General features: G+C 53.4%; 4 protein-coding genes across 4 annotated transcripts; 3 read left to right on the top strand and 1 right to left on the bottom strand.

The window, feature by feature from the left end:
- Positions 1–48,881: 48,881 nt before the first annotated feature.
- Cbfa2t3 (CBFA2/RUNX1 partner transcriptional co-repressor 3) lies at positions 48,882–97,353 on the top strand. The gene is made up of 12 exons (XM_051168539.1): positions 48,882–50,240; positions 77,738–77,884; positions 80,479–80,556; positions 84,698–84,939; positions 85,094–85,183; positions 88,891–89,072; positions 89,857–90,086; positions 92,752–92,837; positions 93,516–93,714; positions 94,427–94,495; positions 95,219–95,409; positions 96,799–97,353. The coding sequence occupies exons 1-12, from the start codon at positions 49,910–49,912 to the stop codon at positions 97,066–97,068; spliced, it is 2,115 nt and encodes a 704-aa protein (XP_051024496.1). The 5' UTR covers positions 48,882–49,909; the 3' UTR covers positions 97,069–97,353.
- An 8,069-nt stretch (positions 97,354–105,422) lies between these two features.
- Pabpn1l (PABPN1 like, cytoplasmic) lies at positions 105,423–108,491 on the top strand. Its single transcript, XM_051169171.1, has 7 exons — positions 105,423–105,665; positions 105,968–106,103; positions 106,400–106,467; positions 107,033–107,139; positions 107,230–107,317; positions 107,747–107,892; positions 108,452–108,491. The coding sequence occupies exons 1-7, from the start codon at positions 105,423–105,425 to the stop codon at positions 108,489–108,491; spliced, it is 828 nt and encodes a 275-aa protein (XP_051025128.1).
- A 4,087-nt stretch (positions 108,492–112,578) lies between these two features.
- On the bottom strand, positions 112,579–115,161 carry Trappc2l (trafficking protein particle complex subunit 2L). The gene is made up of 4 exons (XM_051168919.1): positions 114,971–115,161; positions 114,192–114,279; positions 113,857–113,936; positions 112,579–113,037 (listed from the first exon to the last, which is right to left on the bottom strand). The coding sequence occupies exons 1-4, from the start codon at positions 115,084–115,086 to the stop codon at positions 112,992–112,994; spliced, it is 330 nt and encodes a 109-aa protein (XP_051024876.1). The 5' UTR covers positions 115,087–115,161; the 3' UTR covers positions 112,579–112,991.
- Positions 115,162–116,597: 1,436 nt separating this feature from the next.
- Galns (galactosamine (N-acetyl)-6-sulfatase) lies at positions 116,598–139,988 on the top strand. Its single transcript, XM_051168920.1, is given in 11 exon segments — positions 116,598–116,727; positions 124,507–124,630; positions 125,517–125,591; positions 126,263–126,365; positions 130,010–130,153; positions 131,975–132,041; positions 132,144–132,271; positions 132,587–132,726; positions 135,690–135,793; positions 139,715–139,737; positions 139,739–139,988. Coding segments are annotated over 11 exon segments (1,200 nt in total). The 5' UTR covers positions 116,598–116,607; the 3' UTR covers positions 139,911–139,988.
- The last annotated feature ends 512 nt before the right edge of the window (positions 139,989–140,500 follow it).

The raw sequence follows: 140,500 nt of genomic DNA, 5'->3' as shown, positions 1-140,500 counted from the left end.
CAAGGCTGGGGAGCAAGGATTGAGGTATGCATGCTAGCCCTCAGCTTGCTTTCCCTCCCACCCGGGAACCCCGCCCTGGGATGCTACAACAGCAATGGACAGGCCTTCTCATCTCAGTTACTGTAATCAAAAGAATCTCCACCGACCATCCTGATGTTGACAGTACCCTATTGAGATGCTCAGGTGCTGTCAAGTTGACAATTAAAACTGGCCATCACTGATGCAGACATGTGGGGCCCGGTCACCAAGCCCCTGCCATCTCCATAACCCACTCTCAAGAGAGGCCCTCCTGTTTTCATTCCCAACCATCTGTTAGTTATTCTAATGAATGACAATGTGGCTGATTTTTTTTTTTTTTTTTTTTTTTAAACCTGGGCCTTCTGGCCCTTGCTGCTCTGGCATTTGGCCAGTAAGGAGCCAATCCTAAAAATAGACCCATCCCAGGGGAGCTAGGTGGTGGACCGGGAGTAGAGTTAAGGCTGAGGGCAAGCCACTAGGATGCGGCTGCGTTCAGAGGCAGGATCAGATGCCTCCAATGCCTGCAAGGCTCCTGTCAATCAAAACCACACCTCAAAGATGAGGGCTGCAGCATGCTCGTGGGCCTTATTCATGTCACTTCTTACTGTAGTCAGTACACACAAGACCTGAACCCATGTGCCGTGTGCTCGCTGGCACTCGTAGACAGCGAAGATGGCATAGTGTGGAGCAAGGGAACAGAGCTCTGCTGCATCCCTTGTGCACCCTCATTGACCTTGTCACTACCGGGTGACAAGACAGGCTCAGAGGTTGGAGGATATATCCGAAGTCACTCAAGCAGGGAGGGTAGAGCCAATGTGTGACCCAACTTTGTCTTTTCCAAGGTCCAACTAAATTCAGCTGAAGCAGCCCTCTGTGCCTCAGTTTCCCCAGAGATGGTAGGGCTGTGGGAAGCAGGCATGCAGCTGTGCTCAGTGAGTGTGCACACGCAGTGCACACCGGTGAAGTCTGAAGCTCACCTCCCACACCACTTCTTAAAGCCTTTTGTGACTAATGCTAGGATCCTTCCTTGGGAGGAGGCAGGGGCTGGGGTCAGGAAGGGGACAAAGGTCTCTCTTCCCTGGGTGATGCCCTTGGTGGGCCTGTCTGCTCAGCCTGGACATAGCTAAGGAATGGGAGCTGCAGGAGAGCTGCGGGGCGGCTGAGGGAGTGATGAAGCGATAGCTGGGCTCTTGGAGCTAAGCCATGCCAGCAGCGAGCTCTGCTGGGGACTGAACTCAGCCTGTGGGTGCGATGCCGCTGCAGCTTTGCCTGCTCAGTGCAGGATCTTGCCTCTGGCCATCCTGGCATCTCCTCATCAGGCTCTTAAAGCCCTCTCATGAGTTTGCAGCAAACCAGAGAGATGTGGGCACTGGAGAGACAGGTCAGCCAACGGTTAAGAGCTCTGGCTCCTCTTCCCGAGGACCCTGGCTCGATTCCCAGCATTTATGTGGCAGCTCACAACCATCTGTAACTCCAGTCCCAGGGGATCCTATGCCCTCTTCTGGCCTCCAAGCACCCTGCACACACACGGTACACAGAAATACATGCGGGCAAAACACCCACACATATAAAATTAAAAAAAAAAATCCTGAGTTGGGGGATAGAGGTCTCTTGAGCAAGTGAAGGGACGTTGGAACTCCTTCCACAGGTAGATGATGGGTGCATGGCTTCTATACCTCATGGCTCCCAACATCTCACCTGGAATGTGCTCCAATGGAAGCTGCCATTGGCCCTTCACATTCCTGTCACCTCTCAAAGAGCCATTTGCTACAAGATCCTGCCTCAGGGTATATGACAAGGAGCCCAACCAATATATCCAAGCATGAACTGTGGCCAGGATGGTATGTTAGGGTGCTGTGCCCAGAGGCAGAGGACATGCTGATCACCTCTCTCTCCTTTTCAGCCATTGTACCATGCAGTGCTTCTGCCTGGAGCACCTTTCCATCCACATGACACCTGACTGACCCTAGCCACCCCCACCGCCCACCCACCCCCACCCCCACTGCCCGTCCATCCTGCATCCCGAGCCCAGCCCAGCATCTAAACCTGGTAAGTCTTTCTCCTTCTCCTGCCCATGTGCCCAGAAGCTTCCATAGGCCAGGCTTTGTTCTGATGAGCAGAGACACAGATGAGAAAGTGCTTCCTGGTGTGTGGAGAGGGGGCCTCAGCATAAACAGTGACAGACTGAAGAAGGCCTCTGTAGGGAGGTGGGGTCTCCGCTGAGATGTGACCATGAGGGGGCCAGCTGCCTGGATACCTGGCTCGTGTGAAGGCCACTTATGAAAAGTCAAACGAACCACAGAAGACCAGGTCGGGAGGCCTACTGCACACCACGGCAGCCAAGAGCCTTGGGGTCTGAGCAGGAGAGTGGTCCAATTTCAGCAGGAAACCCTGCTGCTCGGGGCATGTCCCTGTGCTCCCTCCCTGTGATAAATTGTGTGCTTGTGTCATCCAGCATCCAGTCAGGCTCTGATGAGCTGGCGGCTTAAAGGAAGAGGTGAGTGGGATGCCAGCACATACTTTTCAAGGCACTGAGATCTGCCCTGAGGATACGTTCAGAGCTCAGGAGGACTCCGGGGACAGCTGTAACACCTTGGCATCCCCTCCACCAGGTGTTTGCATCCTCCCCACCTGGTCCCTCCATCTGCATCCAAAAACCTCATCTCTGAGAGAAACTTGAGACCCAGAGACAATGCCGAGGAGAGCCGGGCTGTAAGGAAAGTGTTTGATGATGACGAGTCAAGCTATTGATGGTTGTGCTCCAGCCCCCCCCCCCCCACCCGTATTTTCCACGGCCTTTAAACGCCTGCAAGCGGATTAATAAGGTCTCGGTAATAGCCGGCAGTCTATATTTATTCTATCTGCGATGCCAGTTGGTCAGGCCCTGTGAATATTGATGATGGCCGGGATTGAGGGCAGCGGCGCCTAGCTTTATCTTGCCCATGCAGGCTGCCAGAGCCCTTATCAGCCAGGCCGGCTGCTGCAGCTGCGTCTCCCGCAGGCCCGCCCCACCCCCCCCCCCACCGCTCCCTTTATAATCAGAAGAGAAGTTGCTGCCTTGATATTTCCATTTTTATCTCCTATTTACCTCATTTAATGTCTTTCAGGGAGTGTTTTCTCTGCAAGAAGGCAAGTCTGTGGGTTGCCTACATCTTGCTGCCCCCCTCCCAAGCACCCCCGCCCCTTGCCTAAGCTGGAGAAAAGGGGGAGAGGTAGAGCACCCCACTCCAGCCTTTGGTCCCTCTGTCCCTGCTTGCAGTGAGGGCTATGTTCCACACTGGCTCCACGCTCATGGCCTCCGCTTCCTGCTTGACTTTGCTCCTCACCCAGGGCTTTGGTCCCGACCCCATCTGTTCCCTCGAAGTGACCCATGGCTCAGCAACCCCTTGGCAGCTAAGGCGCCTGACCCACAAGCCCCTGAGGTTGTATTCCATGCTAACAGACCGTGGAGGCAGAGCTCAGAGGCTGCCCGAGGCGGCCTGTGCTGCCTGCCTGTAGTTCTCAGCTCCTGGCCTGTGTCTTCACACAGCCCCTGATTTCAGGAGATGTGGTTTATCTTCTTCTCACAGATGAGGAAACCAAGGTTCTGGGAGGTTATCAGCTGTGGCCACTTGCTTCTGGCTGGAAACTTGTGACAGAGAGGGCGGGACAGCAGCAGGCTGGGGCAGGTCATGTGTGTACCAGACTTTGGAAGGAGCTGGTGCTGAGCCTAAGTCCTACCCACCTTTGCGTTTTCTCACCTATGCAGAGGGACAACGCTGCCCTTACTGCCCCCTTCAGGCAGCATACAGGAGGTGCACCCTGAGGCACTGCTTGGGGAAAGGTCTCCTGTCCTGGAAGTCCCACTGCCCTCCTGTCTGTCTTCCTTCTGTTTATCTATGTCCCACCCCCCACCTCCCCCACCTCCCCTACCAGCTGACAGTTCCCTGTCACAGGCCAGTATCTTAAACCTTGTCATGGCAAACACTGACTTTATTTTTACAAAGGTCTTCGCAGGTGACATCTTTAAGAGAAGGGATATTTGTGTTGTGGTCACTTGAAGAGGTCCTAAATCCACTGACAGAGGTCTTAGAAAAGAAAGAGTCAGACACACGTGGGCACTGTCATAGGAGGCAGGTACTTCAGAAGGGAGCCAGCTCAGCATCCAGGTAGTGGTGATGGGGGCTGTGTGCATGTGTGTGTGTGTGTGTGTGTGTGTGTGTGTGTGTGTGTGTGTGTGTGTACCAGCATAAGTCCTCTATCACTCTCCACTTTTTTTTTTTTCGAGACATGGTTTCTCTGTGTAGCCCTGGCTGTCCTGGACTCACTTTGTAGACCAGACTGGCCTCGAACTCACAGCGATCCGTCTGCCTCTGCCTCCCAAGTGCTGGGATTAAATGCGTGCACCACCACGCCCGGCCTCTTATTTTCCTTTTTTTGAGACGGAGTCTCTCACTGAACCTCTTTGTTTTGACCCTATTTCCCCAGCTACCAATACTACAGTTACAGCTATACACTGTCATGCCTGGTGTTTACATGGGTGCTGGGGATTTGAACTAAGATCTTCTTGCTTTCACTGCAAATGTTCTTACCCACTGAGCCACCTGCCCTACCCTGACTTCTGTTTTAAGCACCTACTATGGAGTCTCCTGTCTCAGCAGGCCCAGGTAGCTCCCACTGGACCAGCCACTATCTGTGAGCCAGTCTCAGCTCCAATGGAGGACCCAGTCCACTTTTAATCCTCAGTCATGACTCCAGCCCAAAGCTGCTCAAGGGGCGGTTTGTTGAATGACTGATTAACTTACCGGGAGGAACTGGCCCATCAGCAGAAGGCTTCAACATTCCTGGAATCCGCTAAAAGGTTCGAGGGGGTGTCACACTCAGGAAACCGAGAGCTGTGGGGGCAGTCATGGCTATGGGTTCCCTACCCCTCGGGGCCTCACCTCTCCTTTCTTCTTCCTATAGGTTCTGAGCCTCTGTCCAAAAAGCTGAGCTGCAGCAATTCCCAAGTTGCTGATGGAGGAGCAAAGCTGCCCGGTCCACCCGGACCTTCCCACAAGGATCTGCTGAGTCCCACTGAGACCCGACGCCCTGGAATATCCTGCCCTGGAATTAGAAAAGAGTGGCGTGGAGCCTTGCAGAACTCCAAGTGAGAGAAAAGGTCAGGGGTTAGGGGAGGGCAGAGTTCCCTCATTCGCTTTCTTTGGAGGTGGTGAAACTTTGATCACACCTGAATGCTGTGGAAGTTTTGGTTTATATGTGAACATGTTTTTGTTTTAATCCCAGGTGTGGGATATGGGGGCTGCTCCAGTTTGTCCACAGCTGATAACTGCCTCCTTAGAGGGCGACTGGTGTTTGTCAGCGGGGAACATACGAGGGCGTGGTCTTTGTCAGTGGGGGATAAACGCTGGACCTAGAGAGAGACTGGGGGCTCCAAGAAAGAAAAAGGCAATGCTGGCTGGATGTGGTGGTGCACGCCTTTAATCCCAGCACTCAGGAGGCAGAAGCAGGTGGATTGATGTGAGTTCGAGGCCAGCCTGGTCTACAGAGAGAATCCAGGACAGCCAAGGCTACACAGAGAAACCCTGTCTTAAAAGAAAAGAAAAAGGCAGTGTTGCTCCTCCATGCTGCTCCTGGTTACTGTTGATGCAGTGTGACGAGAAGACATTGGAGATGTCCTAAAAACGAGGATTAGGCTCGCCCCAAGGAACCCGTGGACCCTAAACAGCAGGAAGCAGCTAAGGAAAACCACGCCCCCTCTCCCTCACTAACCTTCTTTCTCTCCTACCTGGTGTTGGGGTGTTGGAAGGGATTGGGGTGGAGAAGGGAGAAAGAGATTTAAGGAAACCAAAATAAAAATCATTTTTAAAAGTACACCAACACTCCAACAGCTCAGCAAGACGCCCAGGGGTCATATCCTCCTTGAATGGTGGGTCATCTGCCCAACCCCCACCGTCCACACACAGGAGGGTCTGGCCATTTCCCAGTAGCTTAGAGGAGTCAGGGGTCAGAGGAAACAGAAGCAGGCTGGAGGAGGAACAGTCCACAGAGATAGCAAGCAGTGGATATCAGAGGGACATGTCAGATCCTGGGAGGGGGGCTGTGATGACGGGGACCTTAGAGACAGTGAGTCAGGTAAGACGGATGCATCATATGGTCAGAAAGGAGAGTTTCCTCCTCAGGTGACCTTGTTAAGCAGGAGGTGCTGGGGGGATCCCTAGTGTGGCCCCAGCCATAGGTCCAAGGAAGAGGCCAGAGTAAGCACAGAAGCCAGGTTTCTGTCTCTCATGCAGGTGGCCTGGGTGCTGAGGGAAGCAGATGTCATAGGCAAGTTGAGCTGAGAGACCCGGAATGCAAGTGTCACAGTGCACCGGAGTGGGAGGACCTGAAAGAAACCAACGATGACAATGAAGAGTGAACTAGTTACACACCCAACAGGAATGTAAAACGAGAGTTAAAAATCCTCATGGAAAAGTCCGTGCTGTGGCTATTTTAATGGGGTCTTGAGCGGGCAAGTGAAGGCGGGGTGGTGAAGAGCCACATCTGAATGACTTGGAGGTAGTGGATCTGGAGGTGAAGAGCTGTGTGGGCTGACAGGAGGATGGTGTATATGACAGGACCCTGCATTTGTCCAAAGGGACTTAATTGTCAGCTTGTGATATATTCACTGTGTTGCATGTAAATCCTTCTGGGCGGCACTGATTGCCGTAAGTGACACTGTGTGGGAGAGGGGTGACACAGAATAGATACTGACCGCCAACTACTGCTCAGTGTGCCTCAGGAGCAAACATCCTGCCACGCTGGCTCCCTGAACTTCCTGCACAGTTGTGGGGGCAGCCGTGGGCTGGCCGTGCCTCTTCTCATGACAGATACAGGATCAGCCCCTAGAGGACCTCAGCATCCATAGCTGCTGTTTCTACATGCAAAGTAGAAACCCCACATTCCACACTTAGGGGGCAACACTGCAGGCGGGGGGGTGGGGAGGGGGAGTTCCCAGGCAAGGTAAGGAGGGCTTGGGGGGGGGGTCCTGGTCAAGCTGGCTTTTCCTGACACCTGGGGGTACCAGAGGGCTCCAGGTGAGGAGTGAGGACTGAGGCGGTGGGACAAAAAGACCCACAACAGAGCTCAGAAGAACAGACCTCCATGGCAGGCACTGGCTACCCTGGGCCCTTGATTATTTTTGACTCCCCTGATCCCCACACGGTCATTGTGGATGGGACCACGGAGACAAGAAAGCATCACAGGCAGGTCCATAGCTCCCACAGGTGTACGGGAGGAGAACGCCAGTGTGGAGCAGAGCAGCCTACCTGTGAATGTTCTGCCCCACCCCTGAGTATCTGAGGTGTGGGCAGTGGAGGGCAGTGGAGGGCTACCTGGGACCCAGAGTCTCTGCTGTGGGGACCGGTCTCTCCCTCGGTTTGCAGCCTCTTTGCAGAGGATGCTCCATTTGCTCTTCGCGCCAGCCGGGCGGTCTGCCAGGCCGCACAGCTGTGTGCCAGATGCAGAAGGCCAGGGGGCAGCTGTCCATCTGCCTCTTCTCCCAGGCAGAGCCTATTTTTAGAGGCAAAAGCCTCAAAGCTGGGATTCAGGCAAGGCTGCCAGCTGTGGGTGGACTAGAGAGGGCTCGGCCAGGACCACTCAAGTGAGAGGCAAGCAGCCATGACAATGTGTGGCCACAGTCTCAGTCCTGGGTGCTGAGGCCCAGGCGGCTGCTCTTTTTCATTCTTGCCTTCCCTTACTCCCTCCTCTCCAGGGACACCTATGCTTGCCTGGCCTCCAGGTTCCTGTTTTCTCAAGGCTCCACTTTGGTCTCTCCTTTTTCCATCTCTCTTGCCCTCTGTCCTTCACAGTTCTGATCTTAAGTTATGAGGTAGGGAGCGCAACCACCGACCTCTGCCCCCACCAACTTACTATCTTCCAAGGGGCAGCTCCAGATGTTCCCCACACAGGATCATCTGGGTCCTTCCCTCACCTGCCAGCGGGTGCCTGGGTCGCTCCCTCTGCACCTTTGCACCCTGGAAACCATTAGTTCTCACCCGCAGCTCCATGGCAACTGCCTTGCTCCCCTGGCATAGCCCAGTTTCTCCATCTCACTTAACCCCCGGCCTCATCTAACAGTGGCTTCACACATGTAAAGCCTGCAATGCTGGTCACCTCTGACGGCCCCTCCACTCCAGCCACAGTGGCGCTGAGCACCAAGACAGCTCACTTACCCTGGTGCCTTTTTGCCTCCTGTGACTCAGCTAGGTCCCTGTCTCTTGCCCTTCCAAGTCCCTGCTCCAATGTCCACAGCTGAGGAATCCCCGACCAGTGCCCAGCCTCCCTTGACCTCTCCTGGCTGTGGTTTTTTTTTGTTTTTTTTTACTGTGTGTGATCAGGGGTGTTTAGCTGTGCCCTCCAGATTGGACATGACCGTCACCATCTTGATAATGAAGCAGCTATTATCACCCACACGATCCCCTCAATTAGATCTGGCTTGATAACAATCTCTGGTGGAGGAAGCGGGGAGCTCAGGAGGCTCAGGGGACGCACCAGGCCCCTCCCCCAGGCTCTATCAAAGACAGAAGGTTGACTGGGGCGGGACTCTTGGCCATGAATTACCTGGAGAAGACCCATTGGTATAGTTACCTGTGGTTCCCCACATGCCTGTAAGTAACCCCAATTCCTTCTTTGGTCTGTGGGTGACTTCTCTATCTGAGGTGAGTAAGATTTTTTTACCTCCTTGCCCCCACCGGGGGGGGGGGGGAAATCACTCAACAAAAAGGTAAATTTCAGAGTCTACCACCACTTTCCAAGGCCTGGGGAAGATTGGTGGTACCCTCAAAGACAGAGAAGCAGGGCATGTGGCCTTGTCACATCCCTGTTCATGCAGCCACTGGTCTAGGCCACATGAAAGCCAAATCATCTCTGGCAGATGAGAATGACTGGCAATGACATAACCAGGTGCCCAAGCTATGGGTGTTGTGCCAGCTGTGGGCTCCATGGCACAGCCCCAGCATGGGACCTACATCTGTCACATACTTTTCCCAGTTCTCTACCTAGGAGGGTCCCAGAGGCCCCTCACACATGGCATATGACACCAATGGCCGTGTCAGTTCAGGACATAAGACCTGCCTGTGAACAGTGTCACCACCAGGTAAGTAGGCAGGGAAGGTATGCCGAGTGTTACAGGGGACATGTCGTCATGGTGCTGTATCTATCCAGAGAGTCAGGAGCCCACTGGAGTGAGGCTTCTGCCCTTCCTAGGCTCCTGGGACTCAGGGCTTGGTCATACTTGGAACACAGCAGTGTCCACGTTCAAGGAAACAGTGGGGCTCAGAGCAGAAGTGAGCTCAGCTCCTGGTTATGAGTTAGTAGGCACTGGGAAGGAGATGTATACAAAGCTGGAGCAAAAGCCACAGCTGCCTCCCTGCCTCATACCGCTGACTAGCCACATGGAACCTTCCTGAACACTAAGGCAGGTCAGGATGATCTGATGGCATTCTGCAGACATGTCCCAAACAGGCCCATCCAGACCCCACAAAGGCTCAGAAATCATCTCAGTATGGCCTTCTACATTGCAAGCCTGGGCCTGTCCAGTTCCTAGTCCCCCATAGTCTCAGATGAGGCGGAGGAAGCTTGTCCCTAAGCGGCCACATTGTCACAGAGTGCAGACCCCACAGCATCAGCCTGAGCTTGGGATCCCTCCAGGGCAGCTGCTGCCTCTGAAGGGCTTTGTATTAAGGCCTTTAGGTGTTAGTCTATCAGTGGTCCCAAGCCACAGAAACAGTTTGTTTATTTGTTTGTTTGTTTTGTTTTTCGAGACAAGGTCTTTCTGTGTAGCCTTGGCTGTTCTAGACTCACTTTTTAGACCAGGCTGGCCTTGAACTCACAGAGATCCGCCTGCCTCTGCCTCCCAAGTGCTGGGATTAAAGTCGTGCCTGGCCACAGATATATTTTAACTCAGTCTCAAGGCCCAGTCGAGGGGAACTTTAAGGTCCATCTAAGCTATTTAAGTGAGACCCAGAAGGCTCAGGGGCAGGGATCAAGTGCGTGTTCCCTTTTAGGTCATGGAGAAAGACTCAAACCAGGATAGAATGCGAAAGCAAGACATGTTGGCTCCTTACAAAGGAGGCAGAGCTGCGTCTGGTCCTGCTCAGGGGAAGAGTGAGGCATCTATTAAAAGTTACTCACAGAAGTGAAGAAATAGAAAGGCAGGAAATAGCCCTGGTAGGAGAAATGGTAGAAGGTTGCTGAAGGAGGCCTGGTCCTTAGGGTGTGCACATCACCGCTAAAAGGCCGGGGCAACACAAAACTAATTTAAAAAAGCACGGCCAGCTGTGCAGATGTGAAAGTATGTGCACTCCATGCAATGGGCAAGCATAAACAAGCTGTGGGTGCATGTGCCAATAACACACAGGCCATCTTCAAACATACATGCCTGAGTGTCAGGTGGAAATAATGTCAGTGACTTATCAGGGAGTTGGAGAAACCTCTGTAAAACACCTTGAAATTCACTTTCTTCCCACACACACTTTCTAGGTGAGCAAACATCCTTCTAAGAGTTAGAGACAGCTAGGGTGCTGCAGTTTGGAATGGGGAGCCAGGCCCATCCATAGTTCTCCTGTAGTCCCTGCCACAGGCCTCTGTGGGGTGCCAGGGAACCCAATATGGCTTGGAAGCTGCTGGCTCAGGGGCGTGAGTGCTTCTGGGATGCCACAGCTCAGGGACCACATGGTCAGGACTGCCTGGGTCCATAGGTCAGCCATCTGGGGACTGAAGGACATTAATGCTTGGCACGTGACATGGTCCTGGGCTGCCCTGCCTGGTCCTGAGGAGACTCTGGGCCTTGGTACTCATGTAACTTGGGGGAGGGGAAGGGGTGTAGAAGAAAGTTTCTCAAAAGGAGACCGGCCCACCTGCCTAGCCATAGTCCCTGTGGCTGCCCACAGTCCCTAAGCCACAGTAAAAAGCCATGATAAGAGCTGAGAGAAGGAGAGCAATAGTGACAGGCCTCTTTAGGGGTCTCCACTGTTCTGGGTGCAATGTCCCCAACCCCTGACCAAGCCCACGTATCTTTAATAATCTTATCCCCTATCCTCAGGGACCTGGTTACTTCTTGGCAGTCCCTGGCTCCCATCCAGAGATTAAGACTTCACCCACCCAAGAACTACACCGCAATGACTATGTAAAAGCCATGCACACAAGCCGGGCATGGTGGCACACTTAATCCCAGCACTCAAGGAGGCAGAAGAAGATGGACCAATGTGAGTTCAAGGCCAGGCTGGTCTACAAAGCGAGTCCAGGACAGCCAAGGCTACACAGAGAACCCCTGTCTTGAAAAATCAAACCAACCAACCAAACAAGCAAACAAACAAACAAACAAAAGCAATGCACACTGGGGCACCTGGCAGAGTAAGGGGGCTGCATTGGCAGAACCCAGGGGATGCTGGGTAACACAACTCTGGTACAATGACGTCACCTCCAGGAAAACACTGTCCTGATTCCTTCTACCATGGCCTCCCAGTTGTTCTCCGTGCTTTGACTATTGCTGCCATGGAGGATAACACATCTGCTTTGTTTCCCTTCTCTTCTCGGGACAATGCTAGCACAGGTATCTGTATGTGTAGACCTCTCCCAAGCAAAACACAGGCCATCAGACTGGCTCCAGGCATACGTCTGAGCTAAGAGCTAAAGGCAGCAGGGCTAAAGGATGCCTGGGCCCTGGGGAAGGCGGCCCAGGCAGAAGGAGGCAGGTGTAGAGACCCTGAGGTAGCCACGCCCTTGCATACCCAGCTGCTGTCTGTCTCTCTTCGGAGCCATAGCCTCCAGGTCAGGCTCAAAGTAGGAGCTCAGGTCAGAGGGCCCAAGCTGGAACCCAGGCCCCCCTACCCTCCCAGATGGCAGGTGAAGCTTTCTGTAGGTCAGCCTCAAGATGTTCCCTTGGCCCCTTCCGGAAGCTTCAGGGCCTGGGGTGGGGGAGGGGCAGGGCAGAATCGGGAGCTGGGGGAGCAAGCAGCAGGTGCTGCTTCTAACAGCCTTGACTGTCTGCCAGTCGCCTCTGAAATCCACAGTGCATCTGTGCTCATCAGTTGGCGGACAGATGGGCCCCAGCTTAGTATTTTTGGATTCAGTTAGACTCAGGGGCTGATGTAAGTAATACATAGGACAGGTGCCCTGGGTGGTCGGGCAGGGGAGGAGGGTAGCGTGGAAGGAAGGACAGGGCAAGATGTCTGTCTTGCTTGGGGCTGAGGACTATACCCAGGCCAGAGACATGGCTGGGTACCTGGGGAAGACTCTCCTTGTACACCTTGGCTGGGGATTCGGGGAGATATGCCTCATAGAGAGGGCAATGCTGTGGCCTCCACAGTTTATCCCAGCGGTGACAATGGCTGGCTGTCAGGCTGAGCCCTGGAAGATAAACTCGGCAAAGCCAAGCCAAAGGACGAGTGCCTTGGCTGATTCTACCACCAGCAACTGCTGTGTTCTTTAATCAAGTTGCAGCAGGAAAGCCCTGACCCACACCCAGTACCCACTCCCCACTACTGCCCTCTTTCAGCCTCACCTCCCCCCTTCCAACCTTTGGGGAAGTTCCCAGGAAGGAGATAAGGCTGCGGATGTGGGTGTGCCCAAGCTTCAGAGTTCCAACCAGATCCTGTGAGACAATGACCCTGGTGACCATGCAGGGTGGGAAGTGGGAGAGAGGATGCTTGGCTGTGAAGCCCGGCACAGGAAAATAGCCTGCTCCTGTGGCCAACGCCTCCACGGCTGATCTCGCATTTCCTCTCCCAACATCCTCCCAGGCCCATCTGACAGTGGGGAAACTGAGGCCTTCTGTATCGAGGGAGCCTGCCCCAAGTCACAGATGCAGCTGTGGAATTCTAAGCTATTTGTTTTGCCTGTGCACAGTGGCACTTCTGCCTCCTACCTGGGGTACCTGAGTGACCTGCAGGCTGTGCGCTTTTCCATCATCTGGGAGGACTGTAGGGTCTGCTGGTCCAGCCTATATTTTGAGCCCCACACGCCACTAGCTATGGACTAACTTTCCAGTAGGTACCACACACCTACCCTGGAGGGCTCCAGGAAGCTGGGGCTGTGTGGAAGGCACTCCAATAATACAAAAACCCCAAGCCAGCAAGCAAGGTGTCCCCTGTATGGTTGAGCCCTACCCTGTCTGGTTGAATGCACAGCATCTAGCTGGTCGGTCACCTGTGGTCCTGCACTGGGACACAGAGCATCCGCTTTTTTCTTCGTTACGTGGAGATGGGCTGAGCACTAACTACACATCGGGCTTGACCCAGGACTCTGCAGACGCAGCAGCAAGGAAATGGAAAACAGAGCTGTGTTGTGCTGAAAGTGAAGACTGGGACTCCAGTCCAGTGGCAAGAACAGCCTTCAGCTGAGCTCCTCATATACTCAGAGATAGACTTCCAGCAAAGCCACACAGAAGGGACAGCGGAGCTCTGGAAAAGCTGTCCAGGCCTGGCCAGGTCCCCAACATGCACACAGCTGGCAGCTGGGCAGTGTTTGATGACACCCTGGGGACCCAGGTGTTTGCAGCTCCATGTTTTTTTTTTTAATTTTTTATTATTAATTTATTCTTGTTACATCTCAATGGTTATCCCATCCCTTGTGTCCTCCCATTCTTCCTCCCTCCCCTTTCCCCCTTATTCCCCTCCCCTATGACTGTTCCTGAGGGGGATTACTTCCCCCTGTATATGCTCATAGGGTATCAAGTCTCTTCTTGGTAACCTGCTGTCCTTCCTCTGAGTGCCACCAGGTCTCCCCCTCCAGGGGACATGGTCAAATGTGAGGCACCAGAGTACGTGAGAAAGGCATATCCCACTCTCCACTCAAGTGTGGAGACTGTTCTGACCATTGGCTAGATCTGGGTAGTGCAGCTCCATGTTTTGCCCAGGAGGGGAACACATGGTTTTGCAGGCCTGAGCTGCCCTCATTGTTGCGTCTAAGCTTGGCAGGGCAGCCAGGGCAACTGGAGCTAAAGTGTGGTTCACATGCAGGGGAGTCGCAAGGCATCCTGTGTTGCCCCAGCACACAGTAAGACCTGAGGCGGGGATCCCTGTGGCATGCTGGGGAGGCATCAGTCCACTTTGCTCACCCCACAGCCTGCCATTATTGGGAGTGGGCAGCCAACATGGGTCAGGCTCTTTCCAAACCTTTGTCTCTCCCTCCCTTTCTCAGACCAGCCTTCTTCCTAGCCTCCTCTGAGCCTTGCTTTTTTCCCTTCTCTCTTAGACGCACATGGCACCTATGTGCATTGCCTGAAGCAAGGGCACTCTGGCCCCACCAACCTCCCTGGAAGCAATGTACAGCCGTGATGGAGTAAGTTAACATCTAGACCTGCCCAGAGGTTTCTGGAAATGGGTTTCCTCCCTAGATGTAATGTAAGAAGTTATGAACACTAAAGCTGTAGTGGTCATCATGGACCATGGGTGGGCGAGCCAGTTGGCCAAGCACGTTCAGCGCATGTGAATGGAAAGAGCCAGTGTCCCTAAGGACACTATGCCTCCACATGCCTCATCCATAACTCTGGGCCAGTCACAGACATGTGGGACTGCGCCTGGACTTGTTTGCCCACTCAACATTAGAGAGGCAGCAAAGTCCTTGACCGAGCTCCCAGAGGAATCATGGCTCACGACCATACCTGCAAGTTCTTTATCTCAAATCCCAGAATTTCGTGTCTGTCTTGAAAGACTTTACCCAGACCGCTAGGAAAGGGGCTAGCCAGTGGATGGGTGTTATGGGCATGGAGGGGCCTGCTCAGCCTCAAGTGTGGAGCTTTGGACTTGACTGTGATTAGAAGGGACGAGGAGCAGGTGCGTTTTCTTTTACTACTTTATTTTCCACAATCCTAGGCAGGTACTTATGGTCCTACGATGCCAGGGGTCACTTACCACTGAACAACACGGCCCGGTGCACGTCCTGAGTGAAGATGCATCTGGTACAATCTGTTCGTGTTTTGCTCCTCAGCATTGATCCAGGTCTTCTGAAGGACATTCAATCCTCAGGGGGACAAGAGGCAGAAATTCGGAGATGCCTCACATGGCCAGGAAGAACCCTGAGGGGACGGTCCTGCAGAAGCCATCTGTCTACCACAGCAGGCCACCAGTGGGCACCTTTCTTCTTAACCTCAGCCCTCCCAGGGTTAGAGAAGAAAACAAGAGAAAGAGAATGAAGTGATGTCAAGAGACGTGTACAGCACCCTAACTGGGTTGCCGAGGCCCCTCCTGCACGTGTGCCCACTCTGTCCTCACAGCAGGGCAACAGGTGCAGCCTTGTAATAGGCAAGGGAGGTGGGCTCATCCAACCGGGGTAGGCTGAAACCCAGGCCTGTTCATCAGACTCCCAGCAGCCTGTGCACAGCCTGGCCTCACCACCTTGCCTCACAGCTTCCCGAGGATGGTGGTACAGCTCAGGAGGAACCCATCTGGCCCTGACTCCGGGCTTCCGCAGAGACGCTCCCAATGAGGCCCCATCTCCCAGCTGCTCTCTCCGCTGAAAATATTTACATCCAAATATGTCCCAGTGTGCCATGCTTCTGCCTCAAGCCAGCCTGGGCGTCTGTCCTCGCCACCTGGGAGGCACGGTGTGCGACTTCATCAGCGGCCAGCTTCCACAAAGCACAGAGTGAACGAGAACCCAGGGCTGGCTGGCCGCCACCCACACTGCAAGGCGCTCTGCCCTGGGGCCTTTGCACCTGCTCCTGGCATTGCTCCAAGCTGTTTCCCAGGGAGCAGAGTGTGTGTAGTTCACATGGGTCACATGGGCCCTCAGGCTTATGTCACCTCCCCAAGAAGTCTTTCCTGCCCACACCATGTCACATCTCTCAGGCCACAGCCCAAGTCATTTTCTCTGCAGCCATCTTGTGTCACGCTGTTTTATCGATTGCCTTTTTCCCCTGTCTGCCCTTGTGGTGATGTCCATCCCCTGGGGCAAAGGCTAGGCCCTTAGCAGCTTCCAGTTTCCAGCTGGGGCTTGAGAAATGCTGGTGAGTGGTGCTGATGGTTGGGGGTAGGCTGAGCATCCAGGGTCCAGGACCTTGGGTCCAGACACTTCAACTAACCACCAGAAGTTACCCAAACCCATGCCTCTAGTTTCCTTTTTCAAAATGGTGTCAGTCACCACCACAGGGCCCTACTGTGAAAATGTCCTGTAGCCACCATCATGAAGGACCACAGCTTCGGAGCTGGGGAAAACAGGCAAGACTGAAGTCACGTCTGAAAGCAGGAGGGCAGAGCACTCACCCTCGGAGGTGTGGGGGAGGAGTCACACCTCCATTGAGCTGGGCCCCAGGATCTCCCCAGACTGCCCGTATTTGGAGGCAGAGCTTCTAAGTAATGAAGTTAAAAACCGAGGCCCATGGGGATTGGAAAGATGGCTCAGTGGTTACCAGCTCATACTGCTCTTGCTGAGGACCCAAGTTCGGTTCCCAGCATCCGCAACTGGGTGACACGCAAGCTTTTGTAACTCGAGCTTTTGGGGGATCCACTGCCTCTGGCCTCTTCAGGCACCGTGTTCACTTGTGTACATTATATCCACACAGGCACACAAAACCAAAAATAATAATACAATACAAAATGGAGGCCCGCAAGGCAGTGCCCTACCTAATCCAACTTATGTTTGTAAGAAGACATCGGGTACAGAGACAACATCTGACCGTGTGCACACAGAGGAACTCCATGGGTACCACCAAAGGTGGCCATCAACAACGCCAGGGAGAAAGGTCTCAGAAGAAACCCAGCCTGACCACACCTTGATCTTGAAACTCCAGCACCCAGAATTGAGGAAACCTTACTGTGGTTTTGTTACACAGCCAAGCTGACTGATGCAGCCTCCTGCGCCTTCCAGGTCCCGGTAACTGCCCGCAATGCTGAGGATCCCTAGGTTGTGGCCACATTCCTGAAATCTCTGCCTCTGGCTTCTGAAACCCGTAATGCCTTGCCCCCTCCACTGAGATGCCAGGGGCCCAGGTGCCATGAGCAGCCTATCAGGTGCTGTGCACACCATGCTCAGGGACACCTCTTTCGTTTTGTTTTTTTGTTTGTTTTTGGTTTTTGGTTTTTCGAGACAGCATTTCTCTGTGTAGCCTTGCCTGTCCTGGACTCCCTTTGTAGACCAGGCTGGCCTTGAACTCACAGCAATCCACCTGCCTCTGCCCTCCCCCCACCGAGTGCTGGGATTAGAGGCATGTGCCACTACCACCGGCTATGGGGGACACTTGTTTCACAGGCCATGTTCTGACCTCTGGTTCTGGTCAGTGGGAAGTAGGAGCCGCGCTCTACTTTCCTCCCACCACCATGTGGCCAGGACAATCCCAGATGCTTGCTGGCTTGTTTTCCTATTTCTCAAATGACAGGTTGGATAACTAGTATGAGCTTGGAAAAACCTTTCCTTGAGGTTTGAAAATAGCCACAGAGCCCGTCACCCTGACTGCTGAGCAATGGGGTCAGTGTCCCCAAGCTTCTAAGACAGACCACAGCAAAGGTGCAATGTGATTCCCTGGGTCAGAATGCAGAATACAGGGCTGGTGAAATGGCTTAGTGGTTAAGAGCACTTGCTGCTCCTCCAGAGGACACAAGTTCCGTTCCCAGCAGCTCACATCTGGCCATAATTCCAACTCCAGCAGACCCAACACCTTTTCTGTCCTCCTCAAATGCCTGTGTGCACATTTGCATACACACACACACACACACACACACACACACACACACACACACACACATGGGGTGGAGGGATGAAAATAAATCTAGAAAGAAAGAGTGAGCAGTACAGCATCTGGAACAATACAGCATCTGTTTTGTCACTTAGACACCACTCAGCTGCCCTGAGCTGCCAGGTAGAGTCCTGATACTTTGGCCACATCAGAATGGCACCTGCTGGACTAGAGACAGTGGAGGAAGCACACAGTGGCGGTTGGCCATGAGGAGGTGGTTGAGAAAGCTGACTGAGGAAGCACCCAAGAGGAGAGACCTTGCATAGCAGGAGGAATGTCCCAAGCCCAGTGCCCTGTGTGCCCAAAGACCCTGGGGCGTGGTATCCCAGGGTGAGAGCACAGGAGGTCTCAGGTTAGAAAGATAGCCTAGTCCCCCCCTCTCCCACACCTGCAAACCTCTAAAACCTCATCGGGATCATAGCACTGCAGAGCAACCGGTGGGCTCTGGCCCCTGCTTCCCGCAGCACTCTGCTCTCTCTGTACATGCTTAGTGTCCGGAGGCACCCCTGTGAGGTTCCTGGGGACTCCTGATAGGGCCAGGAGAGGTGACAAGATCAAGCCAAAGCCAGCCTATCCATAAAGACTGTGAAACGAATAGTGGTTTCTAGCCGCGGACTGGCAGCACCTGCCCCTCCGGAATGTCTTGGCTGCAAATGTCCACAGCAGATTTACATCGGTCACCCATGGGGGGTTGCCAGCACTAGAACACTGACATCCAGGAATGGGTCTGACAAGGCTGCTTCCAGAGACTCAGTGTTGGCTCTGGTCTCCTAGTCTCCACTGTTCCACCACAGTCTCCCCTGGGGCAGCTGCCAACACATGCCATTCTACTAGAGGGGGGAAAAAAACTTCTCAACAAAGGCCTGTAGGCAAGGCCCAGACTGGACAGAAGGGCCACCCTATGTCACTGCATTGGAATAGGTTGACAGAGCACTTGACCTCTGCGAATGAAATTCTCAAAAGAACAAAGGTGCTGCTAGGCAAGAGAACAGGCCTACTGGAGCCCTTGCTGTGCTGTCCAGGGGAGGCCAAGGAGCCCGAGGAAGCCAAGAACGCAGGGGAAGCCAAAGAGGAAGGGAGGAGGCAGAGGAGGTAGGGGAAGCTGGCAGAGGAGTCGCCCTGCAACCTCTGAGGGAGCCCCGCCCTGTCAGGGCTGGAAATTGCCCTGTATGGACTGGCTGTACCCACCAAGAGCCTAGCTACTGAGGTGCCAAGTTAGAAGCTTGGACTACCATAGGCTCTGCCCTTCACATTAGCAGGGATGGGCTGTAGGGGAGGCAAGGCAAGTCTCCCCCAGCCTCTGCTGTCCTCATATGGCACGTGATCACCTCTCTCAGAGCCCTAGCAACCTAGGACAGGCTTACACCCCAGGACCCATCACATGACAGAGGGTGTACATTGGCTGGCCATAGGCTGCTGGCCAGGCCTGGGTCTTATTCCCAGAGGCCCAGGGCAGCTGGGGGTGCCATCCTCTTCAGGACAGGTTTGTGATAGCTGTTATAGCGGAGCTGTGGTTCCCAAGAGTGAAAGTGAGCAGACATCTGCCCAGTCCCTCTGGCACAGAGACCCTTTCTTTCAAAATGACCAAAACCCCGAACCACCAGTATCTACGGACGTGACACGCGACACAGAGTGGCCATTCATAGAATATCACTAGGCACAGAAGAGTAAAGAAAAAGAGGCATCTCAAAGGAACTGAGAAAAGGAAGCCAGAAAATAAGAGGGTGTTTGGGGTAGGGCAACTCAAATGGTAGACTTCTTACCTGCCACGCACAAGGTCCCAAGCCTAACCCCCGCAACTGCATAAACCCGGCAGGACGGCTTACACCTGTCATCTCAGCACTCTGGAAATGGAGGCAGAGGGACCAGAAGTGAGACTGTAAAAACAAGGGAGCGAGGGAGGGAGGGAGGGAGGGAGAGAGAGAGAGAGAGAGGTGTCGGTGGTGGTGGCCTATGTGGGAGGGGAGGCAGTTGGGCTGTTGGGCGTTGTTGGGGGACTATCCTAGAACAGTGTGCATAGTCACAGCACCACCATGGCCCAATTCCAGTGCTTTTCCCTACAGATGGAGCGCGGTGCTGTGGTGGTTTGAATGGCCCCTATAGGCTCCTATAACTGAATACCTAGTCACCAGGGAGTAGGACTCTTTGGAAAGATTAGAAGGGCTGAGGGTGTGGCCTTGTTGGAAGAAGCGTGCCGCTGGGAGCGACATATTTGAGATTTCGAAAACCCATATCAGGACTAGGCCCTCTCTCTCCCTGCCTACAAATCAGGATGCAGCTCCCACGCCGATGCGATGGACTAAACCTGAAACTCTAAGCAAGCCCCCAATAAAATGCTTTCATGGTGCCTTGTCACAACAATAGGACAATGACTAAGATGGGTGCCAAAGTCTGGCTGCCTTCAGCCCTCATGGTCTCCTAAGGAGAAGGAACTAGGGCAGCAGGGCCAAGGAAACCGAGCAGCCTTCCGGGAGGGACACCAGGCATAGCAGGGTCAGAAAGCAAGTGTCCTGAGAGGACAAGTGACATAAGAAAACAGAGGTCCTTGTCCCTCTCCGTTACCTCCCCCATGTATCCATGCAGGTCCATCCCTCGGCCCTCAGCCCCTGCAGGCTCGTGGGAACAGGTTCAAACGCCCCCAGGGTATCTGCCTCTGCAGGGTTTTGTGACAAATGCCCATGGCCAGGCATACCTTGGGGTGCCTGAACCTCCCTTCTAGCCCTTTGCTTTCATTCCCCACCCCCCCCGCTGCCATGTCTGGAGCTTGTATTGAACACAATGGGTAAGATGGGGTCTGGGAACCCTCAGGGGCTGAGGCTCCAAAGTGGTGCAAGCCCAGGTGTACCGCTTGACACACAGGGACAGTGAATGTGTAGGACGCAGAACCGTGGGCTTGGCCTGTCCCCAGGGGCCCAGGGAATCACTTCTCTGCAGCTGGAATCTGAGTGCTAATCAGAAAGCTTAAATTGGAGCTGAGTGGTGGTGGCATATGCCTTTAATTCCAGCACTCGGGAGGCAGAGGCAGGTGGATCTCTGTGAGTTCGAGGCCAGCCTGGTCTACAAAGTGAGTCCAGGACAGCCAAGGCTACACAGAGAAACCCTGTCTCGAAAAAAACAAAAACAAAACAAAAAACAAAAAAAGAAAAAAAGCTTAAATTGAAGAGAAGAGAGAAAGTAATCTGCATGAGCAGTAGACGGAGCCTACAGTGTACACCTTCATGAAACCAGACACTCAACAGGGAGGCACCAGTGGGCAGCCAGCAGCTCAGGGAGTCACCGCTGCCTGTGTGCAGGGCACACTGGGCCTTCACTGGGGGAAAAACTGATTTAAAATTTTATTACATTTTACTCTGTGTGTGTGTGTGTGTGTCTATGTCTGTGTCTCTCTGTATGTGTGTGTCTCTCTTGTGTGTGTGTGAGTCTCTGTGATTCTGTGTTTCTGTATCTGTGTGTCTGTGTGTGTGTCTTTCTTATGTGTTTGTATGTGTGTCTCTATATGTATCTATATGTGTGTGTCTCTCTTGTATCTGTTTGTATGTCTGTGTCTGTGTGTCTCTGTGTGTGTGTCTCTCTGTGTGTATGTGTCTTTGTGTGTCTGTGTCTGTGTGTTCTCTGTGTGTCTGTGTCTGTGTGTCTATACCTGTGTGTCTTGGGGTGTATGTGTCTCTGTGTGTATGTGTCTGTGTGTGTATGTGTCTGTGTGTTCTCTGTGTGTATGTATCTCTGTGTGTATGTGTCTCTGTGTGTTCATGTGTCTATGTGTATGTATCTCTGTGTGTTCATGTATCTCTGTGTGTTCTCTGTGTTTATGTGTCTGTGTGTGTCTGCGTATGTATGTGTCTCTGTGTGTGTGTCTCTGTGTGTATGTGTCTGTGTATGTATGTGTCTCTCTGTGTGTATGTGTCTGTGTATGTATGTGTCTCTCTGTGTGTGTCTGTGTATGTATGTGTCTCTCTGTGTGTATGTGTCTGTGTACGTATGTGTCTCTCTGTGTGTGTCTGTGTATGTATGCGTCTCTGTGTCTGTGTGTGTCTGTGTATGTATGTGTCTCTCTGTGTGTATGTGTCTGTGTATGTATGTGTCTCTCTGTGTGTGTCTGTGCGTTTGTGTCTGTGTGTGTGTGTGTGCCTGTATTGTCTGAGGATGAAAACGTTCATCATTGGTTCTCTTCTTCCACTGTGTGGGTCCCAGGGAAAGTTGTCCAGTCGATGGTAGGCACCTTTACCCTCGGAGCCATCTCTCTAGCCCTCCCTGATGTTTAACAGATTACAGATAATGGCCAGGCATGGTGGTGCATGCCTGTAATTCCAACATTCAGGAGGTAGAAGCAGGAATCAGGGGTCAAGACAGTTACATAGGAAATTGGAGGTCATCCTGGGCTACTAGAGGCCTTGTCTTTTGTTTTTCAAGACATGGTTTCTCTGTGTAACCCTGGTTGTCCTAGACTCACTTTGTAGACCAGGCTGGCCTCAAACTCACAGAGATCTGCCTGGCTCTGCCTCCCGAGTGCTGGGATTACAGGCATGTGCCAACACGCCAGCATTGTCTTTAAAAAAAAAAAAAAAAAGAAGTGTAGTGAAAGTGAGTGGTTTGGCACACGAGCACTACACGGTCTACACTTGTACATGTAGCACAGAAAAATATTACTAGAAGCTTTGTTTTTAAAAAGCAATGCAAATCTTTTTCCTGGCAGATAGATACAGGTCAAGTTCCTTTCTGTTCATTTCCGAGGTCACTTCAGTGGCAGTGCTGCAGTGGTTGTTAGCAGCGCTGGGCTGCACCCAGGAGGCAGTTTTAAGAGATAAAACTGGCTAGCCGTATCAGTGACTAATCACATTGTATGGCTTTAACTCCAAGAGTCTCCCCAGTCCTTCCAGGTGCCTAGAACAGCATTCGTCCCCTTGGCTGGGGCCTGCCGGGCCACCATGACCGTGACACACCTGCCAACAGTCCACCCGCAGAAGGAAGGGCGGCACCGTTGGTGTGGCTGTGGAGGAGGAGCCAGAGGCCCCAAGGGAGCCTGGCCAGCAAGCACCAGCTTCTATGGCTGCCCTTTCATCCCACGTGTCAGGCCATCGGCAACGGAGTATGCAGAGTGTTCTAGAACATGAGTTCATTGTCTAAAGCCCACTTAAAGCCCCCTTTTAAGCTGCCTTCAACACCAAAGAAGGATGGGCGAGTGAAAAATTACGAAGGAAGCAGTGTCCGTGCCTATGGGACGATCTCTAGTTTCTGCTCCTGTGGTTCAGGCACCTGCTGCCCCGGCCAGCTGCACCTCTTCTGGCTTCCCAGACTCAAAGGAAGTGAAATTAGAGCAGATTGCTGAGGAGGGCAACTCCACAATAAGGGCGAGCCTCCAGCCCCAACCTTACAGTCATACAGAAACCAGGGGCCGCCCTACACGCTGGCCCCTTAAAGAGAAAGTGGCTTCTGGAGGGGCTCCCCCACCGATGGACAGGCAGCACCCAGGCTCTCAGGATGCCTGCCTCTTGTGGGTCACTGCATGGTAGAGCTGGACTCTCCCTTGGGGAGCCTTGGCTTCCTGTTCTGTAGAAGGGGTCGAGGAACACAGTCTTGATGTAGCAGTAGCCGAGGTAGATAGGATTTTGTGCCTGGAAGTGAGGGTCACAGACACATACAGAGTCGCCAACTTGGGTTCAGCCTGGTTGGAGAATCCCAGCCCTCTTGGAGTAAGTGGGTGAGCTCACTGAGCCTCCAGGGATGTGACAGTGGCAGTACTGCTGCTGACACTTGTGTCTCATCAGAGGCTGAGGGGGGTTCTCGGAGGTCACAGGCGGGCCTAGCACGTCCAGGTGCTCAGCAGATGCGCTTCCTGTGCGGTTTGGGGGGATTTATTTATGTTCTCAGAAGCACCTTAAGAAGCGGCCGCGGAGTTTACCAGATAACAGATGTGTAAGCAAGCCCTCAGAAGATGAGAACCCCAATTCTAGCTCAGCCCTCACCTGGGGTTAATTCCAACCTGTGCTTCAGCCTAGGAACCCCCCAAAGCAGGCTCGTCTTCTCCAGATGTATATCTGGTCATCACAGCTCCCATGCCGGATTTCCACGCGGCCATGTGCTGCGTCACCTGCTCTCTGGTTCTGAGTTTGCACAGCCCCACCCCAAGCTGGGTAGGCTTGGTGGCCGGCACTGGCCAGACTCACCTGGCACCCAGGTAAATGGTTCCTGCTACCCATCCTAACTAGACACACCTCACTTGAGACCTAGAATCAGAGGTTGACGGCTGCTGCTTGAGTCACAGGGAGCTGTCCTCCTAATCTGGGGAGGTTGGGACTTATAGCCCTCTTTTCTGGTTTTAGTGACTAGAGATGTCAACCTGCAGACCCTTTCTTCTCTGTGTAAAGTGACTCGCTATGAGACTTGCATAGCCTCATGTTTTCATCCACCTGTCTGTCCCCATCTATCCATTATCCATCTATCTGTCTGTCTACCCAGCAATCAAGGAGTCTCATAGCCTAGGAGGGGAGACAAAACCAAGCAAGGTGCCTCCTTGCCTCTCATCTCCACAGCCTCTGCACCCCTACTCCCAGCTCTTTGGCTTGACTGCAGATTCCTCAAGGCCTGGAAGGAAGGCTGCCTGGAGCCCAAGCCCCAAATCACTCAGCCACATTATCTGGTCCCTTTGGTGGACAGCTGTCTCCTGAAGCTCCCAGAGGGCAGAAGCAGAGCCGTCTTGCCACACTGGCATGGAAAGAGTGTGAGGGAACAGAAGGGAGTGGTTAAGCCCTGGCATAAAGCTGGGTGCAGACTGCAGACAGCCATGGTTGGTTTCTGCAGGGAACCACCGCCCCTCAAGCCGTCTTCAGCCACTTCCTTCCATGCTCCTTATCTACGGGACCACCCAGCTCAGAAAGCCACAGCCAACGTCTACTTCCCCACAAACACCAACTGCCCTCTTGGGGGCATAGGAAGCGGATGATCACACCCCAGGTGCTGGGTCAGCCCCCCCACTTGTAGGCAACTTTCTTCTCTTTCAAACCCCACCTCTGTGAGACCCACTGATTGGAAAAGAATAAGGACAGGGCAATAAGCGATTCAGGGCCTCCTCTTGAAAGCGGAAGTGTCCCGTCTGTGGGGCCCCACAGGTGCAAGCCAGGAACATCTGCCTCCGAGCCGGGGTGGAGCCGCACTCAGGGTCCAGCCCTGCTGCCTCTTGGGTGAGGGGCTGTTTTACCCTCACTGCCCCTGATCCAAAGCCTTCCTTGGTTCACTCGCTCTGATATGTTGGGGACAGTGGCTCAGTTGCACTGGTGCTGTGGGCCATGGGCGTTCGCTCCGCTCTCCAGAGGCCCAGGAGCCTGGCCCAACAGGATGGTCAGCACTGAGAATAAGGGCACAAGCGCAGTACCCTCAGTTGACACACTCCACCCTCGTCAGAACACAAGGAGCCGATGACACTGGCGGACAGCACTAACTCACAGCAAGGGCCTCTCTTCCCAAATCCGGAAAAGAGAAGTCAGCCAGCAGGGGAGAAAGGGTGAGCTGACCCCATGTTCCAGAAATCCCCAACACATGGCCTAAGCATGTAGCTTGACTGCCCTTAACTTCAAGACACCTGAATGCCAAGACAGTGGCGTTCAGGGAGACACGATGATGTGGGGTTTTTAGTGACCAAACTATGCACGGTGAATAACCTAAACATTAAGTCAAAGCAAAGCATAGTGACCCTGGTGGCATCTTTTCTTTTTTTTTTTTCCGTTTTTCGAGACAGGGTTTTCTTGGCCTTGGCCATCCTGGACTTACTTTGTAGACCAGGCTGGCCTCGAACTCACAGCGATCCGCCTGCCTCTGCCTCCCGAGTGCTGGGATTAAACCTGGTGGCATCTTAAGACCATGTCTGGGAACCCCTTCCAGGTCTAAGAGAACATTACTCCTCTCTGTGAAGCCACCTGTCAGCTGTCATCGCCCTTCAGTGAGTGGCTTTCTCTGGAACCAATGACGGCACTACTCTGCCAGGAGTCACCTGGGGAAGGGCATGGGGCATCTCTCAAGCACACCGCCTTCCCAGCAAGTCCCAGGCTGCCAGGCAGAGAGGCCCACTGCCTATGTGTGGCATGTTAGGCTCCAGCTTCCCACGGGGACGCTGGTATAGGACTGTGTTTCCACCAGCTGGGAAGCCTGGATCTGATCCCGTTCAAGGCCAGGCAAAGGTGACAAAGCCGATTCTTAGAGGGCAGAGGTGATCAAAGAACCCCTGATGGTGCAAAGAGGCTACCTGAGCCATGGGTGGGCAGGAGGCTGGTCAGTCCTCACTCAGCTCACTCCTGACTCTGCCTCCATAGGGCAACAAACAGAAAGGGGTTTGTGGGCAAAGTCTGACTGAAGGCAGGTGTAAAATGGGTGGAGCCTCTGGACCTTCCAGGCCACAGGAAGGGCTATGCCCCATAGGAAATAGGCAGATGAGCCAGGAGCTCTGGCCAGGATGGACACTACCCCAGGGTGGAGGGAACACAGTCTATGAGCCACACCAGACTGGGTCCAGTGGGAGGTCTCAGGGCCACAGGCAGGATAGGAGGAAGTTGTCAGAAAGTCACACCGGAATGGCATGGTGGAGGGGGAACCAGCAGCTAGGCAGATGGTTCCTGCCTAGGAAGCACTGGGCACAGCTGCAGGCCCCCGACCCCCACCGCATTATCACATCGACACAGCTGGCTGCCTCACCCCTGAAGGCTGCCGCAGGAGGACCTCCCCCATGCTGTCCCCAAGCCCGCCCCATGTCACATGAGGCCCTGCAGCCTCTCACCCTCTGTCCAGGGCTACAACCCAGCTCTGCCGGCAGCAGTGACTAGAAGGACACACAGAACAGAGGCACGCACGGGGCGGGCTCTGACACACCAAAGCTGTCCCACCCTTCCAGGTCTTTCCACACCCCCAAGAAGTCAGAAAAGGTGCTTCAGGGTGGGCTCTGGAGGCAGGCCATCTCACCCCCAGCTCCAGGCATCCATCAGCCTCTGCTCCATCTGCAGCTCCATGTCCCAGGCATCCACCGCACCAGAGAGTGGGGCACTCCTATCGGGACCCTGGGGTCTTCGGAACAGCAGCCCAGGTAAGAGGCTGGGAAAGGGAAAGGGGAGCGTTGGAGAGACAGCAGCTGGCACAGGTGGAGCAGGTGACAAGAAGGTGACATCTCCAAGCTGCTGTACATGCGTGTGCCCGGTTTTGTTGACAGCGTGGCTATGTTGACCTATCTCAAATATCAACACAGCACCCCCCCCCCCAACAGGGAAGCGTCCCCCACAGCTGGGGCAGGTGGCCTCACGAAAGCATGGCAGGTGTCAAGCCTGAGGCCTGACCCCACCCAGAGGCAGGTGCCTGGCTCTGTGTAGGTGGGAATGGGCTGCGTCTTCTGCTGTGGGAGCCTAGGCTAGCACTCAGGGGATCTCAGATGCTTCCAGACCCAAAGCCTCAGTGCAGGTTGGTTGAGGTCAAGGGCAGGGACAGTGCGGGCCCAAGGACATAAGCATATTATTTCCGGCAGGGCAGTGGGGGAATTGAGGATTTTTCTCATCTTCGGGAGCTGCTGATTCTGGAGAGGAGACTCAGCAAGCTGCCAAGTTCCTTTTACATCTCTGACCTCACCCCCAAAAATGCCTGGGACTCAGAAATGCAAGCAGGTGGCCCCATGCCCAGCTCACAGCCAGCCACGTGGCCACACTCTAGGCAGCCTTTGGACCTTTCCTGAGCCCACAGTTTGGAGTCCCACACTGCTCTTGCTGTGGCAGTCAGATCCATATCCAGACTCTGGATCTGTAGCACCCTTTTCTGCAGAGGGAGCCACTGTGAGGCTGACTCAAACCTGCAGCTTCCTCAAGGCCAGGGCATCTCCAGAACCATACAGGACTCAATTAATGGTGCCCGCGTGTATGCGGTCCAACTTCCCCAACACCGTGCGTTAGTCTTGGCTTCTGCCAGATGAGGGGATCCAAAGACACCTGTGAAAGCGTGTGTGGTCTCAGACCCAGGTGTGATTACCCTGCAGGTGGGTGCAAGGGAATTGCCTGCCTTATAGACCCACTCCCCTGAGAGCTGCCGTCAAATCTGTCCCCTTTGCTGCCTCTGTCCTGGGCCACATCCTTCCTCCCCTGAACCCCAATCTCTCACATGGTGCCTCTGAGCCTGGGGAGGAGGCAAGAGGAGAGGTGGGGGCCACGGTGCGGTTTGGATGGAGTTTGGATGGCCCTAGAAGCTCAGGGCCACGGGGTGTATGTGAACTTGGCTGTGCCTCCAGTCTGGATGTGGGTTTGGTAGGATGGAGACTCCCAGAACTTTCTGTGTATGCCTCTGACAAAATACCCATGCACAAGCTTAATGTCCCTACTTTGTGCATACCAGTAACTCCTAAAAACCCTCCATGTAGGGAGACCAATGTGGAACTCCTGCAGTTCCAGAAGGCACCACCAGAGGCAGCGTGGAGCTGGGTGGCTTTGGAAGGTGTAGGTGACTATGGAGGTTCTGGGCCTCTGTAAACCTCCAGGAATCTGTGAAAACCCTGGAGACAGAACATGGGCTAATTGGCTCTGTGAAAGTCATTTCAAGAGTAGAGAGATCTGAAGCTGACTGCAAACAATCTCCTGCTCTACAAAGCCAGTCCATACAGATCACTGCAACCTGTGTTCATGGCTATTGGCGATCCTGGGCAGGGAGGTGAGCTGAGACATGGAGGGCTATGGGTGATGTGGAGAGCGAGGACAAGTGCTTTCATCATCCATGTGACAGGGAAAGAAACACGAAGTCAGCATCGCACAGGATAATACCACCTCTGCGATGATGGTGTGGCACCCCTGTCTGTGGCAGACCCCAGAGCGCACAGGGGCACAAGCAGACCAAGGAGAGTGTTTGGGGGGTGTGGGGGGGGCTCATGTTGATTAGGCGCCTACTGTGTACACTAGGAGTAACATGGGCACTGCTGGTCTCAGAGGCTTGAATTGGATGGTGACTTGCTTCCCAAAAACAGGGCTAGGGGGGTGCCACACACGAAGACCTTGGAAACCACTCACAGCCATTGTAGCTAGAGGACCAGGATGGGCTTGCCCCTCTCCCACCCGTAGGAGAGGCTAAGGCAGTGAAACCCAGGGAGAAACTAAGTCAAGCTGGCTGGTGTGGCTTTAGGGAAACAACATGGGCCCTGTTGGTTGAGCAGGAGGTAGGGAGTGTCACTCCGTGGAGGAACCCACTAGGAGGCAGGAGAGATAAGGTGCAGTTGAGCATTGGCAGCAAGGACACCAGGACTTCTTGGTCCAGGGCCCAACTGTGGGCTGGCTGGATTCTGCTATGCATTTCCCACTCTTGCCCGTCTCTTTCTTTCTCCTCCCTGCTCTGTCTTCCTCCTCTTCCCCCCTCTCCCTCCACTTCTCCTCCTTCCAGTCCTGCCATTGAGCTTAAATGCCCATGGGTTCCTTCCTCATGCATAGATTCTACTAACCCTGGGGAGAAAATAAATCCAGAAAACCACATCTGAACTGAGTTTCTCGTGGCTGTTCCTATAGGTCTGCCTACTGGGCTAGAGATCACGCGGTCCAGTGCACACAGGGCGTGCGCGAGTTCTGTACCGATGCTGGGATGTTTTGTAGGTGTGACTCGAGACCATGTGTTTTTGCTGTTCTCCTGCAGCCAGCCCCAGAACCATCTCTTGTGATAACAAAGGGGTAGATGGGGAACAGAAACAAAAGCCACGGGTTCTCTCCCTGGCAGGGGCCTGGCTGTCACAGGGTCACATCTCCACTAGAGCATCCAGCCTGTCTCTTCCAGCTCCTGCTATGGCAGCCTTGCGCCACTCTGCCTCTGTCCTCCTAAGGCCACCTCTCCGGCAAGGACACTGATCTCTGGGATGTGGTCATCCTAGCCCAGGCATGGGATAAAGGGGAGGTACTGGCCAGAGGGTCCAGTGTGCACTGCAGCTGCCACTTAAGGGAAACCAGAGCCTTACTTTCACGGCTGATCCCTCTTGGGTACCAGCTGTCGCCAGGCGCACAGATAACGCCAGCACAGAAGCCCGTGGATAGTTCCACATCACACTTAGCCTCTGAGCTTGTTGGTGGTACCCACCTTTGCAGGGATGATATGTCTCTTACAAGAGGGAGGTTCCCAGCAGATGAGAACAACTAATGTGGGAGAAAATGTCTGAGGTGGCAGGCCTCAAAAACATGGACTGTAGGGTGCATGGGGATCTGCAGAGAGCTAACAGTGAGCTTTGGCCCTCATCTGTTGATATGAGGGTGACCTCTGACCCTATCTGTGTGAGGTAACAGTGATGACCTTGGACCCAGCATCTGCCTACGGTGATGGTAGCTTTTGACTCAAGTATGTGTGATGTGAAGATGACCTCTGACCCATGTTGTGCCAAAGCACCTTCCTGTTAGGCTCACCTGCTCCTGTCCTGTGCTGTGACCTTGAGCTTCACCCTCAACCTCTAGCCCCTCTTCCTTACTCAGGCCTGATGTGCTCAGAAGCCTGAAACAATGGGTTGTGGCCCACCCCGACTCCACCTCTACCTCTGTCTTGTTGGCCACATGGTCTCAGGAGCTTCTTTCTGTGTGAGATTGTATCCAGCCTTGAGAGAGACAACAGAAGAAGATCCAGCATGATTTGCTGAGCCTGTAGCCTAGACTCAGGGGCACATGGGTCCAAGTGCAAGGAACTCTCTGTGGTAAATGAGACAGCCCCACCAGCTCAGCTCCCTAATGAAGGGTCCAACTGCAGGGTCTTGGGCATCCCTGGCTCCTGTCTGGTCCAGAAACACAGGAGTGAAAAAGTGGAAAACAAGTCATGAAGGATGACTTGCAAAAGTCAGGCAGAGGCACGGAAGCAGAGCCCTTAGCCTGAGCAGGCAGAGAGTGGAGGGGTAAGGAGAGAAAGTGGGGGCCACACCTGACTTCAAGTCTTCCTCTTGCTTTCACCATGGACAGTGCATGTAACCACTCACATAGTGTCCAGGTCTAGGTAAGGTAGGGCCTCTGCTCCAAGCCCTAGTGTTCTCTCTTCTCCTGTCCTGGGAACAAGAAGACAGTTCTTCCTAGGACCCAGCCCTGTCATCCCCACACAACATACCAGTGAGATGGAGATCAGAGGAGGGTGTGTGCAAGGGCAGGGTCACAGTCCAGGCCAGCTTCCCAGAGGAAGCGTCCCTGAGGGGGCAGCTGGAGGCCACTCTTCAGGCAGACAACTTTCTGTTCTCACTGCAGGTTAAGCAGAAAGCTTGCTGGACACGCTAACCTATATAGGCCTCTGGTCTCTGTTCCCTGAGGGGATGCCCAGCCTGTGCTCCTTCTAGAACTACCCAGCACCTCAGTGAGGGAAGCCAGGGGAGGAGAGAAAGTGATCCACCCACCCCTGCGCGTGGATGTGGGCTTGGAGGTGTTGCCAGCAATGGACCCAAGGTCAGACCTCAAGGCAGCAGGTGATTTCTCCACAGGATTTCCAGGTGCATGTCTACGCAGCCCAGGATGGCCACTCTGAAGGACAGGAGCCTGGCCCAGGGAGGCTCTCTAGCTGCTCTCGACTGAGCAAATCTGCTTGCTGCCCACTGAGAGAATGATGACTCTGACAGACGTAAGCACCCTCAGGGTGCCCCCTGGGCATGGCCCTGACTGTCTAGCCCATGCCTCCCTCCCGTCGTGTGGGGCCTCTGGCCATCTGTCTGCTTTGCGAACACCCAGGGCCTTTGCCCATCCTTGCCAGCTGCTCCTGCTCCTTGCAGTTCCTCTGCCTCATGAGCCCCATGGTGTTTCCCAAGTTCACTTGTGGCATATCGTCTGTCCCTCTCGGTTGTATTTGGTTCCGAGAGGTTGGGTCTCAGGCTGCCGAGAATCAAGGTGTGCTCAGGAGTGCCTAACGCTGGAGGGGAAAGAGACCACCCATGTCGCACGGGACATACAGCCATAACAAGCTCATGAAGCATAGCTTAGATTGGGAGAGGCCCTAGAGATGCAGGAGGCAGATGTCACTGGGGCAAGCAGATGTTAACCAGGGACCACGACGCAGGGCAAGAGGGAGAAAATGGTTCCTTGGTCACGGATGCAAGGATGTTCCCCTTCTGCTGTGCCTGCTGTCGGTCACCAGCCTCCTGGCAAGCTCAAGCAGGCTATCCTAGATTCTAGGGCAGCGGGGAGCCTGGGAGGCACACTGAACCTCCTAGGAAGGAGGGGGACACGGTAGCCTCTTCCAGTCGAGGGTCACCTCCCCAGAGGATATAAGGAGCAGCAGTGACATAAGAAATGGTGTTGTCCTTTGGAGGCCCAAGAACTACGGGGGGCTTTTGTGAAAATATTTGGTCCCTCGTTTTCCCACCGCCCAATCACCACAGCGAGAGGAAGTACGTACACAGTAGTGAGATGACATCCGGCTATCACCTACCCGACCCATGCTCCCTTCCTGCCACAGGCACACAGAAAGTCCAAATGACCTGCCCAGACTCAAACAGCAAGTCCCGGCCAGGGTGGACTCAGGACCCTCTCTGTGGGACTCATCCACGAGAGAAAACATGAAGTCAAGTGGATTCTTGGGAAAGGGGCCCCTTGGCACTGGCGCCTGTCAGCTTGACTCTGCAGGGTCTCTGCTTGCTCTGAGAAGACCAAGCATGCCCTGGTGCCTGCTGATGGCAATAATCATATTGACAGCTGATGGCAAAGCTGCCCTGCCAGGGCCCCAACACCAATGCCCTGCCTGAAAACCTCCCTCTGTTTGAGAGCCTCGCCTCAATCTTTACTCACTACTGAAGATCAAGTTGGTTTTGCCCCTGAGTGTCCCTAGAGTGGAGCCCTGGGATGGGCAGGGACAGAATGATTTCTTTCTGCCTGAGGAAGAACCTCAGGAGTTTTTGGGAAGCCTGAAGAGGGCGGAGGCAGGTGAACAGAGCTGGTAATAGATCAGCGGGCTGAACTCAAGGCCCCTTGAAGCCAGGCTCATCCTAATGACGCAGCCTAGCCCCCTCATCTCAGCCCTCTCTCTCCCTCATCGCTTCCCAGGGTTCCCCAGCTCCTACCGCACCATGGCTGAACCTAAACATAGCTGGAGCAGCCACAAGGCCTTGGCACAGCCAGGAGGAACTGGGAGTCTGCCCCGCCCTCGACCCAGGTGCACTCTGAGTATCGGTAAAGTCCCGGCTCTGGAGGGGGAAGGCGGAGCGCTGGCTGAGAGGGTCAAACAGCCTTCTCTTGTGTCTATGCAGTCCCTCACCTCAGCCCCTGGCCCAGTGTGTCTGTGTTCCCGGGATAGCAAGGCCTGCCAGGCATGTATGGTTCTACCAGAATCTAGGGGTCCTCAGAAAAAGCTCCTTGCCACCCCCAGGACTCCAGCCGCTGTTTCCCACTGGCTCCATCCTATGAAAGGAGAAGGAATAGGGTTTCCACAGATACCTTCGGCGAACGGAGTAGAGGCCCAGGTGAGGCTGCTGTGTTTGCGCTGGCCACACTCTGAGGCTTGCCTTCCCAGCGGCACTGTGGACCTCCACCCGTCTCACCTGCTCTATGGAACCCTTCTGATGCTCTTGATGTCAGACAGGGATCCCTGTGCCCCCGCCAGTTTTCTCGTTGTACAATGTGGACTGTAAACAGTCTGGCTTTCCCTGCGATCCTTGCAAGCTAACCAAGTGGGCAGGGCCAGCACTCAGCCGGTCTTAAGAACCCTCTGAGGCTCCCATTTCATCTGCAGCCTTTCTCCCAGACACTATAGTGTTAACTTGTTACAAAAAAAGCATCATATCCTATGTTGCTCTGTGTTGGTTCCCATGGAGGGTGTATATGCTAATAACACACATGTTAATTTCTCTGCTTCCCTGTTGAGAACGGAGACCCTGACTCTCCTGTTAGGAAGACGCCCTGATGAGGGTCCCTTTCTTCCTTTCCTTGTGCCCACATCCAAACGCACGGTCAAGAACAGACTGCAGTCGACATCCTGGCCTTTAGCAGCCGCCCAAGTCTGAAGTGGCTTTGGTATTGCTCTCAGGGGCAAAAGGTTCGACTCAAAGAGTGATAATGGTAGCAGGGCATATGTCCCTGCCTTGTGTGGCCCCAAGTGCCAAGGTAAGGCAGAAATTTGGGGGGGGGGGTCACAGCTCACATTCAGGAAGACTTTTTGTGCCATCCAGACACACAGTAACAGCTCTTGATGAGTCTGCAGGCCCTGGCATAATTCCTTAGACCTGAAAGAGGAATGCTAGGCACTAAGAGGGCCTGGATGCCTGGTGACACTGGGCAGGCTGAACCAGAGTCTGCCTGGCGCAGGTGTGGGAGAGACATGGCGGATACCCAGCTGTACTGAGTGGGTGGGGGAGGAGCCAAGAGTTCTACAGACACACAGTCCTGTTATGAGGCTGCGCTCACTGGCAGATTACTCACAGATGTCCTCTGGGGTGACCTAGTCCAGTACTCTGCTGATCAACAGCCCCTGGCTAAGGCGCTCCAGGGAGACACGGATGGTGGAGACAAGATTGTGCAGGCAAGTGAACACTAGGCTTAGGGACCTGGGAAAGTATACATAGTGGCCTGTGGGAATCACCTCAACCCTGCCCCTAGGGCGGAAGGAAGAGGGAGGGCTGCTCGCCCTACTGTGTGGGTGGTCAAGGGGAATTCTGGCCTCCTTTCTGTGGACTCTGGGCACGCCCAGGCCTCTCCCCACACACACAACCCAGGTTTAGTCGTGGGTCCATGGGGGAGGAGTTGCTCATACCAGAAGCCAGTGGTTCTGTGGCACTTTTTAACCTTTGACTTGCATGGTCTCTGTATTTATTTATTCACATGATGACAAAATAGCCTCACACCAGGCGTGGTGATGCACACCTTTGATCCCAGCACTTGGGAGGCAGAGGCAAGTGGGTCCCTGTGAGTTCAAGTGAGTCCAGGACAGCCAGGGCTCACTAGAGAAACTATGTCTTCGAAAAACAAAAACAAAAACAGAAAAGCAAACCAAAACCCCAAATGGCCTCATTTAGCTCGGTCACACGTAAGTCCAGCTGGAAGAGCCGTGAAACCATCTGGGACCCAGGTGTCCTCATATGGGTCGCTGGGGTGCTCTTGCTTGAAGATTCCTAGACACAAAGTAGCTATTCGTAGCTACCTGTTCACCAGGGCCAGGCCTATATCTCCTTGCCAGTGGGAGGCTCGGAGCCCCTCACGCCCCAATATCCGGTCTGAGCTGTGGAGCAATACCTCTCTACCCTCTACCCTCGAAGTGCAAAGAGACACATAAAAGCTTTCAGAAAGTGCCAGAACCTAAAGGTCTATTGACCTCTTCACTTTGCCTCTGTCCACCCCTCCACCTCCACCCCCAGATTCTACCACAGTCCTTAAACACGCACACACACCCCAAGACAACTTCTCCTTTCCTTACTGGAAAAGTTCTTCCCCGGCAGCCACACTGCCCTCAGCTTCTCCCCAGCAGTTTCAGACCCTGCAGTTATTTTAGATCCCAGCCGCTCCCAGAGACACCCCCCCTCCCTTCAGGTAGGCCACCTTGCCTTGAGGAGGCTGTAGCCCCTGATCACCCAAAGAGTTTCCTGCAGCTCCACTTCAACTAAAGTGGTATCACCAAGCTGTTTCTCACACGATACCTCAGTTGCCGTTACCAGGGTATTGTCGGTGCAGTCTGTGCCTCCATCCGTCTGCTCTCAGGACATTTGCAGCTTCCTAATGAGTGCCACTCCCGGTCCCCTCTTCCCCTGGACACCACTGACTAGTTCTCTGTCTCTTTTGGATTTTTCGTGTCCTGGACATCTCTTTTCAAAGAGATCACGCGCCACTCAGGCTATTCCTTCCTGCTTCGTTGTCAGGGTCACCATGTTGTCTATCAGTGGCCTGGTCCTTTGGCGATAACCAGCATCCAATCCTGTGGCCTATGTCTCTTTTTTAGTGTCTGCACTTGACTCTTGTCTGAAGAGAACCCAGCCACATCACCTACAGGCTGCGTGTCTCCTTCAGTAGGTCTTTGTTTACCTGATACGTACAGTGTGCGCAGTGGTCACGGCAATGTGACGGTGTGATGCGATAGGAGGTAGCATTGTGATCCGGCTGTCACTTTTATCCTCACTGGCCTGAAGTTGGAGGGGCATCACTGTCTCCTACACAAGCTCTGACTCAGTTTACCCCCTGTAACTTGATGAGTGTGAATCTGGTTGAGGTCAGCCCTGGAAGTCCATAGCATCATAGTGTCACCGGCAGGTGTGGTGGTGGGTGTGGTAGCAGGCATTGGTGGCAGGTGTGGTGGGGCACGCTGTGGGAGAGAGGAGAGGGGTAGAGGCATTTCTGGAGCCGTTCTGAGTAGAATCCTTCTCTAAGACCAGTGGCTGAGTCTCCAGGCATGGAGCTTGAAAGCTCTGCAAGAGAAAGGCAAGCACCTACCAAGGGTCTTCAAGTGCCAATGGTGCTGATGGGTAGCTGGCCTTGGAGACCCCACTGGGGCATCAGAGCCCCCCAAGAGACCTTTATTCCAGGTTCACTAGTACCTGTGTTCTCCAGGCCTCAGATTTGGGGCACTGTGTAGGCATAAGGTTATTGGGAAATTCACAAACTTAACTATCACAGTGGTGTGTCCCAGGCTAAGGTGAATTTGGACGTGGTTGTAAATGCTTATAACCCCAGCATTCAGAAGCCAGAGGCAGGAAGATGGCTGCAAGCTCCAGGCTAGCTGGGATACACACTGGGTTCTAAGATTTGTTACTCACTTTCCCCATTGCCGTGACAAAAGACCTGACAAAGGCAGCAGCTTAAGGAAGGAAAGCTTTGTTCTGTCTCGCAGTTTGAGGGGACACAGTCCATTGTGGCAGGAAAGTCATGGAGACGAGGCATGAGGCATCTGGTCACATTGCATCTGCATCCAGGAAATGGAGAACGGAACCCTGGGGTCATCTCATGCTTCGTCCTTTCTATTTAGTCCAAGAGCCCTGCCCAGGCACCCATTGTGATTGGGGGCATTGAACTTGGTGGCAGGATGGGGATTTTTAGAGGAGGGGTACCAGATTCTGAGGTAGAAGCTTTTCCCTGGGAGACACCTGGAATTGGCCATGACACAGCAAGGTTTATCTTCCACATGTGTCATAAGCTAATTGTACCACGCAGCTAGGAACTCAGAAATAGACCTTCATCTCAAAATGCTAGACATGGCACAGAGAGAGTGAGAGTTCCAGCTGTCCAGCGGTGAGCTGGGACAGGCCCCTCCTCCCCAGCTCTGGCTTTCCTAATCCTATTCCCGGCCCCTCATGGTCACCTGCCAACTAAAACCAGCCCATGCAGTGCCCCTACCATTCCAAATGGGATCCCAAACTTTACCAGACCAACAGACAGTTTCTCCTACAACGTAGGGAGATATGGCAGCCGGCTCTGGCCAGGATGGTTGTGTCTTTGGACTGACCCACCTGTTCGGCACCCAGCACACTAAGTAAACTGAGGCTACAGAGAAAATGGAGCTGCTGCAGAGGCTAGACTGAGCCCAGAGTAGGCGAGGGAGGCAAGTCAGCCCCTCCCTCAGCAAAACCCAGGGTTTTGGATTAACATTCATAGGATGTCGTCAGCCAAACAAACGCAAATGTTTATTTTCCCAGCGGTAAATTACAACTTCAATAGACAGAAATTACGGTCCTGGGCCTTGAAAAGCAGTGACAGGTGCCTTGTCCCTGGATGGTCACACGCGCGCCTAAAAGTGTTGAGTCTAAGAGCCCCCAGCTCATTTACAGCTTCGTGCTTCCCTCCCCAACCCTTCAGACATATGCTGCCCACGGAACACATTTCCAGGTCTACAGAAGACCCAGTGAGTGGCACAGGAGCCCAGGGGCCAGCTCTCCCTAGCGTGATTATTATCAGCCCTCCACCACTGGCTTTGTCCCCAGTACCCTTAGAGGCTCCAAGAAACCACACAACCTAGTGTGACCTCCCATGAGGTGACTGACACGGCGATGCTCAGAGCTTCAGCCCTTGTTTCTTGTCGTCTCTGCCCACCCCCGTCAATATGGGCATGTCTAGGCAGAGCAAGAGTGGAAGATCTTTTACCACTATGTCTTGACCATTTACCCCCAGGCAATACCCCCAAAGACCCAACTCTAGCCCCACAACCTGGCATGTGACCACCACAGCTCCTGGGAAGGCAAGCATAGGCAGGTGGAGCAGCTCCCATTGCCCCTGGGTGCTGTTTTTCTCAGCATATTGAATCATTTGACACAAGAACCCTACAGAGGCCCCTGACCACTCTGGTCACATGCCCTTCTGACACACAGAAGACATGGTCTCATAAGATTGGGGGACAGAGGGCTTGAGAGATGCCTCAGAGGTGAAGAGCACTGACTGCTCTTCCAGAGGTCTTGAGTTCAATTCCCAGCAACCACATGGTGGCTCACAACCATCTGTAGTGTGATCTAATGCCCTTTTCTGGCCTGCAGGCCTACATGCAGGTAGAGCACTGTATACATAATAAATAATTTTTAAAAATTGGGGGACAGGGAAGTTGGGTGAAGCAGAGCCTGGCCTAGGAAGCTGGGAAGTCTGGGGTGCAGGCTCCCCCCAGAGCCTTCCCCTTCCCAAAGCTCAGTTTCCTTACATGCGACATTAATTAATTTTCCCAGGAGCGCTGAGATCTCTTCACACTATGATAAACACTCCCAGCCCTTCTCTCTCTAGACACATAGCAGTCAGTGCCTGTGACCTGCTCCCTTTTCTCTGGGCCCATGGCCAGGAGTCCCGAACGAGTCTGTGGAGTTGCTGGGGTTATGGAAGGGTACAAGCACTAAGGGGAACATAGGAAGTGACTCCCTTAACCTGGGCACCGGTTACAGTGCCCTCTCCTCTGTCGTGGCTTGAAAAGGTGGAGACATGATTGACAGATAGATCTGGCCAGGCTGGACCCATGGGTTGCTATTTTATTCCATCACTTTTGTTCTGTGACACCATCTTTGCAGAATCCCAATGCCAACAGGGTCATGACATATTGTGCCTTGGCATCCGGTAAGGGCAGGGAGCCACAAGCGCTGGTGCTGGGGCCTTCTATGAATCAAGGAGAACCTACAGATCTGTGTGATCATGGGGACAGAGCAGAGGAAGGTTTCCCATGGGGTATGTTGAGGCTGGGCAGGGCCTGCACTGAGAATGTATGCCTGCAAAATGTTCTAGATAGAGTGTCTGGGAAACCAGAGCTGGGAGGGGTGTGCAGGAGGCAGCCCAGGGGCTGGACCTTATCTGGAGCTGGAGGGGACATTACCAGCCTCCCCGTGTCACACTCTCCCATGTGGAGATGGATGGAGAGAGAAGCTCCCGCCACCAGGCCTGGCTCCAGTGATAACAAACGGCCTGTCAGCAGCAGACACTGTGGGTCGGGAGATCATCGTCTGCCTGGGCTTGATGGATGAGCTGTGGTGGCTTCGGTGTGCTCCCAGCAGGGCTGTTCCCATCACAGCAGGCACCGCGTTACCGGTTACCGGAGCCACTCAGCTCCTGAAGGTGTGGGTCATTCGGGATTCTGGGGCTACAAGTGACAGAAACCAGCTCCAGGGAGTGAGGCAGACACATCTGTGATAGGAGGCCCAGCCCTTGCCCTCTGTCTGTCCCTGTCCATTCTACTCTCTGTTCCAACAGATGGCCTTGGGCAATTCTGCCGTTACCTCCCATGTAGAACCAGAGGCACTCGTCTTTTCCTGTTAGCCAGAACAGTCCCAGGGAAGAACTGTGAGTGGCCAGGTAGTCACCCACCCTCCTTGTCTGAACCAAGCGCCCACTTAAGGCCAAGGAAGAGGGGCATAGAAACCACAGAGCTGGGATGCTGAAATGGCAACAAGGCAAGTGGTTTTATTGGTTAGGGTGATGTTTTAAAAAGCAAAATCAGGGAGCTAGAGAGATGGCTCAGTGGTTAAGAGCACCACCTGCTCTTCCAGAGGTCCTGAGTTCAATTCCCAGCAACCACATGGTGGCTCACAACCATCTATAATGTGATCTAATGCCCTCTTCTGCAGATAAAGCACTCATATATAATAAATAAAATAAATAAATCTTTAAAAAATAAATTAAAAATAGCATGTGTGTGTGTGTGTGTGCCAATATTGTTGTGCATGCCTGTAACCCTATCATTCAGGAGGTTGACACAAGAGGATCATCTGCAAGTCCAAGGCCAGCCTAGACTACACAGTGAGTGCTAGCCCAGCTTAAACTACCTATTTAGCAAGAATGTATGTATATATGTATTATGTATGCATGCATGTGTGAATGAATATCTGTATGCATGCATGTATATTACCCAAAAAACAAAAATAGAACAGTAGAACAAGGCACATGTATAAAACGTTTTGAAGAGAAAAGGTGGAAGGTTAGAATGCTGGCTGGGGAGTGGTATGAAGGGAGAGGCAGTCATGAAATCCTTTGTGAGTGTGTGCGGGGGTACAGGGTTACAGAAGTGGAAAGCAGCCAGCCAAGGCCCCAGGGCACAGCAGGGACCAGGTAAGCCATGGACAGACACCGATGAAGAGTGAAGGAGAAGGACCTGGAGGGATGGAGGTTCAAGGGGGAGCCCCAGCGTAAGGCAGGGGAGCGGAGAAGCAGCTGACCATCCCCAATTTAGCTTTTTTCTTTTTCTTTTTTTTCTTTTCTTTTTGTTTGTTTGTTTGTTTGTTTGTTTGTTTTGTTTGTTTCTTGTGTAGCCCTAGCTGTCCTAGACTCAGTTTGTGTAGACCAGGCTGGCCTCGAACTCACAGCGATCCTCCTGCCTCTGCCTCCCGAGTGCTGGGATTAAAGGTGTGTGCCACCAAGCCCAGCCCGTTGTATCTTCTTGTGGGATTTACCTGTTCACACAAATTTCCAATTCATAGGGGGTTTTTTGCCTTTGGTTCTATCACCTACCTACCTATCCGCCCTCTCTGCGTGTGTGTCTGGTACTCGTGGAGGTGAGAGCTCAATCTTGGGTGTTATTATCTTTTGTTTCTGAGACAGGGTCTCTCACTGGCCCAGAGTTTGTCACGTAGGCTCTCCAAGCACAGGCCACCACACCTGGCTTTTTTACATGGGTCCTGGAGATGACGCTCATGTCCTTATGTTTTCATGGCAAGTGCTTTTCTAAGCACCAACCCAGCCCTGTTCTGTTTCCTCTTCCTCCTTTGTGTATTGCAGCCTTCGGTCCTTTGGGCACATGCCCCAGCTTGTCTCTCATCTTTCAGAGTGACTCAGGCCTCTGGGGGAATGCAGAAACAGTCACCGTCACAGAGTCAGATGTGTCACTCTTGAGGGTCTGTGCTGATCTTTACACTCTTATCTGCTAATGTTTACAGTGGTTTTTGTTTTGTTTTGTTTTTGTTGTTGTTGGTTTTTGTTTTGGTTTTTTGAGACAGGGTTTCTCTGTGTAGCCTTGGCTGTCATGCTGTATTGTATTCTTTAGCTACGGGAAGTTGAATTTTCCAAGTGGGAAATACATAGTACATTATTCACAGTGGGCCCTGGCCCTGATACGGTCTGCAAGAGAGCTCCACATCTCTGGGGACATACCAGGGTCCCTGATCATACCCACACTCCTTGGCATGCACGTCACACATTGCCCCAAGTGTGCTTGGCAGTCTCTCATCTGAAACTGAGCAAAGACAAGAGCAGGAGCTGCCTTTGGTCCACCCCAACACACCACACACACACACCACATACACAGACACACACACACACACACCACACATACACCACACACACACCACACACACACACACCATACACACCACACACACACAACATACACACCACACACACACACACCACACATACCACACACACACCATACACACCACACATACACCACACACACACACACCACACACAACACACACACACACACCACACACAACACACACACAACACACACACACAACACAAACACCACACACACACACACACCACACACACACCACTACACACCACACACACACACACACACACACACACCACAACACACACCACACACACACACACACACACACACACACACACAACACAAACACCACACACACACCACACCACACACAACACACACACCACACACACACAACACACACACAACACACACACACAACACAAACACCACACACACACCACACACACACAACACAAACACCACACACACACCACACACACACACACCACACACGCACACATACCACACACCACACATACACACCACACACACACACACCACACACACACACACACACCACACCCCTGTAGCTTGGAGGACAATGAATGGAATGAGCGACGCTTAGAGGCTCCCCCAGGCAGAAAGGGTTCCAAAATGAGAGAAGTGAAAGCCAGGCACACAGGGACGTGGACAAGCACTCCTCCCCACGCTACTGCTCTGGCCCTTCGTCCCCTTGTGTCTTCCCTAGTCTACAGCCTGCTCTCTCCTAGTCGCTCAGCGACCGGGCATGGACCCACTTCTCCTCTGTTCACTAGAGGACCGCCATAGCACACTGAGGTCCGGTGTCTTGTTCCACAGTCACTCAAGACAGAATGGCAGGTCTTCCACCTGAGAGTCAAGAGCGGTAGAGACTTTGGTAGATGAATCCTGGTGTTTAACTCTCACTCTTAGGTCTCTTCATAACAATGGCCAAAGTGCCCCCACGAATAACTGTTGCCCTGTGCACCCTACGGAGCGTGCCTACTTCACCGTCAGCTCCTGTGATTTTCCAAGTCTTGTTTTCACGTACAGGTGAGATGCAGAGTCCAGCTAACTCATCCCGGGGGGCCTTTGCAGACAAGGGAGGCTCAATGTCTTCCTGCAGTCAGAGGTCACCAGTGCCCCCAAGAGAGAGAGAAATGTGTAAATGATTTCTCTCGCCTCTGACTCCAGGAAGATCTTACAGGACAGTGCATATGGGGTGCCACCCAGAGTTCTGGGTGCATCATGGGAGTTGCTGGTGTGGGAGACCTGTGCTAGCAGCTACTGTGGTGTACACTGTGTTATCCCACTCGCTTAGACCACTCCTGAGCCACTCTGACCCTCTGGTCCCAACCCTTCTGACAACTGTGTCCTTGCCAAAAGCTCCTATTTTGTCCTTTTGCTATCTGGAAGGGACGGGGAATGGGAGCAGCCATCTGTCCATCCTCTTACCTTGAGACTGTCATACTGTGTGTGGTTGGCTGGTAGATGGCCCCAAGGGTATAGGGGGTGGTCTGCGGGGAAGCCAAAGGGCTGAGGCTGAGCCAGGAGAGTCAGAAGACAGTGGGGGGATGAAAGAGACGGAGGTTTCTGGGTGAGGCTATAACCCATCCCAGCTATGACCATAGACCCAAGTCTTCCTCATCTGCAGAAAATACATCAATCCCAAGTGGGTGTCTGAAAAGCACCGAGACCTCAACAGAAGAGGAAGGCAGCAGGTGGCTCTTTCTAGAACTACACTCTTTGAGGTGGCTTGGCCAGAGACTGGTCTTTCCAGCCTAGAGCTGGAATTTCAGCTACCGAGATGTTCACACACCATGTCCATCATTTTACCTGGAGAACCTGACCACATGGCTCTTTCATCTCAACCCTCCCCATCCTTTGCTTCTTCCTCTTCCCTCTTTCCCTCCTCCTCCGTTTTCTTTCTCCTCCTTTCCACTTTCTTCCTCCTCAATAGGCTCTCTCTCTATTAGCCCAGGCTGGCCCTAGAACTCACCATCTTTCTGCGTCAGCTCCCAAATGCTAGGATTATAAGCACTGGACATTGCGCCCGGCTAAGCCTTCTTGAATAGAATAAAAATGTGGATTGAGGGAAAGAGGAGCTGAGAAGGAGCCCAGAAGCCATGCTGAGCCCATTCCCCCATGCCTTTTCAATTGTGTGTACCCTTTACTGTGTGCCTGAAATGCTTAAAACTGTCATTGGTATCTACATGTTTGTCTCCCAGGCTTTTTAAAATAAAGAGACCAAGTTTTTAGAGCAGATGTGGTTTTGCAGAAAGCAAAGCTGTCTCTGGGTCCTCACAGCATCAGCAGAGGCCTTGGCATCGGACACTTTTAACTGAGGAGGGGACAGACACAGTATTACTAACCAGAACTCACGTTTACAGTGAGCTCCACTCTGAGCAGATAAAGGTCTAATGATAGTGCCCAGCATCAAAATGTCCTCCAGGGTAGCCTCCCTGCCTCGTCCCCAGCTGCTCCCCAACCAGACCCAGGGGTACAAGAGTTGGAGAGGATACTGAGCCAGAAGAGTCATGCGCCGTCCCTTGAATATTTCCACCACTCTTTTCTGCTTGACGTTTGGAGGGGGTAGAGGCGGGTCCCAGTGAACTGCCATCTCCAGCGGCTTCTTCACTTACAAGGTACACTTGAGATTCCTCAGGGGTTTTTTTTTTTTCTTTTCTTTCCATCTTTTCATGAATGACTAACACCCACCATCCGGTATCTCCCAGCTTGTGAATGCCTATTCAGTGACCCGCCTGCTGGTTCTAACTTTGAGCAATTACAAATAAAATTTTCTGTAAGTAGTTGCTGGTAGGCTTCTTTCTGGACAGAAAGTTTTTGATGGGGGTGGTGGGTCTGGTTTATTCTGAACTTTTGATCTTCCTGCTCCGACCTTCTGAGCACTGAGATCACAGGCATACACCACCACAGTCAGTTTATGAAGTTCTGGAGATGAAATTCGGGTCTCTGTGCCTCCTGGGCAAGTACTCTATCAACTGAGCCACGTCACCAGCCTGGAAGCTTTTTGTTCGTGTTGTAAATGGCATTTCCTGTGTGTGTGTGCGTGTGTGTGTGTGTGCACGCATACATGTGTGTGTGGGGGGTGGATGTGGGTGTCTTGTGGTATGTGTGTGAGTGCGTGTGTGCATGCATGCATGTGTGTTGTGGTATGTGTGTGCATGTGTCTGCATGTGGGTGTGCATGCCTGTAATCAGAGCACAACTTGCAGAAGCATGCATATGAACGTCAGAGGGCAACTTATGAGGGTTAGTTCTTTCCTTCCACCATGTGTGTCCTGGGGCTTGAACTTGGGTTGTCCGTAACCAGTTACTTGGCAGCAAGCACTCCCAACTGCTAAGCCATCTCTTTCAACCACCCCCAAAGCTTTTTTTACTTGCTTAGTGAACACCGAGAAGCAGAGAAGGGGGACTGTATGGCAGGAGTGCTTGGTGTGTGGCTAGTGGGTAAACCTGCCTCCACAGATCTCCTCTGCATCCCTCAGTGCAGGACCTAGGCTCTCACTGCTGGGCCTTTTCAGGCACTTTTGTCTTCCTTCGCATTAATCGCGCTGTGTTTTCTTATTGTTTGATCTTATAGACTCTTTGCTTATTTTAGTAACAGCCCTTTTCCAGTCCTGTTTTACACACGTAATTCTAGATTGTGGTGTGTCTTATTATTTTCACAATATTTTTTGCACAACAGAAGTTTTAACCTTCAAGAGTCTAATTCTTCAGACTTTTCTTCCATTGATCATGTATTTAGCTATATTTAAAACATTAGTTAAGCCAGGCATGTTGGCACACCCTGTAATCCCACCACTCTAGGAAGCAGAGGCAAGCAGATCTCATAGCTTGAGGCCAGCCTGGTCTACATAGTGAGTTCCAAGACAGCCAGGGATCAATCAAACAAACAAAAGATCCTCATTGTTTGGCACAGAGTGAGGTTTTTAAAGGGAGTTTATTTTTAAAATAGCTAACAGCAACTATCAATCACAACAGTTGCCTATATGATCCATTGGACATGGGTCTCACTGTGTAACCCTGGCTAGAATTGAACTACGTAGCTGATGCTGGCCTTGAACTCACAGAGATCTGCCTGTCTCTGTTTTCTTTCTTTCTTTCTTTCTTTCTTTCTTTCTTTCTTTCTTTCTTTCTTTCTTCCTTTTTCCTTTTTTGTTTGTTTGTTTGTTTGTTTTTGTTTTTTTTGTTTTTTTCGAGACAGGGTTTCTCTGTGTAGCCTTGGCTGTCCTGGACTTACTTTACTTTGTAGACCAGGCTGGCCTCGAACTCACAGCAATCTGCCTGCCTCTGCCTCCCAAGTGCTAGGATTAAAGGCGTGCGCCACCACCGCCCTGGCCTGTCTCTGCTTCTTGAGTGCAGGGATTAAAATCATGTGCTAACATTCCTGGCCTAGATATTCTTTTATTTTAAAACATCAGTATTTTGGTCGACTTTTATTTTCTTGGGAGATATCTAAACTCCTGTTGACAGTTTTTTTGATATTGCAGAGAAGTGTTTAAGGGAGTCTATAGCTATTCAGAATTATTGTTGAAGGCCAACAGCAGGGGACAGCAGGGACTCCTGGGCTGAGCTGGCCCTAGCGGAACACTCAGATCTGCCAAACACTAGCTTGTGATACTCAGGCAGGCAGACTGGCAGAAAGACCATCTCCCAGGGTTACAAAGAGCAAAGTAGGATGGGGTGGGTGCTTGGCCTTGGCATGGGCTCCACGGCCGGCTTTATGGGTACCAGAAAAGAGTTTAGTCATAATAGTGGGAAATGTGAGTCAGGAATCCCTGAGCAAATACTTTCACTGTCAATTTTGTTTGCATCAAAATCCTGAGCTGGGAGCTATGAGGAAAGGAGGTGCTACCCTTTTGGGGGTTCAGGGTGGCAAAAGGAAGTATTGGACACACACTGACATCGTTTTCCTTAGAGGAAAGGGTACCTGTTTCTAAGGGAGCCCCAAGCTGCCAAGTCAAAGCACATGGTGCCTTTAGCCAGGCACAGCCCCTCTCAGAGCCTCGTGGAAGGCAGGGGCCAGATAAAAGTGGAGGGTTGACTTTTTACTGGGGAAAGCCACCATGCCATAAGCGAGAGAAAGTAGCTCCTTTGAACTGAATTGAGCCATGTCGCTATAGACAATAAACACAAGACAAACTTTAGGCACACCTGATTTCCTGGTCCCACTGTCTGTAGAAAGTCCATGTGAAGCCCCCCCCCCCCCCGTCCCCGTCTCCCCCCCCCTGGCTTGGTGATTGTTTGTTGTTCTGAGTAAGTGTGTGTCTTGCAGACAGACTATGTATACCTTTTGTGTGGGTTGAGAGATTCCTTGAGGTGCTATGACAGTGCCTGAGAGCTATGTCCTGGCCATTTCCACAAGGAAATCAGCCCTTTGAGGTAGCAGGGAGGCCATCTGGGCAGAGACTTGGCCTCTCTGAGTAACAAATGGGTTCTGGAGACATCTTTTCAGCTAGTGAAAAATGTAGGGGAAGCAGCTGTCAGGACCCATAGCGACTGTGCTGCCCGCTGTGGGGCCTGTGCACTCCATGCAAAGGAGTTTTCAGGGCCTCCACCAACCCTTCTCTTCCCAGCAGCCCCTGCTCTCTGAGGAGAGCTTCCTGTACGGGAGCTTTACCTGTCACATTGGAGTCTGGACCTCTTGAAGAGGCTGTGAGCTCCTTTCTTAAGTCCAAACCACACACTGGCCACTTAAGCACAAGACAGACAAGCCACCAGCACCAGGTGGGAAAGCCTGCAGCCTAACCTGAGCATCCAGCTCCCAGAGACTGGCGTGAGAGCTCTGCTGTCAAGCCACTCCACATGACAGAGTCTCTGAAGGGAACTGTGCTTTGCTTTCTCACTGCACATGGCGTAAGTCCCTTCACGCTAACAGCGCACACAGCTGGTGTCCATATGCCTGGTATACAATGTCTGTGGTCTAAGCCACATAGCCACCGGCATTCCTCAGTGCGCTCCACTCTTCTACAGGATACATTGTGTATCCATACACAATGGATACAGCCACTGTGGCCAGGTACAAGCGGAAGAGAGACTAAGGTTAGACACCATTCTCCTCAGAGGGAGATCCAAGCAGGCCAGATCCCACCCCAAAGGGATGGGCCAGAAATGGCTGTTTTGTGTTTCAAGAAGGCAGAGGTAAGTCCCTGAGAGGAACCCCAATGGGGACGGGGAGGGGGAGACAGGCCACTATGGCAAACCTGGAAAGAGAGGGAGATTTCTTTTACACACTGCTAGATGTTTATTGTTCACATGCAGATTTATGCCTGATGAGATGAAAATCAAGGCCCAGCTGATCTAAAGTTCTGGCCCCTTCTATCTTCGCACACGTTGACCCTGGGTCTCCCCCTAGTCTCAGAGAACCAAAGTGTGTGTGGGACAGTGAAAAGGGAAGGAAAGAAAGTGCAGCATGTTTGCTAAAATGTACTAATCAGGGGAATGCACAGGACTTGTCGCCGGGCGCCTCAAGGAAGAGTGGGCAAAACGGATGGGGAGCAGGCTCGGAGGAAGCAGAGAAAGTAGGACACGGACAGGCAGAAGTAGCAGCTAGGGGCTTTTCCTCAGGTTGACATTAAAATGAATGATATGCAAACGAATGCAAAGCATATGCGAACTCTGAGCGGGATGGCAGTGGGGAGAGCCAGATCCTGAGCCCCCTTGCCGCAGGTCGCCTGGCGCCTTGGGGGACCAACGCCGGGCGCGGCGGGCGTAGCGCGCCCCCTGCTGGCCAAACGGGCAGGTGGCCCGGGTCCCCCGAGGGCTTGCGTTGGGGGCGGAGGGGGGGTGGCGGCCGAAGGAGGGGCGCCCGCCTCTGGTCCAGGAGTAGACACCGCAGCTCCGGGAGCAGCGACGCCGTCGGGCTGGGACTGCTCCGAGGTGGGTGTGCGCGGTGCGCTCAGCTCGCCCGCCCTCCCGGGGCGCGGCCTGCGCGGGGCGGGGGCGCCCAGCGAGGAGTCCGCCCCGCACCGGGTTGCCCCGCGCCGCACGCACCCCACACCCTGGCTAAGCGCTGGGACTCCTCGGCCCGCTCCCACGCCACGGCCCCGCGCTCCGGCACCCGCACAGGGTCACACGCGCGGCCTGGCGCTTTTTAGGTCCCTGCGTCCTGAGCCTGACCCCATAGCCAAGTCCGCTGGGCGCGTCCCGGGGTTCCGCGGCCACCGGGGTGGTAGAGCGGAGTCGCTCTGGGCGTTGGGTGGCGCCGGGCGTACGGAACCCGGCCTCTCTCCGGCGGCCGGCGCCCCGGGGCGGAGCGAGCGCGATGGGCGCCGGGCTGGAGGCAGGTGGCGCAGCGGCGGCGGGGCTCGGGAGGCGGGGGCGGAGCGCGCAGGGCGGGGGCCGCGGGGCTCCGTGAGACGCGCGGGCGAGCGCGCGGCACCAGAGCCGAAGGCACGGCGGCTGGACCCGGCGGCCGCCGAGGCCGAAACCGCCCGGGCGGCGTGCGCGCTTTGTTCCCGCGCTGGGGGCCGAGCGCACTCGGCATGGCCCAGGCGGTCGTCCCGCGCGTCCGGACCCCGCCGCGCGCCTGAGCCCCGCGCGGTGCGAGAAGACAGCTTGCGGATCGCCCCCAAGTTATGGAGGTGGCGACCCAGTGAGAAGGAAAAGCCACTTCGGGAGCCGGGTTGCGAGAGCGACGGTCCGCTGGAGCTCCAGACCGTAAGTGCAGCCTCTGCCCCGCTCAACGCCGCCGCTGTCACCCTACTTTGCCCGTGGCTGCCCTCCCGGGGGTCCGCACTGCGCCCCCCTCCCGCTCCAGCCTCGCCACTTTACAAAGTTCGTGCCCACGGCAGGGTGGAGCCAACTCTGCCCACTCATTTGACTGAGTGCACCCACCCTAGGTGAGCAGACAACTTGACCTGTCCAGAGTGCTTGTGGTTAACCTTTAGGTGGGAGCTGAGTCGTGGAGGAGTACGGGCTCCCCACACCACCCACAGGCGCCCCCTGGGGTGCCGGGTTTCCTGACAAAGGCTGGTAGCCTGTATGACAGTGCTCGGGACTGACTGGAAGCCAAGGGCTTCAACCCACCCCGTGAGATAGGGCTGGCAGGAAAGGGTCTGCTGCTTTCTCTAGCCCTGCCCCCTCTTATTTTGGTCCCTGGATCAACCATTAAGGCCTTGAGGCTGAGCATCCTTCCCGGTGGTGGGGAGGGGATCATGACCGTCCTCCCTGGGGTCCTGACAGCCAGGTGCAGGCACAGCCTCCGGCTCTGATCCTTCTCACAGCCTTTGGGAACGGTCCATCTGTGTGTAGGGCAGGCCCAGAGCCAGGCTGTGGGAACAGCGGGGAGGAGGTGTGAGCACCGTGGAGGGACAGATGGCTGGAGATTCAGCCGGAGTCGGGCTGACTAAGGTGGAGCAGAAGGCAGCCAGGCTGGCAGCTCCTGGCTTGGAGCCGCTGATTCTGAATGCATGGCCCTGAACTTGGTGTGTTTGGGCTTCTTGACCACAGTGCTTGGATGGACTACAGTGAGGGGGGGCCCTACCCCATGAATAGAACTATCTGATCATGTGAGCTAAAGCTGAGTTTCTGAGCCCAGTTCCTCTGAATAACAGAAAATCTCATGCTCCTGTTTGTGGGGTTGATCCCAGTAACTGTCACACCCGTCCCTCCTACCCTGAGGCCAGGATGTGGCTTCATTATGTCTGGTTGGGTGTGTGCTTCCTCCCAGCGCTCAGAAACAGGAGGTTCCCAGGCAGCCACTCAGAGGATGGGGCTAGCTGAAGACAAAGGGAGTGGTCACTGTGCCCTGGCACTGCCCTTGGAAGTTGCTGGAAGCTTTCAGAAACTTCTCAAGGCTGGGATTCTCTCATCTCCCGGAAACCCAAGGGACTGGCCTGAGAGAGTTCAGCCATACCTGGCCAGAACGCACTTGGCTCCTGGCCCAGGAAGAGGTAGGAAAGCCCTGTGCGTGACTCTGGCCCTGTGCATGGAGGGATGCTGATAGGTGTACACTGGGGTCATGCTGTCACCCCATCCCATCCTCCGAAGGGTGGAAGCCAGAAAAATGTGGTTGTCCCCCAGTTGGCACTGGGAGCCCCTGCTGTTCAGAGCACCAAGCTGATAAAATGACACTATTTGGGACCGTGCTTTGCAGGGCCACAGCCTCTCTTGTGCATTGAGAGGGGAAAGCAAAGACGGGAAACTGCTAGAAAGAAGGAACAGATGTGATGGCCGTGCCGCCCGGGAGCTAGACAGACACAGGCAGGGAGACTATCGCGTTAGGACTGATTTTCTGGCGGAAGCTACCCTCACGGGAGGGGCTGTGATCTTGATGATTGAGGAGACAGAGAAGGCCATGTGTACCTGGCACACCACCATGTTGTTGCTGTGTGCCAAGCCCAAGCTGGCATATGGAAGACACCCCTGGACAGCTAGCTCCCTGCAGGATTCTCTGGGGCTGCTGTGGGCCACCCACCAGCCCCTGAGGTGCCGGTCAAGCTCTCCCTCTGTCACTGGGTTACCCATGTAGTTGAATTACCACCTCCAGGAAATCTCTCTGATTGGGCTCACATATTTTCATTTCTGTACAGCTAGGAGAGACTCATGTCCCTTCCTACCCAAGGATGTGGAGATGCTGGCAGGCTGGGTGGGTCTCTGGGCCACAAGATCTGAGCAGTAGAGTTGCCTACCACGGAGGGCCAGGCTTAGCTGCAGCCTCTTCTGAGGCGGGTAGGAGGGTGTGTCAAGAGAGGCGTTTCCCACCATCTTTTTTGGAATGGTCTTCCCTCCCCCTGCTGCACCATAAGCAGGGTGAGTTTGGGGGGTAGGGGGGGCCCTGATTCATCCTCACCCTCCCACATGCCAGGCCAGTGGGATGATGGGAAATTAAATGGGTCTGGATCTCCTCCACCACCAGGAGGGCAGAGCACCCACCTCGCTCATTCTGCACGGATGTGCATGTGTGTGTACCATGCATAATCCTACACAGGACAGGCAGCATTGCATTTTGCTGGGCTGCCAGCGGCGCCTGCGGTGAGGGGACTGGCTCCAGGGAGCTTCCTTGCCTGGTCATTGTCCCCACCCCCACCCCCCACCCCGAACTGGCCTGACTCTAGGTCAGCCTGTCTCACAGCAGGGGTCCACAGAGGCTTCTTTAGCAGTGACTGTGATCCTCAGAACTTAGCTACATCTCTGCCCAACCAGAGAGATTTGGTGGGGGTGAGTCAGAGTACTTGCCCTGTCCCTCCCAGCTTTGTAGTAGTCTCCCTTGCCTGTGTCCTGGGATCTTTACACCAGATCTGCTCCTCAGCATTCTTACAACTCTGAGTATATCCCAAGAGCTGCAAGTAACCAGGTGCTATGAGTGGGGAGCCCTCTGCTGGGCTGCCTCAGACAAGTGGGGTGTAGCTGTCTTATAGTCTCCCCCCACCCCCCCACCCCGTTCAGCCCCATCATTAACATTATTGGGCATCATGAAGCTGGGCCACCCCATCGCTGGTTCAGGACTTACAGGACTGTGGGGGGTTGGATGTCGGTCAAAACCCTCTGGAAATGTTTGGCTATTACAGTGGACACAGACTCACTGCAGGATAAGTCCACATCCACTGGGTAGTGTCCTACACCCCGGGTCCCCTGATGGGGGGTCAACAGTGGGACTTTTCTGCCTGTATATAGCTGGCCCTGGAGAGTGTTTGCCATTGTGGGCTAAAAGCCTGCTCCGTGCCATGCAGAGGTGGGTGACAGAAATAACCCAGGGAAAAGTCCACCTCACCTTTTGGACCTCAGGCTTGCCAGAGCCAGCACTGGCCTGCCTCATCTCACTGGACCCTCACAGCAACCTCAGAGTGGTGGCCAATGTCGCTGCCCTGCCTTACAGACTCAGAGAGGCTCTTTGGACACCAGAAGCAGATGGACACTTGGGATTCCCTGAGTTCTGACCCAGTGAGTGAGTTGACAAGATTAGGGATATGGGGCTCAGACGTTACCCCAATAAAGTGGTGACTTGCTATATTTCCCTTGTGGTTCCCAGTCTCCTCAGCTGAGTGGACACCCTCCTTTTCTGATGGGCATGTCACCCCATCTTCCTGGACACAGTGAACAGACCCGGTTCTGTTTCTGAGGTCCCCAGACTGGAGCGGAGTGTGAGAACAGGGTTGCTAGGGTTTCACTTGTGTGAAAACCTGAGCCCCGGACAGACAGACAGGCTGGGCAGAGCCTGGCATCCGGATGTGCGCCTGAGATGGCGAGAGCTATAAGCTCTCGGCTCCTAGTTCCACCTCCACGCTCAGCCTAGCCAGGTGGAGACTAGCTCGGGCAGAGGCCACCCCTTCCCTTGAGTGACAGCACACTTCCTGGGGGCAATAAAACAGAACTTCAAGCTCCTGCTTTCTGTAATTTGTGGGACCTCAGGGCAAGCCAGATGTCACCGGAAAGAAAAACAAAGATGAATGTGGCCATAATAAGGAAGACATTGTCAGGCCAAGACTCCCTATAGCGCAGCCTGAGCTTGCTGTCCCTCCCTGCCTCCCTTTCAGTTCCTTGTGAACAGTTTGCTGTGCCCCCAGAGTCCCCCAGTCAGACCCTGAGGCCCTCCCCACGGGGTGGCAGAATAGTCTGTTTACTCAACAGAGAGGCATCAGAGAGGATGAGAGGGACAGGGACACTCCCTGACACTCCCAGGGACAGGTCAGGAGAGCTTTTCATATACCTCTGTAGCCAAGGTTGACAAGGTGGGAACCAGAAGGAAGTTCACCGCCCCCACCGGCCCCCACAGGCCAGAATGTTGAGGAGCCGGCCTGATTTGGCTGGGATGGACCCCATATTACAGCAGGAGAAGGCAAGTGGCAAGAGATCCGGGGGGGGGCCTCTACCCATCTGTGGAATCTCTCTCCTGACCTCAGAAAGGAAAGGGACAACATTTTGGCTTTCAGGGACTCCTCTGCAGCTGTGTGGCATGCTGCAAATTGCTTGTTCTCTCTGTGCCTCTGGTTTCAAACGTGACTGTCTTATCCCCTCTTAAGAACACCTAGTGCCAGCTCTGGGTCTGAAATAGATAGGAGCATTAGGTGGCCATTCTCTAGCCCCGCCTCCTCTCTTTCTGACCCTGTGCTGTTCTGGAGAGCAAGATGGCCTGGGTTTCCTACACAGCCCCTCTCCTCTCATGGGGACAGCCAGTGACCGTGGAGCCATGCCTTGGGGCTGTGTGTACCGTGCCGTGCCGTACCCTTTGAACACCCATTTTGTGGGGGAGGAAGCCCTGGACCTACTCAAGCAGAAAAGCTACCAGGTGGGCACATGGTGCTCTCGCTGACCGCTGTGGCTCTAGGGATGTGTGTGCGCTGCAGGGTACTGTGTCCAGGAATCCATGGTGGCCTTGCAGAGGCGACTCCTTTAGCTACCAGGAAGGACTCTGGCCTGCATCCCAAGGCTTTCCTCACTCTCAAGAGCCTGGAGAGGCCCTACAGCATTCAGACAGAGGCCACTGGGCAGTGCTGAGGGATGTGTGCCAGGTGGGACTGCCAACAGGTCCTGAGCGCCTAAGACCTGGTCAGTGTGTGGCCGACATCCAGCAGACAGGACAGCTCCAGCTCTCACCCTACCCCCCGCCGTCTCTCCAAAGACCATCTGAAAGACACTGCGTGCTTGGCTTTATAGAAGGTGCCTGGCTGCTGTGTAGATCGTGGACAACAGCTAGACTTTGAGGCAGGGCTATGGGGACCTTGGCGTGCCTGTGTGCATGCACGCAGGGCATGCATAAGTGCATGTGTGTGCAGTGCAGACACACAGTGTGTCATCTTGGTAGCCACTTGGTGTATTTCCAAGGTTCTTCCAGTTATGAGTAGTGTCTGTCCCTCCCTGATTCCTTCCCTCTCCCCCCAACCCCCCACCCCACCAGATAGGTTCTCACTATGGGCTTTAGCTGGCCCGAAACTCCCTAAGTAGCCCAGCCTGGCCTCAAACTCTTGGAGATCCACCTGCCTCTGCCTCTGCTTCCTAAATGCTGTGATTAAGTGTGCACCACCATGCCCAGCTTCTAAAACTGAATAAGATTCCACTGTGTGGGCAATGGTGGACATAATATGTCTGAGTTCTCTTGTCTCCCGTGGAAATGTGTGTTGTTTCCATCTCCGGCTATTGTGACTCATGTTACTGTGGACGCCAGGCAGGTTCTGAGGAGGGGGATCTGTGTTTGTTGACTTCCAAAGGATAAACCAAAGAGAAAAGCCACCTGCCTGGTGGCCACAGCTGGCTTTGTGGCCACCTATTCCTCCCTGCCAGGGGTGCCACCCAAGGTCTCCTGCTGGCGTAGGGACACGGACCAGTCCCTGTAGGGGGTTGTTTGAACAGCAGCACTTCTGCCTGCAAGCTGTCAGCGTGTTTGATTCCACAAACAGCCACTGGGCTCCCCAGCACCTGCTCTGTGACCAGATGGTCTAAACCAGCTTTGTCCCCAGCCTCTCTGCTTCTGCCCTTGCTCCCAAGTCCATCCTGTGTGAGCAGCCAGGGAGTCCCCGCCAGTGCCAATGTTTGTAGCCCTCCAGGAAGGAGGCCAAGGCACAGAACCCTCATATCCCACAGGCCACTCGCTGCGTGCTGTCTCTTCCCTGTTGCCCAGATGTGCCAGGCCCTCTGCCTGTAGAACCTTTGCCTGGTCTCCCCTGCCTGTAATAGTCTCCCCAGGGTGTGCATGGCTCCCACCTTCTTGTCTTCCCCAAATGTTGTCTCTTTGGTGACACCTGCCCACTTGCACCTCCCCCGCTCTGTTTTCTTAGTGGTAGGATTCGCCCAGGTCTATGCTGTCTTTTGCTTCCAAGTCCGAGTCAGGACCAACCAGCTGCCCTCCTGGTGTTTCCATGGGGCAGGTTTTCCACTTGGAGGTGGAAGGTGTTCTGCAGTACGTCTTTGTCTCCCTGCAGTGTCCCTGCTGGCTAGGAGCTCCCCTACTGGGCTGAGTCCTGTGCGCTTGTTCCCTCTTAGTCTGTACCCTACCCCGGTCCCTGCAGGGCAGCACAGACTCGGGGTCTTAGGCCCACCAACCCAGGAGGCAGCTTGGTGTCACCCTGGATGTTCCTGGAACTGTTGACCTTCCAGATAGACATTCCCTGAGGGATCATACCGGGGTGGGGAGTGATGGCCGCTTATAGGTACACAGGAAGGAGAGGTGCAGACAGAGCAAGCAGCCGCTCTCTGAGAAGTCACCTGTTTGCATAGATAAGACACATGATCCCACAAAGAGGCAATTTTGCTGTGCTCACAGGTTCTGGGGCAGGATGGGGACAGAGCCCATAGGGCTCTGGGTGTCTCATGCCTTGGCCACTAGGACGTCCTCACCAGTGCATTAGGGAAGCTCAGTTCTGGGGAGGTGAGTGCTGCGGCCACAGTGTTTCCTGAGCTGACCTTGGAATCCTGCGGTGCCTTCCATGTGGCCTTGGGTGGAGGCCTCAGCCCCTGTGCCATCTGAGAGCTGTGCTGCCTGTCGGAAAGGGAGGCAAACGTCCACCTGACCTCTGGGCACACCCAGGAGGATCGGGACAGTCTGGAGCTTGGGCATCCCAACAGTGTCTTCACCTTGTGTGGGTGATGCCAGGCCTGAGGAAGAAGTGGTATGATTGAGGAGGTAGATGGCCTGTACTGTGCTTGCTTCTCAGTCTCCCCCAGAAGCCAGTCAGTTGTGTAGTCACTGTACACCCCACCATGGGACAGCTAAGATCCGCCTCTGGCTGGTGTGCCCCCTGGGGCCAAGGTTGCTGTGTCCCTGGCTACCTGGCTGTGACCCTCACAGAGCAGGGAAGCTGTCCCCCCTCCCATAGCCCAGCCCTTCCTCCAACTCCTGGACAGAGGACAGAATCGAGTATCAGATCCCTTGGGAGACACAGGGAGCCAATTTTCTTTTACTCCTCCCCAAATCTGAAAGCAGCGGCCCTCTCAACGAACAGAACAATGCAGGAGGTCAGTGCTCGCTGTGCGACTGTGCTCCCTGTGTGACCGTCCATGCAGCGGAGGTGGGGTGGGCTGCATGTGAAGACCCTAGCCTGGCTGTAGAGTAGCTCCAAGAGTTTCAGAGAGCCCTTGGCTCCCCTCATCTGAGACGTTGGCCAGTAGCTGCACCCACGGGCTCACGCTCACAGAGAGGCGAGGACGCTACAGAGGGATGGAAAGCTATCGCAGTCTGCACTCCACACTGAAGTCCCGAGATCTGTCCTCAGTCGAAACAAAACGCAGTAGGTGGGTATCGTTCCTTTGACAAGGACTGACACCTGCTGCAGGGCTAGTGAGGTCCCTGTGTCTGAGAGGGACAGTGAGTGGAGGAATAAGTGCTGGAGTCTCAGCCTGGGCCATGGGAGGTCCCTGGCTGGCTCTGGTCTCCTGGTAAAGAAACTGTGCTGAAACCTGCAGGGGGACAGAGCCGATGGCCGCACCACGAAGCTTTCTGTGGGTTTGTGCAAAGACCCTCCCCCCCAAGGCAGGAACATGCCTGACATGCTGGAGGAGCAGCAAGGAGATTTAGGGTGCAGAAGCACTCAGTGTGAAGGAGGAGAGAGGAGTTGAGAAGTGCTTGGGGAACCACCCTGTGGTGCTGGGGGGACCTGGCTTCAACAGGCACAAATCACAAGGCGTGAAAAAGCAATGAGTGTTTCTTGCCAAGGCCTGATATGGTGGTCTCACCCATCCCCAACCTGGAAGGTGCTATTGGTATATTTTACAGACGGGAAAACTGAGGTTTATGACTCCCTACCCTCAAACCTCAGGCCAGCAGCCAGTTTGTCTCTAGTGAAGACTCCTACCACCTGGTCCCCTCCACAGCCACATGCTTGGTGTGGTAAGTGCTCACCACACTCTTGAGATAAAGGTCTGGGGACAACCTCAGGTTGTCATCACATATGATAGACACGCTCCCCAAACCTTGGCCTGCTGACTGCCACCAATCAGAGGGACTCAAATGTGTGCCCAGATCCTGAAAATTGCTCTGTGGAACAGGGGTCAGACACCAGTATTAGGGAGGTCTAGCTAGGAGGCTGGGACCCTCAGTTCCTGAAGGTGTTGGCCGATTGAAGTTTGCCATGCTGGGGTTTAGGGGAGGACTTAAGGCCTTGGACTGTAGCTTAGTGGTGAGTGCTCTCTTGGTTTATGTGAGGCCCTGGCTTCAATCCTCACATGTCAAAGGATCATGTCACAGCTTTTAAGGCACAGGGCCAGTCTATCCCCATGCAGCAGTGGCACCCCGAGCCCCTCAGAGATGCCAGGTGCATTGCCTGTCACTGTTTATTACCTGTCACTGTTTCTTCTCGGTTCCTTCTCTTGCTAACATAAAACACCCCGACCAAAAGCAGGGTTTATTCAACGTCACAATTCCAAGTCATAGGTCACCACGGAGAGTAGAGGCTCGAGGCAGGGACTCAGGAGAGGCTTGCTTGCTATTCCAAAGTGTAACCTCCAAGGACTCCAGCCAAAGAAGAGCAGCAGAGCCCACAGGGAGTGCTGCTTGCTGGCTGGCTTACCTCCAACTAGCTTTCTTACACAGTTCGGTGCCACCTGCCTTGGCAACGGTGCCTCCCACAGTGGGGTGGACCCTCCTACCTCAAGTAACAGTGATGACAGTGTCCACAGACATGCTCCCAAAGCCTGGCTGATCGGAGTAAGTCATCTGTTGAGGAATTCCTCTCAGATGACTCTAGGCTGTGTTGAGTTGTCAACGAACGCTAACTACATCACCTGCATATCCTAGGAGCAAGCTCCCTGACCTCTCAGTGTGGGGTCACTCCCTTCTCTGCTGGGAAAAGTGAGTCTCCAGCACAGAGATCCAGTAGGCAAGAGAAAGGTAGGCAAGGTGAGAGCTTGCTGAATCACTCTCTCTCTCCCTCTGTCTCTCCCACCCCCCCTCTACCTCCCTCCTCATCTAAAGACACCCTCACAAGGATGGGCTGCAGAGGACAGACCACCCATACTGGCCACCTGCTCCTCTGTTCAGAAAAGTGCCCTGCCTGGTAGGGTCCCATGCATATTGCAGTTCCTGCCTGTTGCACACACCTGCAGATCCCTAGAAAGCAAGTCTCAATGGGGTTGCCTCAGGCAGCTCCATACCCTCTGTGTGACTCTGTTGTCTACTACGCTGTTAAATGGAGAGCTAACCCAGAGTTGCTGCTTGCCTGGCAAGCACCCCTTCCCAGGAACATTCCCCAAAGGCCCTGCCCCCAGATCGTAAAGTCCCCTGAGACTATTTGGTGGATTGAGTCAAAACACCCATAAGGTTCTCTCTGGAGAGGTAGGCAGCTTAGCCAGCCCCACAGCTCCCCCCAGAGGAGCTGCACCAGGCCCATCTGCCTGCCTGGAACCTTCCCAGGGCCAGGAGGGGAGATGGACTGCGATAGGGCAGGATACGGTTTCTACCCACTGTGGACCATCCTCTTGTCCTAAGGCTGGGCTGGGAGAGCTTGAGATGGGCTGTGTGGCTCCAGGGTCTCTCTGTGTGTCCCTTATGACATGGCATAGAGCTGAAATGATGTGGACACCCTCCCCCTTAGACTTGGCCAGTGGGGTACACACCCACACACAAGGCTAGCAAGTGTGCCTCTCTCCACATGGTCCCAGGGTCTTTGCTTTATCTGCGTGGATCACTGTGTGCTCTTCAGAGTGCTCCCCAGATCCAGGGCTGGGCACCGAGACTGAGCCCGAGTGCTTTTACTGAATGGTGGCTTACGCTTTTAATGTCAGCACCCACGAGGCTGAAGCAGGAGGAATGCTGGGAATTCAAGGCCAGCCTGGCCCATATACTGACTTCCAGATCAGCCTGAGCCGCTGAAGGAGATCCTCTCTCAGAAAACAAAATTTGACATCCCTATAGGGGCCACACACCGGAAATCCCAGCACCTAAGAGACTGAGGGCCTGGAAGTTGAGGCACCCTGAGCTACAAAGTAAGTTCCAGACTAGGCTGAGCTAGAATGAGACCTTGTCTCAAATGAACTGGAAAAATAAAACAGCCAAGCTGACCCGTATAGACTCCCCCTCACAGGTATATCTTAGTGCCCAGAACAGGCCTGGATAACAGGCTACGTAAAGATTCTGTTCTCTGCTTTCTCTGGAAAGCTTCCTCAAAGAGAGTAGTGGTGGACCTCAGGGAGCCCAGTGTCTGTGCTCAGTCAGACACAGGACCTTATGTCGGGGCTCTTTCTCGCCCGATAGCCAGTACACTGACCGCAAGTTGCGCTGAGCTCAGGAGTGATGCGCTGAGCCGAGACGCTGTCTCCACCTCCTGTGATGCATGGAGCGAGAACGAGCCTCTCTCCCTCCACAGTGTGCCTGCAGTCTCTGCTTCTGTGTAGGACATGTGCCTTATGGCTCAGACCCTCACACCAACCAGTTGGTGTTTGCAGAAAGTCTGGGTTCCAGACGCTCCAGACGGCACTCCAGCTGCAGCTGCTGTGTGATCCTGCGGCAGGAGGCTGGCCTGGACCCCTGCAACTGGGAACTCAGCAGGCACTGCCTAGGAGAAGCTGGCCTAGAGCAAGGACAGAAAAGGCCTGTACGCCCATGCCGCTGGCAGAGGGGAGGGCCTCCTGTTTCCCAGTAAGAATACCAAGGAGACCCCTGCCCTTCCCCTGGCTCCACAAAGTCCACACAGTCTTCAAACCCTGAAGCCATATACCCTCCCTCACCTTTCCTGCTCTGTGGTCCACCTCGACCCTCCAGTCTTGCCAAGTAAGGAAGGCATGGGAAATTTGGTGGGCAGTGTTTGGAGCCAGGCAGCCCTGTGAATGAGTGCAAGGGCCTGTGTGGACGCAGCAAATTGGCCCTCTTCCCTGAATGCATGGACAGCACCTAACTCCCTGGGCTTCTGTTTCCCTATCTACGAAATGGAGATTGGAAAACCCTTTCCTGTGTCATCCTTATCATCCGCCGAGCACAGGCTGCTGCGAGGCTTAGATAAGCTGACATCTTGCCTGGGGCACAGGCTGTGCTGCCAGAACGAGGTCTCTGCTCCACTCGGGCCAGTCCTGGGAATTTGACCTTGGATGGGTCTCCAAACTTGGCAGCCCAGCTTGGAGGTCACGATGGCTAGTGGTGATGCTCCCCAGGGGAGGCAGGCAAGGCTTCCTCCTTCCTTGAAAACAAGCAAACGGATGATGTTTGTATGGTGACGGGGTTGGAGTGGAAGAAAGGACCAGATCTGGAGCAGCGAGCACCTGCCTCAGGTGCTGTGGAGAGTATCCAAACTCTGAGGGCCAAGACGCCCAGTACCCATGTGCTCAGCTCACAGTGCTGGTGACCATTCCTCCCAGGGGACCCTCCCCCATCCACTCACCCCCCCGCCGCCGCCCCACCCTATCAATAGCTCAAAGCAGGACTCAGTGTATGAGACCCTATGCTCTGGTCCTCCAGCCTTTGCCGCCCCGTGGGATCTGGGAAGCCATCCGTGGAGAGCACTCTGTCCCTAGCATCCTTACTGCAGAGCCCTGGGGCAACAGAGCAAGAATGGTAGAGGCAGCTCAGGCCAGACCCCCACCCAAGAGACTCTCTGAGAAAAGGCGCCTGCTTGGCAGCCTCGGATCAGGAAATCCCGGCTGGCAGGATGCCACCACCTCCCTGCCACCCTGATCCGTCACCAGCCAGACATATTTCGGATCCTTGCCAGGCAGGGGGAGGGGTGTTGGGGGGAGGGATGCACCCAGCCCCCCCCCCTGCTCCATGCCATCCTTGCTGCTGCCTGTGTGTAATTAACAGAGTAATTAAAAACAGGATGAGTTAATTGGTATTCATTTATGTGGCAGATGTTTTTAATTGAGGCAGGAAACAATTTACCTGTTTACATAAACAATGGCAAAGGCAGGCTTGTAAAACACATTTAAAAAAATTTTTTCCTCCCCCTGCCTAAAAAGAAGAATTGAAACCACTGGGTCTCCCCTGTGTAGTCCTGGCCTCACAGTAAGAGTGGGAGCCCCCCCTGCACTGGAGAGGGCGGGTGTCTCCGGCCTGCCAGGAGGAAACATCTGTTTGCCGCTTGCTTCCAGCGAAGGCTGTTTCCTTAAATTCTGAGAAAGGATGTGTTGTTCCTAGGTTGTGGGAGCGAGCTTGTTTGGGGTGACAGCTGTCCAGGCCACTGTGGTCATCGGGAGGCCTGGCAAAGCAAGGTCCAGGCAGGCCTGGCCACCCCTCTGGGTTGGGAGACGGGACTTCCCTTCCTCACCAGCAGTTTAGTGGCCCTGTTGTACGTGGCTCTGTGTAAAGGGCTACCGTGCTTCTTGCGTGGTGACCGAAACTTAGAGAGAAATAAAAATTTTAAATTCAGTCAATATCCGGTACCAACAAGGGCTCCTGGGCACTGCGATGCACATCACTTTCCTCCATGACAAGGACGTAGAAGAGCCCAGGAGCCCAGTGACACTTGCTGGGGAGGGCACAGAAGGCTTGGCACAGGAGAAACCTACACTCCAGAAGTTGCCTGATTACAGTGACACAAACTCCGTACTTACTGTTGCCTGGCTGGCTTTCCGCTTTATACCATGCACGTTAATTACTCTAATTCTATAGAGTGCTCCCATAGTAATTCCTGAAAAAGGAGTAGGATGACCCCATTACAGGGCAGAGCTGGGATCAGAGCTCCAGGTCTGCACTGGAAAACATCTTGGCTTGGTTAGGTGGAGAAATGCCTGTCATAGAGCCTTGGAGCCATATTGTCTGTCTGTCTGTCTGTCTGTCTGTCTGTCTGTCTCTCTGTGTGTGTGTGTGTATGTGTGTGTGTGTCTCAGTTTAAGTAAAATCACAAACACCCTAGGAGGGTGCAGGAACTGTCAGCTGAGTGGCTCTTGGTGGAAGGGACAGGCAGGCATTCTGTCCTTGCATTGAAATACCAGCCCTGGAGACACCTACCCAATTCACTCTCTCACATCTCAGCATCTCCTTCCTCACCTGCAGATAAATGACAGTTTCAGAAGCATTGTCTGGGGTGACACACTGACCCAGTGCTGAGCAGACAGCATGTTTTTAAAATGGTCTTTACACAAATGTCAAGGGCAGAGGGGCCCAGAGGCTCCCAAGGTGTCTTTGTGGAGAATCTAGAGTTTTGCAGGCCTTTGGGCACCTTTTTTTTTTTTTTTAAGGCAGGATAGAGGATAGAAAGTTCTGGAATCCATCAGGTATGAAGGCTTTGATCACAGAAAGTGCCCCCAGAGCTCTAGCTTGGGGTGGCAGAGGGTGTGGTTCCCTTGACTCTGGGCTTCATAGACTAAGGCTTACCTGGAGAGCGGGCCACAGCATTTATTTATTATTTGTTTGGGGGCAAGGGTCATGAGTGTGGAGGTCAGAGGACAACTTGTGGGCGTCAAGTCTCCTTCTCCTCCTCCTAGTTCTGGGGTTGGGACTCAGACCTTTAGGCATGAGGGCAAGTGTTTTTTATCTACTGGGCCATCCTGCCCGTCCCACAGCCATAGATTTCTTAGGTCATCCAGAGGACAACACACTGGACAAACAGCCTGTGGGGTTTGGGGCCGGTAGCTGAGTGGCCTCAGAAGAATGCCAGACTTTCAGAGTATATGGCTAGGGCCTGCTCAAGACTGTAAGGCCTGACCTCGGCAGGAGTGTCCTGACAAGACCCCAGCAAAGGCCTAGACCCACATGGCCTCCTTGGGGGTCTTCTGACAGCCTGTGGCCTCAGACCCAGGTCCTAGGCCTGGACCTTGCTGGGCCTTCTCAGGCAACCCTCTGCCCTAGGTATGGAAAAATAGAATGCTCTGGATGGGAGCTGGGTTTGCCCTCACCTGGACAAGAGAGGAGAGAAAGTCACAGACCTGTCCCTCACACGCTCTGAGGAGCTGCTGGGCTTCCCACCGTGGGCAGCACACGGGGCTGACTTCTACACCTGCCACAGCAGCTCCCGGGACACCTGGTGCACCAGAGGAAGTGAGGCAGAGAGGCCTAGACGTGAGATGGTCCATCCACCCTCCAAGGGCAGTTGGTGCTTATCTTGTGACCAGATAGGTCACGCCACTACCTTCTTTCTCCGTTGACGGTGGAAGCTTCTGGTCTGCCTCTGTGGATTCTAAACCCCTGTCTCCCATGAGTGTCATCTGTCCATCACAATATCACTGGAGTGAGCAAGAGAACCCTCCAGCACTTTAGGAAGAATGCTCTCTCCAGTATAACCACTCGTCCCTGGTTAGTGTTCAGCTTTGCAGCAGCCTCTGTGGATTTCAGGAGGTGTGCTGCAGTTCACACTTTTTGTTTTTGTTTTGTTTTGGAAGGGTTGTTTTTGTTGTTGGTTGGTTGGTTGGTTGGTTTTTGGTTTTTTGAGATAGCGTTTCTCTGTTTTAGCTGTCCTGGAATTCACTCTGTAGACCAGGCTGGCCAAGAACTCACAGAGATCCCCCTCCCTCTGCCTCCCAAGTGCTGGGATTAACAGCGTGGTCCACCACTGCCCGGCCACGTTCACAGGTTTTTAAACAATTAAAACACTGGGAATCGTGGAACCCAGGGCTCCTTGCTCTACTAGCACAAGCACAGGAAAGTCTTGCTGCTGGCTGTGTTTCCAGACCCTTTGCTAGTCTCTTCTTGGGGCTTGGGGACTGTCCTGCCCTGGGTTGTCCCAGGGTTGGGTGTCACCACTGAAGTCAGGCTTATTCATGAGAGACACAGCTGGACAGGCTTGCATCTCCGTGGTGGCGAGAGAGTTCCTTGGGTTTGTCAGTCCCTCATTTTGTTTCATTTCCCTTTGTAGAATCAGTACTGAGCTTGTCGCGGTGGCATGCTCCTGTAATCCCAGCACTCGGGAGGCAGAAGCAGGCGGATCTCTGTGAGTTCGAGACCAGCCTGGTCTACAAAGTGAGTCCAGGGCAGCCAAAGCTACACAGAGAAACCCTGTCTCGAAAAACAAAAACAAAAACAAAGGAATCTGCACTGATGTTCTTGGTGTTGTGTTTAGTTGGCTGTGTTGTTGTTATTGTTTATTTCTTTGCCTTGTGGTGGTGTGTTTGAACCCAGGGCCTTGTCCATACTAGAACTCTTCCACAGGGCTACAGGCTCGGCAGCTTATTCGAGATAAGCCTTTACTGTGCAGCCCTGACTGGCCTGAAAGTCGCTATGTAGACTAGGCAGACTGTGAACTCACAGAGATCTGCTTGCCTCTGCCTTCTGAGTGCTGGAACGAGAGGCACACATGGCCATATTTTTAATTTTTTAAATATTTATTTATAATGAAGATATTTTAATATTTATTTTTTATTCCTGTATGTGTGTGTGTGTGTGTGCGCGTGCGCACATGTGTGAGACATGTTAGTACCATATTCCAGCAAGTGCCCACGGAAGCCAAAAGTGAATGACAGGCCCCTTGGAATTGGAGATACAGGTGTGTGTGAACCTGCCCCATATGGGTGCTGGAAACTGCAAGAGTGGCGTGTGCTCTTAACTACTGAGCAGTCTCTCCAGCCCTCCCAGCTCTTTTTTTTTTTTTTTTTTTTAATTTAACTTTCTGTTTTGGGACAAGGTCTCACTAAGTTGACCAGTCTAGCCTTGTGTTTGCAATACTCTGACCCCAATGTCCCAAGCGACTGGTTGCAAGCCTGTACCACCAGGCCCAGCTTCCAGTGCCATACCTATTTAGTGACTTAAATTTTTAAATTTCATTTATAAGATTTATTGTGTTTACTTATGTGGGGGAGGGGTGTGTGACTGTGACTACAGGCATCTACAGAGCACAGAGGTGTATGAGCCTCCTGGGACTGCAATTATAGGCTGTTCTGACACTTTTTTTTTTTTTTTTTTTTTTTGAGACAGGGTTTCTCTGTGTAGCCTTGGTTGTCCTAGACTCACTTTGTAGACCAGGCTGGCCTCGAACTCACAGACATCTGCCTGCCTCTGCCTTCTGAGTGCTGGGATTAAAAGTGTGTGCCACCACGCCTGGCTTTGTTCTGAGCCATTTAACATGGGTGCTGGGCATCGAACTCCTGCTCCCTGCAAAAGCAATATGTTCCCTTACGCTGTCTTCTATCTGTGCCACCTTTCAGCCGGTTTAGTGACTTTTGTGGTATCTTGCAATTGTCTGTTCTTTGTTGTCACTGTCTCCCTACGGCCTCTAGCCCAAACAGGGTTCCTCCTCCTCCTCCTCCACTACCCAGAGGTGACCCAGGTGTGGCACCTGTTGGTGACTAGTGTGAATTCTAACAACAGGGACATGATTTAATATAGAGGACAGCAGGGAGGCAGCAAAGGGGGTACCTTTCTCATTTGTGCTTTTCAAAAATAGCTTCTCCCTCCTTGCAGAAACATCATGTGTGTACGTGAGGTCATCCTGTGACTGCCAGGGTGTTGCACCTTCTCCCTGGCTTGCATGCCCTTCACTAGAGAAGACGGACTTGTTAACACCAGCCTCCACACCCAGTTGCAAGCACCCTCATACATATATGTACATGCACACACATGCATGGACATACAGATGCGTGCACGCACTCTGTGTGTGGTGTGTGTTCAGGCGTATGTACCACAGTATGCATGAAGGTCAGAGAACAATCTCAGGCATCAGCGGTCCTCACCTTCCGCTTTGCTTAAGATGGAGTTTCTTGTGTGACAGGACATATCACTCTAGCTGGCCACATGCTTCTGAGATCATCTTGCCACCCCCCTCACCCCACCCCCACCTTGCCATAGGAACACCAAGATGGCAGACATGTGTCAGGACTTCCGGATCTGCACTCGGATCTTCAGGCCTGTACCTCAAGCACTTCGCTCCATGAACCATCTCCCCTGCCCCGTGCTTTTCTTCACTGATGGCTTTTTTGCATGTCTCCCTGCTGGAAGGCTTGGTCCTGGGGTCTCTTAGGGACATGGTAAGGCACGCTCCCTAAGTGCTCCCATCACAACCTAGCCGGGGAGCAGTCTGTGCCAGGGAACCAGGTATGAAGCACCCAGGTAACCACAACCCAACCTTCATTATCCTGCCATTTGTACTGAATAAACTCTGCCAGGCGGCACGGGTGACTTCTTGGTGTCATGGAGGGGGTGGGGAGGGGACAGGGTGCAGATCTATCCATGCCCCTTGCATGCCAAGACCCATGCTGAGTTGAGGGGGCCATTGGTCCCTGTCCTCCCCCCAATCCTGGCAGCCTCCCATGGCAGTGGGCGGCCCAGATGGTGGGGCACCTCCCCCACGGCTCTCTGGGAGTTGTTGGCTGTGCAGGCCCAGCAGCTGGGAGAGGAATGTGTTTCCTTTGCGAGCCAGCCGCAGGGTGAGCGGGCCTGGACATCTGGATCCCATTTGCAGCCTTGTGGACAGCACAGCACGGAGGGCTTTAATTCCAGGGTTCCCATCCTCCCCTGCTTTTTAACTCTGTTTAGTCCAGGGTGCTGTGAGGGCCCAGCTGACCAGGGTTCTGGGCACTCTCACAGGCGGGGCCCTGGGCTCCAGCATCTACTTTTGGAGATTCTGAGCTCAGATTCTTGTCCTGGAAACATGACAGGATGGTGTCCTGGCCAGGAGTGTCACCCCATGTCACTTGTACTCGTTTTTCTCCCCTACATGTTTTTGTCTGCAATTAAGGTCACCTGTATGAATTGTCACTCATGGGCCACTTTTCCATATCAGTGAGTGGCATTCGTGACAGGCTTATAAGCAGAGTGCTTGAGGTATAAACAAACACACACACACACACACCATGTAGTCTGAAGACAACTCAGTGTGCACACGTGATCAACAGACGTTACCTGATGGGTCCCTGGACCCCTCCTGTCCCGGGGAAGGACCTCCCTGACTTTAATCACCATACTAGGCTGTTTGCGAACTTCATACTCAGGGACCCCAGGATGTGCTCTTTGGAGTCTGGCTTCTTCACTTAGGTATGGGTTTCTGAGATGGAGCCATGCTGTGCTTAGCGGCAGGTCCCTTTGTCATCGTGGTCTAGTTTTCAGCTGTGTGGGTATACTGCAATTCTTGGTGGTCACTTGGGAGGTTTCTACTTGGGCCTCTCTATGATCACGTGGCTAATCGCAGTCACTACTTATGGGATACAAAGCTACTGGAGTCTTGGGCGCATCATTAAGATTGACAGATGTGCCGGGCGTGGTGGCGCAGGCCTTTAATCCTAGCATTCAGGAGGCAGAGGCAGGTGGATTGCTGTGAGCTTGAGGCCAACCTGGTCTACAAAGTGAGTTCAGGACAGCCAAGGCTACACAGAGAAACCCTGTCTTGAAAAACAAAACAAAAAAGTTTGACAGATGCTGACCCATGGGTTTCCAATGTGAATGTCAGTGAGTTGTTGGTGTGTAACAAACCAGCCCAGACTGAGTGCTCTGGAGCTACCACTGATCTCCAGCAGGGGGGCGCCTCAGGTGAGTTCCATGGGCAGCTCTTCTGCCCTCAGCTGGCAGGGGTGGGGTGGAATTTTCTCCTAAAGAAGATGAGCCTTTGAATCTGTTAGGCCTACTTACAGAGTATGCAAGAGGGTTTGCAGGCAGCAACATAGCTGTACCAAAGCAGATGCAGTGGAGTGTCTGCACCCAGCATGCAGGAGAGCTTAGGTCACAGTCTCTTTCCCATGCCAGCCTGTATACTCTAGTGCCTATCGTAGACCCTGGTGTGCAGTTAGGAAAGAACAGCATACAGAAGGCTAGGAGAAGTGATTACACTATCAGACGAGGGGCCATGACCCTCCCTCTCTGAGGGAATGTCCACTGTCCACAGGCTGGACCATGGTGGACTCTTGGAAGCAGGCACAGCTGATCGGATGAAGATGGAGGCTCTTTTGCTCAGAGGGTGGGACAGCTGCTGGCCTTGCCCTCTGCTCTATGGTGGGCCTGGCAAGGGCAGAAGTTCTGTTGAGTGCTAGGCACTCTGATGACTGGGCCCAGCTGGGCTCGCTGGACTCCTGTGTGTGCCATGCCCTCCAGTGGCCTGAGGCTGTTTACCCATAGTTTCACAATGGAGCAGGTGAGGCTGGTAGCAGGTGACACCAAGCTGTACTGTCTCTCATCTCTTTCCTACTGGCCACAGCAGGCCTGGGGCTGGCTCTGTTCAAAGGACAACTAGCAGCCTCACCTCTCCAGAATGGCTGGTGTAAAGGCTGCAGAGGAAGGCTGTGTTATGTGAAGTGGAATGACCAGAGCTGGTGATGTCTGTGCCTCAGTTTCCCCATATGCAAATGGAATTCTGACACCCCCACAGCTTTACCATGTGAAATGGGGGAGTCAGTCCAGAGCCCATGCTAGCACAGCGGCTCTCTGCAAAGGGGAACCAGGCTGACACGGCAGGTTGCATATGCATGCCAAACTCAGCCTTCCTCTGTGGCCTGCACGCCACGCCCCCCACACTTGTAGAACCATGTGTCCTGCCCACATGTGGTAGGTATTCATTCTAGATGCTTCTCTCTTCCCCTTTCAGTTCCAGTGATGACTACACCCAGACCCTTGCATATGCTAGGCAAGTGCTATTCCACTGAGCTACTTCCCAGGTCATTTGCTTTTGGGTCAGGGTCTTGGTAAGTTGCCCAGGTTGGCCTAACACTTGGCAATCCTCCTGGTTCAGACCCTAGAGTAGGAGGGCTCAGCACTTGGGTTAGCGCATTTGTCCTGGCGACTCTCACGAAATGTGGTGGGTTCATGCTCCCCGCTTTGTAGGCAAAGAAAGCTGAAGCTCAGCGTAAGAAAAGGCTGGTAATGTCCTCACCATAAGCTGGGACTCGAGCTCCGCATCCTCTGCCTGCCTCTTCTCCTCCAGGGCTTTAGAGACAGGTTAGAACCAGCCTCCCATTTTACAGGAACCGTAGCAGACTTCCGAGTCCATGAAACTCCCTCGTATTTGCTGGCTGAACCAGCCCCCACCCCAATGTGTGCTCCCGTTTTCCTGGTGGGTACCAAGGTTCAGAGTCATTCATGGTAACCCCTGGTTCTCACAGTTAGAGTAGGAACCAAGTCTCCTGCCTCCCGGCTCTCCAGTGTTACCATGGTGACCTTCATTGTCACCATGGACCAAGGATGATGGGGTTCTTGGGTTCTTCCTGTGCTGGACTACAGGAAGAGCAGTGCCAGGCAGAGTTAAAACCAGAGAATGGCCCTGAGTCAGACCTCCGAGAACAAGGCAGGGCCAAGCAGAACCAACCCTGCTTGACTCTGGGTGCTGTCACCACGGGGGCAGGAGGACTGCCTGGCCAGTGGAGCAGCGAGCAGGAAACACTAATCCCCGTAGTTTTGTATTATTACTTATTCATGGCCGTGGCGGCTGATGGAGACCAGATGTGGGAAGCCAGTGGCGCGGACACCTGGGACTCGTTAGGGCTGCGTCCCACCCACTCCCGAGTTCCCTGCCCGAGGGATCAAAGCTGAGTGCTTCTGAGCCTAGCTTTGGACAGCACAGGATGGAGCTCAGCCCCCAGGTCAGACTGCTCCCCAGACATAGGGTCACCCAGAGGAAGCCCCCAGCCCTTTGCTGTGCCTTGGGCCTGGGAGCCCGAGACCAAGGCCCAAATTCTTTCTGGGTATCCCACAGAGAAGCTCCAGAAGAGGGCTGTGTCCCCTGGAAGTTTGTCCTGGGCTCAAAAGATGACAATCTTACATGAGCCCTCTAGTGACTCCAGATATTGTACCTAAGCCTCCATATCCAGGACAGAAACCCATCATTACCACCACCACCACCAAGACCAGTCCCTGGCAGAGGATGGGGGATGGGAAGGACAGGCCAACACCACCTGCTACATCAGTGGCCCCTAAGGACTTGTACATGTCCTCCCCCACCCCCTGCCCCCAATGGCTGTGCTGCCAACCCCTCTCATTATCAAAGAGTCCATCTGAATATCAGGCAGCTTGGACCCCCTCAGGGCCAGGGCAGCTAGGACACACCCACCATACACCCCATGGCCCTGAGCACCCAGGGAAGGCAACTCTGTCCACATGGAGCAGAGGTCCTCCAGTGATCCTCTTTTGTGCCTAGCCTGTCCTCGGAGGTGGTTATGGGGCTCCCGACATGTCCCCCATCACATCGTCCTGGTGGTCCCGAGGCTTCCTGCATCTTTGCTGTGTCACTTCATTCCGTGTTGCTTTCACACGTATCTGGGTTCACTGTTCACTGCTTTGCTTGTGAGTGTAAAGGAAGAAGGGGTGCTTGAGTTTGGTGTTTAGCTTTTGATGGTATCCGGTTCTTTGTGATTAGATGGGACTGTTGGTTGTAGAGGGTTGAAAGACACTTTATTTTTACTACATTTATTTATGTGGTAAGTGTGTGTGGGGACACGTTCCAGGATATGTTTGTGAAGGTCAGAGCACAACTTATAGGAGTTGGTTCACTAACTTCCACCATACAGGTTCTGGGGTTCAGTCAAACTCAGGTTGGTCTGATGGCAAGCACCTTTCCCCACTGAGCCATCTCGCCAGTCTTGAAAAGCCATTGCAAGTGGAGATCTCTAAATGGATGGATGAGTGAGTGAGTAGATAGATAGGTGGATGGATGGTGTACAAGTGATGCAAGCAGGAACTCATGGATGAGTGCTGGGTAGGTAAATGAGGGGTGGATGGAAAAGAGGATGGGTAGATAATGGAGATGGGTGCATACACGGATAATGTGTGGCTTTATGAGTAGATGATGGAAATATGGGGATGGATAGATGGATGGATGATGGATGGGTGGATAGATGGATGGATGGATGGATGGATGGATGAATAGGTGGATGGATGAATAGGTGGATGGATGAATATAGAGTAAGGTGGATGGATGGATGGATGATGGATGGGTGGATAGATGGATGGATGGATGGGTGGATGGATGAATGGATGGATGGATGGATGAATAGGTGGATGGATGGATGGATGGATGATGGGTGGGTGACTGGATGGGTGGTTAAATGAGTGAATAGATGATGGATGATGGATGGATGGATGGATAGATAGATGGATGTGGGTGGGAAAATGGATGGATGAATGGATGGGTGGATGGGGATGGCTGGATGGATAGGTGGGTGGGTGGATAGATGGATGGATGGATGGGGGATGGATTGATGGATGGATGGATAGGTGGGTGGGTGGGTAGATAATGGGTGGATGAATGGATTGGGTATGGATGAATGGATGGGTGGATAAATGGATGGATGGGTGAGTGGATGATGATTAGATGATGGATGGGTAGATGGATGGAGATGGATGTAAACACTGCTGGAAACACTCCAGTAGCCTATGTGGAGGCATCAAAATGCTGAAGCATTCCAAACCACCTCATAGTCTGTGGCCCCTGACAGCCATGTGAACTTCCTACCTCTCAATTTTTCCATCTTTCCCATGGGGATGGTGTTGCCCAACTTTAGGAGCCTCTGGGGAACAGATTCGTTAAAACAAAACAAAACAAACAATTGCAGTCATGACAAAGATATGAAGGATGAGACGGTAGGCAACAGAGACCTGGAAGAGGTAGCATTTCCACAGGAGGACACTAGCTGGTACAAAGGTTCTGGGGCAGGAGCTTCTGAGGCTGGAGAGTGAGGCTGTAGTGTGAGGGCAGAGGGGACAGTTAGCCGCAAGTGGCAGGCTTGGGAACATGTCCTAGAAGGTTAGCTGACCCTGCTGCATCTGAGGAAATCTAATCATGTAGGGTTACCTTGGCTTTGGTGGCACAGTGTTGGACCACTGCCAGCCAAATGTAGAGGCTGGAATCCAGAGATAAGGGCTCTGTGCTCCTTACACGCTGGTGGCATTGCGGGGACCTCAAGTGACCCTGAGTATTGGGACAGCCTACCAAGTTATGAGGATGCAATGGAGTGATTTCAGCCTCCTGGGGTCTTCTCTTTATGCCCATCTCACATTTCCTACAGAATGATCTAGTATCTCCTGTCTCTGACGCTCTCTTGTGTGTGTTTTGTGGGAGGAGATGAGTGCATATGCTGTGGAGGCCAAACTCACTGACCTGAAACTTGCTAAGTAGACTAGATTTGCCAGCCAGCAAGCCCCAGGAGCTCTGTCTCCCGCCTCTCCAGTCCCTGGGGTTACAAGAACATGCCACCATGCCCAGTTCCCTACATGGGTGCTGGGAAAGAAACTCAGGTCCTGTGTTCAATCCCCAGCACCAACTTACCCATATCCCCAGCCCTAGAACACTGTAGTTCCACAGCTGAAAGAGAAAATAGCCCCTGGTAGCACGCATCTCTTTCAGCCAATGGCATGCCACATACCTTTGACTTTTCACTGTGGTCCCCACATCACAGATGTAGACTGCCCACCTGGGTGACAGCATCTAAATCTGAGCCAATTCTCTCCAAAGTGCCCTTTGTTCTTCTACCTTTGACTGAGGACTTTGTGCTTTGGGGACACTGCCCCCCCCCCCCGTGTGTGAGGGGTTGGCTGTACTTATAGAAGAGATGCCTAAACCCGGGAGCCTTGATACCTCCATGTGCCTTCAAGCCCCAACCTGCTCATGGTCAGCCCAGAAATAGAGAGACAGCCTGACCCTTTCTGCACCCTGTCCAGTCTACACCAGGCTCCATAGAGAAGGAGCCCCACGTCTGACCAGCTGGAGGCACAGCCTGGGTTTTCCTTATCTGCCGACCTCACAGATTAATGGTGGGGACAGCAGGCAGTGACAAACAAAGAGCACTGAGGTAGGGACCAGACTCAGTCCTGACTTTGTGATCACTGTTGCCTCCGAGACCTGCTGATGCACACAGTGACCTAGGTCACTGCAGAGGTCAGTCAGACTGTGCCTAGAAAGCCAGGCTCTGAATTTGCTAAGGACACAAAGGTCTGAAGAGACCTAGCCAGAAAGACGGTCAACTCTATGCTGGACCTAGGCCAGTTCCCAGCCGGGAGGGCGGGCTGGGAACTACAGCCGATGGGGACAGTGATGGATGGAGTGGCCTGTTCTGGCACATTCCGTGTTCTTTCCCACAGGCTCTACTGGCCTTAGAGAGCTGCTTCCTCTGTGGATGCTGAGCAGCACTCAGCTGGGAACTGGGTACTGTCGTGGACAACACAGGGGCTCCCCTGGGCCCACAAGCAGCCATGGGGCCTGGGAATTTTCTGGAGGGTGGGAACAAGGAAGTGGCAGAGACTGAGATGGGCTGGAGGAGGAGCCAGGCCTCCCGTACACCCTCTTTCTTCCCAGAGATCATCCTAGACTCCGCCAGCTTTGGGCACTATAGGATGGTTTAGGGGTACCACTGCTTCCCGTTCCCTCCTCACTCGAGTTCCTCAGGGGTAACCCAAATCCTCTCTGCCAGACCCTATATGCAGTTTCTAGGATCCAGGATAGGGAAACCATAAGCTTCCTTTTCTGAGGAGGACCAGAGGGAAGACACTATCAGCTCTAAAAAACAACATGAGAGGCTGGGTATATTCTAGAGACCTTGGGAGCTGGCGTGGGTCACCTGGCTGCAGGGGTCCCTGAAACCAGCAGGGCCAAGCTACCCAAATCCAATTTTATTGCTGGCATCTAAGCTGGGCATCTTGGATAGATCACTAGACCACTCTGTGCCTCAGTTTCCCCACCTGAAAGGTGGAGCGGGATTGTATGGATGAAGGCTGTTGGGAGCATCGAGGGCTGCCGAGGCCCTCATGAAGCAGGCATTCCTCATCCTTAGGCCACATGATGTCATGGGCTCCTTACCTCATTTCCTCGGGATGAGGGGGCTGGGCCTCCCTGAGCCTCTGCCACTTCCCTGTACCCACCCTGCAGCATCCCCCACCTGCCGCAGTATAAGAACTGTGGTACTGTCCTAGGCCACATAGCAAGCAGGCAATGTAATGGAGCGCAGAGCACGATCAAGCTGGTTACAGAAGTTCCCCAGCAACTACTTTAGAGTAGGTGACCACACGATGACTCCATGTCTGTTCTGCTGGGGTGAAGGTTGGCCCTACAGGTTTGGGCATGGATCTGGCTCTCTAGGCATTTCCATGCTTTTTTCACATGATCCCCTCTGTGGCTGCAGGCTGTCGCCATGCCAGTTGCCTGTACTAAAGAATTCACAACAGTCAGGCAGTGGTGGCGCACGCCCTTAATCCCAGCACTCAGGAGGCAGAGGCAGGTGGATGGCTATGAGTTCAAGGCCAGCCTGGCCTACAAAGGGAGTCCAGGACAGCCAAGGATACACAGAGAAACCCTGTCTTGAAAAACAAAAACAAACAAAAAAGAATTCACAGCAATGGCTTGGCCAAGAGCTGGTACATAGTTCCAATCCTGGCTGCCCCACTCACAAGCCATGAACCTCAGTGAGACTCTGGAGGGGCCCTGAGGTCAGCAGCTGTCACCTGGAACACATGGTCAGTGGTGCTGCCCTGAGGACAGCTGTGGTTTTTACTCCCACTTGCTCACCTCACAACAAGGAAAGCCCAGCTAAACAGGCAAAGAGAACCTCTGCCCAGCTACCTGGAAACACAACGTAGAGTCTGGGGACAAAGGCCTGGACAGGTGGATGTAGGAAGGCTTGGAACCAATGGACAAGATCCAGCTCTGTAGTGCACAGCCGAGCGGCTTTGGAGAAATCACTTCTTGGGCCTCAGTTTCCCCTGTACGAGATGGAACCGTAACAGTACCGGGAGGAGGCTGTGCAGGTTGGAGATCCAGCAGGAGTGTGACTGAGGCCGTGGGTTTGACCTTGGTGGGACAAAAGGAAAAGAAACAGCTCCAAGCTGCCCAGATTTCAGGGCAGAGACCGCTTCTCTATGGGTCCCCAGAGCATCCACTAGTGGGACACCATACCCGGCCAGCTTCTTCTACTCAGGCTTTTAGAGTATGTGCCTGGAGGGCCCCGGGGAAGCAGAGCAGAAAGATACAGCCTGGGAAGGACTCATACCTGCCATTGGCTTTTGTGAGCCAGTACAGTGTCGGGAGGAAAATTAGTGAAAGTTACCAGCGAGTCTAGAGATGCACCTCAGTTGGTAGAGCACTTTTGTAGCATGCACAAAGCCCTGGGTTCAATCCCCAGCACCCATAGCCTGGGTGTGGTGGCACACGCTTGTCATCCCAGCATTCAGAAGTGGAGGCAGAAGTATCAGAAGTTCAAGGCCATCTTTGGCTACGCAGCAAATCTCTACTAAGTAAATAAATCGATCAGCTGGTCCTTGGGCACTGCCCACCAGGCTCCCTATATCCTCTCCCTGAGGTTCCTGGCAAGGTACTCCAGAGCAATGCTTCCTCACTGGGCTGCCACAGTGATCTCTGTCCTCAGTCATCACCTTTTGGTGGCTGCAATCCCACAAAGAAGCCTTGCAGGTGGGTTGGACAGGGAGCCAGGAATCTGCAGTGGGGTGACAGTCCAGAGGAACTTCGAGGAGGGGGTAAGCTGGAGAGGGAAACAAGATTTCCCGAGGCATGCTGGGAGCTGGACACCCTTAGGTTGCTGAAAGGAAAGCAAGGAAAGTGTGAAGGCAGAACAGGGGAGCAACTCCAGATCTGTGAGGCCACTGACGGGTCTGAAGCAGGAGGCAAGGTGCCTCTGAGTCCCCGCGCTCACTGGCTTTGGAGCCATGTGTGCTGTGTGACTTGGGGCAGATTGTGACACCTGTGTACCTGGCCCTCTCTTTGAAATGGGCTTTGAGTGGAATCATTACCTCAGGACTTTTATGAGGACAGATGAGCTCCAGGGCATGTTGGGAACTGCTTGCAATGAGCATTTGAGGCTCTGAAGCAATGACCTTTAGCCTCCGTAATTCATGTCCTGTTTAAAAAAAAAAAAAAAAAAATTAAGTCTCTGCAGGCACCAGGCACCTACAGGGCGCCTTTGACATCATGGGCATGCAAGCGGTAGCCACTGCAACACGGTAGCATGGCCTGTGGCACCAGTGGGTCTACCAATGGCCCATCACTGAACAATCATGCTGAAAGGTAATAACTAGTGCCCATGGTGCCTTTATTCAATTGGTTCTACTTTGTTTGGTACTTGAAGCTCAGGAGAAGCCACACCCGGCCACCAACCTCTGCCCCCCTAACTCCCTGTGAGAGGCTTCAGAGACACAGAGTGTCCCCAATGTCCTGGGCCTGTGACCAGGGCCTGCCTGGCACTTGAGACATTTGGCCCTGGCAATACCCTCCCAGGCAGCCCCATCTGCCCGAGGGCCCAAGGGCAGGCTGGACAGGTGAAGGGCTGATGAGGACGGGCTGCTGCACGCTGAAGCAGCCAGCCACAGTTGCCTTCTTTGGTTGTTGTCACCGGAGACTGGCCATCAACCTTACAGCCAGGCATAGTGTTGATAGGTCCCCACAGCTGCGGCCACACATGTGCCCAGCCATCAGACCTTGGACAGTTGAGGGAGGGGAGGGGCCAAGCACCGGCAGGAGGGGGGCCAGAGGCCACAGCTGGGGGACAGCAGGTGCCTCAGCCTGGGTGGCTGCTGTGTGCCATCTGCTCCCATTCTGTCCCTCCTCATGATCCCAGCAAGAGGGGGGCTTCTTGCCTCTTCCTTGCAGACCTAGACACAAGTCATCATTGGCCACCGTGTTTGTCTAGGGTGTCTCGGAGCGTCTCTTCCCTCTGCAGGAAGGTGTGGGGCTCCCTGGGATGCTGTGGGAGGGGGTGATGCCCACAGGGGCGCAATGATGGTGGCCAAGGACGACAAATTCCATAACTCAGCCTCTGTACCCTCTGCTGTGGAAGACCCTGTGGGTATGATCAGAACGTGGGTGACAGGCAGTTATTGGGGCAGTCTGCTTTCTGCTCATAGCAGGCGGGAGCCCGCTCTCCCCCTTGCTGGCCCTGGAGAGCTGAGTCACATGACATAGAGGCAACTCATACAGATCTTTCCACCCATTCTGCCTGACCATACCTTAAGGTGAAAGGGAAGCCCGGGGGCCTCACTGTCAACTGCAAAGAATGTCCTAAGCAGGGCCTGCCTGCCCCTTGGACTTAGGCTGACCCATGCCTTCACTGCATGGCCCTGCTCTGGAGCCCTTGGCTATCCGGGGTCCACCTGACCATCATCACCGCCTTACCTTCTTTCCTGCTCATCTGACGGCAAGCTGGGCACCGTGCTGAGAGCTGGGTCACTGGATGAAGGCTGATCTTGGATGTACTGAGCCTATAGGTCACATTTCAGGGATCAGGCCCTGGGCACATTGGCATCCACAAGCCTCCCATAGGGGTCACAAGGACAGGAGATGGTTTAAATGGTGCTTCCGTGCCCAAGCTGGTTCCCCCGTCCCTCCAAGGACAGTCTCAGCATCTGGAAATCTGGGGTCACCACCCTCCATATATGCCTTATAAATGCAGATACTCAGGGTAGGCCAGAAGAATTGAGATGGGGCCCGAACATGGAGACCTGCATTGTGGGCTCCCGCACACACTAGTCCTGACAAGCCCACCTTCAGCCTGGCTCTTGGTTTCACCTGTGTGTGGATGCTAGCCACCTGTGCGAACACCTGGGGTTCCCACAGGATGGGTGGAGTCAGGAGTCCACCTGGCCAGTGGAAGCTCAGGCCTCTGCCCAGGTGCTGGCCAGCTTGCTCTGCCCTCAGCTGCTTGATCCTTTTTTCCCCCCTCTCTCTCTGTCTCTTTTCCTTAGCTAACAGGAAGGAGAAGGCTGCAGCAATGCCAGACTCTCCGGCTGAAGTGAAGACGCAGCCCCGGTCCACACCCCCCAGCATGCCACCCCCACCTCCCACAGCATCCCAGGGAGCCACACGACCACCCTCCTTCACACCTCACACACGTGAGTGCCCCCTCATACTGCCACTGCCGCCGCTGCCGCCACAGACCAGGGGAGGGCAGGGAGTGTAGATCAGGTGGAGTCATTTGAGATTCTGTGCTCTGCGTCTAGTAGTCTAATACAACATGGCTCTGCGACCTGTTTGCAGCCTCATCTTAGGCCCAGATCCCAGATGCTTCTGCCTCGTGCACAGCTTTGGGTAAAGTATTTAACCTCTGTGGCCTGGCTGCCTCATTTATGGGGAAGGGGAGAGTGGAGTGGGGCACTGCGGTCGAAGTAAGTTAACGGACATTAATACCAATCTACAACACTGATGTCTGAAGGCCGGGTACTTAGGCTCATCTCTGCAGCCCAGAACAGAGGCTAGGGTACACTCTTCTCAGAGAAGGTTCCAGGAAACCCAGAGCAGGAGTGGTGTCTCCCATCCATAGCCACCTCTTTTCTTTAAGAGATTGTGACTGACTTTCAGGTCCTGAGTGGTTGGAGAAGACAGAAACTCTCAGGGTTGGGCTGTTAGTGGGGGCAGTGTCCCATACCCCTCCCCTAAGATAGAGGCTCTGGAGTATGCCCTAGGTGTCTGGGCAGGGAAACAAAACCATGTGGCACCCCCTACTGCGACCTTCAGAGACACATACTTAAGGGAGCCTTTCCCAGAACTCAAACTGAAGCAAGACCCATCTCTGAGAGAGGGGGTCTCAGGAACTCAGCCTGGTGTCACCTGGTTCCCAGGGCATGTGTGCTTCCTCTAGTCCCTCCACCCCTGGGCACGGAATACTGACTCTGCCCTTCCAAGACAGGGCTCTAAGCAAAGCCCTGCTGTCTAGAGAAAGGTTGAGCTGAGGGTCAGGCAGCATGGCCCCCAGGCCAACCTTGTCCTTGTTGGCAGGGTGTCAGGCTCCTGCTTTGGGGGTACAGTCTGTGTCCATGTACAGCCACATGGAGCCAGAGCCATCTGAGATCATGCCCGGCACACAGCAGGTTGTCCTATGTGAATACCCACATACACCTTCCAGTCTCTTGGGAGGTTTTAGCCCCTCCCACTTCCTACAGCTAACCCCGTGGGTCCAGCGGTTGCTGAGCCTGGAGTGGGAACTCCTACCCCTGCCTCTTGTAGCTGGGATTCTACCCTTAGCCACCTGATGGTCTCAGAGGACAGATGGCCATTGCCAGGTCCTGGGTCTGCCTGCCTGCCATGCTCCTCCAGGCCAGAGGGACCTAGGCCTTTTCTCATACTCTTCCTCCCATAGTGATGCTGAGCATAGTCGCCGTGCCCTCCCTCCCTAGATGTTCCTCTTCCCTCTGGGCTAAACTGCAGGTGGACTCTGGCTGCTGGGCATCCCCGGAAGCTCGTCCAGAGGGTGAAAGGAGAGTCTGTGGGACTGTGCCGATGTCACCAGCCAATGCCTTAACCTAGAGACAGGAATTGTTTGTGTGGAGGTTGCTGTGCCCCTCTCCCAGCAATGCGGCCATGACATACTTCCTGAAACAATGGTCCTCCAGATGTTTGGAGGCCCCAAGCAGGAAGGAAGAACAGAGTAGCTGACAAGCTGATCTTGGACTCTGAGCTGTCACTGACCCCGAGGGTACGCCTCCCACAGCCTGCATTTCCCTGTGGACCAGTTCTCCTCCCCAAAAGCAAGCCTGGACACCAGATGTTCCTTGTTAGGAGTGGGGATGGGATCAGCTGGGACCTTCGGGCTTTGCTTTCATGAGGCCTGTGAACAGATGTGAGGGCGGCTAGACCATGTGTGGTTCATTGGGGGAGGAGTTGTTGTGACCCTCTTGTCTCACCCTGGGGGGGGGGGGGAGTCACAGTTCTGTCTGTAGAGCCCAAGGCTTTCGTTTTTCTCTAAGATGACACCTCCAGGCCAGCGGGCTTCAGAGCTTTGGGGATAGTTGGTTCATAAGTCTGAGGCTCAGGCCTCCTGAGGTCACCTCAGGTCTGTTCCTAATCCACACGGTTAACCACACCCCTGCACCTGGCTGGTGGCAGCCCTTGGGAAAGCCTCTGTAGCCAGCTGCAGATTCTTGTGCCCAGCGCTCCATGCCAAATGGAGAGACTGACCTTGAACCTCTACTTGAGGGCTGTGGTTTTCCTGGCCCAGTGACCGCTCTTGGCATGGATTGGTCCCAGGAGGCTGAGTGTGGAGACCTGGGACGATACAAAGAGCATCAACCCAGCCTACACTCCTCTCAGACAGGGAGCCTGTAGGTGGGTTGAGCTCCCATCTGCCCTTGCACATTTCTGAGATGGAGGGGGCTGGCTTACTACTCCAAGAGCTATGCCCTGTCTCCACTGACAGACAACCCATCTCATGTAACTCAGACCTGAATCTCAGTTACTGAAAACACACAGCTTGGGCATCAAGTCACTCACAGATGGTACTGAGTGGGTGACCAGGCCCTTTCTGGGAAGACAGCTCTTAAGAGCTAGGTGTCCTGCTCATGGTGAGAGATACCACTGCAACCAATTTCACAGAGGAGTGGACTGGCCCCCAGGGGCAACAGTGCGGTCTCTAGGCCTGCCACTGAGCAGCAGAGGGGATGGGCCGCTACGGCGCCCTCCTGACGGCGTGTTCTTCTTATTTTGCTTACAGATGGCGAGGATGGACCTGCGACGTCTCTGCCCCACGGCCGTTTCCACGGCTGCTTAAAGTGGTCCATGGTCTGTCTCTGTAAGTAAAATAACAAGAACCATGGGCTTCAAGGAGGCTACCTGGGTTCCTCTTGCTGATCTCCAGCCTCCTTAAAGACAAGAGAGGCCCAGGACCCTAGGCCCCTCAGACATCGCGCGGGAACTGTGGGGCCTTTGCATGTGAACGCCTCCTGAGTTTCCTAGCCAGCAGCCAAACAGCCTGACTGGTGCTCATGCCAAGATTGTGAGGAGACAGTGGGACAAATGGCAATGACAAAGCCCTGGCTCCCACTGTTAGCAGGCTAACGATGGGCAGGAATTGCTGCCTGTGCCTCAGTTTCCCCACCTGTAAAGTGATGCTGCCACAGTATGGAGTGTCGAGGGTGATTCATATACCTGCTGAGAAAGCTATTGCTGTCGTGTCTGACCCACACCACGTGCCCCGTGAGCATCAGTCACCAGTGGATGGCTCCATCAAAGCTCTGGGTGGCGTTCAGAATACTTGTCCCCGAGTACCAGGTGTTACTGTGCCTCAGCAGCCTTGACTGGGTCAATTAGTTGCATATCCCAGTGTGTGGGCGGCTGCTGTGCAACTCTGGGCTCTAAGGATGAGGAAGAGGTTACAAGCACTGTTTGTGTTCTGTGTTGTCTTTCTTTCTTTCTTTTTGTGTGTGTGTTTCTGTGTGTGTGTGTGTGTGTGAGTTGTCTTTCTTGCTGTCATCATTTTGTGCCACGCTTGGCCACACGCTAGAGCCTGGCACACGGCCTGACTGGCCATCAACTGTTGGCTGACTCTTGCTGTGGTGACAGTGGGGTTCCCCCTGTCAGGGAGAAAGAGTGGGAGAGCTGTTAACTGGGTCCATGTGCCCCAGGCCAACTCTCACCCAAGCATCAAGGCTGAGGGAGTTATGGGGGTGCTAGCGTGTGCCCCCAAACATCAGCCGAGGACACGTGTACAGTCTAACTTAGTAACACACCTGTTGTGGTAATGAAAACACTTGTGCTGGGGGCTATTTTTGGCGTCTCTTTAGCTGCTGAGACTGCCCGGCAGCCGCGGGAGGGAAGACAGACAGGCAGTGAGACGAACAGGCCACGGGGGACCCAGGCGTTCAGAGCAAGGCTGGTAAGCGGGCCTCAGGGAGGACAGGATCAGGCCAGGCTGGGTCTGGTGGGTGGCGGACTAGACAGTGCGGACATTGGCATGTCTTAGAAAGTACTAGAAGGCCCAGAGCCCTGGTGATAGAATGTTTGGTCTTAGGACACAAGTCCGCTGCTATTGGTGAGGTCTCCGTGGCAACAGGCCATCTCCTGGCCTGGCTGAGGTGACAGCAAGTGGCTGTCATTAGGTTTGACTGGGGCATGTGTGCCGGTGGCTGTCAGAGCTCACCAGTGAGAGGGAAGTTCACCCAGTGGGGTCCTCTGGACATAGTCTTAGAAAAGCCGGGGGCCCAGAGCTGTTGGTATGTTGTGTGCCACCATCACTGACCACCCTAGATCAAGAATGGTGCTCCCACACACGGCACTTACGCTGGCCTGCATCTACTAGCCTACAGTCAGTCTGGAGCTGGCTATGTGTTCTAGGCCCTGGAAGGGGCTCTTGAGATCATTTGGGGAGACAAATGGGAAGGCTTCAGCTTCTGTGTAGCGCCCCCCGCCCCGCAACACTAGGAAGAGGAGCTGCTTAGAGCTGTATGCAGAGGGTTTGCATGCCTAGCGGCAGGATAGAAACACCAAGGTAGCATGGGAGTCTGCCATTCTATTCCCCTTGTGCTTTGAAATTGCTGCTCCTTGGAAGCAGCTGTCAAGAGGTGCCTCACATAACACCCATCATGTCAAGTCTGTCAGGGTTGTGACCTCATGAGGGCCAGCTCCCAGGTAAGCTGGTGGCAGGCATACACAGGCTCCATAAGCAATGGGCTGGGAACCAAACCAGGCCACTGGGCTCTAATCCTAGAGCCCACCTCAGAACCTCAGAGCCTTGGGGCCATTGGCAGATAGAGACAAGAACGCTAGGCCTAGGTCTGACCTACGGTGTACATCTGGACTGGTGCTGCTCCCCGACCCCTCAGGTGTTTATGACATGGGGTTGTCTGAGGACCTGTGAGAGCGTAGCCCTTGTAGCAGGTGACTATCAGACTGTAGATGAGGCTATCAGAATGGGGAGGCGTGTCCTCTGAGGGGATTGTACTGGCAGCCACCCCCACAGCACACCATAGCATCTCTGGCCTGGGTCTTGCCTTAACTCATGTGGAAGGTGAGGGTCAGCCCTAGGATCAGACAATTAGGGACACTGGCTGGGTCTACCTGTGAACCGTTTATCCCTGTGGCCCTGTCTGCTCTGTGGATCTAGGACCTGTTTGTTTTGGGCCAAGAGCCCCAGCCCCAGGGTGTTTTATCTGTGCTAGAGCCTCAGGCGGTATCTGGGCAAGACAGAGTCAGTCAGTGGGCTAGATAGCAAAGGAGGGCTATGTGCCCCGCCCCCCCAGACTCCAAGGCTGGCAGAGTTAGATTAGCTCCCCCCTCCTGTATCTAGTATGAGCAGACGTGTGACAGGATCCTGCAAGAGCCATAGCAGCCGCAGAGATCTGAGGGTCAGGAAGGAGCGACTTAGGTAAAGGCCCACCTCACCTTCCCATGCCCACAGCCCTTAGGCCTCATCACAGTGCTTGAGTCAAGATGTACAGGCAAGTACAGTCTGGAGCAACTTGCTCAGGTACCCTTTGCTTCACTCAGCTGGAATCACTGCACTGGGCAAGCCTGGAGAAAAAGCTCTCTCTCTCTCTCTCTCTCTCTCTCTCTCTCTCTCTCTCTCTCTCTCTCTCTCTCTTTCTCTCTCTCTCTCTCTCCCTCCCTCCCTCTCTCTCCCCTCCCTTGGCACTTCCATCCCCACCAGGCCTCTCTGCAGGTGGAATGAGACAGCTGGAGCTTTGAGGAATGTGGCCTTGAGGGCACCCCAGACCTCAGCCCCAGCCTAAGAACCCAGCTTCTGCACTCTCAGCCAGGATAGGAGACATCCCTGGCTCATCCCTCAGATCAGGGGGCACAGGACACAAACAAAAACCATAGTCGGATGAGCCGGAGGTGTATGAATATGTCTCTTTCCTAGAGGCAGCACTCGTGACTGGTGACCTCTGATCTGTCTGCAGACTCTGCTAATCATAGCTGGGGCCCACAGCCTAAGCTTTTAACCTTTGTCACTCATGGCTGAGAAGCAAGCACTCTGTGGAAGCCCCTGGCCTTGGCCCTGGGACATTGAGCCAGTGGCAGGGCCATCCAGTCAGCCATGGCTCTGTGACTGGCAGCAGTGATCTTGTAAGCATGCTTACCAGCTGTCTCCTTGGTCACCTGATTGCCCTCAGCAGGAACTAGTGCCTGGACACAACCTCCTGTGTCAAAATTCCCTGAGGAACCCAACCAGCAGCTCCTGGGGTCGGGTAGGGAATGCGGTGAGGTGGGAAGGTCTCAGTCTCTCTGCCTGGCCAGCTCAAGCATTGGGCTACTTGCTGGCTATGGTGCTGCTAAGTGTTAAAGGGGCTCAGGGCCCTCAAGGTTAGGGAGGTTCTCCGGACATCGCTCAGGGTTGGGGAGACTCGGGGGCATTGCTTAAAAGTTGGGGATGCAAATGGGTAGAAGATACTGCTTGAGGCTGTTACAGCAAGGAGCGGAGTTCCTAGCCTTTTCTTGGGGTGATGGGAGGGTGACCTCTCATTTCCCACACCATGGGTGAAGAGGCCCTGTGCTTGCTCACAGTAGAAACCTGAGCCGGTCTGGTAGGATGGACTGGGCATCTGCTGCATGCTAAGGAGCTGCACTATTGGCTGGTATGAAGGTCTTGACCTGAGGGCCAGGGTAGCCCCCCAGGGACAGTGTAAGCCAGCCCCACAAATGTCTGTCTGCCGCCACTTCCGGTGTTCAGCCCTCCCGCCCTCTTGGCTGGGGTATCTGAGGTAGAGGGAGTCGCCTGCCCAGTACCAGTTTGCAGATCTGTAAAAAGAGCATAGCATCTTGAGCACAGTGTGGTTGCAAGGATAGAGCAGTAGCCGTATGGTACCCTGGGCACAGCTAGCTGCTCTGGACTCTACCATCATCATCATCATCATCATTGTCATGTGGGTCATTGTCACTGTTGCCACGTGTACTTAGAATCATCAAGTGCCCTCACGGTCACTGTTCCCCTACAGTGATGAACGGCAGCAGCCACTCACCCACGGCCATCCACGGTGCCCCTTCTACACCCAATGGCTTCAGCAACGGCCCAGCCACCTCATCCACCGCCTCGCTGTCCACACAGCACCTGCCCCCGGCGTGTGGAGCTCGGCAGCTCAGCAAGCTCAAGCGTTTCCTCACCACCCTGCAACAGTTTGGCAGTGACATCTCTCCTGAGATCGGGGAGCGCGTGCGCACACTGGTGCTGGGGCTGGTGGTGAGTCTCCGGGCTGTCAGGCACCTGTGCTCCCCATGACAGCCACTCTGCCAGACCCAGAGCCTTCTCCTTCCCCTCCTCCCCAGGGCGTGGGTAGGGCGTCCAGGTCAGATAGTGTGTAGCAACCTTTTAAGTGGGGTGATCTCTCCTGCAGAACTCAACCCTGACGATCGAAGAATTTCATTCCAAGCTCCAAGAAGCCACCAACTTCCCTCTGCGGCCATTCGTCATCCCTTTTCTGAAGGTAATTGAAGGCAGCGCCCTCCAAGCAGCAGGGGCAGTATATACAAAGGTCCTGGGGACCTCTCAGGGAGACGCTAGCTTATCTACACCTAGGGCACCCACCTCTGCATACAGCCAGCCGGAGCCCTGGGTCATGCTTCCTGAATGTCTGTGCTCTGCTTTAGTCAAAGTTCAAGGTTTGGCTATAAAAGGGATGCGCTCCAAGATGTGAGGCGCCACCAAGGTCCCAAGTCATCCCTGGGCTGGCCCCACTCCTCTGTGCCCAGCCCCTGTCAATGGAATCCCCCATTCTCATAGGGCAGCTGTACGGGTAAGTTTTTAAACTGCCTAGTTGAGATTAAGAGCCGATTATAGATTGAAAAGCTCTCTGCGCAGATGTCCTGTTGACCCCCTGGAGGGGGGACATGCAGGCCCTGACACTGTCAAGCCAATAGTCAGGAAAATCAGAGCCCTTGCTCTCACGGCTGTTAAAGACCCGAGGCCAGGCTCAAGCTTGGGTCTGTACAGTTCAGAGTTCCCACAACATTCACAGCACATGCCCTACCAGCCCCATTCCCTCTGGCACCTCACAGGGGGACCCCCACATGACACCCCATATCCATTCCCCTCCTCCCTCCCACCCACACCTTGCTGGGCTCACACTGGAGCCAGTGACAACAGCGAAACCATGGGTGCCAGCGCGCAGGCCCACCTGGCAGTCACGCGCAGTGCGCTGGAGGCTTTCCTTCTCACCCTCCACATACTGCCGACGCTGCCACCTCCTGTCTTTGGGATGCCGTGCGGCGGCTTATTTTGTCTGAGCCGATGTTCGCAACAGATGCCGGGTAGCATTGGCCACCCTGTCTCTGCCTGGAATATCCCGGCTTCTGCTACCCACAGTCCCCACACTCAGTGCCCTTCCTCCCTAACTAGTGTGGCACCACCCAAAACAAGCCCTGACTGGGTGGATCACCTTGCCAAGCGCTGCTTTGTCAAGGAACCTCCACTCCGCTTTCATTTCTCTGTGCCCACATTGGCTATTAGGAGACTAGCCCGCCTCATAGCTTACCCAGGACCTCTGTGTCTCATTGTCAGACCAGTGATATGATATGGAGCTCCCAGGGTGGAAGGGCAGTAAGAACCAAAGGTAGAAACCTAAAAGTACAAGGTGGCAACCAATCCTTCTAACCTTGTTGCCAAGATACCAGCCGGAGCCCACTCTGTCCAATCGAGGAGGCATAGCCAGTTTGTTGGTACAGCATGATACCAGCCCCCCATGGTCTAGAAACAGGGGAGCCAGGGCTGGAGAGGTGGCTCGGAAGTTAAGAGCACTGACTGCTCTTCCAGAGGTCCTGAGTTCAATTCCCAGCAACCGCGTTTTGGCTCACAACTGTCTATGACGAGATCTGATGCCCTCTTCTGGCCTTCAGGTGTACATGCAGGTAGAGCACTGTACACATAATAAATAAATAAATCTTTTTAAAAAGAAAAAAGAAAGAAACAAGGGAGCCAGAGGAAGGGCTTGGGCACCTCAGGTGCCTCGCTGCCCTCACTGGGTGGGGGTCCCCTCTTGGCTGGGCGGAGAGCCATCACAGCACCATCCTGGATAGTTATGGACCTCCTGGCCTCGCCAGTGCATCTCACGGCTATCTCTGGGGATGCCATTCCCAGAATAAATTGTTCTGAAGGTGTGGCTGGGCGAGGTGTGGCCAGGCAGAGCCTGGCTCCAACTGCCGGGCCCTTTTGGGTCCTTTCCTAGGCAAGTCAGAACTGCCTGCCACACAGGTGATAGGAGAACTGAGTTGATTCATGGGGGGCTCGTTGGAGCCTGTCACGCCAAGGCTTCCAGAGCTCTGGTCTGCAGGTAAGGCTGGAGTCAAGACAGCTGGTATGACTTTCCCTTGATCACACAAGTCCTCAGTAGCCCAGCCAGGGTGAGTTGTACACCAAATCTTAATTCACCAGCTTGTCGGGGAGGGGCTCTGCAGAGCAAAGTGAAGTGCCACAGACTCACGCTTAGCTGTCACCATGGTTGTACTATGTGGTTCCACTAGAGTCCCATCCAGGAGAAAGGGTTTAGATTTTTCTGGGCATCAAAATCTCCATGTAGGGGCTGGAGAAATGGCTCAGCGGTTAAGGGCACTGACTGCTCTTTCAGAGGTCCTGAGTTCAATTCCCAGCAACCACATAGTGGCTCACAACCATCTATAATGTAATCTGATGCTCTCTTCTGGCCTGCAGGTGTGCATGCAGGCAGAGCACTGTATACATAATAATAAATAACTTTTTAAAAAGATCTCCATGCCAAGTGAAGTTGAGGCCCAGGGTGCCCTGAGACCAGCTCAGTTTGTCCTCTGAATGATGCCTGGGACTTCTGAGAAAGAATGAGGACTTAACTCTTTCTGGGTGAGCAGTGGTCCTGTATCCCCAGCTGTGTATCTGGACTATGCTACCTGATCCCCTCCGCTCTGTCCTGCATCCGTCCTCATGTAGCTGGACAGTGGGGCTTTTCAGAAGCCACCCCACCCAAGGCTCCAGCTCCCAGACAGCCCCAGATGGCCAGGACCCCAGATGTTTCCCCACCCTAACAGCAACCAGATGGTGCTCGTGCCCAGCCCCCGCCCCCGCCATGCTGGCCAAGGAGAGGACAGGGTGGGTGGGGGACTGGCGAGGGAAGAGACTCTGGGCTACTGAGACCTCCCAGGACCTCATCCTAGCTCATGCCTCTGACGTGGTCGGCAGATGGTGGGCTGGCCCCCGTTCAGCTATCCAAACAGAAAAACAAGCCTGGCAGCCATACTGCTCAACAGAAATGCATCGGCTGCCCGACGGGCTGGGTGGATGCGCCAACAGAGGCTGAGGAGGCGGAGGCTGGAGACGGCTGCCCTGGCAGCTTTGGACCGCATGGGAAAGTTGTGGATTGTATTTATTTACAAAATCTTAGAGCTGCTGGCTCTCCCCTTCCCAAGAGCCTGCCACTGGGCCCCAGTGGCTCTAGAGAGGTTGGCCACCAGCCGTGCACGCCCAGAGACGCTGGCCCAGCCCTAGGGTGAAGTTCACGCGGTTAGAGAATGAGTTGGAATGTCATGACTGAGGCTGGGGTTCGTGAAGGTCATACACCCCGCCCCCACGTGCTCAGAGCTACATGGCTGCAGAAGGCAGGCACTGATGTCCAAGTTCCAGCTGTGAGCTTTGCTCAGGGCTGGGGCTGGAAAGGGAGAGACAATGGGAAGGGAGGAGCTGGTTCTGTGGGGTTTCTGGCCGATGCGTGTTGGAGGCTAGGGCAGAGACCCTGTAGCAGTCAGGTTCAGCTTACAGCTCTCTCCCTCCCTCCCTCCCTGCTGTGCATGCGGGCGTGCGGGCGTGCGTGCGTATGTGTGTTTCATTGCTTGGCTCTCTCTGAACCCTGCTTCTCTGTGCCAAGGATGACATGGTACCTGCTTAGACAGGACACAGATAAGGAATATTTGCTGCAGATAGCACTCTGACAGGTAGCATGGTGATCTAAAAGTCCCCACATTGCTGTGTATCCTGTGGGGCACAGGCCTGGCATTTTTCACAGTGTTGTTGGAAGGATAACAGAACCTATGGGACCCGGAGCAGTCCTGAGTCACACAGGGGCAGCCCCGGGCTGTCTGCGGTGAGCAGGGTTTGTGGGCTTGCACCCCCTCACACACACACAAAGCTGGCAGTCAGCTGTGCCTCAGGCTCCTCCTGTCCTGCCCACAGGCCAATCTTCCACTGCTGCAGCGAGAGCTCCTGCACTGTGCCCGCCTGGCCAAGCAGACGCCTGCCCAGTACCTGGCCCAGCATGAGCAACTGCTGCTGGATGCCAGCGCCACCTCCCCAGTCGACTCTTCTGAGCTCCTGCTGGAAGTCAACGAGAATGGCAAGAGGAGAACACCTGACAGGTGAGAACCCCTTTCACAGGGACTGGAGAGATGGCTCAGTGGTTAAGAGTTCTGCCTGCTCTTCCAGAGGTCCTGAGTTCAAGTCCCAGCAACCACATGGTGCCTCACAACCATCTATAATGTGATCTGATGCCCTCTTCTGTAGATAAAGCACTTGCTTACAATAAATAAGTAAATTTTTTTAAAAAGTAAGAACTCTTTCACAAATTTACAAGACAGGGAGGTGACCCAAGGTGGCCTCTTCCTGCCCATCGGACTCTGCCGCAGCTCTCTGCCAGACAGCTGACCCGGTCTGTTGTCTGTAGCAGGGCTGATATAGTGCTGCAGGGGTGGGCTGATGTGCTGGCTACACTGAGTTCTGCAGCATACCCTACGTACTCTGTTGAGCTGTGCACCCGGGGTCTCTGGCATCCCTGGAGGACAGAAGCTCAGGAAGGGTCTGTCCACTAGAACTTATTTTTCTTTGTGCTATTCGTAGACCCTGACTGACCTGGAGCCTAGGGCCCATGGTGGCTGGGCTGGACTGAACCCCTTGACTGGCCACAAAGGTACTGGTCCTACTACTGTACCACAGTGGGGACCAACCTGGCCATGGGACCCTGGATGTCTCCATCTCCCCATTCTCCATTAGGAGCCCCCAGAGGAGGTCAGAGTGGGAGACCAAAACCTAGTGGGGGCTCCTCTGAGTTTCTGCCTCTGCCCTAACTGTCTCTCCTCACACCTATCACTACTCTCTGTCCAACACTGGGGTTGATAGCCACTGGCCACCTCTTTTCTTGGTCAGGACCAAAGAGAATGGGTCAGACCGGGACCCTCTGCACCCCGACCACCTCAGTAAGCGGTCCTGCACCCTGAACCCCGCCCAGCGCTGCAGCCCCAGCAATGGGTTGCCCCACCCTACGCCGCCCCCACCCCCACACTATCGCCTGGAGGACATGGCCATCGCTCACCACTTCCGGGACTCCTACCGACATCCTGATCCCCGAGAGCTGCGAGAACGCCATCGGCCCCTTGGTAAGCCATGTGAGAACACCGTCGACCGCTTGAGGTCTGAACACGGAGTGAGCATGTGAGCCCCTGTGTGTCCATGAGCCTGCAAGCATGTATAAGCCTGCATGTGCTGGTGTTGGAGAGAGTTTATGTGCATTTATTTGGGGGTTCAGTCAGCAGCTGCCTGTACCAATGCTTTAGTAGAAGACACTGAAGCTGTCAGCACTACCTCATGTGTCCAATAAGGAACTAGGTATAAGCCAGTAGCCAACCCAGTGCCCATTGTAGCCTGACTTGCCCCTTCCAGAGACAAGTCGCCCCTCTTCTCACACAGAACGGCACTAGGGCAGAGGACCCTATCCTTGGATCCAGCCTCTACCACCCTCCTGTGCTGGGCAGCCTGAGGTTAAAGTAACCAAAGTCAAGCCTACCAGCAGGACTGCCTCGCTTTCCTTGAATCCCGATGTGACCCTTAAATGGGCCACGTGAGCTCCATGTGCCTCGATATCGTCCTTTACCAGAATAGGAATCATATGGGGACAGGCGTATTGACAGAGCACCTGGCACACACCACACTCTAAGGCCCAGTCCCTGGTGACAGGGACAGCAGCTGACACAGAGCACATCCCACTGAACTTGCACTCTGTCACTTCTCAGCCTGTACCCATGCCTCAAAGGAAACTGAGGCTCAAAGAATGCTAGTGGGGCTGGGCGTCGTGGCGCATGCCTTTAATCCCAGCACTCGGGAAGCAGAGGCAGGCGGATCTGTGAGTTCGAGGCCAGCCTGGTCTACAAAGCGAGCCTAGGACAGCCAAGGCTACACAGAGAAACCCTGTCTCAAAAAAAAAAAAAAAAAAAAAAAGAGTGCAAGTGGGAACAGCAGTGGATGGTCACAGCCACACCTGCCTAGCCCCAATCTCCTCTGCAGAGGTGGCCAACCCTGTCACACCCTAGTGTGTTGCATGGGGATGGTAGAAACGACCATCCAGGGTCACTCAGGACATCTACAGGGTCCCAAGCAGGGTCAGCAGAGGCCTTTCCCTACCCCCACGCGGTAGGAGCTTCCAGGGCCTGGGCCTAGGCAGCAGGTGACAGTGTCTGGCTCGCCACAGCCGGGTCAGGCAGGTGCTAATTCCCACCCGCTTCTGCTAATGCAAAAATAAACGCCAGCTGTCGCACAGATCGCAGCCTCTATTTTAGTTTGGGCGTTGGCACAGGCCCCTCGTGGGCAGCCAGAGAGGGTGCTGGATGACGGCTGCAGCCACTCCCTGCCTGCCCTTCTGCAACTCAAGGGAGGCATTTCAGGTTAGGGTACTAGGAGGTCCTTAGGCGCTGATGGCCACTTAAAAGGGAGGCTCGGTGCTTCGGGAAGTCTGGACTGGCGCCAGGTCACCTGCACGGTCTCGGTTACCACAGTGGAAGTATTTGACATTGCAGGAAAACTAAGACAGGACGATCATCATGTCCCTCATGTCCCAGTCAGTGGCAACCCACACCCCATTTGGTCATTCCCAAGGTTACAGATCCAGACTGGCCTTTCACCATACACTGCTTCTGCCTCCTCCACTTACTGCCTGGTAACCATGGACAGACATGACCCTTCACCACCCTCAGTTTTCTTGTCTGTTCTATGGGGAAAAGGACCTTCTCTCCAAGGTCAGGGCAGAGCGAAGGGAACAGTGGTTAGCACCGAGCGCTGCTTGGGAACACCCCTTTAAGTTTGCCAGGTCAGCTTGGAGCTCTCTTTTCAAACTCCCTACTATGCAGTAACTAGGCAGGGCCAGGAAACTGAGGCAGGGAGTGGTAAGAGAAGGGCCTGGGGATCCCATGGCGATTGAGCCATCCTGGCTTGCTGCTTCGTCTGACCCTGATGCCAGTAGATCTGTTTCCAAGACCACGCTTGTGACTGGTAAACACCCAGGCCAGAGTTCAGCCTGAGGACACAGGGCTAAACAGCACACACCGTCTTTCTCTATGGAGCCGATAGTCAGGGGTTGGTGGGTAGGCGAGAGTAAACAGGGACATCTTGTACCTAGAGGCCAGAAACACACATGGCCTGAGGAATTCCAAAGACTGCAGCTGCAGAGGGGCCCTGGACTTTGAGGAATGCATAGGAATAGACATATCTGAGAGGAAGTCATAAACACACGTAAACTGAGCAGCTGCACGGAGGCCCCGAGTTTGTCGGGCCATGGTAAGACAGACCTTTAAAGTGAATCTAGCTAGAGCCACTTATCAAAAATGGGCATCCGAACAGCAAGAGGAGCTAGATTACAAGGCTAGTAGGAAGGGAATGGGTAGTTGAGGCTGCACCAGGGAGGACAAGCGGTTTGGTTTTGGTTTTGGTTTTGAAGTTTATTTACTATGTATACAGTGTTTTGCTTGCATGTGTGCCTCCATGCCAGAAGAGGGCACCAGATCTCATTATAGATGGTTGTGAGCCACCACGTGGTTGCTGGGAATTGAACTCAGGACCTTTGTAAGAACAGGCAATGCTCTTAACCTCGGAGCCATCTCTCCAGCCCAGACAAGTGTTTTAACCTATTTCTGAGGCCCCTGAGGGTAGGAAGTGGGAGGCACTTGCAAGTAGTGGCGGGGCCTGAGATCCAGGTTGGCTTGGTTATGGGCCAGGGTAGGGCTTGGCACCTGCATGGGGAGCCTGAGTGTGCATCGATCGCCCTTTCTGCAGGCATGCCTGCGTCTCGACAAGAAGAAGTGATTGACCACAGGCTCACAGAGCGTGAGTGGGCAGAAGAGTGGAAACACCTCAACAGTGTGAGTGTCCAGCTGGGGTTGCTGGGCCCCTGTGACTCCCAGAATGTCTGCACAGCTCGGGAGCCTGAGGCTGGGGGTGGGGAGCAACAGTGAGTTTGGGCTTCTCTGGGTTCAGCATCTCCTGGCAGGACCCACCTGAGTGCCTGCTGCTGCCTGTCCCTTTGAGCATCCTTGTCCACTGCTGACCTGTCAGGGTGCTGTGAAAGAGTAGACTCAAGGATGCTGAACCATGCAGACAGGCCCTTCCTCCTCCTCTAAGTCCTGCTTGGAGGTTCTTGCAGACTAGAGCCCCAGTGGTGTGGGACATCTTTGTGGTAGGCCGGGTGGACCATGTCTTGATGTTCCTAGGAACCCTGTTCCTCTGACCACCATGCATCCTGAAATGTGTCCCCTTACACGATCCTTTCTTGGCAATGCTCCCAAAGCGGGTTGCTCTCAAGAGTTTTAAAGGGAAGACCCCAAGCCCCTACCCTACATCCAACGAAGCTCCCATTCAAGTTGGGTGCCCACAGGCACTGGGAGACACATCACTGTTTGTGGGGGGAGCCAAGGTAGATTTCTGTGCCCTGCCTTCAGGGATGGTGAGCTGGCTCCCTGACCACCCCTTCCATGTTGGATGGCCACATCTGGCCACAGCCCCGGTTCCAACGTACTGAAGGCCCTGCCACCTGCCTGCAGCTCCTGAACTGCATCATGGATATGGTGGAGAAGACTCGGCGATCCCTCACCGTGCTGCGCCGGTGCCAGGAGGCCGACCGAGAGGAACTCAACCACTGGATTCGGTGCTACAGTGACTCTGAGGAAGGGAAGAAAGGCCCCACCCCCACCTCTGCCCGGTCCCTCAACAGCTGCAATGGTCCTGAGGGGTCTCAGTTAGGTGTGTATTAAGGCAGAACATGGAGAAACTGTAGTGGGGGGTTGCCAGCCCCCCTACACAGTCTCTATCTATAGGATGCCACTGGTTCCCCACAAAGCTAGCAACAGCCTGCCCTTACTTAAACAGAGAGCTTCGCTTGGAAAAGAGGGTGGGCTTTTTTCACTGCAAAAAGATACGCCTGGCCAGCTTGGGCATCAGGACTTCCCGTGTTCTGGTAGGAGGTGTGGCACCTAGGGGCTTCTATTTATCCATCCACCACAGTGGTGACCTCAGAGATGAGGGGAGTCCCAGGACATGCCCAGCTCCCAGCCTGAATCCATGTGCACTGCCTACAGAGCATGCCACTCCAGGTCTCCCCATCCCCCAACCATTCCCATGGTGGCATGTGAAGCTCTCTTTCCCATGGGTAAAAAGAAAAATACAGCCAGGCGTGGTGGCGCACGCCTTTAATCCCAGCACTCGGGAGGCAGAGGCAGGCGGATCGCTGTGAGTTCCGAGGTCAGCCTGGTCTACAAAGTGAGTCCAGGATGGCCAAGGCTACACAGAGAAACCCTGCCTCGAAAAACCAAAAAAAAAAAAAAAAAAAAAAAGAAAAAGAAAAAGAAAAATACTCCTTGCCTTCAAGTCCTGGCCAGAAGGGAACCCAGTGTTGAAGAAGGCAGCCGGTGACCCCACTTTGTGTATAACGCTGTGCCCCACCTCCTGGTTTCAGATGTTCACCGGGATTTCATGCCCAGGACCCTCTCTGGCTATATGCCTGAGGAGATCTGGAGGAAAGCTGGTGAGTAAGGCTACAGGGACAGACCCTGGGGGCAACCTTAAGAAGTGTCTGTGATTCACATGGACTCCCCATGCAGTTTATGGACTTACACATTGGGCAGCACATAGGGGTTACACAAAACGCATGTGTGCACGCTCACACACACACACACACACACACACACACACACACACACACACACACACACACGGACGGGCAGGGGAATATCAGACACTTATAACCAGGGTTCACATAGCCTCCTTCTGGCTCCCCATGGATAGGCCCAAGCAGAGCCAAGGAGCAGATCCCTTAACAGCAGCGCCTTGCCTGAAGCCTGTTAGAACAGGATCCTGGACACTACCAGAACCTGCTGGGTCTTACTGTGGGTGGGGACTGGCCCTCACACTCTGAGGATGCACACCACAGTGAGAACCATGACCTTGGCAGGTGGAGGTTGAATTTTGGGGAAGTTTTGCCCACAGCTCCATCCCTCATGACCAGGGTTGCACACATATTCACACACGTATTCATGACTCACCCATAGAACCTTTAAGCAGAGGTGTGGGTTCATCAACTTCTGCCTTTGTGTGCACACACACGGTGTATGGCCGGCATGCATGTGTGCACATAACCACATTTGGGCTCCCACCCAAGTTGTGGGTGCAGAGGGTCCAGAACCCCAGGGGAGCTCGCCTGGGTGACCACTGGCCAGTGTGAGCACCGCTCTACCTCTGTGCTTCGCAGAAGAGGCCGTGAATGAGGTGAAACGCCAGGCTATGTCGGAGCTACAGAAAGCTGTGTCTGATGCGGAGCGCAAAGCGCATGAACTCATCACCACAGAGCGTGCTAAGATGGAACGAGCCCTGGCTGAGGCCAAGCGGCAGGCTTCGGAGGATGCCCTGACTGTCATCAACCAACAAGAGGACTCCAGCGAGGTAGGGTCACTGTCCTCCACCTACACTACACTCCATCTCTGCCTTCGGGTGCATGGTAGTCTATGGGCTGACCAAACCTGGGTTGGAACACTACACCTGTGCAACCTCTAGGCCACATGAGCTCTCTGCTCTCACTGGTCATAATTGCCACAGGTGGCATAGGCAAGCAAGCAAGCAGTCCGTTCAGCACCTATTGGCAGTATATACAGAGGCACATGAGGACTGGTAAGGTGTCCCTCAGGCCCTCCCAACCTGCAGTAGCAGTAATCAAAGGTCCTGGGAGCAGTGGCTTATCTGGGGCCTGGCATGTGTTGGAGCCCATATTCCACTGAAGCCTGTTGATGCCAGACCCTCTGCCTTTAACTTGTAAAAGCAAGAGGGTTAAGGAGACTTTTCAGGACCCCAGGGCCTGCCGCAGCTTCTGGCACACCCGCAGATGCTCACTGAACAGGAAGGAGAAGCCATGAGAGCTCTGACCTTGTGCGCCCGGATGCCTGGGCACTGTGCTCCATCCAGCAGGGTGGGCAAAGAAGGATACTTTCCTCAGCCCCTAATGTTTGGTTGGCAGGACAGCAAGGAGAAAGAAAAAGCTGGGTCTCCAACACTGGGGGAGACAAAGCCCGGTAGATCTAAGTTCTAAGCCGATGAGAGACTCTTTTTTTTTTTTTTTTTTGAGACTCTCTTAAAATAAAGTGGACATAAGTCAGAAATAATACCAGAAAGTCAGAAAATAAGTCAGAAATGATACCAGATGTTGTCCTCACATGCATGCACATATGTACTTACATACACATGTACACATGCACACAAACATACATAGGATCTCAGAGCTGTGGGGAGATGGACAAAGAGCCAACCAGAGTGTTGAGTATTTGGGGGTAAGGACAGTACCTCACTAGGTGTGACATCTGAGCAGACCTGGGGAAGGGGCTTAAAGAACCATCAAGCAAGGCCTGTGTGAGTGGAGCTGCGTCAGCTGAGGACCAGCAGTCAGTGGTGAGGCCAGAGACTTCAGATGTTAAATAGAGGCTAAGTAGAGACAAGAAGTGGGCTTTGACTCCCGAAGCAGGGGCAGCCTCCCAGTCCCACAGCCCAGCCACCTTCCAGGGATCTCCAGGCATCCATCCCCTCAGAGAAATATAGTCAAAAAGGGTTAGCCTGGTCGAGCACCCAGTGACTGTCTCGACAGTTCAGTTGCCTCCAGGGGCTCTCAAGTTGTTTGTTCTTCCTGAGTGCAACCCTAACTGGGTCTTAGCAGCTCTCGCCTGCCACGCGCACGCGCGCGCACACACACACACACACACACTCCTTTTCAGCAGTGGGCAGGATGTCTGGGCACGTGGAGTCTGTCCCATTCTGACCATCTCCTTTGCCCTCCTCCACATCCAGAGCTGCTGGAACTGCGGGCGCAAGGCCAGCGAGACTTGTAGCGGCTGCAATGCCGCACGCTACTGTGGGTCCTTCTGTCAACACAAGGATTGGGAGAAGCATCACCACGTGTGTGGCCAGAGTCTGCAGGGCCCCGCAGCTGCAGTGGCTGACCCACTGCCTGGACAGCCTGATGCCACTGCCAGCCCCAGCGAAGCCGGCTCAGCGGGGCCCTCTCGCCCCTGCTCTCCAGGCCCACCAGGCCCACTGGATGCTGCTGTGCCCCGCTGACCTCCAGATCCGATGACGCCCAGCCCATGGACGCCATGCCCTGCCAACCTCCTGGCCCCACCGTGGCCCACCAGATGCCTGGAGCCGGTGTGTGGAGTCACTGCTGCTATTGCTTCTCTCCAAAAGAAATCACAGACCCAACGGAACTGCATCCGTGCAGCCTCAGCTACCTGACACGGTCTGCCAGGACCTCTGCAGCCTCTCTTCGCAAGCGTCCTCAGAAACCACTGCGGAGCTACAGACAGTGGCACCTGTGGGTGCGAGTGTGGCCAGCTCTGCCGCTGTCTGCCCCCTCTGTGTCTGTCTCTGTTCCTGTCTGCCCCCTCTCTGTTTGTTTCCTGATGTCTTTCTTGGTCTCCCTCTGTTTCCCTGCCCTGGCTCTCCCTGTATCTCCTATCCTCTGCCTTTGTGACGTCCACAGGCTTTCTCTGTAACCAGAGGAGCCTAATTGGTGGTGTTTTTTTTCCGTGAAGAACTTCTTTGGAGATTTTGTTTTGTTTCGTTGGCAAACACGCTACTTAGAAATGGACAAAGAAGACTGTGTGGGGCTCTCCCCATTCCTTGTTAGAAAGGGAAGAAACTGCGAATCTCTACCCAGCCAACCCCGGGGGGAATGGCCCGCGTAGCAGAGACGGCAAGAACAATTTCAGTTTCCAACTCAAGAAGCATTTGTTTTTGGGTTTCAGGTTCTATTTCTTTAGTGTCAAACTCTTTGGCTTTAAGTGAAAAAGAAAAAAGGAATCCAAAAAGTTTTTTTTTTTTTTTTAAAGCAGAAGAAACAAACCTGTAAACTACCTTGCCAGCTAGCCAGCCAAGGATGCCAGACACACCTCACTCCAAAGGAAATCCAAAAAGCAAACTCAAGAAATCAAAGTCCAATCTTTATTTTTATCACTGCCAAAGTATTTTTTTTTCATGGTCTCTCCATCCTGGGTTTGTTTGGATGTTGGTCTTTTACTTTGGTTTTGATTTTTGTCAGGGGTGTTGGGATACTGGGATTTGGTGGGTGGGGCCGTGAAGAAACCTTTCGTTCCTTTTTGACTAGTGGGCAGCATCCTTGCTAGGCAAAGCAGTCAGCAGCAAGGCCACGTGACCCTCAACCAACCCCAGATCCAGAAGCCCCAGTCAACACGAGCGTGAGCCTTGCGCACCCTAAGGCCATATCCATGTGCCCCTATATGCAAGGGAGACGCCACCATCTGTCCCCACACCTCCTGTGACTTCTCATAACTCATTTCCACTTGTGAGGAAAAAAAAAAGTGCTAAAGTGTTCTTCCCAGAGAGAGCACAATTCCTGACTGAAACTGTGACAATCTTTTGGGTTGATTCTTGACTGCTGTGAAAGCATTAAGGAGACAGCGAGTCGCGCTTTCTTGGGTTTCCCTCCTCTACCTCTCTGCTCTCTCATTCCCACCCTACCTCCATCTTGGCCCCATCACCCCGTCCCCAGTGTCTTGCTGTGGCTACCCTCATTTCTTTCAAACTTTTACAGAAAAAAAAAAAAAAAAAAAAAAAAAGAAAAGAAAGGAAAAAAAATACAAACACAAAAGCCAGCAGCCACCCTCACCTCACCCGGAAGCCTCGAGCCCAGCTGTACATACCCCCGTGTCGGTCTCCAGCCCTGGGAGTGGTGGTGATGCTTGTCCACCTACACTCCAGCGTCTGCCCACCCTGCCCTCCACCCGCTCGACTCCCTCAAGGATTCAAGGAGGAAATGAAGGAAGGAGGCTCATGCCTGAACCAAACAAAAAGAGACAGCAGACACAGTCCAGGTCTGCCACCTATGTGTGTGGCTGCAGCAAGCTGCAGGCCTAGCGTGCAATATGGGGGATTGCTCCTGAACTCTGGGCCCAGGGGGGTGGCCCTGCCCAGAGCAAGGTGTGCAGCGTGTGTTTAATATGAATGTAAATAGTCTCCACAGAGGTCCCAACCACGGCATCAGTACCGAGGAGATGTTTGCCAAATAAAAAGAAATTAAGACAAACCACAGAAGTATGTGAAATTTAGGAACCACTTTGGAAGGGATCTGAGCTGTGGTCCTACGGGCTTGTTTAGTGCCTGGTGTTTCTTCACAACTGTAAAATTCAGTCTTTAAGGAAACATTATATGGAAGGATCCTGTCAGGCACCGTCGCCCTGGTGCTACCCTGAGCAGAGCCTGACAGCAACCCTTGCTCTGAAGGCCAAGGTAGATCGCATCCCATGGAAAGTTCCTGGGGCTGCAGCCCGCCAAGCCCACAGAGATTTGTTGTTGTTGTTTTATTTTTATTTTTGTTTTGTTTTGTTTTTTGTGGGTTTCAGAGAAGCCAGGACACATGACGGTCTCACACCCTTGCCTCTAGTAGACCAGTTGCCCTGAGCGACTGCCTGCGAACACCGAGTCCGTGTGCTGGTAGAGACCTGCCTCCCGCCTCAGGAAGCCCTGACTGCACCCCGTATCCCAGCTGTACCTCATGCAGTACTTCTTGTCTCTATTACCCCACAGCATGCAGTATCCTTGGCCCTTCCAGGAGGAGGGCAAGCCAGTGGCCATCTGTAGGAAAGAGCGCTGGGTGACAGGAGGTGGTGAGCACCATGCTGGGGGGGCAGGGGAGGCCGGGGAACAAAACTAGGCCTTCAGGTTGGACTTAAGCAGTGTAGTCTCTGGAGGTCTGGGCCAGGAGTCCTGAGGCGTTGTCCCTGATAACCCACATCCATGGTGTCAGCACTTGAGAGTGCCTGCTCCTGTGTAGGCCAGCCATTCTGAGGTAGGTTGCAGAGGGCCCCTTACCTGAAGGCCAACCAGTTTGCTTTAGTTTCAGATACTTCCTTCTCCACCCTTACCATCCTTAGCCACCTTCTTAGAAACAAGGAGGCCCACTAGGGACGACAAAATGCTGCCCAGCCAAATAGGTCTCCATGAACTAGGCTACATATTTAGGGTTCAGCGGAGCAGCCCCTCCTGTCCCCCTCCCCGTAAACACCCTGGCTGTTGCGAGGGATATCCCCTTAAGACAGCTGTCAGATGCCATTGGACCACAGTGAGTCCCTTGTGTGTGAGATTTGGCCAGCAATCATAGGCAGCCAGGGTGAGAGGGTTGGCAGGCCGACAGAAGAGCTCAGCAGTCAAGCACCTGCAGAACCAGGGTGGCACTAAGGTGGGCGTGGAGGGCTAGGTGAGCAAACGAGAGAAGGGGGGAGACCCCAAAGCAGCAGAAGGGAATCCCTGTATATACTGATGAGTTCTGGCTGGATGTCAGCAGTTTCCCCCACAGTCCAAGGGTGTGGGGGTGGGGTTGCCAAGCCAAGTGCTAGGGCCCCTGGCAAAGCTGTGGGTTCTCTACTCAGGCACCAGCCATCCAAAGACCTCACAGCAGATCCAAACAACCTCACAGCTTTGGAAAGAGGCAGGTCAGTGAATATTCTTCCTTGGGAGGTACACCCTGCACCCTGGGTGGCCATCACCGCAGCATGACCTTGCTTTCAACCTACAGCCTGCCTGGGGCTCTACACAGAGCTGCAGAGGGTGGAACTCCGTCCCTGACTCCTGCTGAGAGCAGCCCTTGCTACCTTCTCCCAAGTCATAGACCTAGGAGCAACTTGCCAGGCCCTGCCTCCCAGGAGCCACAGTCTAACATGAACCAAACCCCAAATCAAAAGGCAGCTTTACTTCCTGTTCTGAGGCCAAAGCCAAACTAGGAAGGCTGAGCAGGAGAGGGGCAAGTAGCAGGCAGAACTCTCTGATCCCCAAGGCTCAGCGCAGACCCTGACCCGTGACCTTATGACTTTTTGGCATGTGACCTTCCACCTCTTACACCCACCCCTCCTCTCATCTCCTTGCCCAGCGCTGCCCCAAGCCCAGTCTGTCCTCTCCCTGAGGACTGCCTAAGAGGGCTCTTTTCAGCTCAATCCTCAGGTCTGTGCAGAAGCAGAGACCAATAGTTCTTCCACACGTGGTCGCAGGTATATAAGAGCGGGCTGGACTACACCACATCTCAGGTCCTACTGCCTGACACAAGTGCCAAGGTGAGAAGAGCCAGCCCCCACAGGAGGGCCCAGAAGGAGTCAGTCAAAGGGGACATCTGTCAGAAGACCTGAGAGGTCGCTGATGAGGAAGAAGGATGAAAATCAGACAGGCCCGTGCATGGCAGCATTATCTCAAGGCCACAGTGGGCAGGGATCAGGATGGGCCCCAGAGGCCTCATTTAGTCCAAATAAATAATTAGGCTGACACCAAAGTCCCATCTCTGGTGTCATCTGTCCGTTATCCTGCTCCTCAGCCTAACCTCACTGATGGACACTTTCCTGAGTTCGTCTCTCTGACCCACCCGGCTTCCTGTACACCTCCACCCATCTGTCTCCCTCCACCTGTCGTTCCACCTAACTACCCCAGCCTGCCTACCTTGGCCCACCTGCCTCCATCTTATCCATCCACCTGCTCATCCACCTGGCCCACCTGGCCATTACCCTTCCAAACTGTCTCTCCACCCCACCATCCCATTACTGTGTCTGTCTTCCGGTCCCACCCACACAACCACCCCTAGGTCCATCTTTTCTGTCATCCCTCTGCTCCCCACACCCTCCCCATACTCCGAGCAGTATCAGCTCCCTCAGGGTACCAAACACTAGGTCCTCCAATGCCCTCCACTCTGTCTGCCCTGAGCTGGCCACAGCTGCCCTAAGAATAAGGCCACTGCCTTTTGGTGCTCTGCCCCCTCCCCCCGCCATCACGTCCTGACACCTCTAAACCTATGAGTTCCCACCGCAGGCATTGTGGACAGATTGGACATGTTCTTATGGCAACCGTGACACATCTGAACCTGCCTGGGGAGAGAAAGGGTCAAGGATGTGTGCTGGGAGCAGGTCTGCACACCTGCTCAAGAGCTCTGAAAGGCTATGTTAGGCAAGCATGTTCCTGAAAGTAGGGGCAGTCCTTTTCAGGAGTCTGCCCTTAAGAGGACAGCAAACCAGTGCTGGGCTCCCTTGAGGCAGGAGTGCTCTTAAGGCCCTGCTCCTCAGGACCCTTAAGCACTATTCCCATCTTCTCTGTTAGGATGCCAAGGAGCTTGGAGCTGAACATCTCCAGTCTGGCCCTACTAGCTGCACACATGGTGGCGGGGTATTTACTGCGTGTCTGAGGCCATCCACAGGCTCCCCTGATAACTCCTTGTTCTTCCTGAAGCTCCTACCATGTAGGGAAGTTTCTTAAATAAGGCTGGGGAGAGGCCCCTGGGTTAACATCATGCTGGGAAGAGGAAGAGAAGACAAAGAGAAACTTGAGATGAGCTGGGCTCAGGGAACCGTCTAGTCCTGTAGACAGCTCACAGACAAAGCCCAGGACAGTCAGTCGACAATTTGCACAAGTCCCCAAACTCTAGAAAGCTCTATCTTGTTTTCTGTTCCTTTTTCCTTCAGTCCTTAGAGTAGCATCCCAGACCCCAAAACGGGAATGCAGCATCTGACTCAATGTCTGGCCGGCTCATAGCCTCAAAGGCCGCCGTTCCCTGCCCAGTTCTCAACCCTGCCCCCGCGGCCCTCAGCTCACGGCATATCTGGGGTGGGCCAAGGGTCAGGCCCAGAGCACAGCGGCGGTGCCCAGCCTGCCGGGGGAACCGTTGCTTTTCCATTTCTTTTCCCGCTTCAGGAGCTGGGTGGAAAGTACTGGATGCTGTCTTCATGAAAGACTGTCCCACAGTCCTGTGTCTGGGTACTGTGCTATTGCCACCCACCACTATCTTCTGTACTCTATACGTTTGCCCTGTGGGTCATGGACACAGTGACCAGGTTAATTACATCTGTGTAATAAAGTGAGCATTTGATATGAAGGCTCTGCTGTGCCTCCAGGCTGTTGCGCACACCCGATCACCGTGTTGAAAGATGTACAGACAAGGGTGGGTATGGCGTTCTATTGTAGCAGAGAAGACTTGGGGCACACAAAGTGGTGGTGGTGCGATGGGGGGGGGTGTTCAACACCATGTACCTGTTGCTATATCCTTGGTAAGTGGAGCCCATCTTGGAAGGCTGGGCCTTAGGGACTTCTGGAAAGCCTTGGGCCCCAAAAAATGACCCTGAGTTTCAAGGGTCATATGGTTAGTGACTGGTTTACCACTGGGGCCAAGTCCTTTGAGCTGTCCATGTGAGGGAGTCCGTGGGACCTGGCTGAGGGGAACACTAAAGACCTGGGGGACACTGACACCTGAGGGACACTGAAGCCTTGCTGGTGACATAGGATCTGAGAGAACACTAAAGGGCTACTGAAGACCTGAGAGGACACTGAGGGAATTCTGGAGACCTAGAGGAAACTAAAGACATAAGGGGACACTGTGGATCTGATAAAACACTCAAGAGACACTTAAAACCTGGGAGAACACTGAGGACCTCAGAGTGGCACAGCAGAGAGACCCATCATCTCTCAGTGTGTTCCTGTGGCAGCTGTGTCCTGGCTAAAGGGGACTCTGTCTAGAACCAGACACTGGCCACAGTGCTTCTTCAGGCTGCCTGGAGGAAGCGACTGCCATTAATACTGTCCCAGCTTGGAACACAGTGTATTTTTGAAGGCTTTGTTGGGAAGGCCAGCATCAGGGCATGGGGGGGGGGGCGGTTAAGCCAGGTGCCTGGCTAGAGCCCTACTGGGCCTGATGTGTCAGCGAGCTCAGGATAGCATTGGGGGGGTGGGGGGGTGGAGGGTGACATGGTTTTTCCACTGCAGACACTGAGCTCAGAGCAGGGACTGGGCTCCATCCACATGGCCTTGGCTTGGACACAGCCTGCCATGTCCCGACCTCCCATGTGGAAGTAAAGACTTTGGTAGGACCCCAACAGAGCTTCACAAAGAGGTAAAAGACAGCAGTGACCACTTGTCTAGCCTGTCCTCCGCGGCCAGCTTGTTCTCCGCGTAGACAGAGGACATCTACCAGGGAGGCCTAGGGAAGCAACTGGAGCAGGACTCAGGAGAGGCCAGTGGCCACTCAGTCTCTGCTCACACTACTTTATTTCAGGTCACGTGACTATTCCACACAGCCCTTCCCTTATGAGGCATGGGAGCCATAGCAGTTTTTATTACTGTTGAGTTGCTTGTGACAGGACCTCACTCTGGAGCCCAAGCTGGCCTGGAACTTGTGATCTTCCTGCCCCAGAGGCCCAAGTGGTAAGCATAGGCGCCAACCACCACATGAAGCACGACACAGTTCTCAGCCCCTTTGGAGACTAGAGTGAGGCCATGAGAAGTCAGGCTAGAGGCCAGAAGCCCACATTTCCTGGAGCTGCGACAGCCGCGGCTGCCTGTCCCCACCTCTGCCCACCCAAGGATGTGGCGGGGGATTGGGTGTCAGCCATCAAACAACACTTAAACAATGTAGCTCACTAAACCCTATCCCAGCCCAGATTCTCAGGGAGGTTCCGCTGGCTAGCCTGGGGGCTGGGTTTATGTGTGGCTATGGATCCAAGGACGTGGAGTCACCTGAAAGTCCCTGTAGAAACCTCTTAGTGTCACGTTGACATGCACAGCTGGCCCCAAGGCTCAGCAGAGAAAGCTCGAGAAACACCAGCTCCTGTGTCTAGCCAAAAGCCAGGGATATGCTAGATCTGCCCTGCTTCCGGAAGGCCTGGAAAGGAGAAATGGATGCAGGCTGGCAGCGGTCCTGGGAGGTGAGCTGGAAACAGCTGCACCTGCCTGCATCAGCCAAGTATCCGTCACCCGATTGGTACAGTTCAGCCTGGGCCTCCCTTGTGACAAAGGAACCAACCGTCTAAATACTGCCCGAGTTTAATAGGCTCCCATCTAAAAGGTGCCCTGGGTAGGGGTGGGGGTGGGGCAAACTCATGGTTAGGGCAAAACATGGAGCCTTGGCCTGGATGAGCCCAGGCCTGAACCCTTAGCCCTCCAGGGGCCTTGCTCAAACTGACCCGGTGTATACAGACACCCACAGTACCACCCTTCCCTGAAATCTATTCTTTCACCACTGTAATTAGGTAACTTGACCAAGATCTGATGGTTGATTAGGGCCTATCATTTCAAAGGCATGGTCATGACATGCGCACACCAAAGGACAGGTGAGCTCACAGCATAGCCAAGCTGGTGTAAGTAAGGCCCACTTTGACTTATCCACCCTTCTCTAAATGTTTTAGGGGTGCAGCTGGCGAAGAGGACAGAAAGGAGACCTACAACCTTTGACCCCTCTGGTCAACAGCCAACCTTTGACCCCTCTAGTCAACAGCCTAGCCCCAGCTGGGAGGGGCTTCTTATGTTTTAATGCTTTAGTGGAAGCAGCTGGTCACGGGGAGGATTTAAAAGTGTGGGCCAGCGGGCAGCTGCAGCTGCAGTGGTGAGCAGACCTGAAGAGCGAAGGTTTGTCCAGCCAGCCCTCCTCACATAACATGTGGCCCCTCCTAAGCAATGATCTCTTCCAACCCCCCACCGAAGCCTGGCTCCAGACGGTCTCCTCAGATCCTGAGGCCCAAGGCTGGGGGGCCTGGGGTGGGAACGAAAAGACCACTTTGGTGCCAAAGGCTGGAAATGCAACAGAAAGGGACAAGGAAGCTGAGGAAAATGAAGACGCAGGCTTCCTGCTGTCCTTGCTGGAGCCGGAGAACCTCAGCAAGTCCCTAGTATACCACCAGGTAGTGTCCTGTCATTCTGATCCACGGAGGCAGGTGTGGGCCTGGGTGTGGGGTGAGGGGCCAATGCTTCAGGCCACAGGGGCCTCTCTGACTAGGGGAGTTTGTCCTGGATGGGAGAGGTGTCAGGGCCTTCTGGGGCCTGAGCTTCTAGTCCTGAACTGTGACTACAGTAAGAACAGGGCGAATCTAGGTCATCTCCAGTAGCCACGGCTCTCTGCTGGGGCTGGGTGGCCACACCTGCCTTCCATTTCTAGAAGAGTCTGTAGGCCACCTATCCCAGCTTACTGTGGGATGGCCAACAGGAACTGGAGGCCATCAAGCTAAAGCTGTGGGCCATGGAGCATGCTGAGGCCCTGCCAGAGCCACCCTGCCTACCGGGAAAGGCCACAGAGGAAGAGGGGCCTGAGGTCACACAGCTGCTGAGCCCTGAGGCCGTGGGTAGGAACCTGGGACCCTTGCTGACCCTGTCCCCAGATGGCAGATAGACAATTGTCCTTCTAAGCCCTTGACCACTCAGCTAAGACTCTTAAACCCCACCTGCTCTCAATGGAGAAACACTCGGCATGGACGCTGTGTGCGGACTATTGAGGGAGCACTCTCTATTGCTCCACGGCATCAGGCTTTGCAAATCCACAGTGTGGTGATCCTGGAAGCATGGGTGACCTTCCCCGGGGTCCTGAGGAATGGGCTCCTCAACAGGCCCTCCTCTTGGTCCTGGGGTTCTCTCTCTACAGGCTCCTGCTTCTCTGGGACCCCTAAGAAAAACGTGGAGGCTGACCACAGATCTGTCTATGTGGGCAATGTGAGTAACAGAGAGGGGAAGCCGCAGCCCTCCTGTGGCGTCTGGCTCCGGTTAGGTTATTCGGCTGGACAGACGCCATCAATGGCGTCCCTGGATGGGGCTGGATGTGAGCTTGAGGAAGGAGGATGTAGGCTTGTAAACTCGTGTCCCCAAGGCCAGACAAAAAGGAAGATCTGATGCTAGTCGCAGCAGAGGAAAGGCGGGGCAAACCCCACGGTGGTGAGTTGTGCCCAGTCCTTGACCCCTCAGCTGAAGGGGAGGTCAAGCACTCTGGTTTCTCAACATGAGCTGAAATTGGGAGTCCTGTGAGATTTACTGCTTTTAAACCGCCCGCACATCTGGCGTGAGCTAATACCTGGGACACAACCAGCTGTCCATATAGGAAGCACTTGACTGTCTCTCAGCGATCAACCCTGGGAGGGAGGGGATAAAGGCTCAGTGCATTCCCAGCCAGGGGCCAACTAACCTTGGGGGGCCCTCCAACCCCTCTCTGCCACATCCGCCTCAGCAGGAGGTGGCTGGAGAGAGTGCAACACTTACGCCCAGGTACCTTTTCTGAGGACAGGTGGACTACGGAGGGTCAGCTGCCGAGCTGGAGGCCTACTTCAGCCCCTGTGGGGCGATTCACCGGGTCACCATCCTGTGTGACAAGTTCTCTGGACACCCCAAGGGGTCAGTGTAGGGCTACAGCAGGCTGGGCAGTGTGGGTGCGGCTGGGCACTCGCTCTTTGTCCCACCACTGCCTGCTCCATCCTCCCTCAGATATGCATATATAGAGTTTGCGGCCCAGAGCTCTGTCCAGGCTGCAGTGGACATGGATGAGAGCACCTTCCGAGGTCGGGTCATCAAGGTATGTTTTCCCAGGTGTCTCCATGCATCTCTGGGCCACCACCTCCGAGCTTTGCTTGCACATTAATTCACAAATCATTCAGCAGGCTCAGAGAGGTTGGAGTGCCTGCCCCAGGATGAGTAACCACCCAGCATGGCTCTTTGGGCATCTTAGCTGGGTTGGACATTAGTCAGATGGAGGGCGGGGCTTGGGTGTGGGCGTGGCTTGGGGAGATGAGCCAGACTCCTCTGCAGGAAGATTCTGGTCATAACCAGGTACCATGTGATCACAGCTGCATCCAAGTGAAGGCGGAGGGATAGTTTCAGCCTACATGTGTATCTCAAGGTCAAGAACCCCAAGCCTTGGTCTCAGCCTGGGGCCTGGCTTCAGGCCACCCTGGAAGGGTGCAGAACAGTGTCTTGGACTGTGGCATGGGTTCCATCCATCCAGGTGCTTCCCAAGAGAACAAACTTCCCAGGGATCAGCTCCACAGATCGTGGCGGGCTGCGGCGAATACACGTGGGCAGTAGGGCCCCGCCCTTCCCGCACAGTAGCTTCCATCGAAAACCTCGGTCCAGACTCCATGGACAGAGCAGGTAAGTGGGTCCAAGTGGGTGTATGAGTTTGGAGATGTGAACAGTGGGCATCCTGGATCCTGACCCTGATGCTGGCTATGGTCAACCTGCTCAGGGTCTTCCTAAGGAAGGACTGGTGTTCCCTCACATGAACCGTAACTGGTCAGGACACTTGGGAAGGGACTGAGGGCTCACGGTTCCTACCAGCCTGGACAGGCTGTGTGTAACCTCCCTACCTGGTAGGGCTACTCCTTGCTGGTCACAAGGGCTCTGCAGGTGACAAGCATCCTTGCCATGGAGGGTGAGATCCACAGCAGGTCCCTCTGGCCTGAAGCATAGGCTAATGAGTCCAAGTAAGGCTGTTGCTGAGCCCAAGGGCCAGGTGTGGCAAATTCTAACCCCTGGCCTCCCTCCTCCCCTGGAGCCATCCCCTCAAGAGTGCGGGGAGCCCGAGAAGGTGCCCCACCACCACCACACAGTTCCTGAACAGCTTGGTGGTGACCTTAACCCTTGCCCTGGCATTTTCCAACCCTATCCCCTCTGAAAACAACTATCTTTGTCCCCCACTCCCTCCCTGCAGGGGCCGTGGACGCGCCTTGCTGTGGTTTTCACCATATTGAAAGGATAGCCAGTTCAATTCAAAGCGAGACCAGAAGCTGGGTCAGGAGTAAAGAGCTGTCCCCCACTTACTCCAAACTGGTCTTCAAGCCTGGCAGCCCACAAGGGCCTTTGGGAGTACCTGTAGACCCCCAGGTCCCAGTGGAAAGGCATAAGGCAAGAAGATGCATAGGGCAGGAGTGGGAGGGGAGGCCCAGGGTAAGCTTGGGTTGGCAGGCATACTCAAGTACTTTTAAAGAAAAATAATAGCCATGTGTGTTACTAGTAAAACATAAATTATTATTAAACTTGAATATATTTTAAGAGCACGCAGCAAGTCTCATTCCTTTTCTCCCCCCAAGACAAAGTTTCTTTGTGTTAACAGCCCTGACTGTCCTGGTCTCACTTTGTAGACCAGGCTGGCCTCGAACTCACAGAGACCCACTTGCCTCTGCCACCCAAGTGGCCTGTGCCATCATAACTGGCTAACAAGCCTCATTTCTTTTTGTTTGTATTTTGTTTTTGTTTTTCTTTTTTTGTTTGTTTGTTTTTCAAGACAGGGTTTCTCTGTGTAGCCTTTGCTTTCCTGAACTCGTTTTGTAGACCATGCTGACCTCGAACTCACAGTTATCTGCCTGCTTCTGCCTCCCAAGTGCTAGGATTAAAAGCACCACTACCCCCCAGGTAAGTCTCATTTCTGGATTCTCCCTCAGACACAGGATTACACTGCACCGTTCTCCATGGGACTCCACAGAGAGGGTGGTAATGGGATGTGGCATGAGTCCAGAAAATGGGGTTCTGGCTCTGTCTTACGACTCAACAAAACGTGAGCAAGTCTGCCTTTGTGCCCCAAATTGGCTCTCTGGACTTACCAGGACTTTACCTCCACCCTGCCCTGGAAGGTATCTGAACTGGTCAATTCAAGAAACAGAAATGAGGGGGCTGGAGAGATGGCTCAGAGGTTAAGAGCACTGGCTGCTCTTCCAAAGGTCCTGAGTTCAATTCTTAGCTACCATAGGATGGTTCTCAACCATCTATTATGAGATCTGGTGCCCTCTTCTGGCCTGCAGGTGTACATGCAGGCAGAACACTATACCTAACAAATTTGTTTGTTTTTGCTTTTGTTTTTCGAGACAGAGTTTCTCTGTGTAGCCTTTGCTGTCCTGAACTAGCTTTGTGGACCAGGCTGGCCTCGAACTCACAGCGATCCACCTGCCTCTGTTTCTGGAGTGCTGGGATTAAAGGTGTGTGCCACCATGCCCAGCAATAAATAAATCTTAAAAAATAACAAAACAAAACAAAAAACCAGAAGTGAGATGGGCAGTAGTGGTGCATGCCTTTAATCCCAGCACTCAGGGATATATAAGACTTAACAGGCTGGAGAGATGGCACTGTCTGCTCTTCCAAAGGATCCGGGTTCAATGCTCAGCACCCACATGGCAGCTCACAATTGTCTGTAATTCCAGTTTCAATGGATCTGACACCTTCACACCAATACACATAAAATAAACTTTAAAAACACTTTTTTTTTAAAGCCAGATGTGGTGGCATACACCTTTAATCCCAGCACTCAGGAGGCAGAAGCCAGGTGGATCGCTGTGAGTTCGAGGCCAGCCTGGTCTACAAAGTGAGTCTAGGACAGCCAAGGCTACACAGAGAACCCCTGTTTCAAAAAAACAAATAAATAAATAAAAACATTTTAAAAAATAATTAACTCCAGAGCCGGGCATACTGAGAGGCAGAGAGAGGCAGGTGGATCTCTGAGTTTAAAGTCAGCCTGGTCTATAGGGTGAGTTCCAGGACAGCCAGGGGTGTATACAGTTAAGACCCTGCCTCAAAACAACTCCGGGAGTATCCCAGACTTCCCAGTGGGCCACAAATCCAACAGTGGGTGAGGCGTGAGACAAAGATGTGAAGAGGAGAGGCAGAGCCTGAGGTGAGGTCTGTAAGTCAGAGGTTGGAAGTTGCCATAGCTCCAGGAGCTGGCGAGGACCTAGAGTAGATTCTCTCTGGGCCTGCAGGAAGCAGTGCTCCCTCCAGCTACTGTGTTACAGGCAAGTCCCTTTGTGGTACCCTTAGGGTGGCCCCATGAGCCTGGAGAACCTCATTTTCCTCTGAAGTGATTGGGTCTGTCCTGACCAGGCAGTAACGAGTGCCACCTAGTGGGAAGATGGTGAACAGCGAGGGACTCCCCAAGGGTGAAGCCTGCCCATCTTCACATGCCAGCTTCAGGACAGCCAAGCCCCTGGCCCAGGTCTCCTGGCAGGATATTTACTGCTACTTTCCCTGAACCTTGGACACCTCCCCGCCAGGGATGGCCTTGCTCTTGACAGCATTGCTGTCACCTCAGTTCAGTAGCTCCTGGTCCTTTCCTGGTATACACAGCAAGTTCTCTTCTTGGGAAGGGCCCAGGAGACCTTCCTTTACCATGGACCCAGGGCTGTCTGAGCCAAGGACAACAGGCTGGGGCACCTGCACGGTAGTGAGAAGCCTATTGCTGCTGCAGCCCAGCCAGTGTCAGACCTTGGGCTTCCTCTCCCACAGTACAGGGCGACCCTGGGTCTGTAGGATAGTACCAGGAAGTGCCAGTAAAGAAGACAGGCAGCTGATGGCCCCACAGATGCCTGCAGTAAGTCACAAGCTAACCAGAGCTGCCATCTTGGCCCCGGAGCGGACGGCCTGCTTCACAATAGGCAGGCAGCGACCATGGTCTCCGAGGCCAACCTCAGGATGGAGCTCACCTGCCAATCTGATGCCCACATCCAGGCAAGTGGATTGCATTACATGCTTTGTCTACTAGAGCTTGGTAGTGAGAAGACTGGCACACACACAAACACAACCTGTCAGAAACCCCAAGCAGGAGCGAGCTGCATTTTATTGTCTCTCATATGAAAAGCTGATGTGAGCATCCAGGGCTGGGCCATCAGCCCACACTTGGCTCCTTTCCGTTCCATCCTCACGTCTGCATGGCCTCATTCTTCATGTTCTCAACAGGGCTGCCGAAGTGCCCACCATTACGCTCAAGTTCCAGGCAGGAAGAGAGCAGAAAATCTTGAGTGCTCTAAGCTCGGCTGGACCTACTCCTGCAGGCTTCTCTCCGAACCACGCTTTCACGCCTCAACTGCCTGCCCTGGTGTGAAGGGGAGGAGAACAAATGGCACTTAGCCAAGTTTCTCCAGCAAACCTAAGGCTCTGTCTGTAAGGAGGGAGGGGGGAGCCCTGGGGAACAAGATGGTAGGGTGACCTCCCTTAAAAACTCAAGATCCCATGATCCCGTCTCACTGCTGTTCGTTCCATCCCTTGCCAAGCCCAACCTCCTGCTAAAGCCTTTAACCCAAGCATATCTGGGCTCCGTGTCAGCCAGCGGCCTGTTGAACTTCTCAGCCCAACTTCACCTGCCGCTACATTGATCAGGTGGACGGTCTGGCTTCTTCCTGCGCTCTTGGACAAGTCACAGCTTGCTGGGGCCCAGCACGAGACAACTCTTCAGGAAAAGGGGAGATCCTTGCTGATGAACTGGAGGAAGCCAGAGACTCTGAAGACAGCATGGAGCAGCGACATCTGAAGGGGACTCAGACCGGGCAGGTCCTCTAGGCCTCAGCAATCTCCCAGGACACCACTCCTTAGCCACACTGTCCAGTGGCACAAAGAAGCCAGCTTCAGTCACCATCTCCACCTAGCCACAGGGCTTTTTTTTTTTAATTATTTATTTATTTACTGTATATGAGAGCTTCTATCTGCAGAAGAGGGCATCAGATCACATTATAGATAGTTATGAGTCACCATGTGGTTGCTGGGAATTGAACTCAGGACCTCTGGAAGAACAGGTGGTGCTTTTAACCACTGAGCCACCTCTCCAGCCAGGCCATAGGACTTTGATCTGAGGGGAGCCTGGTTTGTCCTGGGGGGGGGGTGCACAACCTAGGAGCAGCATTGGGCACCTGCTGACCTCCATGCTCACTGACAGGAAAGGCCCCTGGAGTTTCTCGTCTGGCACATGGGACGCAGCAGCTGCTTCAGTGCTGTGCTCCATGAGGCGTCACAGGTTTTAGCGCCTCCTAAGGCTAGGGTTGGACACAAGCACTGCACCAAATGCTAGCAATGAGAGTGTTAAGGTCCCTTGCCTAGGAAGGAAGGGATGTGGCTATTTGCCTTGGGTTGCCCCCATCCTCTGGAGCTGGCTCTAGGCTCCCCATACCCTGTATCCTTCTGGACCACCCATCTACTCAGACAACGGAATCCCACAGCCTCCTGTGCTCCGTGTCCTCCTTCACGGGTTATAGTCATAGCTCGCGCAATGCTCCCGAGTCTCTGAGACCAATGAGCAGGTCCTGAGCTGAGGCCTCTCTGCTGACACAGAAGGACAAAGTAGAACTCGTCTTGTGAGGCCTTTAGTAGAAAGGCACAGGGTACATATCCCTGCCCACAGGTTACACTCAGGGAAGGGAAGGGGAATAAATAATCATCGTCCCGCAGGGGTGAATACAGGCTTCTCTTCCGGGTCACTGGGGCAGAGGTCCCGCTCAGCAGACCTGGATCATCATCGAAGTTACCATGTTATCGAAAGCCCTGAGAAGAGAATCAGGGTTAGAGCAGGACAGGCTGCGGCCCTGCCCTCTGCTGGCAGAGTCTGCCACTGCCCCACCAGGTCCTCAGGACTCTGGGGCTTTTCTAGGGTCTTGGGAAGCAGAGTGCACACACACACCCTCATTGGGCTGTGACACCCACCTCCTGACTCTACAGTTCCTGCACAGCCCCCACAGGCCTACTCTTCCATAGATTTTCCCCAGAATGCCTCCCAGGGTGTAGGCAGGGGGTAAGCAGTGAGCCCCATGAGCGGGCAGGGCTATTTTTGCCCTGCACAGCTTAGGATCTAGGTGGACCCAAATACTTGATGTCTCAGCTAAAGGGCCTAGCTTGAGCCACCTGTCAACAGAAAGGAGCTCCTTGGGAACCGTCCTAAAAGAAGAGGATTCTGGCAGGTGGTTTGTAGTGCCTGCATATGAAGTCCACACCTCCTGATGAAGCCCCCAAATAAGGTCCAGCCAGTTGGAGGAGAGACACCCACCGCCAGCAGAAAAGGCACACCAAGCTACAACAGGAGAACGCTGCCTCCGTAAAGGCTACGGCCACAGTGTGAGCCCTCCTTGCTGAGCCTTCTAAAGATCCTCAGGTACCCACAGACACACCTGGGAGACCAGCTGGGTGAGCCTTGGCCCAGTCTGCCTATGCACACTAAAGCTCTCTGTCAGTGCTGATTTAGAAAAGTGGGGCTGGCTGCTTTGAAGCCGTGGCCTTAGGATGGTACCCGTGGCTCCTTTACTTTCCTAATGACCATCCTGTCAACAGCAGGCCTCCCCCACAGAGACACACACGCACAGGCCCCACCTCGACTGGATGCGGTCTCCAGGGTTGTAGAAGGGGTTGCACATCACGTCGGTGTAGGAGTTATGCAGCTTTCGAAACATCTGAGAGAACAAAAAGCAGTTTAAACGAGCACATGCACGGCGCTGCTGCAGACTTTCGCATTCCAAGTGAGGAAAGGGAAGCAGCAAACACCAACCCCAAACTCTACACACACACACACACACACACACACACACACTTACACACACATACACTTAGACACACACATATACACATACACAAACTTATACACACACTCACACATATATACATAAACACACACACACACACACACACACACACACACACACACTTACACTGCGGATCTCATTGTCTCGAAGGGCTGTGTTGGAGGAATCCACCACCATGACAAACTTCACCTTGGAATTGGTCACATAGCCGTATCTTCACTGCTGGTTAAGGAACATGCTTTGGCCCAGGGGCCGCATGACTGCCTATGGCACACGCAACATCACAATCAAGAGCCTGCAAGCCCAGAGAACTCTGTGAACCCTCACTTCAGAGATGCCTAACACCTAGTCTCTAAGGGAGGCGCCGGGGCGGGAGTGGCTATGCAGCAACCATGCAGTTGCACCCCTGAACTGGGCACAGCTCAGCCTCTTTTTGAACTGATACTGGGCCTGGGATGTTAACTGCAAAACCATGGACAGGGTACGCAAATGTCCTTGGATTCTATGGTCTTAATAACTTGTCCAAGCCAGGCGGTGGTGGCGCACACTTTTAATCCCAGCACTTGGGAGGCAGAGGCAGGTGGATCACTGTGAGTTCGAGGCCAGCCTGGTCTACAAAGCGAGTCCAGGACAGCCAAGGCTACACAGAGAAACCCTGTCTTGAAAAAGAAAAAAAAAAAAAAAAAAAAAACTTGTCCAAAGGAATGGCCAAGAGTTCACAGTGCCACGTAAACTGACAACAATACCACGAAACAATTAGCCAATTACGGGGGAAAAACTGTCTAGAGGCCTTTGTTAGCTTCCGGCCAGCTGCCTGCCTGAGCAGCTGAAACCCCTTACAGTTCTTCTCCTGCAGTGTTTCCTCCCCTACCGCGCTGGGTGAGTGGAACCGTGCTGATGGATACACCTTGTAGTCCTCAGTTGGGTAGAGCAGCCCTAGGTAGAGCTCCCTCTGGTCCACCAGTGCTTTGCCCATGGCCGAGATCTTCTCATCGACCACGTCCAGGGACGTGTGCACCATGTAGTGGAACTTGAGCTCACTCTCTGTGGGAGAGCTTCGGATGTACAGAGGGTAATTCTGCAGGAAGAGACGATGACCCACCTAGTGAATTCCAGCTCCCAAGGCAATGGCAAAGCACTCCCACAGTGTGCTCTCAGCCAGCCTGCCAACGACTCCTAGTCTCTGAAATCCACTGCTTAACGCACTGTGGCACACACTGCCTTCAGGGGCATAACCTAACCTAAGGAGGGCTGTGTGCCATCTGCAGAGTGAACAGAGATACAACTGGGTGGCATAGCACTTGCTTGACATGCACCACGGGACCTACGTTCAATCCCTAGTACATAAAAAAAATTGGGGTGGGGGGAGATGGAGAGATAGCTCAGAGGTTAAGGGCACTGACTGTTCTTGCAGAGGTCATGAGTTCAATTCCCAGCAACCTCATGGTGGCTCACAACCATCTACAATATGATCTGATACCTTCTCCTGGCCTGTAGGTGTGCATGCAGGCAGAGTGCTGTATACATAATTTAAAAATAAATCTTAAAAATAAAAAAAAAAAAGAAAGAAAGAAAAATATATTGGAGCCGGGCAGTGGTAGCGCATGCCTTTAATCCCAGCACTTGAGAGGCAGATCTCTGAATTTGAGGCCAGCCTGGTCTACAAAGCAAGTCCAGAACAGAGAAAGCATGTATCGAAGAAAAAACGACAACAACAAAAGGGAAGGGGGAGAGGGGGAGGCTGTCTGTCGGTTTGCAGGCCTCACAGTAGTTGGAGTAGAAGGATGCAAGTGACATGAAGGGGACTAGCCTAACGCAAAGAAAAGCGCTTGGATTCTACTAGGCCGACTCGCGACGCAGCCAAGCCTGTATTTAAATCGCATCGGCTAGGCAGCTAGGGGACGGTCCAGAAGGCGGGGCAGAAAGCCCGGACGCGGAAGGTGGCTGAGGCTGTGAAAAGAAGCTCTAGTAGAGCTAAGGGTGGAAGGCTGCAGCGGCCAGCTAAGCTTCCTGGTGGGTCTCAAAACCCAGAGGCCGCGGCCAGCAAGCTGGCGGCGGATAGCTGGCAGCTGGCAGCGAGAAGAGGCAGAGGGATCCTGATCACAGGCTCGGATGAGGCTTGGGAGCTCAGAGTTGAGGAGATCGAGGGCATGGCTGGAAGGAGGCCCGCCCGCCGCCCGCCGCCCACCGTTCGCAGCCTCACACGCACCTCCTTGGCGATCACCGCGATGCACACCGCCATATTGGCAGGCCGTGCCCCGCATCATGTGACCCGAGGTGGTGGCAAGCCCCGCCCACTCCCCGCCACCTTCCGCTATCGCTCAGACCCCGCCTCTCCCTGCCGTGGCCCCGCCCTGCCTCCCAGGTCCGGCCTTGATCCCGCCCCGACGCCCTTTCCCGTAAGGCCGAGCCCTCTGTCACTCAGGCGGCCTAAGTCCCACCTCTCCCTCTTCTTTTCTCCCGCCCCTCCTCTCCTCATTCAGTCATTAGGGCCTGTTCTGCCGTCCACCAGGAACCGCCCGCGGGCTTGGGCTCGGTTGCCATGGCGACATATGCCACAGCAATCCGGGGCCAGCAGCTGCTGCTGGTACTGAGTGTTCTAGGACTCTTGGCCAAAGATGCGCCGCAACCCCCCAACATAGTGCTGCTGCTCATGGACGATGTAAGTGGGGCCGCGCTGCGGGAGGGACAAGGAAGACACAGGGCAGCCAGGAGGCGAGTGAGTGGTGACCCGAGGGAGGCCCAGACCCTGGTGTCACGTTCCTCTTACTGTTTCCGCAGCCGGGGGCGGGGGGGGGGGGTTGGAGGGGTGAGGGTGGCGGGATTGCATGGTGTTCAAGGTGGCTCTTCTCCCCCAATTCTCCCCGCCCACGAGGTGGAGGTGGCCAATCCTCTGCCCCTCATAAGGTGGCCCTGCCTCTGTGCCCACCAGCAGCCTGGGCCTCTGGGGAACTCTCACCAAAGTCAGGCATGGAAGAGCTAAAAGTAATAATGTCACCTGAGGGAGCAGGTGTCCAGCCTGTGGTCACCTCTAAACTAAGCCCTGGGGCAGATCTGCCTCAGAGTCCCTATCTGAGGGCTCTGTCTCCCTGAAGTGACGTGAAAGCTTAGAAATCAGTCACCGAGAACATTGGGTCAGATAGAAGTATCCAGACTGGACAGGCCCCCTGTCTTCCACAGAAGCCCCACCACAGCGCCAGACACATACTACAGAGTGGCCCCTGTCAGCTGTTGTTAGAACCAGAACCAGAGTCACATCCAGTTAAGGACGATTTGGAATAGTAGGCACCGCAGAGGCCAACCCAGCCCTGCACAGGGCCTTCAGTCCTGTCCTGATCTACACGTAACTCCTTAAAGAAGTGTACATTAGATTAGAGAGGTGCTATGTGTGTAAAATAAGTTGGATTTTAGAGACTCGGCAGGAGAAGAAGAAAGTAAACATATCACTTGATAATGATTTGTTTATTATGAAGAAAACTATATACCTAAAAAGGCCTCACATAGCCGGGCATAGTGGCGCACGCCTTTAATCCCAGCACTCGGGAGGCAGAGGCAGGTGGATCGCTGTGAGTTCGAGGCCAGCCTGGTCTACAAAGGGAGTCCAGGATGGCCAAGGCTACACAGAGAAACCCTGTCTTGAAACAAACAAAACAAAACAAAAAAGGCCTCACATAAATCCCACTACCCAGAAGCCACTGCAGGAAACCCTTTCGAGCTTCCCCTTCTACGTGGACAATGACTGTTCACACACTGGCTGCCCAGGTCCTCTGGCTCCTGTCCTGGTGGCTGATAGCAGCCTTTGCACAGTAATAGCGGCAGTAAAGCTACGTTCCATACACATAGTGCCTTTCAGTAGTAAGTTATTTTAGAACCAGATCGTTCTGGCTTGGTTTGTTGGCTTCTTGGTTTGTTTTCCAGAAGTACTGACTACAGATGCTTGTCTGTCAGTTTTTTGCTCTTCTCCTTTCTAAATGACAGCCTGCAAGGAGAGGCCTTCTCTGACACTCCGTTAGCCCACTGAAGACTGTTGAGATAACAGAGGTTGGGTAGCTGGGTTAAGTAGATGTACCGTTAGCCTTCATGTTGCCTCCTTGCTTCGATTTTTGTTTTGTTTGTTTGTTCGCTTGCTTTTTGAGACAGGGTCTTGCTATGTAGCGCTGGCTGCCCTGAAACTCACTCAGTAGCCCAAGCTGGCCTCAAACGGAAGCTACTCATCGCATCTCAGCCTCCCCAGTGCTGGGACTACATGCATGTGCCACCACAGCTAGAGACCTCATGACTTTTTCTTTCTTTCTTTCTTTCTTTCTTTTTAAGATTTATTTATTATGTATACAGTTTGCATCAGATCACATTATAGATGGTTTTGAGCCAAAATGTGGTTGCTGGGAATTGAACTCAGGACCTTTGGAAGAGCAGTCAGTGCTCTTAACCGCTGAGCCATCTCTCCAGGCCCCCTCATGACTTTTTCTAATGTGGTGACTAGACAGTATCAAGCCACATGTCAGGCTCACAGTGCATTTGCACTGGGCAGCCCCTGGTGAGAGTGTTGGATAATGGGGTGTGACTAGCGACAGATCACTTTACCTGAAGGTGGTTGGCGAGGAACCCCCACCACCTACCTCCTGGATGCCCTGGGGCTGTGGCAGGACCACCAGGGGTTCTTTAGAGCTGAATCCCAGAACATTCTGCAAAACTTGGGTCTTGTCATGGAGAGACTTTTCATACGAATAACTGAAAAAGAACTTAATTTCAGCCTAACAGGGAGTCCCTGGCTTTACCAACTAGATACCTAGGTCACTCTGGCTTAACGTAGGAAGGTTCCACACTTCCTCTTTCATAGGACTGCTTGCTTTCTGTAAGCTGGCCCCGGGGGGGGGGGGGCCCATGACAGCCTCATGACTCACCTACCATCAGCAATCCCGATGGGACACCAGCTTTGGCTGACTTGGGCCCACTTCTAAGCCGAGCATAAGGGGAGAAGAATATGTTCGACTGCCCAACAGGGAAGCTGAGCCCATGTCTGGAAAGGACACCCTGCGTGGGGAGGCCTCCTGGGTTCATACTTGACCTACTCCAGGGCGCCTGTGCCAAAAGAGGCAGGGATACCTGAAGGTGAGAAAAGTAATAAGATGCCCCCTAGGTAGCAAATCAGAAGGTCCAGCCTCAGCAGTCCCTTCTCTGCAGGCTGCTCCCTTTGGCCTTCAAGGGCTGCCTTTGCCAGACTGGTCGTGTCTGAATCTGCAACAGGTGCTTAGATGTGTCTGGCTCACCCAGGACGACGTGGTGTAGCTTTTTTATTTTCCTGATAATTTGTGTGGGTTCTTCTGGTAACTGTCTCCTAACAATGGCCCCTCTGGCTCAGCTCTGCTTCTCCTGGACCTTACTCCTTCTCTGATCCACCCTTTCCAGTGGTGCAGTCAGTCTTTCTTGCGATTTTCTGATTACCAGGCTTCTCTAAATCCACCTGCATTTTTTCCCCAATTTCTCAGCCAGTGTTTTATAAACAAAATAGCCCAAAATGAGGAAAGGGAGGGAAAAAAAACTACACTAAAAACCGTGCAAGGCATGTGCCTGCAACAGCCTCAGCAAACACCCTGTCAGCTTTTTGAAACAAAGTATCATCCCTCCTTTTCCAGCGGAGTCAAGCCTCCCGTTCTGTCTTTTGTTTGTTTGTTTGGTTTGGTTTGGTTTTTTGAGACAGGGTTTCTCTGTGTAGCCTTGGCTGTCCTGGACTCGCTTTGTAGAGCAGGCTGGTCTCGAACTCACAATGTTCCGCTTGCCTCTGTCTCCCAAGTGCTGGGATTAAAGGCATGGGACACCATGAGAGGCCTCATTCTGTCTTTTAATGTTTCTTTTTTCCTACAAATAGCCTGCCCCAGTTGCCAATTGTAGCTTTTCTTTTTCTTAGGTTTTTTTGTTTGTTTTTGTTTTTTTCCAGACAGGGTTTCTCTGTGTAGCCTTGACTGTCCTGGACTCACTTTGTAGATCAGGCTGGCCTCGAACTCACAGAGATCCACTTGCCTCTGCCTCCCAAATGCTAGGATTAAAGGCGTGCGCCACCACCGCCCGGCTAGCTTTTCTTTTTCTTTTAGCTACTTTGTGTGGGATCTTCTCCACTCTCCTAACAGTGTGTTCTCCGGCTCAGCTCAGTTCTCCTGGTTCAACTGCCTTCTCTTATTTTCGCTCTATTCAATCTCTTCTCAAGGTCTCTTCTCCAGCTGGACTCAATCTTCTTTGTTCCTGCATCAACTGTCTTCTCTGACCCTGCTCTCTGACCCTGCTCCTCTGTCTCCTGGACCCTACTCTTCTGTCAGCTGGACTCTACACCTCTCTCTCAGCCTCTGCTAGCTTTTGTGGGGGAAAGGGAGGGAAGGGGCTGTTTTGAAACAAGGTTTCTCTGTATAACAGAGCCCTGTCCTGGACTCACTCTGTAGAGCAGGGTGGCCTCAAACTCCCAGAGATCCACCTGCCGCTGCTTCCCGAGTGCTGGGATTAAAGGCGTGTGCCACCATGCCTGGCTCTCTGCTGGCTTTTTATATCCTCTCCTGTTCCCAAAAGTCCAAGAGACAATTGACACTAAAGGTCACAGGGTCAAGCAGTTCTAATGACTAAGACTTCCCAAAGAGTCAGGTGACTAGCCATTGGGGATCCTTTAAAGGGCCGGGCACATAAAAGAAATCACACTACAACGTGGCTCCCAGCTCCAGGCTTGGCACTGTCTGACTGTCTGAGATTATCTCTAGCTTAAATTCTTCAGGGACTGCCACTGACTTTGAGCTAGTTGGCTATGGTCCTGTCCTGCTCTGATCATGAGTGTCCAAGGACCATGTTCTAGCTAAGTCCCTTTCCCTGAGAGGCTAGCATTATAGAATCGGGGGAGGGGGATCCCAAAACTAGCATACTATACAGGACCTAATCACCTGCCAGTCACATTAACTTACAAAAGACTCCACACCCTGTCCAAAGTGTTACAGCCAGCATAAGAAGCTGGTTTGTGCAAAAGTACAGCATAATTAGAGTGTAACTGCAATTCCTTACCCCCTCACAACTCACAGTGCAAGCCCTGCCTTGCAGCATGATACGTGGCTGGTTGTTCCTCAAAGTATACTCAGATCTGCCTGTCTCTGCCTCAGAAGTGCCGGGATTAAAGGGTTGCGCCACCACCACCCTTGTGCTTAGTGAGATAAAATTCACAGAATATCTCTCTTACACTGTGGATTTCATAAGTTGATTGATTTTTTTTTTTTCTTTTTCTTTTTTGAGACAAGGTTTTTCTGCGTAGCCTTGGCTGTCCTGGACTTGCCTTTTAGACCAGGTGTTACAGTAAAAATATATCCGTTCAGCCTGTGGTAGCTAAATAAAGACACAGAGTCTGAAGCTTACTTTAAAGCTACCAGCACAACATGCCCGGCAGAATCTAAACTGATGCAAATCGATTCCTAAACTATGGCAAACAAACTGCTCTAAACGGATATGTAATACATACACCCCAGGCATCTGCCACTAAGATGCTTGTCTGGCCATTCTCCCCTTAGTCCTCCTCTCTGTCAACCTCTCTCCTCAACTGCCAAACTCCTCATTCTCCCTCCGCAGGTTCCGCCTTCCTGTCCCTCCTTCTGCCCAGCTCATTGGCTAAACAGCGCTTTATTGACAGTTCTTACATCCATTCACAATACCTCCACAACCAGGCTGGCCTGGGACTCACAGTAGCTCACCTGCCTCTGCCTCCCTAGTGCTGGGATGAAAAGAGTATGCCACCACACCTGCTATATAGGTTGATTTCTGTCTGTCTGTCTGTCTGTCTGTCTGTCTGTCTTTCTTTCTTTCTGTTTGTTTGAGACAGGGTTTCTCTGTGTAGCCTCGGCTGTCCTGAACTCGCTCTGTAGTCCAGGCCGGCCTCGAACTCACAGAGATCGCCTGCCTCTGCCTCTCAGTTGCTGGAATTACAGGATGCGCCACCACACCCTGCTGTAAATTGATTTCTTAACTCCTGATAACTGAAGGGTGGGAAGCAGCATGCTTCTCTTCAGAGAAAGAACTGACGTCATAAGGAATAGGTTACACAAGGAGTAGAACGTACAGCTGGCCTGCTGTCCTCAGGAAGGCTATTATGGGATGTTGCCTTCGGTGGGCACTGGAACCTGGGTATCCCCACGCTGGGAAGAGTGGTTTCCTGCACCTAATCTGCGCTTATAGGTGTCTTGTTTTATGTGGAACACCATCTCCCCTTTTCCACCATGATCTTGCTCTGGTTTCTCCTTGACTCCTCAGCCCGTGTGATCTCTATGGTAAGAAGTTAAATAAGACACACAGAACATAGAGTAAGAGATAGGGCTGGAGAGGTGGCTCAGCGGTTAAGAGCACTGCCTGCTCTTCCAGAGGTCCTGAGTTCAAGTCCCAGCACCCACATGGTGGCTCACAGCCATCTATAATGTGGTCTTCTGGTGTGTAGGTGTACATGCAGATAGAGCTTTCATATATACATAAATAAATAAAATTTTAAAAAAGAGATAGGTAGAATTTATTACAAGCCTATAAGCTGCTGCTCCCAATGGTGAGAGTTGAGAATGGCCACAGGGGCCACCGTAGAGCAGAACATACTCAAAGAATGAGAGTGGACAGTAGCCAAAAGGACACTGCAGAGCAAAGTCCTCGTGGTCATCGGAGGTAGATATGGCTGAAAGTCGGGGCAGGTTCCCTGGCCTAGTGCCTGGGTTGTCTTTCTTTCTTTTTTTTTCTGGGTTGTCTTTCTGCACAGCCCTCCCCAACACGGGCAGCTGAACAGAGCACAGAAGGACAAACACAACCCAAGTTAAAGTAAGTTTTAGTTCAAGCCAGATGTGGTGACACACACCCGTAATCCCAGTACTCGGGAGGCAGAGGCAGGCAGATCTCTGAGTCTAACCAGCCAGCCTGGTCTACAGAGTGAGTTCCAGGACAGCCAGGGCTACACAGATAAACCCTGTCGAAAGAAAGAAAGAAAGAAAGAAAGAAAGAAAGAAAGAAAGAAAGAAAGAAAGAAAAAGAAAGAAAGAAAGAAAGAAAGAAAGAAAGAAAGAAAGAAAGAAAGAGAGAGAAAAAGAAAGTCTCCATTCCAACTAGATATCCCTCCTCCAGACATGTCCAACCTGCAGCCACATTCAGCAAGGACAGCCATAAATTTCGCCCAACCCAAGAATCATAAGCTTACTTAAAACATATTGTAGTGATTTTTAAAAACTGATTATAGTTCTCAAACATGAACTTTGCAAAAGACAACTTATCACAAAAACAAAAACTGTTCATGCCTAGATCTATTAATGTCATGACTCCACTGGGGTCATAAATACAACTCTGGTCACATTCTAAGAACCAGTGATCAGTCCCACAATTCTGGGTTTTGAGATTTTGCAAGCTGATTATGAGGTGAGGATCCATCCCCAATAACTTCCAAGCCTGCTAATATCCAAGTAGTCATCTAATGCCCCTGTGTATCTATGTATCTTGGTGTGTGCCAAGTCCAAGGTGCCTTTATGACCAGCCCAAAGGGAGAACTCTGCATGCTAAGCCTCTTCCGAGCTCCCTGGATGATTCCACCCACGTGTGCCATCCAAACCTGGCCTTGGGGGAAGTAGGCTTGTAGCATACAGGCTTGGGGACAGGACTCTGGAAGCTGGCTGGCATGGACCTCCCAATACCACCCTATGCATCCTTGCATCCTCACACTTGCCTGGTTTTCTGCTTGCCATCTCTTCACTGCGACAAGAGCCAAAGCTGGAGTTGACTGCATGTCTTTCCTCCAGTGAAAGCTTTCCACCGTTGGCCCAAAGCACAGTTCTCATCTCACAGGGAGTAAGTTTATTCTGAGCTGGTCTGAGTGATCATGCCCTAGAAACACGGGTTTGGGTCTCCCCAAATAACATTCCAATATGGGATGAAATGAGGTCATGCTATGGGCTCCCGGTGGCCATGAATTTGGAGACATACTATTCCACCCAGCCAGCATCAATTTATTCACCCATCATCTGGTCGCTACTTGGACTGGCTCTCGCCCTTGTTGTTGCCAGGGATGCTCATGTAGTCTTGGAGCCTGGGTTTCAGTTCTGTGAGGTCCACTGAGCCAGGCTGCCACGCCCTGTGGCTCTAGGCTAAGCTTTCAGAGGAACCTCTCCACTTGCTTTCGAAATCTAAATTTGCATAACAACTTTATGTTGAAAATAGATGTGTGTTTTTAGACACTGAAACTCTAGGAGCACACACAAAGGTTGATCTCAGCTGGTGAGGAAGGCACAGACAATGGTCAAACTATCAGGTGAGAGGTGAGAGCCAGCCAAGTCTGCACAAGCCTTGGAGTGGCTGGTGGAAGCTGCCAGGGTTTGGATGGGCTCTGTGGCTCTTCCTTGTAGCAAAAGAGCCATTTGTTGAAAGGGTTCATTCCTAGTCTCTTTGATCTTCCCTGCAGATGGGGTGGGGTGACCTAGGTGTGTATGGAGAACCTTCCAGAGAGACCCCAAATTTGGACCGGATGGCTGCAGAAGGGGTGCTTTTCCCTAACTTCTATTCTGCCAACCCTTTGTGCTCACCATGTAAGTCTCTGCTGCCCTCCCCCGCTTGGGACCCAGTAAGCCAGCAGAGTCTGGCACATCTGCCCCTCCAGCCCTACTCTCGATAGAACAGAGCCTTTTCTCAGGTATCAGGAAGGCCGCAGGTGTAAAGAGGCCTTTGTTGCTGATCACACTGGCCCCTGATTCTGAGCCCTCTGGCCGCCATAGGTTTGAAACTTATTAGAGCCTTTTAAGGGCAACAGCCTGCCCCAGCTTCTGCTATCTGCTTCCCAGCAAGCCCAGATCACTCCACCCCAGGGGAGAGCTGATGTCTGTCTCCCAGAACTGTCACACTGTCCTCAGAGTTCTGTCTGCACTTCCTGGTCACAGGACATGGGTGTAGTGGAGAGACAGTGGGGCCATGTCCTCTTCCAAGGAATGTCACCCCTACTACATTGATGTTTACAGAAGAGCTGGCAGTAAGAAAGAACAGTAGATAAGATGAGGGGTCAGTAGGAGGCAGGCCACGTGGCCTACAGTCTTATGGCTGCACCAGGGACAGAGTTGAGTAGCAGCGATCAGCTATATAAATCTCCATCCGTCAGCAGGCTGTTGTGCCATCTCCCAGTGCCCAACTTCTACAATACAGAAGCTGGAGGGGATTTAAACATAGCAGGGCAGTGGTGGCACACGCCTTTAATCCCAGCACTTGGAAAGCAGAGGCAGGCAGATCTCTGAGTTCAAGGCCAGCCTGGTCTACAGAGTGAGTTCTGGGGCAGCCAAGACTATACAGAGAAACACAACAGTTCAGTGTCAACCAGATTCATGACAGACACATCCCAGGAAGTGCACACATGGGAGGCACTGCAGAGCGGGCTGAGGGTCCTGCTGGATTTGTCTCAGTGTCTGTTTTTATCCTTTTATGCAGCCAGGGCAGCCCTGCTCACGGGACGGCTGCCCATCCGCAATGGCTTCTACACAACCAACTCACACGCAAGGAATGGTATGCCACCCCACCCCCACCCCACCCCCGGTCCTTCAGGTACCTCTGTCCATACTAGGGAAAGCTGGTGTCCTAGGCCTCAGTGTGAGAGGTTTGGGGCCTGGAAGGGTAAATAAAGACAACCTGAAGCAGAACCAAGTACCACAGTGCAGATCCCTTGTCACAAGCTTCCTCCTTGAGTCAGCCCTACGAGAACAAAGCTAGTGCTGAGGCACCTCAGTTGTACCACACAGCATCCACCCACCACCCTCAACCTGTTCCTGGGCCACTGCCTGGCATGGCTCCTTTTCCACTGGAAAAGCTATGGGGTTTCAGGCCAGGGAGGGAATGTTCTAGAAACAAGCTCAAGAGCTTTGGGTGGAGTCTCTAGGGATAGGGTTCCAGATGAGATGGGATTTCAAGTGGCCGTGGAGAAAAGAAACATGGGAAAAACCAAGATCATAGCCTTTAGGGAACAGCATGGTGTCAAATGGCAAACCAGGCTGGAGAGGTGAGAGACAGGTCTTGGGGTGGGGAGGCTGGGTGGGGGGAGGAGAAAACACCATAACACCATCCCTACCATGGTGCTAACTTGGAGAGTCCTTGGGAACACCCTGGGAAGTGTCCCTGCCCTTCCTGTCCACCTTGATGGACATTGTGCGTGTATTTCTAACGCAGCATTGCTCTTCCAGCTTACACACCGCAGGAGATCATGGGCGGCATCCCTGACTCAGAACACCTCCTGCCTGAGCTCCTGAAGAAGGCGGGCTATACCAACAAGCTTGTGGGCAAGTGGTGAGTCCTAGACCTGCCTCCGGGCAACTCTTCCCCGCTGAGCCCTTCGTGGGAGGAGCAGAAACTGGATTCCAGGTCTGTGCGGAATTTTGCAGGGAATTTTTTGGTTTTTGAGGCAAGAACTCTCTGTGTAGCTTGGGATGACACTGGGCTCATGACCCATTGCCTCAGCCTTCCACATCCTGGGATCATAGTTGTGCGGCATCTGTACTCTCTGCAGGGAGCTGTTAAGAACACACATAGTATACAGACATGCGTCCATGCACATAAAATCAAAATAAATAGAAGAAGAACCTGGTGTTTAAAGTCAGGAACTCAGTGGGTGTGGTGGCACCTTTAGTCCCAGCATTCAGGAGGCAGAGGCAGGCAGGGGCCATCATGCTCTGCATAGCAAAGCTACAAAGTGAGAACCTGTCTCAGATAAATAAAATTAAATTAAAAGTTGGGATCTCAAGTCCAGCAGGAAGTGGAGACAGCAGCCTCCGGCAGAGCTGTGTCGGCCAGCGTGGCACTGAGCAAGCACTCAGCACGCCCCCACCTCCCCGCCACTATGCTTTCTGCCATCTCTGCCATCTCCGCCCAAGCCATGCCTGCAGCCACAGTAAAAAGTCGCCAAGTGAGCCAACCTCATTCTCGCACACAGATGAGACAGTTGCCAGCCACCAGAGAGCTACCCACAAAGAAGCAGCTAGGCAGGAGCAGAGGAGCAGCAGGCGGCTGAGTCTGTGACATGAAGCCCTCAAGTCGATAACTGTTTCTTTTGCTGCACTGTTGCCAGTTTCCAGCACTGCCACTCATCTCTTCACACCCTGCAACATCCTGTGATCTCCTGATGGAACCCTCCCTAGCCTGAAACCAAGCAAGCCCCTTCCTTCAGGAAGCCTTCCGCAGTGTTCTGTCCTCTGTGACCTTCCCTTCTCATGCAGCCCCTCACGGCTCCACTTGTACATGGTTTCTCTGAGTCTGTTACCAAGCACAGGGTTGGAGAACCTGGTACCAGGAAATCCAGGTGACCCAGAGGCTGCAAAGAAACATTTGTCACCTTTTAAGCAAAAAAATAAAACCTAGACAGAACAAATAGCTCACGGGCATCGGGTGCCTCCTCACCTACAGAGACCCCAGGCAGGTGCCAAGGAAGTCCAGGAAACTGTGGCAGAGGCAGGCGAGAAAGAGCAAAGGGCTGGAGGCCCCACGGCAACCAGAGATGCCTCTGTCCTGCCTGACAGCTCTCCCAGGTCCACAGCTTCCTGCTGTTACCAGAGCTGGACAGGAAACAAGTGTCTACAGAGCTACCGACCTTCCTGGGTGACCTCTGATAGGAAAGAGGTGACTGAGAGGAGCAGTTCTGGTAGATTCTGAAAGAGGCCAGCTGTGAGAACAGGCTCTCAAAGGCTGCAAGCAGCAGATCTCCAATTAGTCGTCTATGAGCAGGGGCCAGTCTAGTGCTGTCAGCTTAGCAGGACAGCTCCATGTCCTTTACACAGACCTCAGCACTGAAGGTCTGGATTTCATCTCTCTGATCAAGTCCCAGGTGTACAGTCTACTCCGGCAAGTAGACTGCATAATGCACCAGCAGCCAGATGTGGGTGAGTGAGGCTGGAACGCAAATCTCAAGGGACCACCAGCCCACTCCCCAGCCCTGCTCACCTGCTGGTTAGTGCCAACCACTGTTAGGACCAAGTGCATAGAATTACAGCTGTGTCAGGCAGGACACTAGTCATGCTTCTCCTACACAGAGGCCTTAGCATGCTGGACATGGGTACAAGGGTCCTCCCGTCTGCCCTTCAGTGTTTAGAAAGGATCTGGCAGTGGGCCTGAGAGCCTGTGCAACATGGAGCATGTGGTGCAGGCTGCTGCTTAAGGATCTGAGATGTCACTAGCCCTCAAAGGGGTGATCATAGACTGAGTTCGTGGAGGGCAGAGAATACCTCTAAAGGTTCGCTGTGCGCACAATCAGGCACAGCAAGCACTGCAGAGTCAACCATGCTGTGCCAGTCTTCCCTGCACGTGAGGAGACTGAGTCCTAGGCAGGAGTTCTTCCATGAAGAGCAGGTAGAGTAGTTGCTCACCATTACCCAAGACTTCTCAGCTGTCCCTTAGCCCCACCTATGGGATGAGCACACGGTGACCTTGGATCTGTGCACACTGTGCCTGGAGCCTCCCTGAAGCCTTCATCTATAACAGCCTATCCCCAAGTACAGCTGGGAAAAGGACACCCCTTTCACCCACCCCCCTTCCCCCGACACACACACTCAGGGATGCTATGTGAAAAGCCTCTCTGCAGCTGTGTGGACAGTACAGAGAGGCAATTCTGTGTCCAGGGCTGGATGATACTGACACACACAGCATGGTTTGCAGTCAGCGGTAGTCTACCTTGTGCTCTGAAGAGCAGGTGGGAGCTGGGGTCACCAGGAAGGACAGGCTCTGCTTCAGGGGTACCCCAGGACTGCTGAGCCACGGATGTGAGGAGTCGGAGCTGGGATAGCGGCACCTCTCAGTAGCCTTCTGTGGCTACCAGTGATGAAGGGCGTACAGTTAAATGTCCCCAAGAGAACAGGAGGCAGGCTAGGAAAGCATGGGCCATCCCCTGGCTGGCGTGGGCTGTGGAAGGTGGGGCCTCACAGAGAGAACCTGCAGCTTTGCCTAAGGATTTTTACCCAGTGAAGCTTTACTCTGTGGACCCCTCTCATCTCAGAACAGATGAGCCTCGATCTCCAGATAGCTTGTGCTATCACCAGAGTAGCCATAGTGCCTTAGTCTTTCTTTCTTTTCTTTTTTTTTTTTTTGGTTTTTCGAGACAGGGTTTCTCTGTGTAGCCTTGGCCATCCTGGACTCACTTTGTAGACCAGGCTGGCCTCGAACTCACAGCGATCCGCCTGCCTCTGCCTCCTGATTGCTGGGATTAAAGGCGTGCACCACCATGCCCGGCTGCCTTAGTCTTTCTTGTTCGCTCCAATGTCCGTTGGTCCCCTGGGCTCTGAGGATGAGGGTAGAGCCCGAAGCATCATCTTCCCATTCTGCCACCTTCCTGGTGATTCCCTCTTAGTTAGGGGACTATTCTGACTTTTGTGTTAAGAAATGGAGCAGTGACCTGGCTGGCTGAAAACCCAAGAAGAACCACAGACCTTAGCATGTCCCCAAGGGTAAAGAGAGCCAGGAGGAAGCTACTTGAGCCTGGAGATGGCTAAGATGGGCACTTGAGTCCTGCTGGCTTCAAGGCATCTGGAGATTTCTCTCCTCACACCATCCTTCAGGGTTTCTTTCCAGAATTCTGAAGGACTCCTAAACCCTCTTCTATGCCTCATTGTGCCCAAAAGCCATTGGCTGTGCTGGGACACCCTCAGCTGTGCTCAGAAGCCCTTGGCTTTGTCAGGACACCCTCAGTTATGCTTGCATGCCCTTGGGTATGCCCAGAGCTCTAGCTGCCAGCATCATCTGAGAGGGCAGATGTGTTCCTGTGCTCCCTCCTGAAGTGAGGGCTTAACCTTGTATATTTTGGTGTGTCCAGACCATGGGGTGCTGGAATGCTGGCAGGCTGCTTATGTGGTTAACAAGTGTGATGGTGACGAATTGTTGCTGATCAGAATGTTGGCGTGTCTCCAGTAAGGGGGAGGTCTCTGAAGTGTCTTGGTTCCTGTTTCTAGGCATCTGGGTCACAGACCCCAGTTCCACCCCCTGAAACATGGATTTGATGAGTGGTTTGGATCCCCCAACTGTCACTTTGGACCTTACGACAACAAGGTCAAGCCCAACATCCCCGTGTACAGGGACTGGGAGATGGTCGGCAGGTAACAGACAGAGCCCCTCGCTTCCCTCCTGCTTTATCCCTGTGGCCTTCCCTGCTGTCCTTTGAACAAGGCTGATGTTCATAAATGACCAGCTAGCATCCTATATGCTGAGCATGAGAGCTCTGTTTCCTAGGCAGTTTTGCCCAGGGCCTCATGAGACTCACCTGAAGCCATTTCTCATCTTTCCGTGGTTATAGATTTCTTTCAGACATGTGACTCAAAGGTCCTCCTGCATCTAAGGTGTGCTCCTAGCTTTGTGTTTTCAGGGGTCTAGGACCCGTGTACCCTCTTGATGGAGTTACTGTCATCTTCAGGCCCTGAGTTGGCCTATTAGCTGCACACAAGAGAGGAGACTGTGGGGCTAAGTCCATGTGAGAGCCACTCCAGCAACTGCCCATTGTTACCATGAAAAGAGCTCTACTCTGGAGAAGAACGCACCTGGGTCACGCTTCACAGGGACACTGGATAGCCTGTAACTCCTGTGTCAAGGACCTGACTCATCTTTCTTAAATTGCTTAGTTTTTCTTTTCCTTCCTCCTTTGTTCCTTGGGTTGAAGTTCCTATATCAGCCGATCTAAAGGCTGAGCCAAGTGTTGCTCTCTTAAAAATGAATGCTTTCAACCTTCAGGGCACCATTCAGGGGTCTGTGGTGTACCCAGTGACAGTTAACCTCTCAGCAGGCAGTAGGACATCCTTACCTCTCAAAACGGAGCCTCTAGAGCCGGGCATGGTGGTGCACGACTTTAATCCCAGCACTCTGGAGGCAGAGGCAGGCGGATCGATGTGAGTTTGAGGCCAGCCTGGTCTACAAAGCGAGTCCAGGACAGCCAAGGCTACACAGAGAAACCCTGTCTCGAAAAGAGAAAGAAAGAAGGAAAGAAAGAAAGAAAGAAAAAGAAAAGCCAAAAGGTTCACTGGGACTCACTAGCCCAGCAGTCTAATTGGTGAGTTCAAAGCCAGTGAGAGAGTCTGGCCTTGCAGGTCAGTACTTTAATCCTAGCACTTGGGAGACAAAGGCAGGCAGATCTCTGAGTTTGGGGCCAGCATGTTACATAATGAGTCCCAGGATAGCCAGGGATATACACTAAAACCCTGTCTCCAAAAAATTAAAAAATTAATAGCTAGGCAGTTGTGGGCCACGCCTTTAATCCCAGCACTCAGGAGGCAAAGGCAGGCAAATCTCTGAGTTTGAGGCCAGCCTTGTCTACAAAGTGAATTCCATGACAGCCAGGGCTACACAAAGAAACCCTGTCTCAAAAACTTAAAAAAAAAAAAAACTGAGAGAATAATAAGAGAGAAAAACCCATCTCAAAGGATGTTGTCCTCTACCCTCTCTATATGCACACCTGCACTTACGTGTGTATCTATACACACATATACATGGATTTATTTTTAAAGCCTGTGTCCTCAGCTACACCTCCTGACCTTGTCTCATCGCTATAGTACACACACACACACACACACACACACAACTTGTTCTACACTCGTCTTCCATGCCAGGGCCATCAGTGGCCTTGTCACCTCAGACAGATCATCACCTAGGGGCTGTGCAAACGTCCATGGAGCATTCCTGGCATTTTAGTGAAATTGAGGAAGGGGCTTTCTTTTTTTTTTTTTTCCCCGAGACAGGGTTTCTCTATGTAGCCTTGGCTGTCCTGGACTCGCTTTGTAGACCAGGCTGGGCTCGAACTCACAGCTATCCGCCTGCCTCTGCCTCCCGAGTGCTGGGATTAAAGGCGTGCGCCACCATGCCCGGCTCGGAAGGGGCTTTCTTAACTAAATTCTGATTTTGAGGTTTTGGTTTTGTTTGTTTGTTTTCAGATTTTATGAGGAATTCCCAATTAACCTGAAGACTGGGGAAGCTAACCTCACCCAGCTCTACTTACAGGTAAGGCTGAGCGGGCTGGTTAAGGCAAGGAGACAGGAGGAAGCTGGGGAGGCAGGAGATGAATTGGCCTGCAGCAGAGAAAAATGAAAGCCTTTCCCACAGGAAGCTCTGGACTTCATTCGGACACAGCATAAAAGGCAGAACCCCTTTTTCCTCTACTGGGCCATCGACGCCACTCATGCACCAGTTTATGCCTCAAGACCCTTCTTGGGTACCAGCCGTCGAGGCCGGTGAGTCAGTCGTAAGCCCCACTGAGGCCTGAGTGTCATTGGGTTGATGGTCTGGGCCACTATGGAAAGTCACAGCCAGCTGGGATGTTTTTCAGTGATGGAGATTGCCTAGCATGCATGAGGCCCTGGGTTCAATCCCCAGCACCATGAAAGAAAGATACAAGCATCCAGGGCTCTGAAACCTCCGCCAGCCCAGGTCAGCGGTGAGAGGAGGCTGTGTAGGTTATACCCACCTTGTTTGCAGTGAACCGGTTAGCTCGAGCTGGAACGTCCCTCTCCCTTGGCTGCCTGACAGAATGTCATCTTCCCCTACAGGTATGGCGATGCTGTCCGGGAAATAGATGACAGTGTTGGGAAGATGCTGAGCCTTCTACAGAACTTGGGCATCAGTACGAACACATTTGTCTTTTTCACCTCTGATAACGGGGCAGCCCTCATTTCCGCTCCCAGAGAAGGCAAGTTCTATTTCCTGTCCTCCTCCTGCCCCAGGATGGTGGTTAGAAGGCGCTAACCTTCTAAGAGACAGAACCCTCCCAGAATACAGAACCCAGCAGGTCTTGACCCTGCTGACTCAGGCCTAGACTGAGTTCACACGAATTTGAATCCTCTGAGAGAGAAGAGGAGGCAAATGTCAGGGGGAGGAGATGCTGCCTTAGGAAGGGCCTTCCCTGCAGGGAGCCAGATTTCCAGCAGCCTCAGGCTACAGGAGGCTTTGGCAACCAGGGCTTTAGCAGAACACTTGATTATGCTGGATTAGAGCGATTCGGCTGCTACCAAGGCAGGAATAACACCTTCAGCCTTGGGAGCTGTCTGCCAAGGCTGAGGGCCCAATAATCTCCTCAGCCTGTGCTGCCCTTAGGCAGCTTATGCTCTGATACCTCAGGTGGCCCCGTCAGTCCTACAGCCCTGTGTCCTGGCAGCTTCCTGATTTCAGGTGAAGAAACCCAGTACAGTCATCATAAACCAAAGAAAAGCTGTTTGGGAGTAGAAAAGACCGGCAAGTCTAGCCACACGGACCTGGAGGCCCTCGATGCCCCGCTCTGTGGTCCACAGTGACCTTAGTTCTCATGCAAACTCTCCAAATACATCTCAGAGAAAAGAGCAGGATCCTGTCACCTCCCAGCAGATGCGCAGAGCTCAGCTGCTGCCTATGTGACCAACTCTGAGGATTGGAAGGTGCTAGGCAGAGGGAAATGATATCATTTCTAGCGATTGTCTCAAGATCTTGGCAGCTGCTTTCTGTGTGGTAGATTGGAGGCCATCTTGCATCTAAGGGAGAAGATAGTGGGCACAAAAAAACGATGAAAAAAGTCCCTAGAGTCTGTCAACTCTAGGCTCCAACTTGTTATGAAAAGCAGAAAGTACATGCTGGGATACCAGGGGTCTCTGGAGATGATCAGCCAAGGCAAAGCAAACTTGGTTATCCTTGCCAACAACTGCCCAGCTTTGAGGAAATCTGAAAAAGAATACTATACCCTGTTGGCCAAAACTAGTGTCCATCACTACAGTGGCAATAATATTTAACTGGGCATGGCCTGTGGAAAATACCACAGAATATGCACATGGTCTGTCATTGCTGAGATGACTCTAATATTACTAAGGTCAGAACAGCCTAAAGCAAAGTGAACCAGGAAGAGCCGGGCATGTGGCACACACCTATAATCCCAGCACTTGGAAGGCAGAGGCAGGTGGATCTCTGAGTTAGAGGCTAGCCTGGTCTACAAAGCGAGTCCAGGACAGCTAAGGTGACACAGAGAAACCCTGTCTCAAAAAAACATTAAAGAAGAAGGAGGAGGAAGAGGAGGAAGAAAGAAAAGAAAAAAGAAAAACTTAGCCGGGCGTGGTGGCGCACGCCTTTAATCCCAGCACTCGGGAGGCAGAGGCAGGCAGATCGCTTTGAGTTCGAGGCCAGCCTGGTCTACAAAGTGAGTCCAGGATGGCCAAGGCTACACAGAGAAACCCTGTCTCGAAAAAAGAAAAGAAAAGAAAAGAAAAACTTTCCTAGTTCACTTTTTTCTTTTCTTTTTCTTTCTTTCTTTTTTTCTTTCTTTCTTTTTTTTTTTTTTTTTTTTTTTTTTGTTGTTGTTGTTGTTTGTTTGTTTTTGGAGACAGGGTTTCTCTGCGGAGCCTTAGCTCTCCTGGACTTGCTTTATAGACCAGACTGATGTTGAACTCACAGCAATCCACCTGCCTCTGCCTCCCAAGTGTTGGGATTAAAGGGATTCACCATGCCAGGCTGGAAAGTTTTTCTTGAACAAAATTTGTCTGAGTTTATTTATTTTGTTTTGTTTTTGTTTGTTGTTTGTTTGTTTGTTTTTATTTTTTGAGACAGGGTTTCTCTGTGTAGCCTTGGCTGTCCTGGACTCACTTTGTAGACCAGACTGGCCTCAAACTCAGAGATCTGCCTGCCTCTGCCTCCCAAGTGCTGGCATTAAAGGTGTGTGCCACCACTGCCCAGCTCAGAGTTTATTTTTAAACTCTGTATTTAAAAACAAAAACAAAACACTTTGAAAAGTCCACCTGTCTATCCTAGCTTAAGAAGAAGAACGAGAATATGGTTGGTCACCTCAGGCCCCGGGCAGCATCCCTACACGCAGCTCTCTTGCTGCCTAGCACATCTTACTGGTGTCCATGCCTGTTTCTCACTAGGGCAGCTAGCCCAGTTGGGATGAATAGAGCTGCTGAGGCTTCTGGTTTGACTGCTTTTCCTCTTGCTGTGTGTGCTGCCTGTGCAGAAGCAGGCTTCCATAGGAGCCACAGGGCACAGCGTTTGCCATGGCCACAGGATGGGTCCTGTTTGCCTTCACTGGGCATGCTTTGTCCCTCCCTACCCCTGCGCTTCAGACACCAGAGATGGCGTCTCAGTGGCTCACACCATGTCATCTATCCCTGTAGGAGAGGCCTGCTCATCTCCAAGACCCTGGGAAGTCTTCCTTGTGTCTAGACTTGAGATGGAACGGGGCTTTGCCTGTTCGGGGGCTAGTAGCTTCAAACTCGAGGGCATCTTAAGTAGGACCCTCCAGTACGGGATGCCTGTGAATATTAGCATCTTAGGACACTAACAACGGCGTCAGTGTCCGCGGCCTGTGATAGGAAGAGGCTCCTAAGGCTGTTTCCTGGTTCTGAGCCGTGACTCCTAGTGGGCTGAGGGCTCCTAGTGAGGCAAGATTTTCCTTTCTCCTTGGAAAGCTGCAGCAGGAGCGTCTTAGCTGCCTGGGTCAGAGCCACCCAAGTTTCCTGGCTTGCACCTGCATCCTGACCTTCCCATCCTGGTCCTTTGTCTCTATGATGACCCTAGGGCTCACATGTGCCTAACAAGGAGTTCAGAGGTCAGGACAGGCCACTTTCCAGGCAGGCGCTGTGTGATTCCCCAGAGGACCTTAAGGCTGATAGGTGCTGACTCTCACCTCATCTCCAGGTGGCAGCAACGGTCCCTTCCTGTGTGGGAAGCAGACTACATTTGAAGGTGGGATGAGAGAACCTGCGATTGCATGGTGGCCAGGGCACATTGCTGCAGGCCAGGTGAGTCAGCAAGCCCAGTGAAGCTATATGTCCTCCAAGGTCTCTCGGGGGCATTGGTGCCTGGGTGATAAGGAGGCTTCTGTAGCCAGTTGACTGTCCATGTTCTGTGGCCTTACAAGGGACACCTGCAGCCCTACATGGGACCCTGACATCTTTGTGGCAAAGATTCGAGATGGGGCGTCAACTGGGTGCAGTGCGTATCTTTCTGAGGCTCAGTCTGGCCACCTTCATGCCAGGCAGCATCCTCACCCACAAGCCCTGGCTCCAGGCAGGCCACCACTGGTCTAAGAATCCATACTGGAACTTGTAGGCAGCACACTAAGTGTTCGCTGCTAAGGGGAGCATTCATGTCACTGTTCTTTAGCTGGCCGCCTCCTCAGGGACCCTAAAGACAGTCTCTCTCTCTCTCTCTCTCTCTCTCTCTCTCTCTCTCTCTCTCTCTCTCTGGGTTCCTTGATTCACCTGTAGTGGTAGCCTCCATATACTCGAAGCTGGACCCCTTGTGGCCTCTGTGGATAAGTCAAGTCAGGGCTGGCTCCTCAGAGAGTCTGGGACAGATCTGTTCCTTAGCTCTCGGCCTCTGGAGCTGAGTGCTGGGTTTGCCTCCCTCTATCTCGTTACTTCCCGCCTTTCCTCACCTACATTAGTCTACTATGAATACTGGCTTGCATGGGCACTACAGGCCCAGTCTCCTGTCTTATGTCCCACTGCTGAGTGAGATCCTATAGCCATAGAATCCAGGGATTGTAATCCAGTTGTCCTTGGTAGCTATCATTCTGCAAGCCACAAATAGTCCTTACCTTTCCTCTAATCACACAGTATTAGGAAAGATGAAGCCCAGAGAGGTCACCTGTGCAGCCTGCCAGCTATTAGTGCAGAACTGGCAACAACGATCCAGCCGTGGGGCCTACATTCCTACTCAGCATGCTTGGGATCGGCTCCATGTGTCCTCAGCAGCAGCTGCTAACCCTAGACCTGACTGAGCCCCGCCCCTCATAACTGAGCTCCGCCCCTCATGACCGAGCCCCGCCCCTCATTACCTTCGGCCTAGGACCTCTTGACGTGGGACTTCCTGGTCACACCAGTCACCAGAGCCTTGGAGACTGGTGGATCTCAGCCTTTGTTGAGTTTGTAGGACAGGCGTGCCTGTCATCTGGCCAGCTTCCTCTGTAGAACAGAGTGTCTGTGGCAGTAAACACACCACATGTAAAAGAAATATGGCTAATGGGGTGCAAGTGGGCACTCACGCTGGCCACAACCATCCATCCAACCCTTGTGAGAGGGACCTGGCCCACAGCTGCACCAACTTCATTTCCCAGCGCCATACTCCCAGCTCTCATGTAGTTGTGGAAGCCACGAGCCAGTTGTCACTGGGTGAGGCTATTTTCCTGGGAGGGCATACTTGGCATGGCCTCTGTTTCCCCATGAGGAGCCATATCCAGTCCTAGGTTACACCCTGCCCACAACCTGGCCCTGACAAGGCTCAGAGAGGCACCTAGGAAAGAGGAGCTGGAAAGCTCCCACAGGCCCAGGATGCCTATTGCTTATGTCCACTGGGGTCAGAGCAGATGCGTCCACAGCTGTTTGTGCCAGATGCCCTCAGAAGGCAGCAGCCAAGGAGGATCAAGGCTCACCACTGGGGGCAGCCTTGCCTTCTGAGGAGAGAAAGCCGTACTCCAGAGCTGTGGCTTTCTTTTTACTAAGCTTCCCACAAGACACAAGCTGGGATGGAATCACATGGGATTCAAGCTGTGGTCTGTGATAACAGATTTTTACTTAAACACCCTGTTATCACCTACCTTGAGGCAGACACTTCGCCTTCCTGTTGCCACATGTGGCAGCAGTGCTATAATTGTAGCCTTTGATCCAGTTTCATCTCAAGCTGATAGCACCCCTCCTGCTGCTGGATACAGTATCACAAACCGCTCAGCACTCAGCAGTATGCACTAGCCATCAGACCCCCTCCTCATCAATCCCCTCAGCTACGCAACGTGCTCCCTTCCTCTCCCTTTCCTCTTCTCCTGAGGGAACAATAGAAGGGGCCATGAACCACTCAAAAGGCTCTCTGTTCCCTGCAAAGGCTTCAGAAAGCCTCTGTTACTCCCCTGCTACCATGGGTAGGCAGACCCTGCTTAGAGTATGCACCTTCAGGAATGCCCTGTTCCCAGCCGGGTATGGTGGCGCACGCCTTTAATCCCAGTGCTCGGGAGGCAGAGGCAGGTAGATCACTGTGAATTCAAGGCCAGCCTGGTCTACAAAGCAAGTCCAGAACAGCCAAGGCTACCTAGAGAGACCCTGTCTCGAAAAACAGAACAAAACAAAACAATGTCCTAGTCCTAAGCAGGCTGTATAGAAGAGCATTCATGGCAGGCCGGACCTCATTGCATGCTAAGAGTCTTATCTGCTGGATTTCAGGGCACAGAATAGACAAGAGTCTGACTGACCTCAGCAGATGAGACTGTTTATTTCAAACAGTGAAGGACAGACACTTTTCCATGGGAAAGATGGGGTCTGCATGGGGTGGGGGAGCTGGCTGGGATCTTTTAGAGGGGAGGGTGGGGTTTGGGAATGAGGAAATGGGTGCTACAGCAGAGAGTACATGCAGATCACCAGAGTCTCTCCTGGAGTTGTTTGTCCAGACAAGGCCATTTCATCTTTAGAAACTGTCTCCTCCCCACCCCATCAGGATGGGGTGATAAGCGACTGAGTCGGGCAACAGCAGCAAGGGCTGGAGTTTCAACATAGAGGTGGGGATTTCAGCAAGCCATTGAGAAACAGAAAGTTCCTTGGTCAGGGTCTGGCTGAGTTTGCTCAAGGTTTACTCAACAGTATCTCCAGCTAGCACAATTGAATTAAGTCCAAGCAAGGAGTGATAAGAGAAGTGCTGTCCAAAGCCGGGCGTGGTGGCGCACGCCTTTAATCCCAGCACTCGGGAGGCAGAGGCAGGCGGATCGCTGTGAGTTCGAGGCCAGCCTGGTCTACAAAGCGAGTCCATGATGGCCAAGGCTACACAGAGAAACCCTGTCTCGAAAAACCAAAAAAAAAAAAAAAAAAAAAAAAAAAAAGAAGTGCTGTCCAAACTGAACTCCGGCTGAGGTCCTAACTGTGCTGTGGAGTCACGTCGTCCCAGGGGATCACAGATGCAATTTTCAGGCACCGTGCTCACCCTACACTGATCTTCCCGAACCCCAGAGGTCAAGAAAAAGAGCTGAGCACAGTTCCATCTCCAGCACAGCGTCACTTACAGGGTATTGGGGGTGGGTGAGCCAGTGGAGGGGCTCAGTGTCACAGAGGAGGCAGATACCTAAAGACCCCCAGCCACTTGTGTTAGAACGCAAGCAGAAAGCAGTCAAGTACACTTCCCACAGGGCTAATAAGTCCACAGATGAACAGTAGTGGACCTAACAAGTGCCTCTACCTCTTTGGAACTGTCTTCTGGCTGGGTGAAGTAGGCAATTGGACCGTTTGGTTTGGTTCCTTTCCACCTGGCTTCCTTGCTACTTCTGGATCTTTCCTGACATTTTCTCCTATGATGTACAAAGTGGCTTTCAGGTGGTGTAGTGTCTCTCTGTGAGGAGCCAGGAGGAGCTGCTAGTATTCAGGGTCTAGCTATGATAGCCGATCCATGTGTGGTAGCAACAGTGGGGCAGGAGTGTGGGCCGACTCTGGGGTCAGATGTGCATTTTAAGTCCCATCTGCCTCCCACCCCATGCTATCAGCCCCATGACACCACTCTGCCCTGGCCATGACCCCCATCCCCGCCCCCACCGAGGCATGTTGTAGAGTGTGAAGTGTCGAGGCATTATAGCACATCTGCAGGACCGCAGTTAGAAGCTGGTTCGCTTCAACCCCCAGGCTCCAGCCCCCAAATGCCATCTGGTCAGGATGGAGTGTCTCAAAGGAGTACTACATCGGTTTCAGGTCAGTCACCAGCTGGGGAGCGTCTGACTCGTGTACCACAAGCCTGTCCTTGCGAGCCTGACTCACCCGGTTTGACAGGGTAATCGACGGACTTGACCTTCTTCCCACCATGCTCCAGGGCCAGATGATGGACAGGTTGTTGCCAGACAATATGTTTCACCCCTTGTCCTGCCTCCCTTGCCCCTACTCCTCGTGAGAGGGCCCAGAGCTATAACTTCCTGCACAGGCTGTAACATTCTCACTGGACAGCTATGACCCGTGTGGAAGGACGCAGGAGTGTTGTTAGAACGCTAGAGCAGAGGGAGACAAGATGGTGCTGGAACCTCGTACGTAGACCTGGAATGTGCACCTGGGAAGGGGACCATCCTGGCCCCATCAGGGCACTGGGAAGCCTTGACTCTTAGGAGAGCATCTTAAGGCTGGTGGCGGGGGCGTGGCCTTCCAGCAGGTATAGGTGTTTCCCAGTTCCAAACCCATCTTATTGCCAAGAAGGGGATCTCATTGCTACCAGCTCAGTTCCTTTGCCAGCCCAACCTCCTAGGGCCTGGCTTTGCCTCACCAAAGCCCAGGAAACAAGTAAGTGGAGAGTCGGCAATGCTGCAAGCCTGGCGGCTGACAAGACACCACAAGGCAAGTGAGGACTCCAGACCTGCAAGCCATGGCTAGGAAAGAATTGCTGGGCTGAGCCCCCACCATCCCACCCCCCTCCACTTGGGGACGACGCGGGCCTGAGTGACACTAAGGAAAGGTGAGCTGACACCTCCTAGAGGCCGAAGCAAGGCAGCA

This window comes from Acomys russatus, chromosome 26, assembly GCF_903995435.1.
Source record: "Acomys russatus chromosome 26, mAcoRus1.1, whole genome shotgun sequence".
Lineage (NCBI taxonomy): Eukaryota > Metazoa > Chordata > Mammalia > Rodentia > Muridae > Acomys > Acomys russatus.
The sequence above is the reverse complement of the archived record's forward strand: the minus strand, read 5'-3'. Positions and strand labels throughout refer to the sequence as shown.

Coding starts and splice junctions, on each gene's coding strand:
- Pabpn1l (XM_051169171.1), top strand. CDS start 105,423: ATGTGGCCCCTCCTAAGCAATGATCTCTTCCAACCCCCCACCGAAGCC. Junction 107,140..107,229: donor TTCTCTGGACACCCCAAGGG/GTCAGTGTAGGG, acceptor ATCCTCCCTCAG/ATATGCATATATAGAGTTTG. Junction 107,893..108,451: donor AGACTCCATGGACAGAGCAG/GTAAGTGGGTCC, acceptor CCCTCCCTGCAG/GGGCCGTGGACGCGCCTTGC.
- Cbfa2t3 (XM_051168539.1), top strand. CDS start 49,910: ATGCTCCTGTTTGTGGGGTTGATCCCAGTAACTGTCACACCCGTCCCT. Junction 77,885..80,478: donor CTCCTTCACACCTCACACAC/GTGAGTGCCCCC, acceptor TTTTGCTTACAG/ATGGCGAGGATGGACCTGCG. Junction 90,087..92,751: donor AGAACGCCATCGGCCCCTTG/GTAAGCCATGTG, acceptor CCCTTTCTGCAG/GCATGCCTGCGTCTCGACAA.
- Trappc2l (XM_051168919.1), bottom strand. CDS start 115,086: ATGGTGCACACGTCCCTGGACGTGGTCGATGAGAAGATCTCGGCCATG. Junction 113,937..114,191: donor GAGACAATGAGATCCGCAGT/GTAAGTGTGTGT, acceptor TTGTTCTCTCAG/ATGTTTCGAAAGCTGCATAA. Junction 113,038..113,856: donor GGAGACCGCATCCAGTCGAG/GTGGGGCCTGTG, acceptor TTCTCTTCTCAG/GGCTTTCGATAACATGGTAA.